This window comes from Phalacrocorax aristotelis, chromosome 2 (assembly GCF_949628215.1).
Source record: "Phalacrocorax aristotelis chromosome 2, bGulAri2.1, whole genome shotgun sequence".
Taxonomy (NCBI): Eukaryota; Metazoa; Chordata; class Aves; order Suliformes; family Phalacrocoracidae; genus Phalacrocorax; species Phalacrocorax aristotelis.
In genome coordinates this window covers 80,587,856-80,732,034 of record NC_134277.1, presented here as the reverse complement: position 1 = coordinate 80,732,034, position 144,179 = coordinate 80,587,856, and the positions used below count along the sequence as shown (strand labels likewise).

The 144,179-nt window shown below is 36.0% G+C and overlaps 1 protein-coding gene across 1 annotated transcript; it reads right to left on the bottom strand.

Moving 5' to 3' along the window:
- Window positions 1–27,577: 27,577 nt before the first annotated feature.
- CDH9 (cadherin 9) lies at window positions 27,578–126,969 on the bottom strand. Its single transcript, XM_075084225.1, has 13 exons — window positions 126,707–126,969; window positions 126,077–126,146; window positions 97,142–97,457; window positions 72,782–73,076; window positions 51,930–52,049; window positions 49,512–49,679; window positions 45,419–45,606; window positions 43,855–44,108; window positions 42,422–42,558; window positions 40,868–40,989; window positions 31,919–32,036; window positions 31,575–31,826; window positions 27,578–28,949 (listed from the first exon to the last, which is right to left on the bottom strand). The coding sequence occupies exons 3-13, from the start codon at window positions 97,370–97,372 to the stop codon at window positions 28,462–28,464; spliced, it is 2,373 nt and encodes a 790-aa protein (XP_074940326.1). The 5' UTR covers window positions 97,373–97,457; window positions 126,077–126,146; window positions 126,707–126,969; the 3' UTR covers window positions 27,578–28,461.
- Between the last annotated feature and the right edge of the window lie 17,210 nt (window positions 126,970–144,179).

The following is a 144,179-nucleotide window of genomic DNA, read 5'->3' as shown; positions in this document are numbered from 1 at the left end:
AAATTTGCTACTTCAGAATGGAGGAGTTTCTCAAACAAATGAGGAATATGGGGATAGTAGTAGAAAGTGAATAAGTATCATAGGAGTTGCTGGATTGAGGCAAAGTGGTGATTTGCTTGGTCCGTTACACATTATATCAACATGGGCAGTGTACTAATAACAGCATTGACAAAGTTGGGCAGCAGGACAAAGCAAAGATGTCTCCCCTGGTTGCTGACTATCAGGACTGTAATCCTGCAGCACTGTATTTGCATGCAGCCTCTCAAAGTTGCTGGAAAGATAAGAGTAGGAAGAAGCTGCTGGTAAAGGGCCAGTTGGTACCCTCTGCTGAATATGGAGAGAAGATGGAGTAAAGTCATAAGCAGTCTCAGAGCAGATGATTAGAAGGAAAAGGGGACACCCCTGACTTTGATAGCAAATGTGATGAGAGTTTACAAAATTAATACTAGCACAGTCTTGCAAATCACTTACGGTTTTTATTTGGGGTGGGGTTATTTATTCTTTTTAATAAGTAAAGTAGGCTGTTGTGTAGATCTAGTGTCAAATGTTGTACAATGGAATAAAAGGAATCTTGGCCATTAGTCAATCTGGTGTTATTCTTAACATATAATGGGATACTATTGAACCTAATAATCCTGTAGATGGCCTAAAGTGCAGTTTGGAGGAAGAAGCATTCTCTGATATTGGTGGCTTCAAACGATGGAGTGCTATCTCACCCCTGGTCACTCCTCTACCAGTTGTTCATGTTCACCCTTGAAAGCTTGTGTTCCATTTACACCTAGAACAGAATATCCAACCACTTTGTCCTGTGATGCTTTTGAATATTAAATTACATTTCTATCAGCAGGGTTTTTAAAAATTTCTTTAAAATGCATTATTTTCTGCCTGAGTTTAAGTGCCTTTACTTCAGTTTATGCCTTGAAGAGATGCTGTTCAGGAAGAAGTTTCCTCCATGTTGAGTCTTTGTATACTTTTTATGTGCTTCTACTAAATAGCTAAATGACACTAACAGGATATCCTTAAGAGAAATAGGAAATCAATCTGCCATACTGCTATAATAGCTTTTAATTTCTTCATTACATAGTGGTTTTTTTCTAGCTGTTAAATTAGTTTTCTGTTAAGTATTATAGTAAAATCTCCTTACTGAACAATGAAATATGAAAACAAAGCCATGATTCAGTAAAGCCTCCATTGGTTCAGTCCTATGCAACTATACAAGTCCAGTGAATTACATTCCATTGCATCCATGTGGCTACTTATATCTAAATCAATTTACTGGAAGGATGTTGCAGAAGACAACATTGCTGGGGAAAAAAAAATCACCTCTATTGTGATCATTGCAACTTTCATTTGTATCTGTCACCTTAGCCACGAAGCAGAGGAGTAACATCACTGTGCTCTTGTGTGGGTTGTGAATGTCAGGCTGCAAACAATTGTTCTAATTAGATGCATGTCTGACGTATTTTTAAGTACTATGTCAAGTTTTTAGTTGGTGAATCTGCATTAATTCTGAAATACGTATAATTTCAATTCACTAGTTCACTAACTCCAGTTCCTCTGCCTTGCATATTACATCAAAAAGCCACCACAGATATTTTTTTACATTTTAAGATTGTCATTTTTAGTGGGACGTTTGTTGGACTCAATGATCTTAAAGGTCTTTTCCAACCTAAATGATTTCATGATTTTATGAATCTCTGTGAATATATTGTTTTCTGTAACTAAAAGCACTTAAATATATAACTCAAACTCAAATGGATATCTAAACTAAGAGCAGGAGTAGCACAATTATTCTTTGTAATGCTTTATCTAAGCTTTTAGTACTTCCAGGAATTTTCTCAATTCCAGCTACTTATTAACACCTTCATAAAAGTGATACTTTTTATTTTTTTTAAGAAAAGGGAAAAAAATGTTCTTGTAAAAGCCATGTAATTGCTATCATAGAAATAGAAACACCACACCCATTTCTTGATTCTTCCTAAAATCAGAATGATGATCCATTACAGAGGCATAGTTCCTAGCAGAAAATATTCAAGGTGTTGCTTACTAACTAAATTTGTATGACTGTTCATTCAGGGAGCCATGAAGTTCCAGGAAGGTAACACAAAGAACAAGGGCACTCAGCATGGTTTTCACAGCATTCTTGAAGATAGACGTGAGAGGCTGGGCCTTGTGAATATTAAATTTTAAAAGCCTCTTATACTTCAGGAAGCTTTTAAAACTATAAAAAATTTAAAAGGATTTATAAAAAGTACATCCACACAGTCTTCAAAAGAGCTTGAAATATGTTTGGAAAGATCAAAGAGGAATATCTTACATTATCATACGATGGGGGAAAGAGAAGGGAGGGAGGAGAGAGAACAAGTGTCTGGAGTTTGGTGTTGCAGGTGAAGAACAGAACTGAGAATAAAGGTCTGCTTTTCACAGTCTTATCTGGCACACTCTGTTTGCCATCTTCACTTTTTATATCTATCTCAGTGCTACTTAGAAAATTGTAGAAGGAGGTGGGGTGTGAAATGTCTGAATAACCCATGATATTCTGTGGAAAAGAAATGTGCCAGGTTTAGTGCTTGAATGGCTGTAATTATCATACTGTGGGCGAGAGTGCTGAAAGCTTAACATTTCGGTGAAATATGGTGGGATTATACAATGCAAGATGTTGATATGTACCTATAACTTGCACATGATATAGTGTGACATTAAAAGCAACAACAGAATAACCGTTGCCTTTAGGTTAAAACCATATGTGAAATTCAGGTCTTTTCTAAAGGGCCCTTTATAAATGTTGCATACACTGTGTTGGAAGAGGCTTACATAGTGGCACTTGACAGTTCAAAGAGTTCCTTTGGTTTCACTACAGTAAGTGTACTTCCAAACTTGAGATTCCAGTACCCTCCCTCCTTTCTGGATATTCAAGGCGCATTCATTAAGCTTACATCTATCTCTCTTTTCCTCTCTTCTTTTTTCCCCACCCACCCTCCCTCCCCCCTCCAAGAGGTGTTGTCAGGTTAAATTTAGCTCAAGTTTTAAGTTTGTGAAGCTTTTCTTAAAAAAACAAACAAACAAAGAGAAAAAAACCCACAACAAACCAAAACAAAACAAACAAAACAAACAAAAAAAACCACAAAAAACACCAACCAATCAAAAAACCCCACCAAACAAACAAACAAAAAAAAAACCACCAAAACCACCACCACCACCACAACCCCACCACCCCCCCGGACCCCCATTAATGTGAAACAGAACAACAACTTTACAGTTATAGTTGAAGTTCTTGTGTGTTTGCAACTGAAATATTACACCGTTAGTTTAGTGTTGGAAAGAAATTAAAATAGACAACAGTTAAAAAAGAAATAAATAATCCACATTCATTGTCCAAGTAGATGGATATAACTAACCTGCCCCCAAAATCACAGCTGATATCTCACTGCAGATCACTTAGAATCATAGAATGGTTTAGGCTGGAAGGGACCTTTAGGGGTCATCTAGACCAACCCCCCTACAGTGAGCAGGGACAGCATCAACTAGATCAGGTTGCTCAAAGCCCCATCCAGCCTGAGCTTGAATGTTTCTAAGGATGGGGCATCTACCACCTCTCTGGGCAACCCATTCCAGTGCTTTACCACCCTCATTGTAAAAACTTTTTTTCTTTATATCCAGCCTAAATCTACTCTCCTTTAGTTTAAAACCATTGCCCCATGTCCTGTCACAACAGGCCTTGCTAAAGAGATTGCCCCCACCCTTCCTATAGTCCCTCTTCAAGTACTAAAAGGCCACAATAAGTTCTCCCCACAGCCTTCTCTTCTCCAGGCTGATCAACCCCAGCTCTCTCAGCCTGTCTTCATAGGAGAAATGCTCCAGTCCTTGGATCATTTTTGTGGCCCTCCTCTGGACCCACTCCAACAGGTCCATGTCCTTCTTGTGCTGAGGGCCCCAGACATGGACGCAGTACTCCAGGAGTGGTCTCACCAGAGCAGAGATGCAGAATCACCTCCCTCGACCTGCCGGGAACACTTCTGTGTACTCTTTCACTTTTGTTTCTTTTCATGGATTGTTCCATAACCACTGGTAGTTTCTGCTCAGATAGGTTGCAATTATTTTCTCTGCAGATTATCTTCTCCAGAGATAATGAATTTTGTTGTTTCAGAATTGAATTTATCTCAAACACTCACAATCAGTGTCAATTACTGCTACTCTGTTCTGCTAAAATAATTGTCACCTTGCAAATTATTACAATTCCTGTTTCTTAGTGTTGCCACTCTAAACTCTTCTGTACCTGCTTACTGGTTTTTGTCTCGTCAGTTTTCCTGCAAAACATAAAGGGGCCATCAGTGGGGTGCCTCTTCTCCCATGGTCTTCTGCACCTGAAGTCACATAATAGCGGTTGCCACATATTGCATTATGAGGATGACAGATCTAATTTGGGTGTGGTAGCTGCTTTTGAGTCAGGCTCCTCTGGTGGCCTGAAATGAGGAACCAGGAACATCTCAAAAAGCTTTTGAGCTTTTTTTAGACACAATAACTGTGTGAGCTAAAGGGCTGCTTGACTAATTTTCTTTATTTGTATGAAAATGTGAGCAAACACATAAGGAACAGAATGCAGTTGCTTCCACTGTCTGTTTGAAACTCCTATATATCAAAATTAATTTACCTTTAAGAGCCATATTTTGAGATTTTAACATTATCAGAGCATGGAAATGAGTAACTATGCTTCCTAAATGTGTTTAGGTGACTTATATACTTAAGACGTCCATAAGGCCTTCCATGACCTACTGAATTTTTTCCAAGAGGCATGCATTGCCTTATGATGATAAACCATTTATTTTGTCTCGCTTTTTTATTTCTACTCTCTTTGTGTTTAATGTTATCTTACATAAAACTACAGTATTTTCTTTCAGAATGATCCCAATATATTTTACAAAGTGAATACTTCCAATTTATTTGAACTCAGTATAATCTTATTAAGTAGCCTCTGAAAATAGGTATGTGCATGTAGAGTTCTATATTTCTGTCTGCCCTGTGAAGCACAGAGAAGAGCTGCACATCATATTTATAAGTTCTATCTTGAATTCCTTCTGCAACTAAGACTCCCACTGAAGCCATCAAGCAAGTTACTTTTACAAGAAATGCAGACTCCTACTCAAAGTGAATATTTCTTGTTATAGACCAAGCCAGGGGATGCTGAGGGAATACTTAGTGCTGCCTTTAAAAGTTACAGTAAAGTTTTGAGTCTCTGAGCAATAGTGTTGCAGGAAAAGAGTAAGGGTGTGCAATGACCAAGAAAGTAGTGTTTCTCTGCATAAGCCAATTCACTTCTCATAAAATTCCTCAAAAACAGAATACAAGATGATGTTTTCTGTCACAAAAAGGAAGTGATTTTTGTAAAGAAATAAGCAGAACAAAGGAAGAAAAAAAGCATACCCCCTGTATCAAGGTGTGGCTTCAGCTCCTTAGTTTGACCACTCTTATGAAGCTGACACACTAGATGTGCTACCTTGTGTAGGCAAATGCTTTTCCTTGCTGAATGTCCTAATTACCAACAAAGACTCCTCTCAGAGTGTCTCAAGATCTTTCAGTCCTAAGTTACCATTTGTCTGTTTCCTGTGTCCATATAGGGTTCTGGCCTAAATATTCATTCATTTTGAAACTTATGAATTCAAAAGCCATTGCTGAAATAAGAACTATTGAAATATTTTGAAATTTGAAAGCAGTTTTGGCTTCACCAGATCAGAATGGTTAGTTGCCATAGTAAAAACACCATGCAAGGGGGAATTAAACATCATTACAATAATTCGTAACTATTGAAGAGCTGCTCAAAGCTTTTCCTCTTGGCATACGGCAAGTCAAAATATTCATAACTTTGCTGTAGCAAGAAGACAACCCAAACCTTTTTTTCTTTATTCCCTCCCAGCTCACTCTGAGGGACAGCAGATTAGCAGTCTTCCCACCAGTAACAGCCAGATTAACGAACTATAGTTCAGTGAAAGGTAGTCTAGTGGTTAGGAAAGGTAAGGGGACCTCGGCTTTTGCTCATGAAACACTTATCAAGCCAAAATCCTGAAGTAATATCCTTTAACTGCATATGGACAGTGAAAAATAATGCAGAATGTCTCAACTCTATTAGCACAATAAATTGCATGACATTTTGCAGAGTTATATAACATTAGATAGTGTTAATGTGACAGCAATAGATGCTAATCAGTTTAACACCCCACCCCCCTACCCCCCAAGGGAGAAAAAGCAAACAGAACACATTAATCTCAGAAAATTTATGAAGGAATGTTTTACCATCACGTAGCCTTCTCTTTGTTTTTAGAGGTAACAAAAGCCTAATTATTTACTGTGTTAAATGTATTGAATAATGTTGACAAAACTCATCACTGAAATATTGTGGAGGATGTAGCTTGGCAATCTTACTAAATGAGGAAATAAGACAAATCCAACACTTCTATAAGATTTTCTGTTGTGTTCTAAACTTTTCCTGTCCAGCAAGCATGCTAAGAAAAGTTCAATACTTCTTTAGATGTAGTGTCATCCCATAAAAATGCAAGAAAACCATCGTAGTTTTACAGACAGAATCCTGTGTTGCTTATTTCAATCATTCCAAATGAAAATTCTGTTTTAATTATGCAATTTGGCTCTTAGTCTCCATTTGTGTTTACACATTTTACACTCTTGGCCTTCTGACTTTATATCCACTGACCAGAGTGAAAGAAGACCAAGTGATTGGTCTTAGCTGTTTGTTTTTGTTTTACTGAACAATTAATTTCTTGCATTATCTGAAACTGTCATCTAACCTTGGATTCTCTTCCCCTCCTGCCTCCTGACCCCACCATAGCTAAGGAAAAGAATCAACCATGACAAGTGCTACATTGGTATGTCCGCATGGGAAAAACTGAAAAGCAACATTGTGTGTTTTGAATAATGATAATCTCTACTTAATAGCCTTTGCAAAGAGTAAAGAACTTTTTAATAGCTGGGACTATTGTCCTGCGTCTCCGGTGTTTGAAACCTTTGTATTAGAATTTAATGGTAAGTACTCTTGCACTGTATCTGGCAAAGGACTTGGACACCTTTTGGTTAAAGGTTGTAACTTTTAGGGGTCTGACATTCATATTATTATCCTAGACCTCAACAGAGACATTGTCACCTTCTTTATTTTGCTTTGGGCACACCCCATTTTCTGTTCAGAACTTTTTTCTAGAGGAAGAGGGGAGAAGAAAAATTAGTTATTATTGCTAAATAGATATTGCATTCTAGCAGCCATGTTCAGCATCCTGATAACTGTGAAGCCCACATTGCTTATTATCTACATGCCTATGATCTGCACAGGCACAGAGAATTTGACAGTTAAATATGTCAATCACAGCTAATATTCACAAGCCTCAGCTAATAATTGGTTAATTTCTTTCTTGCTTGGATGTAATAGTACAGCTCACTTTTAATTTACCACGCATGCTCATAGGTTAAGGGACTTAATAGAAGGGGGAATGTTTTCTGGCCTACAGGCCTGATTTTTAATATTATAACGAGGCTATTTCCCCTACTGGGCACTTTGTTTTAGTTCTTATCTACATCCCAATTAGTTGTTCTCCTTGACTATACACTTTATCACCCTGTTCTCAGCGGCTTCTGAGGTGGGATGTTTACTTTGATCAGTCTCTCAGTTCTCCTTAAGGACATAGTTGTAAAACAGGTGCTTCTTTATCTCCCAATTTCTGCCTCTGGCCCTCAACTTCTGTTTTGCCAGGTTTGCAATAGTTCATTGTTATGTCGTTAGCGGACAGTTCCAAAAATTCCATTTTCTTAGGGATATCAGAGATCCAAGTTCTCTCCTAGAATATAGCTAATAGTGCTTTTCATATGTGTGTGTATATATATATTTATATATATGTATATATTTTGATATAAATAAATAGAAGCTAATAGAGAATTTTCTAGGCTGCAATGTCAGGTCATATGTCCACTTTAGGGAATTGCCTGTAGTGAACCATATCCATATCTTTTACCTCCTCCTCTAACCAAAAAACTATTGCAAGGACTGGGAGGAGAGATGAAAGGAGTTGAAGACAGTAAGTTGAATGGGAACCCTTCATTCTTATCTTTGAAACTCTATCAGTACTGGTCAAATTAACCAAAACAAAAATAAGTTAACTGAGATGGAGAGAGCACTTTGAAGTGAGTATAGTTGAACAACGTAATTTTCTAGAGCACCTCTTTGAATAAAGGCAAGCTCAGATTCTTATCCCTGCTCTCAGAACAACTTCCGTATTTTCTTTCAGATAGTGTTTCATGTAATTCACAAAAAAATCATTGGATTAGGGAATGCACTTTATGTTCGTAGGTTTTCATACCTCTATAGTCAGGATGCCTCACAAATTAGGTGGCAATGCCTAACTTCTGCATAAGCTTCCCCCTCCACCATCTTTGCAAGGATCTTGATTTTTATACCCCTGAATGATTAGAAGAGACTATCTAGTAACTGCCTGCCACATTGCACCAATGCACAGCAGTGTCCTGCAGTAATGTGCCTCCTTTCCTGTATCATCCAGTGCTTATGCAAAGCTTCTTGCAAAGATCATTTCTACACCTGAGACAGACTGCAATTAGTGTGCTATAGATAGAGAACTGTGTAATATGCACAATATATTATTTGTCTACTGTAGCCTAAAGAATTGGTTTCTGCTCTGGGAGAATTATTGAATAAAGGTACCTGATGGCTGTGCCACATCTATTCATAGAGTGAATAGACCTATAGGGAGAAAATTGATAACTCCCTGTTCAGTGCTTTATCTGCAGTGTGTGCAGTAAATAATTTATGTGACAAATATTAAGTAATGACAGTATAGAAAAATGTGAAGTAACTCTTCCTTTATGAAGCCAGCTATGCTGTATATGAAATGGGAGCATTGAGAGGGTCCTCTGGGGGGAGACTATGTAAGTAGCAATTAAATATTGTATTGTAATGCATATACACTAGGGGATAAAATATAGGTTCTGCAGGCATACCTTGCAACATCTCCTAGCTCTCCATTAGGCTGTCTTTCTTCCAGATTAATTAACAATTTCTGTAATCTTCCTGTGTGACTTGTATTTCAGTTGCATATCATGGTTATAAAAAAGGGATCTTAGGAATATCTCTGTTAACATTACACTTATTATTTTTAAGCAAGAAAAATTAATACAAGGATGTGTGGGTTTGTGCATTCCATGATGCCATTGTAACCTGCTAACAAGAGCTAATATAATACTGTAAGCTGATATTCAGCTGAATTTTGAGTGGTTCCCAATTCAGATACGTTCATGAACCTTTCTCCCTGTTTTTACCTGCACAAGCAGATTTTTAGCTAAATCTTTTTCAGAATATCAATTTGATCACCTGTACTTCAATAGAAGTCTTATATAAATGCCTAAAACACCATTTGCTCTTGTGTGTTTATTATTTTTTTGTTTAAGAAATCTTAGTCAGTCAAAGAACAGGAACAGTACTAAATCATTCCATTTTGTTGTTGTTATTGCATGAATGTAATACTTTGACTGTGCCCTTGAGGTCTTGTCTCTTCCTACAACATATTGTAGTAGTGGTGATTAGTGTCCTGATTTAGATTTGTCACAAGGATCTGCAAATCAGCTTGCAAACCAAGGTGTGGGGTGGAATGTGGGGGAAATATTCTGTGGAATCTTTGAATCAGCTGTAAGTTGGTTGTGATTGCAGGTCGGACATAGTTAATGGTTCCCATGCTCTCTTCCAGTGAAAAGAGGGAAAATGAAATGTAAATTTGGAAACAAAAGACACAACTGATTAAAAACTGAAGCAAATGTATAAAGTTGACCTGCAGGCAGAAGGTGTTTATTTAAGGTGCTGGTTATGAGATCCACTAATGTTCAGAGTCTTTGTGCTGCAAAGTGATAAGTTTCATCCTTCCTGAATGCTTTCTAATGCTGTAAATATTTTTTAAAATTATGATTTGTTGAAGAGTTCTTAGTAGAGTAGGATATTGCAAAGCATTTGGTTAGCTATATGAATGTATAAGGATTGGTGAGCAGCTATTATAACTTTTAAAACTCACCTTTGAATTGAATAATTAATGGAAGTAGGACATCGAAATTTCCATATAACTAATACTCAGTCAAGCTTAAGAGAACTGAATACTGAAATTGTGCTAAAACTCGGGTTGGAAGAAAGTCCTCAACTACAGAATGTCAAATCTCTTCACAGTTACAACAAATTATAGGTACTCATTTTCTTTTTCCATTCCACAGTTCTCTGTCTGGGAAACAGAGGAAAGGTTTTTACTCCATACCTACACAGTCAGAGGCAACTTGAACCTGTTACGTGTTAAATATTAATGGAGGGTTGATTGACTTCAGTTTAATCCTAGTTGCTCATTGGTTTTTATGTGGTTTTGGCTGTTTCATGAAATAAAAGTTGCTTGAACTTGTCCTTCTTTTAGTGTACCTCTGTGACACTGGGATAGAATTAATTTTGTTTCTAGTAGCTGGTATAGTGGTGTGTTTTGGATTTAGTATGAGAATAATGTTGACAACACACTGATGTTTCGGTTGTTCCTAAGTAGTGCTTACACTAGTCAGGGACTTTTCCAGCCTCGTATGCTCTGCGAGGTGCACAAGAAGCTGAGAGGGGGCACAGCCGGGACAGCTGATCCAAACTGGCCAAAGGGATATTCCATACATGTGATGTCATGCTCAGTATATAAACTAGGGGGACCTGGCTGGGGAGGGGCAGCGACTGTGCCTCGGGGACTGGCAGGGTGTTTTTGGCAGGTGGTGAGTGGCTGAATCTCTTGTTTTTTCCCTGGGTTTTGCTTCTCTCTCTGTCTCTCTTGTTGTTTCTATTACATTATTATATTTTATTTTAATTATTAAACTGTTCTTATCTCAATCTATGAGTTTTCTTACTTTTGTGTTTCTAATTCTCTCCCCCATCCCACTGGGGTGGGGGAGTGAGCAAGCAGCTGTGTGGGCTGATTTCCTGGCGAGGGTTAAACCATGACACCCAGAAAATTAGATCCTGTTTTGCAGTGTAGATTTGTGTTAGTCTTTTTTAGTGTGCTGCTTAACAGAGGAAGGAACAACATAGTAAGTCTTTTATCCATGGTTTCAGAACTTGAGCAGGTTTTCTTTCATCTTTTTACTGTTTTTTTTTTTCTTCTGGCCAATAATAATATTAATCATAATGAAGCAAAACTTTGTATTGTGATTGATCTCAGTAAATACAGACTGTGCCCTTCAACCGTAAAAAGTAATTTAAGTTTTCACAATATCTGAGAATATTCCCATGGTGCTTTACCAATAAACCAGAATTTCCTATACGCTACTCCCTTGCTTAGTGCACAAAAGAACTTGCTTGAGCATGAAACCAAAGGCATTTTTTGACACATCAATTCTAAAATTTCCTGGGCTTTTAAAAAGCCAATATTAAACTATATGAAAAATTTCTTAGCTTCACTGTAATTAAGCAATCAGGTGGCAATTATTTTCCTTATGTTCTGTATCATGCTTCACAAATATGTAATAAACATTTAATATCTTTAATGTGTATGGCTTTTGTGGCCTTTAGTTTTTGATACTGTCATGAAATGACTGGCTTCGGAGAGTAATGTGAGGGTTTTTTTGTCAGAATCTCCCACAGGTAAATTCTGTGAACTACAAAATCTAATTTACAAGTCTTTGAAAATGACAAAGAAATTAAAATAGACTGTCTTCCTGTGACTGATTTCTTCCCCACCTTTTCTCCATAGCTACATCTTCCAGAAAGAGAGATACATCCTTTTACTACCCACCCCACTTCTCCTTCTTACCCCCTTTACTTTTTTTTTGTTTTTTAAATTTATTTTTTAGCTTAATATCTTGCATACACTCCTGATTCTGGACAAGACAAAAAAGGCCAAGAAGCAAATAGTGTGACATGGAAGTAAGCTCTCTGTTATCCTCTCTCACTCTGGCATCATAGTGCTCTGGGTGCTTTGTTTGTTATAGTACCATGAATCTCTCTAGTGTTGAAATCTTGATTTCTAATTTTTTTTTCAACGGGGTATGAAATCTAATGTTGCTTATCATATCCCTTAGAAGTGTTTTTCTACCATGAATCAATTTATTTGTCTGAATTCAGTAAACGTTCTACTGTAGCTTCCAGAGAAACCAGTCTCCCTGAAGTAGTGTCCTCTTATTCTCTGCTAATGAACTCCTCAACCTCTTCTCAGTACTTAATATTGTTGATAATCCCGTCTTCCTGAACTATCTCTATAGCAGTCCTAGTTATCCTACCAATCTAACCCATTTTTGTCTTTTGAAACTTGGCTATTTCTTTGTGTTGATAAACCTTCTGCTTACAGTAAGTTTAGTCTCATGATCTTCTGTTTTCTGTGATCAGCAGTACAGTATTCCTCTGTTTTCTTGTCTACATTTAGATTCCCAGTATAGTTTTACCATAATAAATTCCAGTTGTTACATGTTTTAAGGAGAGGAATACCAGGTTACAAATTTAATTGCTGGCATTAGAATTATTACTAAGACTTGATTTCACAAAAAACATTGACCTCTTTGTGAAAAAATATGCAGATAACTTAAAAAAGCTATATAAAAGGCAGTTACTTAATTTTTTAACAAATTGAAAATCAATGATTTTAGCATAGCTGTGTTTAAACAATGGTGGCAAACCAAGTTACTGCTTTCTATTTTTATCTAAGTGCATTGATTTGCTATGATAGGATATAATTATTGGTCTTACTGTTCTTCAGAATAAACTTTATGGCAGTAACATATATGATAGCATAGGGGTAGTAATTTTAGTGGTTGAATGAACATATCCTAGCAGTGGTACAAAATCACCAGGGAGGCTGGAGGAATTATCGCTGAACCATTAAGGACTAACGAAATTATTAGTGCATCCTTACATCTACAGTCTTTTTCTGGCATATAGGGAGAAGTTATAGTTTTCAGTTGAGAATAATGAAATTTAATTTTCTCTAATAGTAAAGTTAGTCTAAACCTTTATTGAATAAAGATTTGGGGGGGATTGTCCACATGATGTGTATACAGAAGGACATTGCTCTTTTCTAGAGATAACTGCAGAAAGATTTCTCATGAAAAAGAATCTAGTATCAGCCTTCACTTAAGGGCTTCATACCTTTTCTTATTTCAGAAGAGTCAACAAGTTATGTAGCACAATTGATTATGGCTGAATTTTAACAAAATCTTAACTATGGTTTAAGTAAAGATTCAGAACACACCTACATTTGACATGTGTAATTGCATCTCAATATCCTTTGACATTGTTTCTAAATTATTAGATATTCTGCAAGCATAACTGATTAATTAAATGGAATTCTAATGACAAGACTAAGCATATTGTAATACAGAGATATGAAATAGAAGGTTTGATTAACAACAAAATTTGCAAAGTATCATCTTTCATTGGAAACATGGACACAGTTGATCTTTGAAATGAGGGAAAAGACACTCATCTCAGATTGCCCGTGCTGACGTGAACAAAACATGTTTTCTGACATATTGCTACTGGCTTGGGGAGAAAAAAAACCCACCCAAGGAAAGATGCTAAAACCTATAACTCAGATGAATGCAGAATAAACTGCCATTTATTTTTAAACACATTTGCTGCAAAATAATTTACCATACATAGTGTATTGTGAAGAGTTCAGTTCTCTGCATCTAAGTAATTCATGGAAGTTTAGTTGTGATAACCATTTCATGTTTTGTAGTCAAATTAAACTCTGTCCTGCCTTTATACTGGAAAATTCTGGTGTATTGTAGATCTTGAGTACAAAGAGTTTGTATATCTCATTCATGCCAGGCTTCCTCTAGTTACTTAGCTTTAAAATCTTTTCTTGAACTGACCTGAGGACCCCTGAGATAGGGAACAGGATTGAATTAGCACTCTGAAAGGAATTCTATGCTCATTTCCAGTGGTAAAATGGCATTGGCTCCGTAGCATTTTCACTAGGATAATTCATAACCTGTCAATCATATGTAAGGGCAAATCGACAATGGAGACTTCAGACAGTTTGCCACTTCGAGATGTAGTTTGATTCAATGCTTGTTTGTAAACATTTTTTTAAAGGCACCTGCAAAAATACGTTGCATTAGCACAGTGAGAAGGTTCATTATATTTAGTTAATACAGTTCTCCCAATGTCAGGTTCCCCCTCTACCAGTCTGAGGCTTCAGTATCTGTGCTGATCTCCTCAAGCTGTCTGTGGAAAAAAGAATTGGGATATAAAGCTTATATGGTAAATACAAAACAATATAATTTTTCTAGGAAAAGAGATATGTCTAGGAAAGACTTAAAGACTACTGAAGGACTGTTTGTGTTTTGAGAGCTGTAACTACTGACCATGATTGTAACCAAACTGTAAGTTGGCCATGTATATTCTGTTTGTCTAAGTTGCATGGTGTTACCTAGCAGTCTCTTCGGTTTGTATCCTCATTTTCTCACAAGCTGCTCCAAGTGAGCAGAACAGCCTTACCAAGCACAACTGCATCTTTCTCCACCCGAGCAGGGGAGCTGGCAGAGTGAAAAGTCATATCCTGCCAAATGCCTCTGACGAGCACAGCAGGTACAGTGGGTTCTGCACTGTATTTCTGAGGTAGCCTACTTATTTAAATATTCATTCAACTGGAAAGCTGTATTGGGATACAGTATCACAGATTACAGTATGGATTCTGGTAAGAAGTGTGTGTTGAAAATAATTACGGAAATAATACAGGAGAGTAGGGAAGGTAACAGTCTGGACTTGAGATTAGGTTGGAACACAGCAACTTATTGAAATAACCTAAATGCATTCAATATAGCTCACTGCTGGTGTTTGAGGCCTTGTTTGTGTTTTTCTACATGACAGTTTCATTGATGCATTTGACAATGGCAAGTTTTGAAGAATGCAGTGCACGGTTCAAGGCTTGTTTTCTTTAAACATAAGTGTCTGTAGAAAGCATACTGTTGTTCGGTGTTGTTCTATGGCAGATCCTCATGACCATTTAACTATTATTAAAAATCCTACATTGGTAAGGCTTAAGTTTAGAAATATGTATTGCTGTTAAACTAATTACGTTGCTTGCCTGAACAGCTTTCTGCAGGGTAACATTAACAAAAGCATAGTATTAAGGAAACCTTATTCTCTTCATTATACTTTAAAAATTATTTAAAAATAAGTAGGAGCTGACAATAAAAACCTAAAAATATTCATCTATAGAGATATTTTTTCTGCTCTTTAGTAAAAGAAACTTTTGAAGAAATGTATTTTAATAGTTTTTTAATCTTTTCTATAGAATAGGTTTCCATCTTGTTGTACAAACATGGCATAGTCATCAAACTGTATGTTTATGTTCCAGAATAAGTTCTGATATTCCTTTAGGTAAGAAAATAATAATAAAAAGTATATTTGAAAATTTCATAAGAAAAAAATTTGGTAATAATTAAAAACATATATGTAATAGGTAAAATTCATTTTAGCAATTTGGCTTATTTTTATGTTTGGCATGTTGGTTTCATTGAACCTTTTTCTAGGTAGAATAAAATTTAATGAAAACTAATGTGTTCTATGTGCTCAAATTTTAAATTTCTTATTTGAAGCTAGAAAGTATTAAAATACCTTTATGAAATAGGCTTCAAAGTCAAGAATTTGGTCTCAGATATCTGGGTGTCAATATAAGACAATGTTGTGAATGAGATCCACTTCACAGACTTTTTGTGGCTATGTACTAAGATCATGACCTGCACATCTTTCCCCCCAGCTTTCAATGTAGGGAAGCTCCACAGTGAAGAACTTAGGTTCTGCTTTATTTTTGCTCTCCTCCCCAGTGGCAGTTTGTGACTCAGGGCACCTAGAGGGCCCTGGCTCTCTTTCTCTGCATGCAGAAGCTCATACTTTCTTGCTGTGAGTGTTGGCAGTTTTGCCTGTGGGTGGTATTTTTGGTCACCATCTGGGTGGCAGAGGAAGTGGGATAGAAACAGCAGAAGCCAGTCAGAGGACCCTTCACCTGCTAACATTTTCCTACAGAAAACAATGAAGTACTCTCTTTTTTTGTTTTGTGTGTTTTTTTTTTTTTTTACATTATGTATATGTCCCAGTATGATAATGGCAGTACATCAAATATGGTTCAGTGCTGTATTATACAAAAAATTGTAAATAATAGAGAAAAGATCCACATGGGAATGATAATATTTATATATGAATCTAGCGTACAAAATGTTTATATGCTACTGAGATTTAAATTTCCATATCTGACATATTGGTGGCCTGTTTTCCTTTGATTACATCCTGAGAAGTGGCATGAGAATTGTATGCTGTTAACAGCTGATACATTGAATGTCATGTTTAATAATTTTCAAATATAATCTAATTATTTAGTATTTTCTTGTGGTTTCTTCTGCATAATGCTGAAATTAAGGCCAATGAAACACCATATTTTTATTATATGCCTTAGGAATGCAAGAGAACATATAAATCGCACATACTGGGCTGATTCAAGCATTTTGCTGTATTAGCATAAACATTTCTTTTTGAAAACACATGCATAAAGAGCACAGCAGGATTGTAAATTTGGCATTACCATGCCCCACAGGGCTTATGCTTATGTAGCAGTACTAGGAAATGAGACCCTTCTTCCAAAAAATAGAATTTTGCTCTGTAAAGACAATTTGATAGGGGTATTTTGTAGGTATACAGAGGTTTGCCAGTGGAGAAGCTCTGCAGGACCAAGTTCTGCATCTCAATACTAAGTAATGAAAAAGGATCTATGTATAATTATTTAATATTGCAGATGCTATTGCTGTAAAAGAGTAATATTGTCTTAGTAACTACCCCTTAATTCTGTTTCCATCCCTTATGCCTTAGCAGAATGGTTCTCTACTATATTATTGTTTGTCCTTCTCTTGGTTAGTTTAAATCGTAAGAAGTAAATGAGCTTCTACGTTTTAACTGGGGAGATAATTCTCCAGTTTAACAAATATTAGTGATTGGATATAGAATTTCCTCATAGTCACTCTACATCCCTATTCCTAATTTTAAATGGAATACCCTATGTTTTTGAAGAGTAAATACCTGCTATGTAGACTTTTTTCCATTGGTCTTCTCAAATTCAAATGGTGCATTTCTACTGTGGAAAGCTGCTCGGTTTTAAAGGATGCTTCTTGGTTTTGTTTATTTTATTTTACTTTTAAACATTCTGTAGTTCACAAACAGGCCATTAGCTGGGTTATTTTTTAATCTATGTGATATCAGAAGAAGCTTTACCTTTTGACTTTTTTTTAATACCACAAAATCTCCTTCCTTCTGTTTCCCTTTTCACTCCATAAGTTCTAATTGCAGAACTGTGGGTGATGCATGAGCAGAAAAGGGACACAGCTTGACTTCCTGCTTTCATGCTGTGTTTGAGGCACAACTAAGAATGAAAACAATATTGCTACTGGGAGACTGAGTAAATATGATCTTGAAGTCACTGGCAGTTAATTTGGAATCCCCATTTTTGCTGAGCTATTTGCTAGTCTAGGACTGTATTGTCTGTTAGCAATCACAATAAATATGTAAGTTCACAACTTAGAAGAAGAAGTTGTACTTCAAATTGTTTTGAAGATACCACACAAGTTCTTAAAATAAGAACAAGCTAGTTTAAGAAAATAAAAGTCAGGTTTGGGAATTACTCATCTTTTGAGTAAAAATAATAAAATATTTGTAGAATTTGTAGCTGAAAAATGTTTAAAAATGGTCACTGTCAATCCAGTGATCAACAAAACCAGTTTACAGATTTAACATTTTCTAGTTTTGTGATTCTCCCCACTACTAAAAACAATAGCATAATGTAGACACATAACTAGACTTCTGGTTAGCCAGTTCTGTTCATGGTCACTGGCCACATCTCTGACAGTCTGCTGTCTGTCCCTTGATCAGTTTGGCTACATTCTGTTACCCTTGTCTTCTTTAAAACTTGATCAGAATGTTATATTTCAATTTTTACACCGAAATTTCCGTTGTCTTTTATCCTCCACACATCTATCCTTTCTCATGTTATCATTCTGATATCTGTGTATCTTTCTTTATGATGTATGCTGATGTCTCCCAAACTGTAATGAGATCTATGATCCACAGTGAAGAACTTGTGTACAAATATTCTTCTTTTGTCCTGCTCTTTCTCCAAACATCCATTTATTGTATGGAAGTTAGAAGAAAAAAAAAACCAACCCTATTTGCTATTAATTTTTTATTCTTAAGCAATTAGTTGCCACAAGGATGCTTTATAGCATCTAATGAGCATACTCAGTTTTTCAGGAAGCTGAAACAACATTACGTTAATCATCTGTGAGTGAAACGATATCCTTCTAACTTCAATAAGTTGCCAATGCCATTTAACCTCTGGGTGTTTTTTTTTTTTCCTTCCAAATTCAAAACCTGTTTACATATGAAAATATAGTAAGATAATTTAAAAATATTTAAAATTACTTTAAAAAATGAATTTAAAAAACTGTAAAAATTGATCTCAGTTTTTTGAGAAGCTCAGGTAGCAGGCTTAAAGCAAGTGCAAGTTCAGATCATAATTAAATAGAAGCTATTCAAAACATAAATTGAATCAAAAGAGATTTTTTACAAGCTTCATGGAAGATACATCTATTGGTGGCTATTAAAATGGTGGTCCAAAACAGGGCAGGATGAGTATTGAACCAAACTCTCCTCTTTCATTTATAGAGGCTATTTGTTAGAGCTTACTGGTAGTACTGTTATATGGAGGAAAGAACCCATCTCCTTTACTTAAGGTCTTTTACATTCCTGAAATGAGAATGAATTAATAATTCATAAATGAATGAAGAGAAATGGAAACATTTAAGATAATCCAATTATTGTCCTACAATGCATCTCTTAGGAAAAATAATAGTGCCCCAATATCTAAACCAACCTGAAAGAGATGAACTGCTGGAGGAATCTCTTTGTGTGTTAGGAGGAAGAGGGAAAGAACATTAGTTTTCTCAGCCTGTTCTATTTGCCGTCTGTATGTTTGGCTGCTTGTGTGAACAAAAGATTAGTAGCAAGTCATCATCAGCAATGATATGCTGGAGAACAGAACCACATCCACAGTTGCTTTTTCAGTTTTACTCAATGAGAAAATTAATAGAAGGCAGCAGTACACTGATGTCTGTGGATGCACAAGATATTATATAACAGTGAATAATTTCCTATATACTCAGAGACTGCAGGTGAAAGTCCTGGGGTTAATTGCAAAAGATGGGGAGAGGACAATGGAAAAAAAGAAGCACGGGGAAAAATGAATTTGTTCTTGAACCTGGTGGAACATGACAGTGTTGTTCAGACCTGCTGATAGAGACTATATTGGCCCAATGATTAATATATTATGTAGATTTATGCTGCCTAGATTTATATTTTTAAACAGTGTATGCTCTCTAATAAGGGAACTTTGTACAAGTTCATGATGACATCATTCATTTACATCACACTCCATCAGGAAAGGATATGATGCTATGGGACAGATGGCTAAATACTCCATCCAAATCCAATTAATTTGCTTTGGAGGGAACAGAAGATTAAATCTGAAGCTACTAAATATAATGCAATAATCACTTTACCATGTTCTTTTCAAAGCTGGAAACCACTGAAGGTCTATCAGTGAACTTTTATTGTCATAGATATATTCACCCATGTCTGCAGTGTTCTGGTTCACCAGGATATTTAGAACAATACCATCACTAAATGGAGCTGCAGGAATCCACAAAATCATTCAGGCCTCATTCCATGATGATATTGCAATTTGAGAGAGTTGCCTGTAACAGAACTCCACATTTAAGCATTGATGGGAAGCAACTCTGATTTAGATGAGACCTTTATTGAATCAAACATGTAACTGACTTTTGAACAGTCATGGTTCAGAGTCAAACGTTATTGTCTTGCTCTTGATTTTTGCCATCCAGGGCTTTGACCTGACAGTTCAGGGTTCCTTTCTTTGGCAGGATAACCATGACAAGGCAGGAATTTTCTTATAAACCAACATCTGGCTGCTGTGACCCATTGACTTCACAGAAGTTGTGTGCAATACTTTAAAGAACTGCATATATTACAGGAGACATGGGAAAATTGTTATTTAATTACATAGTAAATTTTATTTAGAATATGTATGTATTATGCATATGAATTTTGTACTACTATGTTACAAACAGATTTATCTAAAAATTTTGAACTAGATCCTTTGAAATTCTGCTCTTCTGCCTCTCCGGGTATGCTGACAGTCCTATGCTACAAAATCCAGACAGTGTGTTTGCCCTACTGGCTGAAAAGTGAGATTAGAATGTTTTCTCATAAATTGATTTGCAACATTTATGCGCGTACAACAAAAGTGAAATGAAAAAAGTGTTAATGTCCCTAAAGGTAGCTATAGGGAACATCAGCACATCTACCTTGTAAATGTTGCCATACCAAAATACTGAAAATTTTCAATTTATAAATTATAACTTATGTTAAGTAACAATTTTTAAATTATTTTGATGTTCGGACTTAAGAAGCTTATGTTGCAGAGTGGCATTGGAGATTTTTCTAGTCTTTCTTAGTCCTGATGAAAAGGAAATCATAAGCCTAAGAACTTGTCTGGTTTTATTAAAGCATCTAATACAGTTGGATAACAGTTACTACCTCTTTCCTCAGATGTTCCTTCTATTACAAGTGTATAAGTTTTTTATAGGAAAGTCCCTATTAGCTAGATACAAATGCATCACCTTTCTTTTTTTTTCTCTACTTTATATAAGACAGTATAGATTAATAGCTTTTGTAAGATTATTTAAAAATCTGTACAAAGACTCTTTCTCCAAATTATATATAAATTATACAATACTATCTAACCCTTTAAAATTTATTTAAACCTGCTTTATAGGATTGTTAGGATCAAGATTTTAGTTTACGTGCAACTATGGTATACAGCATTGAAAGATATTTCCTTTATATCGCTCAGATACACATGTAAATTACGTCAGATTACATCACTTGTACAGAGAGGCATGTGTTTGTAGCAATGATGTAATGAAAACTAATTTGAAATTAATTTTTAAAGGCTTTTCATAAAATCAGGAGAAAGGCCATTAACATGAGTGTGTTGTTTCCTCTAAAAAATCATAGTGTGTGATTTCTCATAGTACTTTGCAATGAGTTTGGTGTTGTGAAGTCCAGCAGCATGTCACTGATTTTGGAAGAAAAATGCAGTGGGTGAAATCTGGCCTTTTCTGGTATTGCTGTGCAAAAGCTGGCTGTAAAACAGTGCAGGGTTGGCCGAACATTAGAGACAACAAATATTCTGGCACTATTGCACAGGATGGCTGAAGGCACTCAGCCATGGCACAGACGAAAGCACGCTGCCATTGCGTTGGAAAAGATCAAACTTTCCCCTTGGTCAGTAAGTTGCAGATGGCAGCATATGTGTTAGCAGGTGGGGAAGCTGTTTACTCCCTCTGGCTCTCACTCTGGATCCTGTTGGATGGTGCCGTGATGTCTGGTGTCCATTCTGTATCCTAATTTGAGCATTAGTTGAAACAAAGCCCTTCACTTACCCAGGGGATGGGGTTGAAGAGCCTCTTTGTGTCTTGTTTTCTCTCTACATCTCTGCTGAGTGCTGGTCAGGCTTGTTCCTAAAGATTTGTCATTAAATTACCAATTTGGAACTGCTAGGGAAAAGCCAATTTATTTCAGCAATCAAAAGATAATGTCTCATCGAGAAATTAAATGGAAAGGCATGGAAGGAGTCCTTAGAAATAAAAAATAATTAATTCTGAAGGAGTGGAGGCCAGCTGGTGTTGGGTACTACAACCTGATATTCTTCCACTGTCCACCCCTTCTGTCCCACTGTCATCTGTTTTAAAAGAAAGATTACCTTCTAGGCTAAAGATACTTCTTCCTCAAATCTGGGCATATTCCTGCAGTTTTTAGGGCTTACTCCACATTTCTTTTGTCTCTCCTTTTCACTTTGTACCTAGAATTAAAAACCTCTTTCATTCTCTTTCCTCCTGGAAGCAAGCTCAGGAAACCACCTCAGGCTCTCCTCTTGGAAATACCTTGGACCTGTCTCAGAAATACGTACTTGTCCAAAGCACAACCTTTATTTGGACAGGATCTTTGACTCATGGTGTTCCATGGAAGGGTATCTTCCTTTAAGATGTCTGAAATTTGTGTGGCAGTAAAGGCTAATTAAAAGCAAATTTTCTGGTCAGTTTAAGCAGTAAAGGTACATAAATTAATGCCCTGTAAATGGTTAGCTGTCCTCAAGGCAGTGTGGCCTGTGAAGAGAAGACCAGGCTTCTGCTCCTGTCTGTACTACTATCCTGCTGGGTGTCCTTGGGGAAACAGGTGCACAAATAAGTGCTTTTCTTACCTGTAAAATGGTGATAATGATACTGACCTTCTTTGTAAAAAGCTTTAAAAACTAGGGATGAAAAGCATTATATAAGAAGTAAGTATTATTATCGTTGCTCCTAGCAACTAGCAGCCTGCTTCCTGACAGCTGCAAGAGCAATTCTCAAGTAACAAAAATCCCAGCCCTAATTTCCTTCTCACCATTTTCACTTGTGAAACTCTAGCTTTTACCTCTTCTTCCAGTAGTAAGTGCCAGATATGTACTTATGTGGTCCAGCGTCTGGGAGGGTCATTCTGCCTCCTCCTGCTGGAGGGAAAGGAAGACTGTAAGGATCCTGGACTGTATTTTAAAAGTATGTTTTTGGTTCCTGTGCTGCTCCAAAGATATTCTTGCACTACCCTAACAGATCATAAACTGTTTCTAATGTGGTCTAAATGTCTACCAGTAACTCAAAAGGTAAATTGAAGGACAGAACTATAAGCAGTGAATCATGTTATTATCATTTTACTCATACCCAAAATCAAAATCTGTGTCTGTGCAGGCTTACTTTGTACAGCCTGTCATTCCCCTGTGAGAAGTGATGGGAGAAATGCTTGGCACACTGACTCTAAAAGCAAATGCTTTTTAAAATTATGGAGTTCATTCCAAGCTTGATGAAGGTATATTAATATGTGTTATGACAGAAGCTGTGTCAAATTCCATGGTAAAATGAGCAAAATCAGGAATATGCTCATATTTTAAGTTACAGAACTGCTATGAAAATGTATTTCCTGCTAAAATAGTACACACCAGCAAGAAAAAAAAAGACATTGAAGCTGTGACAAGATACTGTCACTTCTTCGGCTTTAATGGGTGATCTAAAATTTGCTCAAAATTATTCTAATGAATTTTGCTGCAGTGGGTGAAGAGTGTTGCAGAGTGCTTTGCTTTGAATGGGGATGGTGGGGGGCAGGGAGCAAAAGGGAAGAAGTAAACATTTCTGGATTTCCTCTGTTGTGCGGTGCCCTGTGACAACCAGTGGGCTGATTCCACACAGAGGCACTCACTTCCCTTGCAGAAATAACATCCACATGATTTCTTTGGAACGCAGGAACAGTGATATTCACAGCCCCCTTTTTTGCATTTCCCTTTCTGTGAGATTTTAACAAAGATGCAAAAACCGAAATTTGGAGGTGATTTTTTTTAGGTACAGATCAGGTCAGATCCCTCCTAGTTTGAATTATGATTCATGAACTGAAACTGAACTGAAGTATAAAATCTACCCTGTAACAACAGGATGCTAGAACAACATAAAACAGTCTGTAAAATCAGATTGGTTTATGTCCTTTGGTTTGCACATAGTTGAATGTGTCTTGTACTCTGCAATGCTTTTTTTCCCTTTAAGTGGGCACCTCTGTTTGAGCAGAAGTGGTACCTAAGGGTTTCTGTTGGTTAACCTTGTGGGTAACAAAGTGGGTTTTTTTTAGATATATGCATATATATACACTCACCCATACATACAGAGAGATAATTATGCTCATACAAAGAAATATCCACATTATGTTCTTGAAAAATACGTCTAGAATTCTTCTCTCCCCCATTCATTTTCCCATAGCAGAGACAAAAATGTTTGAATTCCCCATTCTGTTTTTTTTTTCTTTTTTTTTTTTTGGGGTGATTTTAAAATACAACTTTCAGTATAAATTAAGCCATTAGCAGTTGAAATGCCTTTGGTAGAGCAGAAGGTTTTAATGCGTATTGTCATCAATGTGTAAGAAAATTACTAAGGGAAAGTTTTAAATATGGGTTTTTTTGTGTGTGTGTGTGACTATTCTATTCTGAGAACAGCCATTTCGTGATATGGCTAAATTTTATGAAGCGACTAAAAATTTTTAGCAATGTTCATGTACGGTGGTGGTTGTAGTTAGGTTGCTCTACCTGGCATAATGAGGAGTCTGTTTTGGCATTTCCCTGAAAGATGTAACCTTCTTCGGGAAATTGTCTTCAGCATTATTTTTTACTCATAAGGCTGTTCATCAGGATAAACTTGTAAATCTATGAGGATATTACAAAATTCAGCTAAAGTAAAAAGAAATCTAAAATATCTAAAGATTACAAAACAAGACCTTCATCATATGTTCCTTTTTTTTTTTTCTGCTGTCAAGATGGAATGGATTTACTTTTTTTTTTCTTGGAACATTTACTTAGAAGTTTTTCATGTTCATTTTTACTCCTTTTTCTCAGCTTTTTCTTTCTTTTGTAACCCAACAAGGTAAATTTCTGTATCTGCCAAGGCTATGCAAGTTCCTGTTGGTTCCTATATCTGGCCCTCTGCCTGTTCAGAGGCACAGAAAACCTGAGATATAATTAGCCGCAGTACCCACTAGGGCATCCAGAGCAGCTGGCCACCCAGCAGCCTCAGTAAGTCACAGGCCAGAACCTGCCCCTGTTCATCTCACAACATCCTCAGCACTGGAAGGTGATACAGCATGGGTTTTGCAGGCATAATCCTCTAGCATTTCAGGTGGTCAAACTCACAGGCAGTGCAACTGCTCTGCTGAATACCCATTGCAGCAAAGGTTCATGCTTCTGTCATAGACAAAGGTGTCATTGGTAACCTTGAGGGACATGGCTAATGCTGTGCAAAGGGACTCCTCCATGGGAAATACTCTGGGAATCAGTCTGGCTTATGACACCAAAATCAGCAGCTCATTCTATCACATATGGTTGTCACTCATTGGTTCTATGGTATAAAATGTAATCAAAAAGGCCCCCCCCAAAATCTCAATGGATGTAAACAGATAAAAATGCTACAAAAGTAAAATGGACATATCACAGTATTTTCCACTGTGAACACAGATTCCTCATCTGTAATGTGCTAATTACTGTGTTGTTTCGGATGTAAAAGGAAAAGAAGATCCATTTTATAAAAAACAATTGTAATAGGAAAAAATAGTTTCTGCAGCCCATTTAAATGAACAAGCCCACATAACTACCAATTAGGCATGCCAGGTGACAAACTTGCCAGCTAGATTTAATCATTTTAAGAATGCTTGAAAGTTTTAGCAATTCTGAGAAATCACTTGTTTTGCTGTATCAACTATGTGAATTTCTGAGCTGTAAATCCATGTAGGTCATCTTTTAAACGTATATTGCTTTAAGTGGTACAGTATTCTTGAGCTGACTACTGAAATAATGGGAAAGCATGGGAAAGTCTCATTCTTTTGCTGAAAAAAAAGGCTAAAACTCCCTCTCTTTACTTCAGGGGCACAGACTCATGAGATGAGGAAGCCTAGTCTAAGACAAGGCGGATGCCATTTTTGATGATCTTCTGGAGTTTCTGCTTTTCCCAAAGTACCACAGTGGTACCATGATATAATGATACTGAGGACATGTCTCTACCAGAACGGTCTGTGAAGTGAATTCTAGAATACTTCTTTTTCCTTCCTGTCACTTCTTTCTGAGGAAAAAATAAAAAAAGGTAAATAGCAGTACACAAATAAGATTATTTCTATGTGGAAAATGGAATTTCTAAATTAAATTTATATGTCTTCAAGGAAGAATTCCTCACGCCCTGTTTCCTTCATCCTCCTTTCACCAGTAGCCTCTCTGAAATCAAACTGGCACCCTTTTATGTGTCCTGCACCAACCCTTAACAACTTAAAAACTTACTCAACTGCACTGACATATACCTTGTCTGTATCTGTCCTTGCTTGGGGACAGATATATTTTCATTTTCCTCTCTCCTGCCATTCCACATCACTGTGTGATATTCAGATTTCTGATGACAACTCACAAGATGGCTAAAATCTCTCCTCTTAGTCCAATCGACAGTGTTTGTCACTGAAGATGAAGTTTGGGTGTACAATTTCTACAAGTCAAGGCAGTTTTTCCTATATTCTTGTTCTGTTTTCCTTTTTTCCTTTTATTTTTCCCTCCAATATTTTCTCTTCAGGGATATAGTTGTTTTTTTTTTTTTCCTCCTATCCCACCTTAAGGCAGTGTCTTAAAGTTATGAAAATTTCATTGAAAGACTAATGCATTCCTGCGTACTTTCACTTTGCCAGCAACACTGTTGAGAACATACATTCCACGTCTTTTGCCTTCACCTCCAAAAGACACAAAAAAGAAATATGCATTCTTATGCCATCAAACCATACACAGAAATCAGGTTACTACATTGCGTCCACGTACACCTCTGCCACATGGATGCAGGTTATTTTGACATTTTTTGTGTCACTAAAGTTTTTTGCTTGCAACATAGTGTTGCAGACCTGGCATGCAACTCACAGTGAGCCGTTCAGGTATTTGTTTGGACCCCCCAGCCCACTGACAAGGCCCTCCCCCCAAAAAAAAACCCCCAAAACAGTTGTTCAGTGTCAGAAATCTTGAGATGCATCCTCTCAACTGGCAGAAGAATATGGTAGAGGGACAAAATAAATAATAATAAACAGATATTTTTAAGAAATAATCTGAAAGTCAACATAGTAGAGAGAAAAATATTAGGCAGGAGTGTGTTCGTATGTCTGGGTGAAGAGACCTTGTCTGTTGCCTCTGTTACCTTTCTGGTAGGAGATTAGTGCCTCAGTAGTCCACATTATATTGTCAATGTGTATCTTAAGTTTCTTTCTGAAAAGATCAAAAATATAACTAAGTAATCTAGAGAAAACTTAAACACATGATTGTTTTGGACGTCTATAGGCACTTGGTTTTCCCTAAAGTCGATATTAAAAATGGAAATGCTATGGATAGTGTACACCCTCCATTGCTGACATCTTTGATTCTTTTTCACATATTTGAGATTATTTATTTTTCTTTTTTTAAACACGTGGATAAACCTAGCAACCCTCAGTTAGATTGTGCATGATCCACATAAATTCCTTCTATCCTGTGTTGTGAAAAAAAAAAAAGTGCATTGCATAAAAGTTGATCCAGCAAATAGATTTTAAACACAAATATTTAGTTGAAGATTGTCATTAACACTTTAGAAAATATGCAAATGTATGTACTTTGAAGGAAGATAAAAGTAACATCTTTAATAAAATATTAGTTGGCCTTTTTTATAATGGTTGGCTCACTTCAATTTTAAAAGAAGCTATTAGTAACACGCCTGATTTGCGTTATTGTCTCAAAACCCCAAAATAAGATTAGAATATGAATGCCTTCCTTCCATCTGCTTAATTATTCCAATTTTTTAAAAGGCATATTATAAAATTGTTTTCATGTCTCCCAGAAAAATCCTTCATGGTTCCTTAAATCCCCAGGCACATATCTGTTAAATCTTCTCACTGGTCACCTGTTCAGATAAGAAGGTATGTGGGGGCGAGTTTCACAATCAAACTATATTATTATGCCATATAGTAATACACATTGCAAGTCAGACTGTATTTATTCATAATAACTTTTTCAAAATATTTTTTCTTTTTTCTACACTGCATTCCCATTACAGAGCACTCTCTCCATATTGTTCTTGCACAGTACATTTCAACTACTAATCCAATATAAGAAGATGCATTCAAAAATTAAGTATTGCACAATACGCAGTTTCCTTTGTTCAGAAAGATTGGACAGTTTCTTATGCTTAACAAAGTACGTGATTAAGTAGTGTTTTTATAAATACTAATTTATTTAATAAAAATACAAAAATATAAATATACATTTATAAAAATATCATGATGAATCAACACACAGACATTCTTTAACTCAATAAATATGGCAGTAATATTAATCTTCTTTAAAGTATATTTTTGAGAGTATGTTACAATGCAGGTGCACACTGTCCCAGCTAGTAGGAAAGGTAATGCAAAGCAATTAAAAAAATTGTTTCCATCTCATTATTAAAGGCACAAAAAGCCTTTTATTGTCTTTTCATTGTCAATGAAAACCTTTCATCAGAGGTTTCTAGGCAGAGAGGGTGAATTATAGATTTTTTAAAATCTTAATCGCTCATATTCATTCACGTTGACTTATTGATTAAGCAAACCCTTACTAAGACAACACCTATTTTTTGTAAATTTTTTATTCCCAAGTAAGAGAGAGTAGGCCACTTTATCTAGTAACATAGACATGAATTCCACTAACACTGACCAGGTCACAGACTACTTTCTCAGTCTCGATCACTGTCCTCTCCACCATACATATCTGCTAGTTTTTTAAACCGAGGTCCCCAGTCACTGAGGTAATCATAGTCTTGGTTGCCTTCCGTGGTAAGCGATTCCAGGGAGCTGAGGGAATTTGCTATGGAATCATTTCCTTCGTAGGCATATGTTGCTAGTGAATCATAAGGAGGGGCAGCTGGGTCTAAATCATTTTCCTTTAACCTTCTATGAATGAAATCTTGAACATCAATGTTTTCCCAAAGAGGTGCAGTCCGTCTTATCTGAAATATAGTTTCTGGGATAACATCTCTTCTCATCTTACTTTCCTCCCTCGCTTCCGGATTTCTCAGTGTGCCAATGTCAAAAGCCTGTGTGTCTTCTTCCCCACCTCCTTCATCATTGTAGGTCACAATATTGTCCCGAACGTCATCCTTTGAGATTATCAAGGGCTCTTTCTTCCTCTGTCTCTTGAGAGCCGTAAACAAGACAACTAATACTGAAAGGAAACAAAAGGTGAATAAAGAAATGGGCAGTTAGCAATTAAATAAATGAGCAAATAATTTGCATTTTCTGTTGAACTGGAAAAGTTTAAAGGCTGGGATGGGATTTTAAGAACCTGAAGACCTACAACTATCAATATTATTGACAAAACTATTTTTGGCTTCAATGACTGCAAGAATTGAAATCTAATCTTTGCTACTAAATGTCTTTTTAAAAAAAGTGATACCCCTAGTTTAAGAAATGTTAGTTGAATAACTTTTCCTTTTGGAGAGATAAGGATTGACACAAAAATGAACCTCTACAGAGGGAGATGAAAAACTGAAGTTAAGATTTGTAAATACATTCTGGTGGCTAAATGGTCTTGATTTCAGTAGGAATTCAATTCTTAAATGCATGTAAAAATCCAGCTCTAGCGCCAGTACCTGGAGTAAATAGGAGAGGACAGCAAGATCATCTGTCAATGAGGCATAACAGTGGTTGCCGAACCACCAATTACATCAGTGCTGAGCACTTCTGTTGAGTCTTAGGAGCAAAGTTTTATTCTGAATGACTTGAGTACTGGTGAATAAAAGGGAAGGATGGACATGCTTCAGGTAGGGAGAGGGGAACCGATATCATCCACATGCCATGGTACAATGTTATGAATGTCAAGGCTGTTCTGTTCTGTTTTGTTTGTGGGTTTGTGTCTGTACAGCAGCAATTCTTTTCAAGTTTTCAGAATGCTAGTCAAGTAATAGCCCACTTGAGTAAGTTTAAGAACTTAACATACAAGAGTAGGGCAGATCGCTAAAAGGTTATTATGAAGAGGTGTCTCTTACACCTGGGTACTTACTATGTCTCTCCTATTTTGGGCATGATGACACTGGTCTACTATCCTAACACACTACCTCTTGTTGAACAATTAAATAAGGCGCTGAGAACAACACCAGCTGTAGACTAACAATTCTGTTTACGTGCTCTTCAGCCTTATGCTACTCTGGCCTCAGCTATGTCTGTAGTGCTAAGTAGAGCAGGTTCTCTGACCCTGCCGCCAAGAGGCACTAAGTGGTCACACTTATTTTGCACTGCGCTGGTCCCTGAGATTGTTCTGATCTCATGTGCTATTACTATGGTCCTAAGGCACACTTTGATTTTTGTTTTTAGTTCAGTGTTTCTGTACTAAAAGCACTGCAGCTGATCAAAGTGATGTTTTCATAGTGAGTGAGTAAGAGTATGTGTTTCATGGTACACATTTCATGATCTGTGTTAGGGCATGAAGGGTGGCTTTGAAGATGCAGAGCCTGTTGTCATGGTGAATTATGCAAGGTGGAGAGCCAGATCTGGGAGAGTTTGAACGATAATTGTCTGCTGGAAGTGGTGCCCTGCAAGTTCTGTTGTTCAAACTATGGCTGAGCAATGTCCTGAGCTAATGCTGAAACCAGGCCAGTGGTGATGTTTGAACCTAAGCAGTATGGACAATCAGATTGTCAGAGCTCAAGTACCCTCCCTTCCCTATGCCAAACAGTACAGATATAGTTCCTACATATTGCCCCTCTCATAACAACCTCTGTGGTCTTCTGAGTGTTTACTGAAGGTAGCTTGAATCTGGTTTAAAAACTGAAAAAAAAAGCGATCTCCTTAGAATTATATAAACTGACACCTGTAAGCTTGTCACTGCCTCCTTGGCAAGCTGTGTTTGCTAGGACAGGTGGAAAGGCAAAGAGGTTTTCCTCAGAGTTTGACTGGAACATAGAGATTATGGCACTTTTAAGGAGGCACTTCTCTGGTAAGCAAAACAGGCAAGTTGCAGTTTTTATATTCTAAACACCAGGTTATGAGCTAGCATTTATTCTAGTTTCTTCATGTATCACCTCATCTTCCTAACGCTTCTGCTCTCCAACCACCCATCTAACTTCTGTGCTCACACTTTATTTAATAATCAGCTGCTCTCTGTACCACTTGCAAGCAATTGAACGTTTCTCCTCTGTGCTTTTTAGCTAAATATTTCCCGAGAAAAAAAAAAATCTAGTATAATTGGTAATATTTTAATCAGTAAGAAACTTATCACTCAGCTTCAGGAGAATGATTTTAAAGTCCTGGATCTAAATGAAGATCTGTTTATAACATAAAACATTAGTCAAATGAGCACAGTATCTAAAACTGACCCTAGATTTAAAAATTTATTTCATCTAAATAGCATTGATAGTCTCATTCTTTTCACACATTCTTCTGAATAGTAATGATGACACACAGCCCATAGTAGCTCCCTCTCCCACTCTTGCAGCTCCTTTTCCATCTTAGAAAACAGTTGGTAAAAAAAAAAAAAAAAAAAAGACCACATCAGATATGAAGTACTGTTTTGCAGAGTCATGTGAATAAGGGGTTGAAGAATTTTTGGAACAGGCTGCCCAGAGAGGTGGTGGAGTCACTGTCCCTGGAGGTATTCAAAAAACGTGTAGATGTGGCACTTCAGGGCATGGTTTAGGAAGCATAGTAGTGTTGGGTTGATGGTGGGACTTGATGATCCTAGAGGCCTTTTCCAACCTTAATAATTCTGTGATTCTATGATTCTATAATATCAGGGTCTAGAAGCAACCAGACCTTTGCCTAGTCAATTGAACATCTCATTACAGGTACTTGCCTAGCAGGATAATGATGCAGAGGAGAATGGCAACCAGTGCCCCTGTGCTGAGGCCAGCAGGGAGGAGCAAGGCCTCAGCATTGCAGGACTGCATGTTCCCCCAGCTGTCGCAGGCACACACTCGAATGGTCAGCGTGCCAGTGCTGCTCTGGATCGGGTAGTCATTGTCAAATATTATGATTGGCAGGAGATAGGTACTCATCTTACTACGGCTGTATCCATTTCTTCTAGTCATAATTCCTGCTGTGTTATCTAGAATGGAAAAGCAGAATAAGTAAATGTTGCTGGATGATGTTTTATGTGGTATGGGGGTGGGGTGGGGGTTGGTACTTGTCAGCAGTTACCTTTGTTGTCTATAATGGAGAAGTTTGGATGAACAGCAAATTCTGGCACCAACTCAAAGAAAAATTTGTGTCCTTGAGGAGGCTCATCTTTGTCAACTGCACTCACAGTCTGTATCAGCTATAAAGAAAACAGTATTTCATGCTATTTTAGAAATCTTCTGTTTGAAATATGGTCTCTGCTTTCAGGACTGGTAAAAATCCAATGAATCTCTATCTGAAGACAAAAACTGATGTCGAAGCCAAATGTTCCACTCATAAACACAGGAGAGGTTACAGTAAGCAAATTTTTGTTTTATTGTTTAAACACATAACAGAGGATGAAAAAGGGGCCAGTCCTCACTGCAAGACAGCTGTGTGCTTTGGTTTGTACTCAGTATCTTGCAGTGATTCAGAAACAATTCCCCTTCTGAATAAGCCATAAACCTCCTATGGCATCATGTAGCAATGACACAGAGTAGTGTGTAAACCAGTTGTTAAGTGGGTCTAATTCCCAGTCCACCTCATCTGCTCCTGGCGATAAATTGGAGTACTGCACTGGCAGGATGCTCGGTTCTCCTGAGGTAATAAAAAAGAGATGCTTTACTCCCTCCTAAATTGAAACCTCTGGCCGTGGAGCTTTATAGCTGCCCTAACAAGGCCACTCAAGCCCAGCTGGGAAAGAGTGATAATAGTGCCAGCGCAGGGTCAGAGTAGAGTGGACTAAAAAAGGAGAGGCTTCAGCAGTACCTCTGGATTGCACAGGCTTTCCTGTTGCATCAAACATTTGTAAATATATGTTCTCATGTACATACAGACACACGTACATGTTAGCAATTTCACTTTTTTTTTTCTATCTGCTGCTAGACTGACAGAGACTAAGGAAAACAGCTGCAGAACTGAAGAAGGAAAAGCCTCCAGGGAATAGCTGTGGTTTGTGAAATGACTTGCAATAGTTAACACCATGCTGGGTTGCATGAGTTGTAGTAACTCTAGTGAGCTGTGTGAATGACTGCTATGTCTTTGCACTCTCTAGTGGTTATCACACTGGAGAGTGACCCAGGCTCCACCTTGGCTTGCAGGGGCGTGTTTGAGCTCAATCGCAAGGTGACAAAGCTTGGCGGCATGAGAATGGGAGTAATCTTCAACTGAGGATGCTGCAACTCAGTACATGTGAGTTCCTATGGCACTTAAACTTAAAGGCAGAAAGAGCTCAGCAGTCAGACTTGTTTCTTTCAAAGCCATGAGGGAGCCAATGCCTGTCGAGGTTTTCAAGTGTTTCCAGTGCGTAGGGTGTCCTGAAATCCCACAGACATCAAAGCCACTTGTTATCAAAGACTTACTTCACAGCTTGTTTTCTTGATATTTCCCGGGAAAGTACAGCATAACTTCTTCAAGAAATACAGTAATTGACAAGTAACACTGATACGATTTTTTAAGCTTTGCAGCAATCAAGTAAGGAATGTGCTTTTCTTGTGTACTTTGAACATCAGCTTGAGTGAGACTTGACGATATGTATACATTTTAGAGGGTATGTAGCATCTCTCAGGATGGAACACTGTATTAGACAAACATATTTATAGGGCTACCAAAAATACTAAAGTGTTTCTCTTGCTGTATCATTCAGAAACCTGCTGCTGTTAGTGCTGTGGTGCACAATGAGTATTTGGCCCATTATTTCTAATTAATTCTGAGATACTTTTCTTGCAGCTAATAATATTAAGTTGTTATAAAAATAAAATTAGAGAAAGTCTGAGTTTGGCTCATTCACTTCCTAGAAGTTCCTTCTAAAACAACACAAGATTTTTTTTTTTTATTTTCTTTTTTTTTTTTTTTTTGAGGCATATTGAGGAACTTGAAAGGTAACTTGTGGACATCAGCCTTGTACAAGAGGACATGACTATGTTGAAGGTAGGATTATGCAGTTTTTCTAAGTGTGATTAGAATAGTAACGTCATATTAAGGTGTCTTCACTTTTAAAGCATTTGATGATCACTGCTCTTTAGATTTATTTTAAAGTTTTATCACTTTTCCAAAGATTAGTCAAATCCCTGTTTATGGTAAAGTAGCCTATTCAGTATGTTGCTGAGTCTCTGACTATGCCAACATTTTTCCAATGTACCATTGCTTTTTTTTTTGCCATAATCTGCCTCTGTGACTGGCAATACTGAGAGCAAGACCAGGATGGTGTTTTATTTTAGTTTTGCATTGTTTAATGCAAAAATATAATATTGCTACAAAAAAAAAACCCCAACCTTCTGATACGAATAAAATGCCAAATTGATCTGAGAAAATTATCCTCTCACATTCTTAGAAGCTTGAAAAGACAGAAAATTTTTAAAACTACCAGAGAGAAGAGGGAGAATTAGTGTAAGTGACAATATTTGCACAATTACTTGCTGAAAAACTCAAGGAGAAAATATCTTGATATAATAGCTACCAGAAATTGCAGTTCAGTATCTTTGGGCTTTTGAGATGTAATCAGTGGGATGTTTGTAGGATCTGGATTTGGTTCCCTTCATATGCAAATCACATGGAGGAGGACAGTTGTGCCAGGCATACAGGAACATAATTACACTGAAAAGTTGTTGAGGGTAAGGCTGAAGAAGGAAAAAAAAACCTCAACAAACATTACCTGCTCTAACTATTGGCTGGTAAATTGAGAAACAGCTGTTTTTCCACCAGGAAAGATGGGAGAATAAAAGAATAATGAGAAAGGATGACTGAAGATGGTTTTTTCCAAATGGTGAATAGGTGAAAGGAAATTAGAAAGATTGCCTAATTACGGTGGGTTTTTTTTCAGTTATACAACTGTAAATAAAGGAGAATGGTGTTCATGATAATCACTGCAGAAATGAAAGATGTGGCTATTTTTAAGTATCACAGTTATATGAAAAAATCTAGTACTGTTTTATGTGCATTTTGTAATTTTATGTTGGAAATGTATTCTTCTGTTTTGAAGCAGTTACGGACATTGAGTTATGATCACTCTGCATCAGGAGTTCAGAGAAAGATCTCTGACACTGTAAGATTTATGAGGGAAAAGTTATTTCAAGAAAATGACTTTTACTCAAATATGTTTCAAGCGTACCAGCATTAGATAAGACAAAAAAGCATTTCCATATTTTTTCTCTCTTCCATAATTTCCCATGAGAATGAGCACAATTTGGAAAATACAGTATTTTTATCATTATTGTGAGGGTTGCATGTGCATGTGCACATTTGTGTGCTTAAAGAAACAGTCTCGTACTGTTATGTGGATCTTGTTGGGTAAATTCAAGTTTTTAGGGGTCACTTGTCTTTGAGGGTACTGAAAATTTAAACTTGGGCATTGGCATAGAGTTTTCTCTTTTACATTCAGGACAAAGTGGTTATAACAGCTTGAAAATGTAAGATGAGTTGTGAATGAGAATATGAAGAGCGAATGTGAATGAGAATGTGAATTCCCACTGAAAAAAATTGCTGAAGATTTTCCTTCATGATGAAGCCAGAGATTCTGTTAAAGGGTTTGGACCTATTTCCCACTGGCATCATTTTTTCAAATGTGGAAATGGTTTGATTTTAATACTGTTTTGTGTTTTTTTTTGTTCTCTGGGATACTGTGTTTTTAAGGCCATGACTTACACCACAGTCAATACTGTGATTGTAGTTGATGTTCAAGTTATTTTATAGCTATTCATACTCATCTCTGAAAAGTGATTGGGTATAAATAGACTGCCTAGTAACAGATTCCTTACATATATCTGGTTCATCCCTAGACATAGCCTGCTTTCCAGTTTTCTTCAAGCTGTTTTAAAGGAAGAAAGTGATTAAAAGCTAGGTGGGGGCATTCTGTAATAGCAAGGATCCCTGTGCACTTCAGAGCATGCCCTTACTTTTCCTGAGGCTTCATTTTTGGGCGAGGAGAGCTGCACAAGTAGGAGGTTTGGGTCTTGGACTCAGCCTTGGGACTGCCTCTAAAAGGAATATAGGAACCATTAGCACAAATATTAAGCTAGTAGTGCATCTTTAACAGCATAGAGGTCAGCACCATCTAGCCTCTTTTTAACTGGGCTTTTCAGCCTGTGCTGTCTTCGCACGTCATGTGAATAAACCACAGTTGCACACTGGCTCCAGGGTATACCCTTTAAAAGTGCAGGAACATGCTTCCCGACAGATTCTTGAAAGGTTCATTGAAGAAATCTGAACAAGATGAGTTCTATGGGTGTACAGATACAATACATTTTCAGGTTAAAAATTTCTACTAATAAAACAAAATCTGAGACAAATAGAATGTCCACTTCCTTTCAAAACAACAGCATGTTGGTGGTTGCTATTGTATTTTTAAACCTTTTTTTAAAAACTCCTTCTTTTAAAATTCGCTATAAATAAGAAGGTAAAAAATAATGTCACTTTCCCAGAAATTTGAAGATGATCTGCTGTTGTATACAGTGCCTTTCTGAAGTTTTAAAACAATTAAATTGTCATATAGCATGAAAATTTTACGTCCAGTCTCAGTTGAAGAAAGACTACTGGAGACAAACAGTGTTAAGCTAGAGATACTGTGACAGCTGCTGAATTTTGTTGTTTCTTATATGGGATTATAGGTATGCAGACGAGTAGGCCTTCAATCCACTTGAATCATTTGGGCTTTCATTCTTGTTATATTTTGCTCTTAGTTAAACCTAGATATTGTACAACAGAGAAATTTCTCAAATGTCATTTATCTACTTTCAGCTGCTTCTGAGGTAAGACTTAAAAAATACCGCTAGGCACTTGAGAAAGGAATGTTTGGGACATTTTGCTGGTTTTTTTTGTCTCACACATTTTTCAGAAGTGGTATATGAGAGAACAGAACAAATCCTGGATCTTGGAGTACTGTCTGTGTCATTCTTGAAATTTATTAAACTTGTTTTGTGCTGCAAATATTTCTGAAGGAATCTGGAAAGATTTCACCACTTCGTCTGCAATAAGCTACGAAAAAGCACATTGTGAGAGAGGTTGCACTTTTTATTTTTGTCGGAATGTAGTAGTGTGCAGATGCTATGAGGGAATGACAGAAGATCAACTTTGTCTTTCTCCCATACTGTCTTTCTCTTGCCCCTTTTCCTGCCTGTATGATCTGGTAGGGCCAATCACTAATCTTGAATGTATTAATAACACAGCACAGTATAAGTGTGTGGGATGAATATTTTGTAGAAGATTTCAAAGTGGCTACATTTCTCTAGGAGTGAAATAATAATATAGTTCAAGTGTCCCAACATAGAAGTGTTTCAAAATCCATCCAGCTGTCAGTGGATGCCCATCTTGTCATTTTGTGGCTTGAGTGATCACACATGTTCAGGCCCAGTTCTAGCCTATACACCTGTATGGTGCTAGTTGCAGAAAGTAGCCTCCATCACATGTGTGTAAACTTGAACAGACCTTTGTTCTTGATGCTTTATGTCTTGAGACATAATCTAAAATGCCTGCCACATGAACAAAGCTTCACGTTTGGTAATGTAAAATAGTTTGGTTTTCAAGTCTTGGCTCTATTCTACAAATGTGTTGGCAGTTTTAAAACAGGACTGAACGCTTATTAGAAGTTGGAATATTCTCCCTTGAACTCTGATTCTTACTTCAAAAGAGAGACAGACTGTTAGCATGGGCCTCTCACTAAAACAAGCCAATAGGTGTCTACCTAAAGAAGGCAGCTACAATGTATAAACAACTCATGCCTGATAATTAGCAGTGGCCACATGGAAAATGTGATCTCTGTCTGCTCCATCTGAAAAAGGAAGAGGGAGTATGGAGACTAATGAAAAGAAAAATCTGCCAGCTTTCTGAAAGAGGAAACAAACTCTTTCTCTGTTCTTATGTCTGAGAGCCACTGAATGGCAAGAAAGAATATAGCATTAGTGCAAAAAAAGCAACCCAGGTTATTTTCTTAAATATTATTATTGATGGGTGTTGAAATTAGCTAAATTGTTACTAGCAAATTGTTCAGTTAAATCACTTTCCTTTTCAAGTAAATCTTCCTGGTTTCCATGGAGAAGATTCATCCTCTAATCCAGCTAAAAAGACCCAATTAATTCCCATGACAAGGGCATGAGAGATCTTGTACCAGAGCCTTCTCCACAACAGTCCCTGGGGCTCTAGCATGCCATCAAAGGATTAGGGGTTTCTAAATTGTGTGAGAGGAAGACTGGGTCATGCTTTTCTTTAGCCTGTGCATTAGCCAGTGGAACGGGGGTCGCATCGTGACAAATCTTTTCCAGCCTAATGAACGTAGTTGTTTATGCACCTCTAGTGATAATGGTTCTCCCTAGTCATACCATTGTTGTGTGGAGACAAAAGAGTGGCAGGGAAGGAGGAGAGACTGCGGGATTTTCTTTCATCTGACTCTCCTAAAGCTATCTGGAAAACACAATGTATGCAGCCTCTAATGTCTGCTGATGTTGGGAATGAGTAATGTCACTTGGCAGCAGAGAGCAATATTTGATCATTCTCACTGCTTCCTGATGCAACTGAGATTTGGAGAGCAATGTGACTAACAACTAGGCCCGATTAAAAAAAAATAAATTAAAAATTAACTAAATATATTTATCTTCTCAGACTGGCTCTCCTGCTATGGGCACCCGATGTAGAAGCACTGCTGTGATGTGTCAAGAAGCAATAATGGTTCTAATAAGACAGCTGCTTTAGGATCTGTAAAATAAGGTGGAATAGTACTAAATGAACACAATGATTCTATATCTTTATTGTATTATAGGGGGACTGCTAAACATAAGCAATACAGGCTATCTGGAATTTGGCATCCTTGGCCAAAATATTCAAGTGTCTATTTCTATATTCATTGCTATTTTTAGGCACAAAAATAAAAGTAGTCTCATGTACTGAAGGTAATTTATTTTTTGAAATACTAGGTCAACTATATGTAAATATTCAGCTATGAACTCAGATGCCTGTCTTGAGGAACCCAGTTGTTAACAAAGAGAAGAACAGTCTGATCTCTCATTCTTCTGCAGCTACACTTGATGCACAGTGTCTTTCTAGTATTTTTGTGGATTTTTCCAATTAGGAAAAATCATTCCTGGAATTACATTGGTACACTAGTTGGAAGGGAGGTCTGAATAACAGTATGCTTATCTAATGGGCCTCTGCCATCTCTGTTGTTAGAAAAACACAGAATTTACCAGAAAGGTAAATGAAATTTTATACATTAATGCATATTTCATCAAGTATGCTAGACTAGATGGAAACTGGGTTAAGGAAACTGACAAGCAGTATGCCTGGACTGAACCTGGTTCAAATATATGACAAAAGCTGTGTTTGCTCGTTGATAAAATTGCCCATGATTAAGGCCAATGAAATCTTCATTTATAAGCTTTGGAACCTTTCTTTGTGTTAGCAATTAAAGTGCCTGACTCACTCTGCTACCAGTCATTATACTGAGATTTTAAGACTTATTTGTCTCAATTTCATCTTGTGCAAAGAGATTTTGTTGCACAGACAAAATTTAGGTCATATGCTAGCTGTTTGAAATTAATGGCTAGAATTATCTGAGTGTATTTCACCTGGAAAAACAGCTTATAAATCATAAAAAAAAACTATGAGGGTAAAATAACCAGAAGTTTAGGGAATTTTTATTCATCCTATAAGGCTTGAACTGTATTCTTATGTGACAATTTATGTCACTGGTTAAGACACAATGTTCTGATCATAAACCTCAGTTGTTTTGAAAGGTGCTTCGTGTTCATTTTTTGATATTATAATTCCTTCCACTGTTTTAATTTAATTCATCACTGCTATATTAAATACAACACTGGGCAGTGACCAAGGTAAAACATGAGCATCCTTCCTTATGTGTATCCATATCGCGCGGGCCTGTAAAGCCTTTGAGTGTTGTATGGTCACTGTGCTCTAAGGACAAACAGAATATCCTACATTCTGATCTTTTGCACATACTTTCTGTGAAGTCAGCCAGCTTTGGTTGGATGATGGCCACATAAAACTAGTGAGACACAGGGACAGATCTAAGCTGAGTTTAGGGCTCCATCCTGGTCTCTCTCCACTAGAGCAGGAACCCACTTAGGTTTGTGCTAGCAAAAATAATGATCTCAAGCTTTTTCTTCCACTCAGAAATGCATCAGCCTAGAGGCTCACGCATTGACTTTAGGCCCATGCTTGAAAGACAGTGTCGAGGTACCCAATCTTATACTAAATCCACTTCTTTGGTAAATACTTTCAGAATTAGAAATCAGCAAACCATTTGTCTTTCTTCACATGATTTAAAACTGAAAGGCTAACTGGCATTAGTATAAATAGCTGTTGGCTGTAGTGGCAGTAATATTAAAAGATTTCTGTAACATCTGGCTCTGAGTTTTGTTGGTCTGCCTCCTTTCTCAGTTCCCAGTTATCACTTTATTTTCTCTCCAAATCTTATTATTGCCTTTTTAGATTATTATAGAACTGTTGAGATACTTTAGAAAGGGATATACATGAGTTTTGACCAAATTCAACTCAATCCCAAATTGAAGTTTAACTTACAATGTAACAGTTGCATTATCTTTTAGTTTTGTAAAAGTTTATTTTTCATGTCTCCTTTACTGAAGCATAATAAAAGATTTTCTTGCTTTTTGTACCTGAAGGTGTGGCTACATTAACTAAGGCTTTGAAAAAAAGTCCAGAAAGCAATGGGATTATCAGACAGTATAAAGAGTTTTGTAGTATTATGCATAACTAGACATAAAAAATATTTTCTGATATTAGGAATGAAAAAACACCTTAAAGTACGATTTTGTATTGATGCTATGTCATTATACTAGCATAAAATCCTACATCTTTCAGTTCCTCAAACCTTTTTTGAATCAACTGGTAGTTTCTGTAGAAGGTAGGGAATAAAGAGGTTGGATGTGTTTGCAGTTGTTCAAATTAAGATATGCTGAGGTTTTCATGATGGTATTCCAGGATAGTCTCATTGTAAGTTTTTCAGTAACGTAAGTATTTGTTTACCTGTCCTGCTTTTGCGTTTTCACAAACAAATGTTTCATAGTATTTGGCAAATTCTGGTGCATGATCGTTTATGTCTAAAATCCGGATGAAGACAGATATCTGGCTACTTTGTTTCGGATTATCTGGAACAAGAAAATTATTTATTATTTGTATTACAGTGCAAAGTCTATGAAAAAACTGAAATGATCTAATATATTTTTTTCCAATACATGTTGGAAATGTTCATTTTTCTTGATTACATTAAAATAATCATATTTCATTTTCTGCTGACATATGTTCCGTACACATAAAAGTCCTATTTACATTTAAAACATGTCCTATTAATGGTATATGTATTTTGAAATAATACAAAGTATACTTAAATTGATTTGCATTAAAACAGACCACTGAGTTATTACTGACTTGTATTCCATACATCAGTGCAGTAAACGATTCATTGCAAAAGCTGCACTTGAGGTCGAGCTGTCAAGAACATTTACTTGTTCAAAGCAGTAAAGTAGTAAAACACTGTCAGTCAACAACAACAAAAAAAACCAACTCAAAGTTGCCCTTTCTCCCAAAAATGTAAAAACCAAAACAAAAAAAGGATATATGTAGACATTATTATGAACTGGTCTTCACAAACTTGACCTCCAAGGTCAAGCTATTGCTGGAGATGAATCTCACAGTACAAATTTTGAGAATGGAGACGATATTTGACCAAACAATGAAAAAGTGTTTTTAAGGAGAAGGTATCGGTCTTTCTGAAAATGGGGGTATAATTGATCTCTCCATATTACCCGATTCTCAGACGGTTAAGCACATAAACTCCTGGGGAATCTATCAGAAGAATTAAGGAATGCAAAAAAGTTGTTCCCTAAAATCAGTGCTCCTTTCCCCTCTGATGACTGTTATCAGTCAGCTGGAGGTTCATCTATGTCTTCCACAGAAATTTTGACCGAAGCTGTGTCTTTGAATGGCCCCAGCTGAATTAAAACCAGGGAAGAGACATCCAGGTCTAAAAGGGTCCAACAGGATAGTAAAGAAACCAGATGAAAGACTTATGGCCAGGGTTTGCTTCAGACATGGAGGGGGAAGAATTTCCTCTAGTTTTGGCTTCAAATGAAGCCATTTCCTGAGATAAGTTAAAAGCAGTTGAGGTAAGGCATAATTTCTTCCCCTGTGTACAGTGGTCATTCTGATAATGTGCTGTTCATCCATCATGGACATCTTTCTTTTCCAAGGATTTTCCCAAAGACTTAGCTTAGGATAAAGCCAGTGCATCACACCTGCACCAAATTATTTGCTGGGAATTCTCAGGGAACCAGTTAACTTGTCTAATATATACTCTACATGGTTTTGTTGAGCCTGAGAATTCCAAATTATCATTTCACAAATGGGCAAAGATAATCCTAAAGTAGTAAAATGATCTTTGATGTGCATGTAAAGATACTGTCTATTGATAATACCTGAATAGGGCCAAAACTAATGAAACAAGATAAATCATAGATACTGTAGAATTTCAGTCTTTTCTCAGTTCTAATCTTCTTTCAAGATAAATGATGTCCAACTTACTGATTTCAGTTGCTATGACAGTGATGTTGTGCCAGGGAGTTTCTTCCCGGTCAAGTGACTTTGAGATGAATAAGGATCCATTTCCTGAATAGATGTTGAATATTCTGTCAAGGTCAGTATGTCGATCCACAGAATATCTGTCAAGATACAGTACAACTGAGCATCACTATCTCCGGTCATAGTCTCTAGCTCACAGCCACCTCTAAAAGTTTTCTAGTTTTAACTGTGGTTAATCAATAATGTTTTCTTTAAAATTAACCTAAGCTTCCTTGTAGCTTCCTGAGGAGTGCAGCAGGTTACAAACACTGAGAAACCATTTTTTAAGAGGAGTGAGTGGGATGAAGAGCAAACTATTTATGTGGGCTGTTTGTTAGATTGATATTTGAAATGACATTTTAGCGTATATAGGGAATACTGGCATAACAACTAAAAGTGAACATTTTTAGATAATATTTTTGCAAATTAGTTGTATCTTGGAGAACTCAATCATCAAAAGACACACATTGCAGATATAATTAAATATCAGTTTATAACAAGATATAAGAGATGTCACAAAGACCATAAAAATCAGCAGAAATATCTTTGGATTAGTTGTTGTTTAAGGTGAAAGTTCTTAAAATCTTATTTTATGACACTTGCTTTGCTTTGTTCTTTCCCAGCAAGGAATAACTGATTTTACAGGTACTTTTTAAATTAATCTAGATACCAGTCTCTATCAGGTTATACTGAGATTTTGTACATAGATAACTTAAAAATATTTTATTTTCTTGCTCCTCTCACACTTCCTACCCCAAACCGTATTGCTACAGAACATAACAGGCTTGATCAGAAATGAAGAAATCAGGTTTCCCAGTCAGTTGCATGGTAAATACACAAATTGCAATGCTGTGTTTGTCACTGCAGATAATAACAGATGGCTAACAATTACAGCAATTTCACAGCACTGAACTCTTTCCTCTAATTGTTATGACTTTCTCGCAATCATTTCTTATTTAATATAGAGTGATTGTTAAATAGTTAAGCTATAGAACATGGTAGACAGTGTTATGTCTTGGGGATTATAAAGGTACAGAAGGCTCAATACCATCAATCAGCAGGGAACACAAAAATACACTGTTTTGAGTATTTTACAAAAGTTTGCCATTGGAAATATGGTATAAAAACATAATCTTATGAACAGTTTGGTGAAAGTACTAGAACATGACGCCAGTTAAATGGTGACCTCTCCTTTCTTTTTACCTGGTGCCTATAGGCTGTCCTTCAGAAGCATATCATACACTATTAACTGTGTTTGCCTTCACAAGCTCTTACAGAGATTTCTCTGCTTGACACTTTTCAGTAACCCCTATGGGCTTTATTATCCTGGTGGCCCCTATTGCATTGCACTTTCATCACACTTTCTGCGTGAGACTTGACCCACATCTAAAGCTTACTTTATTGTGTTCTTTGTTATATCTGGATCTTGGGCTATAACCTGCCCAATAATGCTTCCTTCCTTGGCATCTTCATCTACCTCTATTAAATACCAGGGTCTGCTGAACACTGGAGGTTCATCTGTGTCTTCCACAGAAATTTTGACCAAAGCTGTGTCTTTGAATGGCCCCAGCTGAAGAAAACGAGGATCAGGATGAGCGTTGGTTGCTTCCACTCTTAAGGTGTATAACATCTTGTTTTCAAAATCCAGATGCTGGGGAGCAAATAATAATAAAGAAAATTGTGTCACTTTAGAAGAAATGTGAGTCAGTTTTATAATACTGGATTAGAAGTGGAGGCATTTTTAGGATCAAAAGCTCTAAGATTTAACGCATCTTGGAGAAGATGGAGTACATTAGGGCTTGTTCTAGGTATAAGAAAAATAAGGAGTGTTATAGAGCAGCAAGGCTATTATGATCCCTCTGCCTACTACTTGTTCAGGTTCCTGGAAAACCATGAGGTGTCAATCTATAGAAAAATCAAAAAAAGACAAAGAAATGGGGAAGTTGGACTCAATCCTCAGGTAGGAATTGCTAAAGGTCTTATTTGTCTCAACTCATTTCTAGGAACAATAATAATTATCCCAGCTCTTAAATACTCCATCCTACTTCCTTTCTCCTTACACCCTCCCTCCCCCCATTACCATCTACCCTTCCCTATTTTGCATCAGGAGCAACCCAGACCTGTCTTGGCTTCCATATTCCAGAGTGAAAAGAAAAGCTATTAAATCTGATTTCCAATCTATGTGGCATTTATATTATGCATATCCATATATGCATGTATACATTCATAAGTGCACACAATCACACACATGCACATAAGTATGTTTCCAAATATATGTCTATAGATCTGTATTTTATATATGTATATATCAATTAATTATTACTGATATGTTCAGTAAGAATAGAACAAAAATAGTGTTCAGAGTTTAACAGTCTGAACACTAAAAAGCAACCAATAAATCTGTCAGAGATGGTATTTTGAATAAAATTTCTGCCCATGTCTTTGCTCTTTGGACTTCCATTGACATAATGTGTAGCAACTTAAGTTTCACTAAGGCTGGACTTAAACCAAGACAGATTTTAGACACTGGAGATACCTCGACTGTTGGACAGATTAAAGAGGGACAGTTTAGCATCAGAGTGGTAAATTCATCAAACTTCAGGTGAGCCTCCAACCCTTGTGAGCCTTACTGCAGCATTCAGATGACAAACCCTACTGTGAACTGAACCCCTCCAGGTTTTCACAGCCCTAATTCAAAAGTACTGTGTGTGAGAGTATATATATTGAACAGACAGCAGCCACTGAAATATTGCTTTATGTGAAGTGACATGCCAGTAAATTTCCCTCGAGACTTGAAAATAACAGATATCTACTGAAGAAAGAGAAGAACAAAACTAATACAGCAACTCCCTGGCAGCCTGACCCCTTGTGAGATCTACCCTCCCTTCCCCTGGAAAAAGGAAAATAACCATAACACCTGGACAGCTAAGTACATATAAAAAAGAGGGAGAAAAAATAAACCTTTTTGACAGTTATAATCCCTTCCTGTGTGTCCTTGTCAGTGATGATATCAAACATGTCTGATCCATCCCCATTGGAAATGCTATACTCAATCTCTGCATTTTCACCCACATCAGGGTCATTGGCTTTAATTCTGCCAAGAGGAGTCCCAGGTGGTGCAGACTCAGGAGAGCTAAACTGGTAGGTGCCTGGAAGAGAAATATCAAGCATTTGTTATTCTGAGAAGCTTTGTTCTTCTGAATAATAAACATTTTCAATATCACCTGGACTTTTAAGTAACTTGAAGTTTGGAACACTTTAAGAAAAATGCTGTTAGTCATCATACTAAACTTTAAAACAGGGTTTGGAGTTGATTGACAAACTGTCACAAAAATTTCAAGTGATTCTTCCAAGCCATTTAGTACTGTGCTTTTAATGCTTTTTGCTTTTTTATTTTTCTTTCTTTTTTCTTTTTTTTTTTTTTTTGTTCTTCAGCTGTAAGGAACAGAGAAGCTCAACAATAAGACACCAATACTAACCTTGATAATTTAACAATATCTATATATTTTTTTTGCTTAGTTTTCTAGAAATGTTCCCAGATATATTTAAAAGTAGTAGGGGATTTTGTTTTGTTTTCTCCAGGCGCAAGAAGTGTAGAAATCAGCATGGATTTTGGAAAGAGACTAAAATAGAATAGGCTTTATTTTTTATTCTTTTGAAAAATATATTCAAGATTTGTAAATGTTCTGTGTGAAAGTAATTCATTCATCCATTATTGGTAATACATACTAAAGAGTCATGGTAAAAAGCGTTTGGATACATGTTCATGTTAATTGCTATATTTAATTGAAATGCCGATACATTCAAATTTTTTTTAATTTACTCTGCATATACTTTTTGTGCTCTTTCAATGGTTGGTTTCATTTAATGTTTTTATAATCAGGGTTTCCTAGAAAGAATTATGATTACACAGACATTTTAATCTTGCCTACGTGTATGAAAAGTGAATTTATATGTATTTTCTGCCAATATTTGCAATAAAAATCTAATTATAAAGACATGCTCTTGCAGAAAAAGTATTAATCAGATGGTTTTCTTGACCAGTCAGAAGGAGACAATGGAGACCTTTCAGGACTAATACGACAGAAATGTTTTTAAATCAGTATTTTAAGTTATTTACTGCCAAAAAGATGTAAAAAGAAATCTGATATAGTCAGTGTTTTACATGTGACATTCCACAATCTGATGTTTCTTTTGATCTGTTTTCTTATGTAAATTAGTATCAATTTACTGAGTGAAGTAGTAGCATTGGAAAAATACCTTAAGAGTCTGGACCTGACAAAATTAGCACCTGATAAAATGCACAATCCTTATTTGAAGCATCCAGTAAGAACCTGTATAAATTGTATTGACTTGTAGTATAGTACAGTCAAGTGTCTCTCTTTCAACTACCCTATTTCCAATATTTACATTCCCTTTGCTTTCTTTTAAGACACTTAAAGGGTCCTGAAGGTTCTTTTTAAGTAGAAGGACTAAACAAAACATCTTGAGTGCTGAATGGGTTTCTATCCCCAAACGTACAGTCTAAGTACCAAAGACTGTCACTGCAAATACCTTATATTTATATAGATGTGTAACAAAATGGAATCTAATGCTTGATGCTAAATTTTATTTGCTGTTACGAATTCAAGGTTGTAAGTGAAAGCTCAGCAGTAGGCTGTTTGGCTGTAATCCTTACAGAGTGAAATGCATGTTATTCCCTTAAACCAGGCTGAAAATGGGATGAAAGTTAGGATTCCTGGCAGCTAACCATAAGTTTGAAGGCTTGCTCAAATTCAAGGGTTTGGCAGGAGAGCCAGAAATACAGTAAGAACAGATTTAATCATGCTACTTATGACTTCTTCCAGAATAAATAACTCCTTTGAATGCTTTTGCATCTGAAAGCATTCCTTATTTTGTGGTGCTGTGGCATTTTCAGCATTCAGGATGGCTAATATGGTTTAGGGTACAACCGAATTCAAAATGTGTAAGATTTTCATTATAGTGCCATTGAAATTAATCTCTTTTATCTGTCCAGGATTCCTTTCAGGAAACAAAACAAAACAGAAAATCTGTTCCTTCTTAATGCAGTCTGAACAACCAGTACTTCACAGTGCACTCTGTCATTTTCCTTTATTCTGTCACTCTAAGAAATCAATCTTTAGCTCTTCAATACCTTAACATTAACTCCTGTTGCTTCCGTTTGCAATTCACCCTCAGCTTTGGGCCATATTTTCACTTATTTTTGCCTCACATAAGAGAAAATAGAAGATAATTGTTTTTAGAAGGAGCAGACATCCAAAACTAGATGATTCTTTGAAGGTATGCCCCTCTTCATAACTATCTAAGAAGAAATCGAAACCTCCAGATGTTTCTCTATGTTTGATTTCCTAGGAAGTGTTGAAAACCACCCCGCTGAGGAGAAAGAAAATGAGAGGGATGGGTGATCAGCAAAATGAAAATTGCACCACTGAATAGATGCCACAGCAGGTCTCCTACAGCCCATCCCCTGTGTTTCAGTGATGTTCAAAGAGGAAAGCTACAGAGAATATTGTATGAGGCATCAAATTGTGTAAATTTCTCTATAATTAAGTACCAAACCCAAAGCTTATTGAAATAATCAGAACTTCCATAGACTTCAGGCGTCAGATAATCTTGAAAGAAGAGCATCATAAGGTACAAAGGCTAAGGAAACAGAAAACCCTAAGTTATTTTGCAGTTCTATACATTCTTCATTCTTTATTTTTTAAATTTAAATTAAATTAAATTAAATTAAATTAAATTAAATTAAATTCAGCAACAAAGCTTAAAATTCAATGTGCTACACTGCATTCTAATTTAGGTGCAAGAATTCCTATTTGCCAAAATATTATGGGCAATGTAATGCTGTACATATTTAAGCAGTATCCCCTCCTGAAGTCAAACAGGATGGTTGGTAAAAATTGCTGTTTGTGTTTGCCGTGTGAAGGTGATTCTTAGCAAGTAAACTCTGAGTGTGAATTCAAATTACATTTTCTTTATGAAGACCAAAGTACTTGTGTTCCTCTGTCTTTTTAAAAAGCAATGTTATCATGAATAGAGAAAAAAAGATATGCAGTTTCAAGAAGCCTTTCTCCCACACTGTCAGCGTTTCTAATTTTTTTTTTTTAAATCTGTTCTAGGTTGACCTGTTATACTATTCTGAGTGTACTTATTGCCATAGTACTGAAGTGCTTTTCTAGTTTCTTCAAGTCTGGGAGAATGTTTTCTAAATCAGCTCTGTTTGTTCAGTCCTTGGTGAATCTATAAAGAGAGCCAGTCAGGTCCCTAATCAGTGCCAACAAGCAATTCAAATATTATAATGTGGACATTTTTCCAGTAAGCACTGAACTGTGGCTGTAAATTTCTTCTGTCTGCAGCCTATCAAACAGCTATCAGACACTGATTATAACAACTTGGGATTGGATTTAAACCAGTGGCCTAGGATGAAAGGATCTGTAGTTTGCTGTGAAGCTTTCTTTGCTGTGAAGCTTTCTGTATTGTGCAGCTTTCTGTTGTTTTCCATTTTTAATTCTACAGAGATATTTTAAATATCAAAATCATTCAACATCAAGAGCTGAACACAGATTACAAGTACTTAAACCAAATGCTTAGACTTCTAGCAGAGCATACAACTTGACCAACTCTGCCTGTGCAAGGTGGTACATTAGAATATTTGCTGACCTGGTTGTTTGCCTAAACATGCGGAACTACAAATGTCTCCAAAAAGTGAACCCTAGGTTTTGTGATTAGATTCCTCTAAAGGCTTTCAAGTCACTGCAGTTAGCCTAGGTTATTGTTACAGCCCACATTTCTGTATGCAGAATAAGAATGGGAAGTAAGTTTATCATTCCGAGAAATATCTTGCTATAAAAAACATGAAGGCAGACATTTCCATTTGCCTTAATAATGCTGCAACATAAACAGACACAGCAGTAGGCTGGTATTTATACCGGGAAAAAAATAAAAAGGGAAAAAAAGAATATCCCAGATGGTGACAGTGAAACAGCTGATATTAGAGAGGTTCTTCAGAAATCAGCTATTATATGCTCCATACTCTGTGGGAAGCGAGGTGGATTGTCGTTGACATCAGTCAGGGTGATGTTCACGGTGGTGGTCCCTGACAGTCCTCCCATCTGACCTCCCATGTCTTTGGCCTGGATGACCACTTGATACAGTTCCCTGTTTTCTCTGCTCATGTCTGGTAAAGCAGTCTTGATTATGCCTTGGAGAAGGGAGAAAAAGGAGAGATATAGAGGTAAAGGAGAAGCACCACCCACTTTAATCTCAGAGTTTTTAAATGGATTAATGTAACATATACTGTGCAGATGCTAATCCATAGTAATCAAAACAAGGTATACTTCAACGAACCTTTCAATCTATGGCTGATTTAATGTGATTTTAAGAAAAAAGAGAAATAAATGTAACAGACTATTTCTTGTTATGTACTAAATAAATGTAATTCTTTCAATGACAAAAATATAAATATATTTGTAATGAAATACATTTGTAATGAAGTTTTTCAGCTAATTTTTAATGCATTATATGATCTCCAGCCCTGGTGAGATTTTGATATTATAGCACAAGGCTGAACTCTAATGTGCCCTGGATCACAGATTTTAATGTGCAGTGATGGCCACTGTAAGCCAGATAGGGGTATAGCTAATAAAATAATTGGAAAAAACTGTAAAATTAGTGTTGGAAAATCTTTTTTGAGTGTCCGATCTCAAGAGTTTTGTAAACGTAATTTAAATGTCTCAGACACTTGTAAAGCACACGAAATGAGTAGGCACCTCCGATAAGAAAACCAATGATCCCACAGCCTGAACGGAGAAGTGACCTCAATCCTCCTGGGATCCAGAGCCCAAAAGATCTTTTCATTAAAGTGGACACACATATGTTTTCTTTTAGGAAACCAAGCAGGGCCTGGGGTTTTTTTTTGTATTTAGAGGGGTGGTGGCTTTGCAAGGTTTAAGTGATGAGAGCTCTGTCTTGTGAACTGGGAGAATTTCAATACAGTGTGCTTTTTTGCTTGGGGGATTCACACCCCTGCCTTTCCTTTTTCTTTATTACAGGCTTGGCTTGATATGGAAGCTATTTTATCATGCAAAAAAAAAAGAAAAGCAACTCTGGAAACCTCTTACTGCTAGAAAGAATGTGAAACAAAGGAAAAAACCTCTGTAGTCTAGTGGTTATGGCATTTATGTCTGATCCAGAATTACCAGGTTCTGATTACCTTACCTAGGCTTGTTAATATATGTAACATTAAAAAGAAAATTGGATAAAAATGAAAGATAATCCCACAAAGACAAGAGCCCAAGTCTCCCCCAAACCATCTGCCTGTCTATCCACCGGCTGCCATCAGTTAATGACTGTGTCATACTGGTCCTGTTTCCCTGCTCATGCTTGGTAAAGATGTTTTAAGTAGGTGACTGGAGAAAAGAGAAAAAGGAGAGAGAGAGGAGAAGGTGGAAAAAAACCCAAACACTTTAATCTTAGGCAAAATCATCATGCTTCCTTTTAAAACTGTAGCAGCGTGACTCTTATTATCCTTTTGGTATTGTGCCTTTGCTGCATTTAAAAAAGAAAATGTTTCAAAAGGAAATTAACCATGATCTGATTATGCCCAATGGATTAGGAACTTCAGGGATTCTGGGCAAAAGTGTATTTAAATTCTGGATTCTCAAACCAGAAAAATTTTTATAATGTGCAGGAACAAGTTAATGAAATGCCTGATAAGTCTTCTGTGCATTAAGATTAGGTATCTGGATGTGGGGGGAGAATGTTTTTGTTTGCTTTTTTTTTTGAACCCCAGTTTTGGATTACAGATATCCAGAGTTCACACAAGTTTTTCTTCTTTGTGTCTGTCTCTTAGCTGATTTCCTACATAACAGTGAAATGGGTGCCCATTCATGTTTTACAAGTTAAAACATTAATGCTTTTTGCTTCAGTTCTAATAGATGATGGAATCAGAATACAGTTTCAAAAAGCATTTTGAGTTAAAAATTTTCAATGGTCAAGAATCTATCAAAAACCTTTAGAAATAATTATTTTATCTTTGGGGATTATTTTTTTTTTACCTTATAATCCAGCTCCTTTTTTCTTTTCTTAAAGGCAAGCAGGTGAAATTCCCAGAAACTGGTGTAAAATAAACTTTAATACTTTCAAGATGCTTTGGACCCTTTACATTATTCTAGACCCTTTCTGAAATGTTGACCTTTACAGTTAACAGTAGTCTTCTGGAAGTCTTACTCATACCAAGGAAAGCAGTTCTTCTGCAATAATATTATTTTAACAAAAGAAAGGCATACTCTAATCATGATTCCAGTTTCCATTTAGAAAAAGTGTATCAGCTTTGCATCAAGTCATATGATGCCATGTGTCTGTTCCAACATTTAAATGGAAGTGAGACATGCCTTGATCCCTGCATCCTGTCTCTGTCATTGCAAAAAGTAAGAGTGAATGAATTGCTAACCTGTTTCTGGGTCCACTGAGAAATATGGCTGTCCTTGGAGGATGCTGTACACCACTTTGGCACTGTTTCCATAGTTGGCGTCATCAGCATCTGTGGCTGTCACTTGAATAACAGATGTACCTAAATGGGTACCAAACAAGGAATCAGCAGATTTCAAGAAGGCACCTACTTCCTGTAAACCACACACAGTGATCTCAGTGTTGAATTCAGTAAAAAATTGAATGGCATCTGGTGGACAAATCCAGTGTTATCTTACCCAAGCAAATGGTAAAACAAAGTAAAATCGTCCTTGTGACTGAAACTAAAATCATTATTGCTCAAGTCTCACGCGTCAGTTAAATGTGAGTAGATACATAGGGATTGACGCATGTCTTTGAAACCCAAACCAACATCAGGGTTTTTTGGGTGATCAAACAGGTTTGAAGATTGTTCTCTGGTAATAACATGACGCCAGCTGAAATCGTTCACTTCAAAGGTAGCTGCTGTGTGAAAAGTACCATTACGATTCTTAAGTTTGGCTTAATCAGTAAATTAACCTAAAGCAAATTTCTCCATACTAATTTTCTGCTTAGATTACAACCTCCAAATATTTAAAGTCAGACTGAATAAAAATTTTTCTCTCATCCTAACTAATTTTTAAGATGCTTTTCAAAAATTAGCTTGGTTTTGCAATAAGAAATTCTGGGTTTTTTTTCCTCTCTTGACCAATATTATCCACCTATTTGGCAAATAATTGCCGTTTAACAATAACCACATTTTCTGAACATTCACTTATTTTACCTGAAAATGGCTTACCCATGTCCTGTGATCACAATGAGGAGAATAGAGGCTATATGGGATTAAAAGCACTGTGAGCCAATATGTTTGATGTAGTTTATGGATTAGAAGAAAATGAAAGCTCCTGTAAAGACTTTCTTATAAGATGTATAAAAAGACAAAACTGTTCTTCACAAACTTTTATTTCTAAGCAATTTTCAAGACATCGGGATACATTTTGCTAACACAATCTAGAGCTGACAAATGTCTGGATAAATGCAGGCAGTCCAATAGCTTGAAGTGTAAAGGTCCTTAACTTTTTGCCAAAGACAGAAGGTTGACTGATAAGCAGCTCTTTACCCTGTTTTTGGCTCGGTATTTTTTATGTAATAGTGAGCACTGTCCACTTAAGTGATATAATTTCCTATTCTTTTTTTTCCTTCACTCTCAGCATCTCTAGCTTGAAGTTCACCCAGATAACTTGCAGTCAAGTATCTGTCTTGACTATAAATTTAAAAGACGCTCTTTTACCTGTGACTAATGGAATTGAAGTGAATAATCTCTGCTGTTGCTCTTCAGTGTATACAAGATATTGGGGAACGTAGAAATCCAGAGTAATCAAAACAGATTTATGAGGGCACATGTTATTATTAGAACCTGTTAGATGCATCTGTTTTCTCATAGTATGTAATACTGCTTTACACATAATACCTACAAAATAGTAAAAATCACTATTTCAGGTTATCTGAACAGTATGATAAGAAGGGAAGAATACTTCTTTCTCTTCAACAAACCAGTAGAACAAAGTTGTAAAAATGCTTTGTCTTAGCTCATCAAACTCTGAAGAGGATCTTTGCCATCAGCAATCTAGATTATTTTTTGCCTGGTTAAACAGGCTAAACAGAATTAGAGGTGATATGTGGGCCAAGCTGAGCTGTAAAGATAATCCTGAAGAAGTGAATATTTAAGGACCCTATTATCACTAACAGTGTCCAACAGTGCTGCTTGTCTGGACAAAAACTGGAGACAGTTTTCTGAAGAATGTTTCTGAGGAATGAGGAATGAACATGTAAAGTTCTATGAGTCCTACCTGCTTTCAAATAAAGCAAATAAATTAAATCCCATGCCTCCTCAAGACTAACAGGAGAGTCAATATCACTTGTTAGCCTATAAAAAAATGTAAAAGTAATCAGCTTTTGCTGTATGCCACTGTAGCATCTATATGTTAAGAATCAGGGGAAGTGTATATGTCCATCCCACCCTCCCCCCAAAAACCCCAAAATATCTCCATCAGAAAAACTTATTGCTGTGGCCTCCTGATCTAGGCACTGTCTTGGGACCAACACAGAGGTTTGAGTATGGTCATAACTTAATGCACATTAACTTGCTTTACCTAGCATACTGGTTTGATGAAAAAAATTGTTGAAGCCTGTCTTGAGAATTTTTATTTTTTTTTAAGAAAGGCATTTCAGAGCTCAGGGAAGTCTTTGGGAAATGTCTGTCTTTGTCTCATTGGAATGTATGTCTTTGTTCCTGAGGCTCACGTCTCATATAATTATGATTACTGAGGAGAGTACAGAAGCTGTAACCCCACAGAAACTTTGGAGGTCACTACCAGATGGTTGAAGTGGATCTTAATACAGAATGAGATCTCATTATAGATTGAAAAATATTGATGTTTTCTTTTATTTGTTGAATTATTTAGAGTGGTGAAAAAAATAGTGTTATAACAGCTGCTGCTCCCTAGTAAACTAATAGCACAATTGTGACAAATGATTAACAAAAGTATATACTCAGAAAATTTATTGTCAGCACGTAGTTCACTCTCTTCTCTGCCAACAGTCTGCCGTGTCACAAAGGAGGATCCTCATGGATGTTAGGCAATGCTTGCGCAGCCTTTTTTCTTTGAGCAAAGAAACTTCTTCTAGCTTTTGGGCTCCAAAATCAAACCAGGAAAGGCAGTGCAATAAAGGAACTCAGCACTAATTACGAAGTAGTTGGTAATAACACCAGTTTGGATCTTTTTAATTAAAGACAGCTATGCCCTATCCTCAACCCCACCTGAATGGTACCCACAGAATGTGGATGTATTTATTCTTTTATTTATTTATAGTCCAGATTACCTCACAAGCAGCCTTTTGCCCATGTTTGTCAGCAGAAGTCAGCATTATTTAAAATACTAATCAGGCTGCTAGGTTAGAAATTAGAAGCTTTCTGAGATACTTCCACAGCTGCCAACATGAGCAGGAATGAAGGAGAGAAGTTGAGCCTAGGAAGAATTTGGGGTGTGGGGAAGGTGTTTTAGTTTTTGTCTTAGTTTCTCACTCTCCAACTCTATTTTTAATGGACAATAAATTAAATTAATTTTCCCAAATTGAGTCTGTTTTGCTCCTGGTGGAATTAGTAAGTGATATCTCTGTCTTTATTTCAACCCATGACTTCTTCCTTCATATTTTCTCCCCTTGTACTGCTGAGGAGGAGGAGTGAGAGAGCAGCTGGGTGGGCCTCTGACAGCCAGCCAAGATCAAACATACCACACAAGCAAACTGGTGTGAAAGATGACAGAGAAAATGTGTGAATTACTAGAATAGCAGTCTAAGTAATAATATCACTCTTCTGCAAAACAAACTTCAACCCAATCTTACCCAGCAAGCCTACCCCATCTGCAGATGGGAACTAAATCTGAGTTCTCAAGGGGTATGTCCTATTTTGCTTTCTTTTTCCTTTTTCCTTTCTCTTTTTTCTTATCTGTTTTGTTTTGGTTTGTTTTGATGAATTCTCAACAATTCTTTCACACTGCTTGCACATTGTTTTTTTGGCTTTGTCTCAAAGATTCTGTGTCTGCAATCAATGAGCAAGGAATAGCGGTTTGCTGAATTTGTTGAATTGACAAGCTTTGTGAGTGCTATAGCATCACCGTTAATTTCTTTTTCCCTTTCTTCTTTGCTTAGATGTACGTTTGAGTCTGGAAGCATAAGCAATTTGACAACACATCTGTGATGCTTGGGGTTCTAATGTAAGAAAAATGCAGAAGGATAATTGTGAAGATAACCTGAGAGAAGACAAATCTAGACTGAATCTGTTTAAGTAGTGTTTCTGTGTGTATGTTTTGTGTCTGTACGTATGCATGTATGCCTATGTAAGAAAGTAGAGTCCAAAAAGGAAAACTGAATTAGAGAGGGCATCACTTGATATATAGGACCGTATAACTCATTGTCAGAACTGAGTCCCACTGACACAGATTTCCAGAACTCATGAAGAGTGAGACATAAATTTGAAAGAGCATTTGAAATGAGAATGCTTTTCTGAATTATGTTTAAAATGCCTTCTATTTTTTGTGCTATTCAGTCTTTGAAAAAGTCCCTCTGGTATAATTAGGCCTCCTAGCACGATACCAGACTGCATTGCAAAGCTGAAGTAAATAGCCTGCAGAGGATTGCTGTAGTGCAAAGGAGGTCTTCCACTAGATCAGATAGGCATATATTTTGCTACCTTTTCACGTAAAGTCATAGTCTTCAGCATGCAGCTCTTGTACCTACTTCGCTTCTCTAGTTGACATGAATTAATACAGCTTCTGCCAGTCAGAATAATATATCTGCGTCTATTTGAAAATGCTATTTTTGTTTCTAACTTTTTTCTCTAACCTTAATTTTGAACAGTAATCTCCAGCTTGGGTGAAGAAAATAAGCAAATTATGTTGTTAGCATACTATGTTTCAAGATTCCGCCATGAACGCTGGATCCAAAAATGACAGATAGTGATTCAATTATCATTCGGAACCATGACATGTCTTTTCCAAAGGGAATTCTGTAACTTGAAAATATATTTTGAGTTTGATTCTGACATTTTTTATAAAAGTAGGAGTTTAGGTCAATTCAAACTTTACATTTTAAGAAAAAATAAGATGTTTGGTTTAGACTTTGGCTTTCTAATATAAAGTTTTCAAAAAGTAGTTTGGAAATAAAAAAAATCTGAAAATGATGAACCAGGATGTTTCTTACATTAACAGACAGCTTCCTTTCAATTTTTTCTCAATTCAACTTCGGTCAAAATTGGCAATTATTGAGAAGTTCTGATTTTTACAGAGAACTTGTGTGTGTGTGTGTGTATCTAGCTCTGTTTAAGAGAGAGCTCCACTCAAAGCAGAAGGGCTGTTTCATTTGCAGAAATAGAAGACCAGCTGGGTAAGTGGAGAGGCAGGAAGGACTTTGTCTCCCTAAAGGAGAAGCTTTTGTGCTTGTTTCCTGTTTTCAAGCACAATGACAATCTGCTGTTCATCAAGTTTATTCATGGAGGGAAGATTTTAGAAGTGGATTACTGTTACAAGCTGAAAAGATTTGGGAGAGCTCTGGAAAGCCTTTGGAGACAAAATTAGGAATTTTGTTTGGCTAAAAGCCCAAAGAAGGTAAGTGTACAGATAGTTTTCTCAGACAGCATGGCTCCAAGCATTGTTTTCATGTGGTCGTACTATGGAGATGCCCCTGCTGAAGACATGAGTGAAATTTTGAGTGAGCTACAGAAATACTGACAGGGATTCAACCATTTTTGTTTTTGAGAGCAGGTTGTTCTCTCTGGATAGGACTCTGTGCTTAGTCAATGAACTGGAGAAATTATGAACTAGGAGCAGTCATATGGCACTACCCAAACCTAACAATTTTAAGATCACAAAGAATTCACCACCAAGGATCTCATTACCTCATCAGTTGGATTACATCATTTCAGAGTGCTTTCTATACAAAGGGCAGGGCCAAATAAGGTTGAGATACAGCTCTTTATGTTTTGACTGGAAGACAACTCTACTTAGAAAGCTGAAGGAATACGCAACTGCAAAGTCAACTTTGCTCTTTTGTACATGACCACAATTTAGCAGAGATTTCACTAGACTGCATTTTCTTTGATGCAGAAAAGGCCAAAAGTTTGGCAGCGTGAAAGATTCCTAAGAGCAAAGGAAAAGGAAGAGTAAAAGCAGAAAAGGAGCAAGTGTCAACAGGTAAATAGATGAATCATCCAAGCTAGAAGAGGAATAAATGGGCATGACTGAGAAAACCCAATAAATCCAACTTAAATAAGGAACCTGACAAACCAGACTAAAAGGAGCAATAATACGACATTGGAAAATTAAGAAGGAACTTAAAATGTAGTTCAGCTATATATAGAGAGCAGAAATGTATAAAAAAGAAAAAAGGGAGGAGGCAAAAAAGTAGCATAAAACAGCAGATGCAATATTTCATAAATTATGCTTACCAAGTTGATGATTTCTAATAATCTGCCATATGGGTATGAGGTGAAACTTAATTTCACTTAAAAACATGCTATCTCTTATTTTTGTGTATGTATTCTCACATAACAGCTGATCAAGAGTCAGTTGTTTTGCTAGCTCCTGTAGATGTGTACTGTACCTTTGTTTTGGTTGCCCACTGATCTCCCATACAGTAATCACAAACTGCACCACTGCGGTATTCATAAACAGTCACTATCATCCCTGCAAATGTGACTAAAATTGATTTATGAGACATGCAAGAAAACCAAGCTATTCTGCATGGTATAGCCTTACTTCTTCCCTCAGAACTACTTTTTCCTCTCCATTTCACTCCATACTAGTAAAAACAGACGGACCTTACCACCCATTCTGGAAATATGAGATGCTATTTTTATGCAGCTTTACTCTGGAAACAGTCCTTTGTATTTTATAAAAACAGTGGGGAAATAATTCTCGTAATTTCTTGTGTGTGTTTTGTTTTGAATTTTTGGGGTTTTGTCCAATGTTTCCTTTCCTATGACAAAACGAAGTCACATTTTAGCTTGTGTTATCAGAACTTGCATCAAAGAAGTAAGTATGTGCTAATGACTGTCTCACCACATAGAAAGATGCAATGTGACTAAGCTACTCTGTCTTTAATCTGCCTGAAATGTTGTGTGGGGTAAAGGCTTTTGCCAGTGAATGGAATACATACACCATTGTAACATAATGTCTGAAATTGAACAGAAAAAGAATGGCCAAATCTGAACAAAGCCTCTAGGCCTTGCCCTCCCACTGTTCAATACCTTGATACAGTAACTTTAGTTTTCCTTTGGTGGTAATTGTAACTGTGAAGTGCATCAGATGCCCTGCATGAGAATTTGAAAAGCATTTTGGATGCAATAACAAGTGGGAAACAGTAAAAAGAATGAGAAGTAGTTTGAGGTATTGGTGGGTGAACAACTCTGTGTATGTTTATTTTTCTGGGAAGCTTCTTTTTCCCCTTCTCACCATAAAGAAAGTAACTTCTGAAACAGCAGTACTGGTGCCATCAAATGGCAGTGATAAGATAGAGAAAAGAGTAGTCAGACTCTTTCAAGTGTTAATGTTGACTAGTTTTTACATTGCATTTCTTAGTGACTAAAGAGGTACAGTATAAAGTGATCTGCCATCCATAATAAATGAACTGCAGCTTAGAAATATTTTTCATTTTGTTTAACATGCTGTACATACTTACAATTAGAAAACACTTCTTTTAGGCGGAGCAAGTATTTGCAGTCTATGTTCATAAAGAAATTAATACCAAAAATGAAAAGAATGAATCACAAAATTATCCTCAAAATTTATGTTCAAAATAATGATGAAACCAGTATGTTTCTGGGCCTGGAGCTGCTATGCATATGTAAGATTGTTCCAATTAGAATTAGTTGCTAATGAAACCAATATGTTGAACGAGCAACAAGTAATGCCATAATATGATAGTTAATTACCTTGGTTACTCTTTTTTCTGACCACAATGCTTTTATGGAGTATGTGGAAATAGGCCAGCTTCATGGACTGACAGCTGCCATCCGCGGCAGGTCAGTCATAGGAATCCTTGAAGGCTTATTTCTTTTTTAAAGACGAGAGCTGGCAATCTTGGCCCTTTGCCCCATCTTAATTTCTGGAATACTCCAAAAGAGAGAAACAGATTTCAACTGTTCTTGTGATACACTTAGGAAGAGCTTGTTCCCATTGATCCTACTAGGAGAAGTAGTAGTTTGTAAGGGCTGCAACGCAGTTACCTATTGATTAAATAAACCAATTCTTAGCCAACAGTTTCAACCAAGTTTTTAGTTCTATTTATAATTTCAAATTTATAAAATAGTGCAGTAATCATAGGGATGTTACTTTTTCACTAGTCTCAGGGACCTTTGTTCATGTAGCACACCTTTAAGAAGCTTTCTGCTTTGCATTTTTCTTTTCTTGAAAGAAGTTACCTGGGGTCCCCCATACAATCTCTAAAGGTTTCACTTAAGAGCAAAAAAGTAAGCTTAAAAGAATTAGTTTTTAATAATTACCACTTTTTAGGACTAAACTTTGAGTTTCTGGTGCACTTGCCTGTGCAGTTCTGTATTTTACAATGCAACACAGATTTATGATTTTTTTGGGAAGAAACAAGTTAGCATTCTGTATCTATTTTTAATTAGCTTTCTTTTTCTGAGCTTGGCTTTTGTATCTCTTTATTAGATTTTGGAGATACTCTTTACTATGGATTTCTATATACGACTGGCAATTAGAACATCTCATTTGCATCTTCAAAATTCTTCTGTAATTCAAGTAAATAGAAAACTTTACAGAGTTTCTACCTTTTGCCAGCTCTACAAACAGCTGCAATTTGAAACCATAAATGAATCTTTATTATGACCAAAAGAATGTAGTACATTATTGTTTAGACAACAGGCTGGCCTCATATACATTTTATTTGGGGCATTTTCATCATCCGTGGGAACTCCTGTTTGGGTGATGATAAAGTCTGTCTCTTTAAACATTAATACAGCTGTGGAAAACAGTAATTTTCTATGAAAATGCAGTAAATTAAGATATTATTGATAAACTCAAATTTACATTAGTTTATAATACGTGATTCATGAAAGCTTCTTGCTTCTATTGTGTTTAGATACTTTGGATGTTGTCTGTGGAAATGACAATAAAGATGTGTAATTTGGAAGAGAAAGAGAGTCTAAAGCAGAGAAAATGAAACAAATTCCAGGGTTATCTTAGTCATGGGCTTTTTAAAAATTATATTAGTTAGAGTACTATTTTTAGACCAAAACAAAATACTTCTAGAACTTGCAAGGATATGTATACATAAATATAGATCTAAGTATGTACGTGTGTGCGTATGTACACGTGGACAAACCCCCTGGAATATTAAGTAGGGTCACTCTAAGGACTTCTCTGTTATTATTGCTAGACATTTCATTTATCTTCAGAAGTGTTAAAATGTCTTGAGTATAACCTGTCAAATGATTCACATGCAGAAATGTTATGCTAAACACCTGAGTTTTCACTGTTTGTAAATCAAACACAAGTGAATTGGCTATTGATGCAAGATTACAGTCAGAGTAAATGATGCACATCATGAGGACGATCCCATTTGGACAAACCTCATAGATTTGAAGACTTCTCGTTGAAAAAGATTAAAGGGATTAGTTCCAAATTGCTTGTTTGAGAAATACTCTTAGAAATGCCTGAGCTAATTTCCAAAGGTTTAGACACTAGGGTGTCTAGGTCTCAGTGAAAATTAGTTGGACATATGCTCTTAAATAGTTTGTTTATCTTCTGCAGGTAGACACATGTTGCTGATTGCCACAGTAGCTTTTAAAATCTTATTCATTAAGTCAACAGTAGTCTTCTGGATGATGAAATATAAGACTTTTTTTTTTCCTGTCCTCCCTCTTAACCACCTCAGAGCACTAAAGAAGTGGTTATTATTTAGGTGTTTTTTTCACACCTGTCACATATTTTGACTTTATGAGGAAATAAACCTTTCGATTTTTTGTTTACATCTCCAATATACTGTGTACATAGCCTTATTTATCACAAGTTATTTATCATTTGCCTTGGAGCAGACTGAAGTAACTGTTATTACGTTGGCTTTCTGACAGGAAGCTTTGATGAGAATTTGTGGTTTATTGGCAGTAATTCTGTTAAATGCAGGGTATTCACACAAGGACAGCAAAAAATGTTTTGTTTCTTTAAATTACCAATTAGGTATGAGCAATATGTGTTTTAAATATGAAGATATGAACAACTTTCATGAGAAATAAAATTGATACTTGCACAGATCTTAATCATGCTTGATCTTAATTTCAGTCACATATCTAACGAGGTTGTAAGAAAAGGTTATTCTGGAAAGCCTTTTGAGGTACCTGGTTAGATAGCAGATAATAAAGTAAATGTGAGCATCAGGATTGCTGTCATTGTGAAAATTTGCAGATGTGCATTTTGCTAGATATTAAGAAAAATACAGTGATTGCCATGAGAAATGCTGTAAGCTATCTTGTTCCATGTACTTAGTAAAAGAGGAGTATCAGGGGGAATAATGTAGAGTAGTTTTCAAATAAGCAGGAATTAGACAATATAGTCCTGGATAAGCCTTTTCTTACCTTCATTTTCCTGACTCTGTGAAGGCTATGTATGACATAGAAAATTTCCAAAATGACTATATGATCGGGAAGAAGGAGAAATGGTGACATATAATGGAATTCAAACTGAATTATTAATTGAACAAAGGAAAACACACACAGTAACTGCCGTTTCTATAATTCTTCTATGTTGATAGAAACTTACTAACAATTCTCATACCTATTTTCATTATTTAATTGAAAGAAATGTCATATTTTATTTCTGTAATATATATAACCATACATATCTATTATATATACATATATATACAAATGTATGGGCACATTTTAAGTGAGAAACTTACTTATTTACAACACTGTATGCGTTATGGTCAGATATTCATAGTCCTTCCATCTAAGTAGAGAGCCATTTGATGGTCTCTTTGAGGGAGAAGAGTGGACTTGTTTTGGGGGAGCAATGTTCCTTTCCTGAGTTTGTTACACTTAGGCTGGTGGTATGCTGAAGCTAAATAATTTGTAATAGAAGTAGTCCTAATAATTCAGATTCACATGAGATAAAGCTTTCATTTCTCAGTAGCTCTATTAAAACTGAGGGATAGGGGCAGAAGGGGATAGCTCATGAGATGAGGTACACAGGACAAATAAAGATGTAGGAGTCTGGACCTTTGTTTTGTGACAGACTGATGTTTGATGAGGCTGTTACCTCTTTGGAAGACTGAAAATAATGTCAAAGCATATTTATGTATATTCTACTGTGTGTGACAATTACTTTATATTAGGGAAAAAAGTTGTGCTTTATCTTGCACCCAGATATGATCTATTGTATATTATTTACACATTTTGGAAATACTTAGAAGATATAGAGAATCTGGTGAACACCCCCACCCCCCATAAGCTACCTCTGCCTTTGTGTTTTACTTTCAAAATAGATGCATGTATGTGTTAGCATGATTTTAAAAAAATACACTTGATATTTTACACTCAGCTGCATAACGTTAGCAACGAAAATGTATATTCAGGCATTCAGAAAGCTGTCTTTGCTTTTATGAACAACTGAAAAGCTTCTGTGTTGCATATAACCAATTCTAAAGCAGATTTAACTTAAATCTAGTTAATTACAATTCCTGACTTAGATTTGTGTGTCCAGTCTTCCCAGCCTACCACAGATCCAATATTTGAGAAATTCCATTCTCAAAAATCATTTAAATGAAGATAAAATTTTTTTTAAGACACCTAAAACTACACAAGTAACTTAACTACATGGTGTCAGGAAAGAACTCTGTGCATTAGCATGATATTAATAGAGACATTAAAATTAGCACTTTAAGAGCAAGATCTACCTTTAGAAAACCGATTATGTCCTCCTCACTATTAGCTTGCTTACTTTGTCTGACATGCTGTAGTTTTAATAAAGGATATAACACATGTATGCATCTATTGGCCATGTTCATTCTGATAAAGACGCAGATGTTCCTAATATTAGTAATGTTAATTAGTCCCAGCTATTCCACTCCTTAGTACCAGCAGTTCAATTGCCGCAAGCTCCCCTGAGAAGGGGCTCACTGCACCTGTTATACTGTAGCCTGTATTAAAAGAAGCAAAATTATTTGGTGGCTGGTAGCTGCAAGAGCTCATAAGGGAATAAATTAGGTGCCTCTAAACTGGTATCATTTATAGGAACTCGGTATTTACTGTGGCTTGAAAACAGGTTGCACATGGCTGTGAACTGTAACACACATTTATATCAAAGGATGCATAAAGGGGGTATGCCTATATCAAGAGGTATATATACTGGCTGAAGCAACATGGCTGTTCTTTAATATTTTCAGAATGTCAATGAGACTTTTACTTTTTAGATGTGAAGCCATGAAAGACGAAAGGACCTTTGTTTAATATCCTATCTGAAGGACAACATCTCTAACAATGCAGAATGTATCCCATTGTACTGCACTGCAGTGTGAACAAAAGTGCTGATGTAAAGAATTCAGGCCCATTATGCTTTTGTTCAGAGATTAGAGTGTTATAGCTGAAAATCTACTGAAATAAATGGAAGGAAAATGGATACATCAAACAATTTTTAATGTAAGTATGATACAGGCACTTTTAATGATAATTTCAAGCTCTAATCTAGAGATGTCCAGAACTCTGGGGTTTTTTGTTTTGGTTTGGGTTTTTTTCAATATACACAGATAATGGAAAATAATAAATTTGTTGCAATAAAGGAGCCAGGCAAACAGTATTGCACTGAATCCTTTCAGAGACATGTAAAGTGGAGCCACATTTGACATAGCCCAGGCCTGAAAATTCCACTTGGCAAGAAGACTATCACTCCAAGGGTGCTGTGATGTCCATTGCTGCAGTAGCTGAACACATTTTGACAGATCTATGGAGTAGAGCTGTTCAAGACTTTCACTAATTGATGGGAAATTGAGACATGCAGATCTTAAATGAGTATGTGGTCACCTTAAACTGCATCTCCAAAGTTTAGGCCAACATAAAACCCCATATAATACCCCATATAATGCTTTGAAAGTCATCCATTGTGCTTACTAATTGCTGCATTAGAACTGCTGTCATCTTATTTCTTCCTATGGGAAATAGTTTAGACCAGCATGTCATGAAGAGTCAGCAGGAGGAGGTTTATGGGAGCTCAGAAGAATTGACCAACTTCTAACAATGAGTTGACAGCTGCTCTGTTCCCACAGGACAGCAATCTGGAAATTATTTATACCTTTATACCTTCCTGTGCTAACCACCTTTACTTGCTGACAGCAATTCTACAAAACTCTGATTTCTTCGAGCACCAAGAGTGAGCGGTTACTCACAGGGAGCTAATAGATGGTTCTGGTTTTCCCATTGTGCTGCTTCAGACTTGTGGTGTGTTAATAGGGAACCAAATTCCAACCCCACCCCCCCACCCCCCCCCAAAAAAAAAAAAAAAAAAAAAAAAGACAAGAAAGGAAGTGAGGAGTCCTGTTTAGAAGATATGAGGATTTTGCAGCTGAAGAAAAATGAATATGTCAAGTGATTTTTTTAGCTGAGGTTAGCGAGTGCTGGGTGAAACAGTCTCTTCTGCTTTTACCTGCTATACTTTGCATGCTCCTGTCACCTCCCTAGCACCAGCTCCAGCATCTAACCTCATGTGATCTGACCCAGGGGACTATAGTAGCAGGAAAAGAATATTGACCTTGAACAATCAACATAGGACAGCACAACTAGGAGCAGAGAGACCAAAAGAAGAAAAAGAAAGCCACTCCTTTTAGCTGTGGCTTGAGTTCTACTTATTTGTAATGTTAAAGTGCTCTGTAAATCTTAAATTTGTGAATGATTTTAATTCTTCAGAAGCACCGGTTTGAATCTTGCTAAGGCTGATTTTTGTCCCTCATTTTTCTGAAGGTCCAGTGTCTCTCAATTCTTTCAAGCATGACATCAATACATTCTGCATAAACTTTAAAGGAACAATGGCATTTCTGATGACTTATGAGGAATTTCCCAAATTTTATAAACTTGATTTAAGTTTCCTCTTTACCTTCATATATATAATATATACTTTTTTTTTTATGTGATTGCTTACATTATTTTTTTAAGTGTTTATCTTTTCTTCAGTCAGCAGCTAAGAATAGTGCAGTATCTCTAATGAATAAAATGATTTATGTAAAGATAAAATTAGCAAAGCTCTGAAAGAGAAAAAGTAATATATAAATTAAATGTTTACTTTCAATTTCATATGTTATGTTTGGATGATGAACAGAGCTGTACAACAATAATAATTCCAAAATGTTCTTGTTAAAAATTAGTCATATCATTTGTTTGGATCCTAAAAAGAAACTATTGCTTTTCTTTTGGATCAGAGTATATGTTTGTTTGTTTCTTGAGATCACATAATTATTTGGGAATGTTGTAAACTCAGATTTTCCTCTGAGTATGATTTAATTCTGTTTCTTGAAGAGCCAAAATATCTACATTATATATGATTTTGTTTATCTAACTGAACATAGGAGAAACCTCAGGAAAAAATAGTATTTGTACGGGGACATTTAAATTTTACAGAAATTGTATACATTAATTTTGAAATAAAGTACATGCAGGGAGATCCTAACACCTACGTAACATCCAGCTTGAAGTCAACGGATCTGTACAAATCCAAAATAATCTGTTTATAGTACCAGAGCTCTAGCAATTTCTTTGCAGAGTAGACCTCCTTTTGGCTAGGAAAATGTTATCCATACTATATACATAACTACAAATGATAGAACAGTTTCAGGGGAAAAAAATATCTAAATAAGATTCATTCGGCGTTCCATTGGTTTCCTTCTAACTGGAAATACAAAGTCTTAAAGTACCATCTCATGCTCTTCTGAAAAAGGTCTGCATCATGACAAATACAAAATATTTTTTAAGGATTCTATATACTTTCCTAGCAAAACTGTAGTGCAAGCCTATTGTAAATAAAAATGGTATGCATGTATCTATCAGAATGCATGCCCAAAATTGACAAAACCTCCAAATACCCAAAGTTTCTTGTAAAACTAAATTTATATTTTTAACTGTAACAAAAAGCATTTTTTTGTCTTTTTCACCTTGATGGTTTGTTTTAAGAAAGTATTATGAGGCATTAAACTCTTATATTTTCTTTTTTGTTGTTGTTGATAGGGATTTTTTTTCATTATTAAGACTTGTATAAAAATCATAGAGAAGAAAAATTAAAAAAGGAGAAAAATACTGCATTTAAAAAAAAGAACCTTATGAAGATTCTGATAGCTACAGAGGTTTTGAAATTATTTAGTTACAGAGTAAATGCAGACAGAAATACAGGAAGTATTATAGCTACAGGATTTCTGCCATCATGCTTATTTTGACTAAAAGGAATTCTAATGCTATATTTTAACCACAAAATGTAAAATATAAGCTAATGGATAAAATATTTATTTGAAATATATCTTTCATTTAAAGCTAACTTAATCATTCATTTAAAAATAGAACGTATGTTAACAATAAGCATTCTGAAATTTTACAATTTAGCAAAATAGTTTTCATAAGCTTGTAGCAAAGTCAAGACAGTCAATCATAGCTTTTTTTATAAGCATCTGAAACCCGGGAAAATATGCAGAGGAGAAAATATAATTATTTCCTGGTGAAATATGAAAGATGAAAGCTGACTCCATTTAGTCGTTTACACACATCTGTAGATTAATGCTTACTGACATAAGCAAACTCAAAAATAGAAAATGTGATGGTTACTATATTTGGTTCAGGGTTTTTTTGTCTTGATTTTTTTTAAGAAAACCATAAGTCCTACTTTTTCTGTAAGAGCTTCCTATGCAAAATAATAAACTCTCCTTGAGAAATAAGTGTTTATGATTACGTGATGCTGAAAACCTGATGTCACTAAAACTAAATATCAGAATGTAGTAGTAGTTGTGCTGCTTATAGATTCCCAAGAGATACTATAGAAATAATGAACAACAATAATGGAACTTCTAACAAAATCATTGTGTAATTGATTTTGTAGTATATACTACTGCACTCAGAGAAAATAGCATGATAATAAAAATGGTAGTGTTAATGCATATTACCTGGTATGTTTTACTGCAATTTCATCTCTCTTTTTCTCTCTTTCTCTTTGTGTGGTATGTATCTTATATATATTTTAAATTTAAAGTAGCTGTTAAATACAAGGCATGTTTATGCTTGCTGTAATTCTGTATGCCTGAGTTGAAAATGGCCATATCTATATTTCCTATATAATATCTATCAATCTTCACTGTTCAGCTAAGGAAGAGCTCTTTTATTCTGACTGTAATTGCAATAAAAGTAATTTAATGGAAAAAATATAAATTTTAAATTTAGCCATTTAAAATATGGCCCTCTGTACTTATACATTATCCAGATCTTATCATGTAGACATTCTGAACCAGGAGGTGCCTTTGGTTTGATCCATAAAATCTAGAAAGCAGCAAAGTATGAAGAAATGAGTGCTAAATTTAATTAGGCATTATCCCTTGTCTTAATAGGATCAATTCAAAGATTAAAAACGCATTGTGAAATACTCATCAGCTGCATGCTAAAGATGTTTAATGAGAAAAAATGGTAAGCCTTACTCATTAAAATTAGCAAGGCAGGTACAGGAGGATATAATAATATCGACCCAGGAGTCAAAAGGGATTGAACTCCACAGGACATCTCATTGTTAACTTCATTTTTAAAAATTTTCTTAATAACTGTATTTATATCCTAAGAAAAGTGGTTTTCACAATGAGGTGTAGGATTAGTTTTGATTTAATTTTATTTTGGTTTTTTAGCAATCATCTTTCACTTGGAAGAATACTTGGATCATAGCTTCTACTTATGTAAGGCCTCACGATGAAATGAGTATGATCAGGGCTGTACTTTTCCTTCTACATGAAGAGGAAATGAAAAGATTATTCTCAAGATCCATAATATGTATTTAGCTTCTCTGGAGTTTCCTCTTACAGTATTTCTTAAATATAGCCAAATCAGAATAGGTCACGTTTCAAATCCACCTGCTCTTCATTGTGGCCAAGATTTTATCTTACAGCTTTGGCATTCCATCAGTTTAAAATGTTGAATGACTTTTGTTCCTTTACTTTCTATATTATGTTTTGATTAACCTTTTTGGGTCTGTCTAGCACCTTTTTCTCATTTTTTGGAACTATTTTTTATTGAATCAATTTACCTAATCTGACATAAATCTCAGGATTCTTCCAGTCAACTCTAGCACTCTTAAAAATATAGCTACAACAGTTATTATCCTCCAGTTCTTCAGTATAGGAGTTGCTTTTAATGAGAAATTCCATGTTATTGAGTTTTAGGATCTCTTAAACTAACTTTCTCATTTAATTTTTAAGTTAATATCACTGTGAGCATTTAGTGTGATCATTTCCATAAAAGCTATCTGAAATGACACTGCAGTCAGCTCACTTCAGTGGTTTTGATTGCTTCCAGTACTAACGTTGCTACACAGCATTTTAGGTATACCCATAATGCTGTTGGAGATATGACTGGATCCCATTTAGTCATAGCAGGGCTAATTTATGTCTAGCTTAATGGCTGCAGTGTAGATATTACAACATGGTATTAGCACAAACTAGTTCACAAATAACAATTCATATTTCCCCCTGGTCTTGGACAGGTTGTGCTGAAAATCCATGTTATGCTTTCACTGTTATAGTATCAAACTTGTTAAACATGAGTGAGGTTTGCCTATTGGTACTGAAAATCGCACATTCTGTCAGAGGTGTTGACTTATCATTTTCCCTTGTGTGCTCTAGATCTAGTTTTTCCAAGAAACAGCCTAACACAGTGAGAAATATGTAGTATGATATGTCATTTGAATATCAGATACACATGCAGCTGGAAACTTTGCTAGTAATGATTCACCTTTGATTTCAAAATCTCAGTGACTCTCCTGAGCTGTCATAAATATCTGCTGTCATATTTGTTGAACTTGTCAAACATAATATAGTAATTAAGAAAAAAATCATATTTTAAGACAGAAAATTGAGAGGAAGTGAAGAATGGGAAGAAAGCATGATTTTCCCACAAATATTTAATCTCCTCATCACAAGTGTATCTACTTCTTAATAGGTATATAGTATAATTTTATAGTTCTTTCCAGTTAGAAAAGTTATTTGATGAGGTATTCAAGAATTTCTGTATATATAGTAATAATGAATAACCTTCATCATCTTAAGTATTTATGCAGGTAGTGCAGGACTACACTGATTTTTTCATTTGATGTAGTCTTAGTAAAGATGATCACCCTATTCCAGGGATTCTTGCTTTCTTTAAATTTTTATTTTCTTCCGTTTGTTACAGAGGAACATACAGAATTAAGGGGCATTTCATTTTTTATTCTGAAGTCTACAGGTTTTCTGGAATTCACTTTTGTGATCGCAGTCTTTTTTCTTTCTTTCTTTTAATTTTCAGTATATTTCCTGTCCTTTTCTATCAGATGCACTTACTTTCACAGCAGCAATAACTCTAATATGCGTTGCTCGCTCAATAATTCTTCAGTTTATTCTTCCTTCATGGCTTATTTTACATGATCCTCCAACCTCAAAATTAATTCTAAATTATACAGTCCAGAACCACTAAAAGGTTTGGCCCTACTTCCTTACCAAATTTGGCTTTTGGACTTCTATTTGACACCTATCTAATCTGCAAACAGCAATATATACCATAACCACCGAAGCAATTAAGTGTTGAGATGTAATGAACCTACTTGCATAATTGACAATCGTGTAAATTTGTGATGTCTGCAATAAACACTATATTCAGGAAAAAATAATTTGGACTGCATATCGAGAGAAAAGAAAAGCTAGTGATTGTTCATTAAATCTTACATATTGAATGAAGAATAATTACAACTGTTTAAATGCCATTTTCATAATGCACTGGAGATTTGTAATGGATATCCTCACCACTGTGGAAAGTATGAACCAGCAGCTACTTACACAGCCCATTGCCACACTGTATCATATTTGAGTTTAATTTCTGTTACATTCGTTTTTCTTCTTTTCCCTGCATTTTGTTGTGTGTGCTGCCTAACGCAGATTTGCTGGCTTATATTCATATAGCTTTCTTTTGTCTAGATATTCAAGAACTACATTATCTTAATTCTGTATTTTATGTGTACTATTGTGTGTTTTATGGGAAGGTTTACGAGAGTACCTCTTGCTCAACTGTAAGTTGTATTCAGCTTACAGCAAAGATCTCACATTTTCACTCCCAAGTCATTTTCTCCAGTTGTAGCATCTGTTTCCTTATCTGGAAGAGGACAAAGGGACTCCAAGAAGGAATATATTTGTGTGTTCCTTATTTACCTCTACATAAATCCAAACCGATGAATTAGCATTTTTCTTATGACTGACTTGAGAAATACAGAATTTCTGCTTCTTTAATGGACCGATCTGGATTAGGGTTCTTATTCCCTGCTACTTTAAGAAATTACAAAACTACTTTTACTCATTCAAATGCTAAAAATTGCCATTCCAGTATAGTTTTTATACCCCCAAATGCAAATGTCAAGTAAACAGAGCAAAAAGTAACCTGGTTCCCTTTTTTGAATTCCTATTGGAAGCTAAGGGGCTTTTTTATTTTTTACTGTTTAAATCCTTTTCCTCTAATTCTTCACAGTAAAACTCAACTTTACTTGGGTCTTTTATGGACACTTTCTCAGCTTAAAGTACGCAATAATACTTATACTATCATCATCCTCACCAAATATAGACATTTCATAGACTTAAAATTTCACAGGCAGTGCCAAAACACTGGATCTGTTTTGGTTCTCATTTATTCATGCTTCTCCATTGACTCTAATGAAGTTGGACTAAGTGATAAGGTTAGACATGGACATCATGTTTTTTTATCCTTTCTATTCCTATAGAGTTCCTTCCTTACAAGTATATCTCAAATTAAATATGACAGATGCAGTGCCAACTTTTTTCCTTCACAGGATTATGAGCAAAGTAGATTCTGAATAGAAAGAATTTATCTTTTCCATGTAACTTTAGAAGAACCATTCTTGGACTCTGTGCATTATATATAGTAGTGTAGTTATTCCCTTCTCATGATTATAAAAGGGAGTTATAGAATAGAGTCCCGTTCTATTAATTTCTGCTCTCAGAAATAATTGTTAGTTTTGAAATTATTTTGCAAAGATATATATTAGTCACAAATGTTGATTGGCATTTTATTGTCTTTCTTAGCAATGCCATCATCCAGGGCTGATTTTGCAAACCATTACAATAATTCATGATCAGTAAATAACTCTTGAGAATTTATCCGTCAGTGGTTTCCCATAGCCTATATATTTTATGCTTACTCATCAGAGAGACTGTCTCTACTGTAAAAGATTGGGCACTTAGGTAATCATGATAACTTCTGATGAATGTATGCTGGTGAATATTATCTATCACTTTATATTATTTGAATAAAACTGAGAGAATTGTTTTCCTGTGATGCTATATTTCTCTCCCATCTTCTATTGTCACTCCACATTTTTACTTTTCAGTGCAACAGTTGTGAATAGCTTAAGTTTTTTATCCATGGAGAAAAATATTTTTAAACAAAAAGAGTTTTTCTTTAGGGTAGGTGTTCATATGTTCAGTATCTTAAAAAAACCCAAACAAGTTCATATTAAAAAAACAACAACAACAACTACTAATATTGATACCAAAGAAAAAAAAAAATTACACCCCCCCCCCAAAAAAAAGAAAAACAAACCCTCAGCAAAACAAAGTTTTAGGTATTTGTGGGAATGTATTTGGCATATTTTTGATACATTAATTGGTTTACATACTTACGTGCTTAAAGCTGTTTGTGTCTAAAGGTACATAAAGTTTTGGTAAATTAGACTTTACAAATACGAAGAGGATACAATTTATGCAAGTCATATTCTCAACTGTGTCAAAACTGTGTAGTAACTGATAAGCCAACCATAAATGCTACATTCCTTAATGGTTCCAGTGGGCTTAAAAGAGTAGAGTATCTTATAGTCTGCAAAAAGAATTAAAAAGCGGATGAAAAGGAAACCAATAAATAAAAGCAGGAACCAATCACTTATGATATGTTACTGGCCACAATAATTATTCCATGGATATTTGCAGATGCTAGTGTTAAGTGCCTCAAATAATAAATTACTTAAAATTTCGAAATCAACCAAAACATATTTGTATTTTACATAAGGATAAGTTTTTACCTACCAACTCCAGACATCTCCGGAATACTGGCGGTGTATATGTCCTTGGTGAATTTTGGTTCATTGTCATTGATATCGTGGATTTTAATGATAAATTCAGACTCTGGCTCCACTTGTCTTCCAGTTTTTCTGTCTATAGCCTTGGCACGTAGCACATACAGGGACTTCTCTTCTCTGTCCAATTTCTTTGCAGCATGAATATCTCCTGTATTTTCATCTATAATGAACAGACTGCCAGCCCCATCTCCTGTTAATATGTATTTTAAATTTCCATCTCCTTTATCTTGGTCAGTGTGTAGCTTCAGGGAGGTAGAAAAGAAGAATTCTATAAATATATGTATTGTTATTACAGACCAAAGCATTCAGCATATATGAATAAGTCTGTACAATCTTGACTGTAATTGGGGTCAGCAGTGGTTATCTTCTGTTTCACTGTTGGAAAAATTGCAAATTTGAGACTTGGTCATACACACAAAATAGCTCTAGACAAACTCGTAAGGACACGGGGATGTAAAATATATTGTACAAGTATTTGAAGTTACAAACTTAAAACAAAGAATGATATTTCTTTGAATAGTCTGTCCAGAAATCAGCAGAAGTCTACTTTTTGAAGATGATGGGATGTATTTGTCTTCCCATTTATTGATCACTGATAAGACAACCAGTTACCTTGTAACAACATAGAAGTGGGCTTTAAGGATTACAGCATCTGAACTTGAACTTCCCAAAATCAGCTATAAATGTTCTGATTTAAGCAACTTGTGTTTCTACTTGTGCTTCTACTTTTTTTTTTTCTTTAGGAACACTTTATCTCAGTTAATCACTTCCTTCCTTCTAGTCCTCTCCACACAGGAGAAATAATTTTCAGGAACACTAGGAGGTAAATTTTCAAAGCATCGAGTAGGGTTTAACAATCCTTTTCCTACCACACTTTTTTCTAAGAGTTCAAAACTATCCCTGTGAACTTATAGGCACTGATAAGTTTGCCATATAGCACCATTATGAAAAAGTGCCTAAAACGAAAGCCAAAGCAAACCATTGAAGCTGACTCAGGCACTAGAAGTTTTCACATAATACTCTTTTTCAGAAGTCTGTTCCTCTAATTTCATTTACAGGGATTCACAGTTTGTTTTTATGAACATCTGCAGTATATTTTCCTCGGGTATATGCTTACAGTCACATTTGGCCACAGATTGGTGACCTGAGCGTCTTTCAAATGTGGACTCTTATCCCAGAATTTTTTTTATTTCTCTGTGTAGAAAAATGTAGTATATCATCCACCTGAGAAAATATTGCTCAGCAGCAGTCAAGATATCACTCTAGATAGTCACTACAGCCTACAGGTGATAAAGAGAAGATATATATTGTATGGGCATCTTGACACAGAATGTGGAGTACTATGTAATCAATATACAAAGTTAATTAAAAATATCTGATTTTTATCTTCACATTTGATTTTATTTTCCTATTTTATTCTTATTTTCAGGGAAAAAGAGTAGACTTATTTCTATGTCCAGTACAAAATATAGCATATTTCTTTCAATTAGATGATTTTGTCTTCAGCCACACAGGACAATTTCCTGTCCCTAAGAAACTGCACATTCATTCTTGCTGAGATATTCCCCACCTTGTGGCATAAATACAACTTTTTTCTTTTTTCTTGAGGTAGAAGCTTTTTTAAAAATATGCCAAATGAGAATCAGATCTTAGGGCTGATGACTAGCACCCAAACCTTGTTTTCTCATGAAGACAGGTCAGCTTCTTTTTGAGTCTTTAAAACATCCAAGTGCCTGTTACAATGCCCTGTGTTGCTACATGCCTCCTTAACATCCTCAGCCAGCCAGCGGGGTGAGCAGCCAGAGCAAGAGTGGTGCCTGGGAGCTTGGTGAGGGATCAGTCCCATGGGTCAGGCAAAGGGAAATCACTTAACATGAGGCATTAGGGAGGCTGGAGCTTGCATAAAGCTAACATCCTTTCTCAACTCTGATTATAAGAAAGTTCTTCTTGATTCCCACAAAATAAGTCATCAGTGACTAATCAGTAATTTTTAAAACTGTTTATAGTACTAACATTAGTCATGTAAGTGTTTACACTAGGTCTTGTAAGTTCTCAGAAGTCGAGTAGCTGCACACTCTGCCCTGTATTATTTTTTACATAATTTCTGTCAGGCTCCCTGGGGCTTTTGTTTTTTTTCCTGCACGTCTATATATTCCAACAGGCATTGTTATTGATAGGAATTTATTAAATTTGCATATTGTTATATGAATTAAACTGGACTCTGGCCCACAGGTAGTATCTCCATAGCAGCCTGCCTGGCAGACTGCAAATAAAGTGACCTGCTTAACTTTTAGGAGCCCTGGTCTTTAACTGTCAGGACTGCTACGCACAGGAAGAGTGGAATATATCCAGAGAAACTAGACATTTCCTACTTTAAAAACAAGCAGCCATTACTGAAACAAAATCTCACACAGTTCTGAACTGGAATATAAAAGGAAGAAGGGGTTAGAATGAGATTTTTATATTGTTTGTTTTTATTTAGAACATAAAACAAAATTCTTAGTTTGAATAGGGATATATTGTATACATGGAATTTTATCAGAAAAAGTACATTATATACATTGTATTGGTAGTTATATCTGGAAAGTTATTTTAATATCATTTTATCTCAAACTGTGGTTACAATGTAGTTCATATTTGAAAACCTGCTAAATGTTTTTCCCAGGTAGTTCTGTTACATAAAGAATCTGTCAGAGACTACAAACTGACTTAAAGTTAGCACTTTACTTACTAAGACTGAAAATTTTGCTTTTCGAAATTTTGTATTCATACAAACTCTTTCTAGACTTGGAGAGCTGATCATCTGTGAAAAGAGGTCCTACATACTAAAGAAGACAGATACAGATGAATAGCAGAGATCCAGGCTGTGAATGTAAATAGTGTTAACTTGCCAACCTCATTTTGATTGCTTATATGAGCAACTCTGCTGGTAATCCAGGGTCAATAACCTCTTGAAACCAAGTGATGATGAGCAAGTAGAGGGAGCAGTGATCTTTTCTGCACTAACAAGTGGCTCTGGAAAAAAATCACATCTGCCCATTGCCATTCCGTTACCCTGCTCCTCAGCTGTACATAGATCCTCAGAGAATAGGTTAATTTATTTTATCTGTCTGTTCAGACTATCTACAAAGATCTCAGGTAGCTCAAACTGATGGGTATTTTAAGCTTCCCACTTATCTCATGTTTCTACTGAATGATAAACAGAATTTTCAAGCATGATAAGTTTGGGAATAGAATGTGATTTCCTAACAATGAAGAGTTCCACCCCCTATTGCCAATTTTATATTAGCAAGATCACTTGAAGTACAGTGGCAAACTACCACTTATTCTACATGTAAAAATTTCTAATTCCTATATGTGTTTTGTATTGCATTTTGCATTTGAGGAATATTCATTAATCCGTGAAGTAATTTTGCAGCATCATAGATTGTGGGGGAAAAAAAAGACCATTTTCATAGTTAAGAATAAATTAAAAAAAAACCCATTATCCAGCATCTTATAGAAATAAAATACAAATAAAATAAAATTCTCTCACTCTGTTAGAGTTACATAATTCCAAAACATGAGACAGAGTAACTCCACATAAGATTGTAGAATTTTATGCAAAATAAGTATAGGTATGTAAACATTTATAAAAAAGATACTGCAGTTTAATTTTGACAAATCTATATTGTGTTTCTTTATGACTGGTAATCTTCTATGAACTACTTAAATATTTTGAATATATAATATAAAATATTATTTCAGCTTTTCAAATTTTAACTTTTCTGCAGGGACCCTACAGAAAATCACATGCAAAAATGTGGTGTGTTATAGTATGTTTACAAAATATCATGTCCTTTATTCACTAAAACCAAGGAACAAGAGCAGACAAATTTCTAAATCCTATTTCCAGTTATCATAAAATGTTTTACATTAAAAAATAGTTTGTAGTTTTTTTTTTTAACTAGTAAACTGTTTATGTGTGTGAATGAGACTCAGATGTTCAAACCAGAAAAATAGTATTCGTACATTTCATCCGAAGTAATCTTTGACTGCAGTTGTTTCCCTCTACATTTTACAGACCCAGCAGGTCTGAAGAGGTCCACCATTTACAATCAGCAGAAAGTAATTTCTGTTGAAATATTTTAGTTTGTTTTACTATACTTTTTCTCTATTTGGGGTGGGATAGAACAGCAAGCAAATACTCTATATGAGTGGAAGACCAACTTGCCAAATGTGTCCTTTCTCATATAATAAATTGCACATTCTGACATTTCTTTGAAGAGCTGGCAGGACAGAGGAGAACCACAAAATACTTTGGTAAAGGAAAGCAAACAAATAAGGAAACAAAACCCAAACCAGATAATATATTAGATTACTCAGTATATAGTGACCACATTGATAACAAATGCCATCCCTATTCCATTCAATATCCAGCATCAAGTCATCTGAAACCCATTGGAATGAAGGCATAACCTAGATGATGCACTGCTGAGTATCTTGATTTCTTAATATTCTTTTGTACAAGTTTCTTTTTCTATAGACTTTTGTGTGCCTGGCTAAATATATTCTCAACACAATTTTTCCTGAGGACCATCAGAAACTAAGACATTGTAATGGTTATGGGAGTGACAATTAGCTATTTCTGTAATAATGTATGACCTCTATATATGGGCATATTTAAAAATGCTCTCTCAATCTTTTTTCTTTATTTACATAGGAAAAGCGTGCAGCTCAAATTACCTTGTCTATTTAGGTCTGTGAAACTGATTTTTTATGTGATGTGATAATTGAGATCTTGATGTTCTCAGAAAAAATCTTGACATAAATTTACATGGGTCCCTGTTACTGTAATTTCCAATTAGTAAATGAGTAGGCAAACAACAGATTATCTTAAAGTTCTGTAGCATAATTCTATTTCCCCTTAATTAAGTACCTTGCTCCTTTGGCTTACACTTCACCCTCACGCAGCACTCAATATTTATCAGCAAATGGTGGTTATAACACATAACTGCCTGGTTCCAGGAAATATTTTATCTGACTATGTATTCTTAGTATGTCCCACCCTAATCCATAATTTCTCTCAAAACTGCTATTATTATACACAGTAGATAAGAAACAAGCATTCTTTGGAGGGAAAAGATATAAATTATCAAATTCAGGAACCGGTATGGAATGGCAAAAGAAAACAGAGAGGGAAAAGAAAAAATATTGCCTTACAGAAGAGTTCCTTAAAGGCCCATACTTAGAAGTGTTTGACTGTTTCTTATTAATTCAATTTTAATTTAGTAAATTTCCTGTAAACTGTGCAGCTGATCTGGTTTTCAGTTCTTTGTAATAGAAAGTAAATCCTTTCAAATTATGCAGGCATATAATCAACGGAAGAGGGGAGAATCAATGGACGCAGTTAAATTACATAGTGAAATGAATGAATTTTCCTCATTTAGAAGCAATAAATTGCCAGACTTCATTTAAATTTCATTTTATTTGCAATTTATTTCTGTACAACTATTGTTGCAGGTGAAATGGGGAAAAAAAGAGCAAGATGAGCTACTTATGACTAGAGAGATTGTTATGAATAAATACAATGAAAACATTTATGTGGTTGCCTAAATTGAGAAAAAAGGTATGATGTCTCTTGTGGAGAGGGATGAGGGGAAAGAAAGGATGAAGACACATCAAGGAGAGGGTAGATCCATGGTCACATGTGATAGGTACTGTACTAATGCTTACAACTTAGATGGTTTAAGGTGTGCCTCTATACCATGGTATAGAAAAAGGGCTCTTACTAGAGGTTTCTTACCTCCACTGCCTCCACCCACACAGTGGTTTTCAGCAGAGGAGTCCTGATATCCCATGGTGTTCTGTCTCAGACCCTATTTGTCTATAAATGCCTTCTAGAAATTGTGAACAATGTTCTTTCCTTACTTTTTAAGTGAAGGTATGCTGGGGGATTATTGTGATCAAATTAAATCTTTCTAATGTCACTAAATTGGTACATCTGCATATTTTAGAGAGAGATGAAAACCACACTGATTTCCACATTGTTGTGGTGAAAATACTACCAGAACACAAGCAAACCTCTTCAAGGGTATGTCGATGATACAGGCTTGCATGGAGCTGCAAACCCATCTAGAATGCAGGTGCACATGGGAGGAGCAAAGGGCACAAATAAAGAGCTTTGAAGTAAGAAATCTTTTTTTTTTTTTTTTCAGATATGTCATAAACTTACCAGATAGGCAGGTGGTTGATATCTGACCTGGAGGGCAAGTTAATTCACAGGCATGTCCAGTCCCAGGCCCAAACACCTGAAACTCTAAACTCTCCAAACTCTCTAACATCCTGGTCACATATTAGAGAGAGATGAGGCTCCTATACGTGTCTGTTATTTTTATTTTCTCTCCTCAAACCAGGACAGTGAAGAATGGGAGTAAGATGCAAAACTGAGTCTTTTCTTGGCATGCGGAAGTAGTTTGGGTCCCACAGATTAGATATAGCTATGGTGTGTTACCTTTCTTCCTGCGTTCACTATCGAGAATGTTGCCTTGTATATTGTGCAATACTGCACTTGGGTGCTCATCACCTGCTCCTTACTGTTGTGTACAAATACAAGGAAAAAGTTCTTTGAGCAAAAGTCCTACAGATTAAATCAGAAAACTTTAATGTCCTCCAGTATTTTTTAAATTAATCCTGTAGAACTGTGAAGGTATTTTCATAATTTCTGCATATTTGTTATGATAATCTAAAGGGCTAATTCCTCTTTCACATTATAGTTGTGAAAAGCAGTTTCTAAGGAGTCTACTCTACTGCAGTCTTCTCTGATATTTCTTTCCACCTTCACCAGTAAAGTTAGATTGTATTTATATTTACACAAAACACTGAAAATGCTAATGGTAAGTTTGTGTATGCCTATATATGCATTTTAGATGTTGGGAGCAGTACTCTATTTCATGCTCTTTGCTAATTTTGGCTGGAATAAGGTTTTGTTTCAATGTGTGTAATTCAAAGGTCTTTCTTAAAGGAGGACATGAGGGTTTTCTTGCTAGGTTTGGGGCTTTTTTTCTTCCAGTTGCTGGAGGCATAACAATGAGAAAAAAAGTAAATTGTAAATGGTGCTAGTTATTTTGATTTGAGGCTATCACAAGTCAACAGAGGAAACTTGGAAGCTACAAAGACAAAGATTCCCCTCCCTTCCCCACCCCCCAACCCCTTGGAATCAAAGCTGAACCAAGAGTTACATTGATATTGTCTTTTTATACCAAATGTATTTCTATTTAAGGTTTTCCTAAACCATAACGTATCTGTCACATCTCTGTTCTTTTTATATTTCATCATGTGCAATTTACACTTCAGATGGAAAACATTCCCCTCCCCACAAAACACTGTATATTCAGCCTCTTAGTTCCTGGTGCAGTTAAGGTGCTTTCCACATGCCAGTCACAACTTTGCCTTTACTAAAAAGTCTTCTCCATGAGTTTACCTTTCATAACATATTGCTTTCATTATGCCTTAAGGCTGAAGGCTCAGGCCATCTATAACTTCAGATTGAAAAGCTTTTTCATAAAATTAACATAATGAAGCACTCTAGATGTCCCTGCTCAAGCAGGGGGGTTGGACAAGATGATCTCCAGAGGTCCCTTCCAACCCCTACCGTTCTGGGATTTTGTGATTATATTAAGAGTTTGACAGCTAGAAAATGTGGAGTTTTGGCTGTAATATATCCAGACCTACTGACCCTGGAAAATGTATAGAGAAACTATAATAGACTGTACATAAATGATCAGCTTGGTAAGGTGTCGTTAACTGTCAGATTTAGTACAATTCTTTCAAATATGCTTATGTCCTCTTAAACGTGAAAGCAATAAGCATGAACGGGAATGGGAAGGAACAGGGAAGCATAAGCTATTCAGGTGTGTCCAAAGTGACACTTTCAGAAATGAGAGGAGAAAAGGAAAGTTACTGTACTTTTAGGATTCCTCAAATATCTTTTAATCACAGTTTCTAGCTAATGCTCATGGGCTGAGGGAAGAAACATACAAAATACAGTAAAAGACAAGCTCATGTGTATATTACTTTTACAAAGCCATATGCCTATTTATATCAAATTTCTATTCATATATGGTGATTGTACTATGCTATTTATTCTGAAGCTGTGGCACCGAAAAAGATTGTGTTTTCCAAGTCTACCCACTATGTATTAAAACACAAATTGATTTGACCCCAGGAAACTTGACTGTAGTTATCACTCTAAGCTTACTCCAAGTTAAGAAGGTTATGCATACAGAGGTGGGAAAGAAGACAGTATTTGTGAAGGGGATGGATGAGTATTTCCTAAAACAAAATAAACTAATTCATACCAAAAATGCAAGAAGCACACTTAAAATAAGAGCTTGTAGCATCCCAGCCAGCCCTAAAACTTCGCAGAAAATGCGTTGAGTGTTAGTGACAGGTAGGATATTAAAAGATGCCCCACTGTATGATTTCATACCTTTGTGAGATTTACAGCAGCTAAGATACAGCACCAACAGCAGCTCTGACAATATTTTCCTTCATTAGCATTTTAACTAATTAAAAAATCTAAAGATATCTTAATAACTGCAGCAGTTCTTCAATGTGGACTGCAGTAGCAGTATCTGCATTGCTTTAATTTCCTATTTATATGTGTTTAATCAAAAGTTTTATGTGTGTGCTAAATGGCAATGTATTTACCTGACTTGAATTTGTGACATCAGCATAAACTTCTTAATTAAACAACCAAACTCTGTGTGTGATGGTAACCTAAGTGGCTGTATATTAAACAAGGCAAATGACATTTACTTTTCTTATCTTCCATTTTCCAGCATCTGGTTCTTGTGTTCAGCTGTCTATTGTTACAAATTCTCTAGAGAATGATATTGTGAAAAACACTGCTGATATCAGCTGCAGGTGTTGATTTTGACTTAGTAGGTAAGAGTAAATCTGGTTTTCATTCAGGAAGGGTTCAACAGAATTCTTAGTATTCTTTTGGTTCTGCTGATACAAACACAATATGGACAGATTCATTCCCTCCATGTACATCTCCCCCTACCTGAAGGGGGTGTACTGGAAACCACACCTGTTTCCTCAAGTGCCTCCTTCCCTTGCATACCTTCTACAGCTCCTGAGCCTTATATGCTTAGTTGTAATAAAATCTGGAAAAGTGGTTGCATTCTTACTTTTGCGCAAAGAATTGGGTTTCCAAGCACATAAAATTGCTTTATTTGTTCTCCTCTCTCTATTCTCCAACTCAACAGCTGGATTGCAGGTTTTCAGACTGGTGAAAAGAGCCAAACTATTTTTTTATGGTTTGCCATATCCTGTCATTTGGCTGTTCCATGACATGAGATACAGGTTTACAGGAAGTGACTGTAGTCCTCAGTTATGTCCACAGATCAGAAATTATCACATCACAACATCAAGCATTATCACTTCAATCAGTCCTTGGAACAGGTGGTAAATCCATCCTTATTTTAAAGGCTTCACAATAAGAAAGGATATTTTTATCATAGATTTTTCTCTCACCAGAAACTTCTGAGTGAAATCTGGCTCAATGTGTGATATCTCTTGCTGTTTCAGAGGCACTCAAAGTGCACTGCAGTTCCAAAAGATGTGCAGAGACATAGGCAGGAATAAAAGCTCTGGCCCTGGAAGCAACATGAGTTTGTCATATGGAACCCTTACCCTCCACAGAACTAATTGATCTGGGCTCAGCTCTGCACTAATAAGCATATAAGAAATACTCTAGTAGAAGAGACCAATGGTTTGTCTAGCCAAGTATTTATCTCAGTAGCAATAGGAAAGAGCTGGTTAGAGAGACCATGCAAGTCTGGCAACAGTAGGCTTTTTTATTTTACACTTCCCCCCACCTTCCAGCCCCAGCATCTACAACTGTCAGATTAAAACAGGGATGTTAGAGGTACCTGTAGGGAGGTCTTTTTATTTTGTTCTGTTTTGTGACTGATGTCCTTGAACTTGTCTAGTTACCCATTGCCCTAACCTTGGAAGAGTACTGCATTGACTGAAGTTATACTGAACTGACTGATGTTATACTGTTTCCAGTTATGGATCATCCACAATGATCTGAAGAATACATCAAAAGCAGGAGTATTTTACTACTTTTAATAACAATTTTATGTGTATATATACATATATGTATGTATACTTGTAGACAGATGTCTACAGAACAAGACTGAATGTTTTTCAAAAAGTCATACAGCACAATGCAAGGGTAATAGACGAAGATGTCAAAATATGAGGCAATATGATCAAAGAGTCTTTTTTTGGCCTAAAATATGTAAACAGGCTTCCAGGTTTGCAGCACCAAACAAACAAAACCAGACTGTAGGCCTGTTGACTCAAAGGAAGCAGATCCTAAAATGTGCATTTTTCCTAAGCTGTTCAACTGTATTTTGTTTCCAGAAATATTCAAAATATTTTAAGTTGTTTACTATCTTTAAAACATATTTACTGTTACATAAATGCATTTCAAACCTAAAAATTTATGATTTTGAGTTCTGGGCATATTGATTCACAATTATCTCTACCACAAAGCTTCGAATCACAATTTAAAAAGATGTATTTTTCCTAAGATCCTACTTTGAAAACTGATAAGCTAAATATTTTGTGGACACTGTATACACTTCACAAGAAGAAATCGGTTCATTCCTCAATACTAATTTTGGAATGTCATTGTTAAATGGTGACTCTCTAAATACCTTAAACATTTATCTAAAACTAAACTTTCAAACAAACACTAATGGAAGTTAGGCAAGACTGCTTGAATTAAAGCACCACTAAGGCCCTTTGCTACTGCTTATTTTTTGACAAAGTTAACCAAACGAAAAAGTAAAACACAGGCTGAAATTTATTTAAAGTATTATGGATATGGTTATCAGTTATTTTAAAGTATTGTGGCTATCGATGACTACAGGCTGTTCAGAAGGGACAGGTGAGGAAGAGGGGCAGAGGCGTTGCCCTCTACATCAAGATATTGATACACTGTGAAGAGCTGTCCCTGAAGAATAACCATGAGCAGCTCAAAAGCTTATGGGTTAGAATCAGAGACAGAGGCAACAAAGGGAACCATGTGGTTGGTGTCTACTACAGGCCACCTGATCAAAGAGAGCCTACTGATGAAGCCTTCTTCCTCCAGCTCCAGGAGGCTTTACGCTTGCAGCCTCTTGTCCTGCTGGGTAACTTCAACTACGCGACATCAGGAAAAGAAGCATGGTGAGCTGTAGGCGATCCAGGAGATTCCTAGAATTCATTGACGATAACTTCTTGAGCCAGGTAATAGACAGCCCTGCCCGAGGGAATGCAATACTAGACCTGATGGTCACCAGTGCAAGTGAGTTCATCGGTGACGTCAAGACTGGAGGCAGCCTGGGCTGCAGTGATCACGCACTGGTGGAGTTCACACTCCTGAGGGATACGGAAAAAGTGAGGAGTATAGTCAGGACCCTAAATTTTAGGAAAGCAAAATTCCAGCTCTTCAAGGAGTCAGTCAGCAGGACCCCCTGGGAAACGGTCCTCAGGGACAAGGAAACAGAAGAGAGCTGGCAGATATTTAAGGACACTTTCCATAGAGTGCAAGAGCTCTCAGTCCCCAGGTGTAAGAAATCAGGCAAGGAAGGGAAGAGACCAGCATGGCTGAGTCAAGACATACCGGTCAAACTAAAGAGTAAGAGGGGCCTGCAAAGGCATTGGAAGCAGAGACAGGTATCCTGGGAAGAGTATAGGGATGCTGCCCTATTGCGTAGGGATGGGGTCAGCCAAGGTGCAGCTGGATGTGAATTGGCAAGGAATGCAAACAATAATAAGAAGGGCTTCTACAGCTGCATCAACCAGAAAAGGAAAGTCAAAGGAAATGTTCCCCCACGATGAACAAGAATTGTGGCCTAGTCATAACAGATGAGGAGAAGGCTGAGGTAACCTCTCTTCCCTCACCCCTCCCAAGCCAATGGACCGCAGGATGGAAGCCAGGGGGATAAAGCCCCTCCCACTGTAAAGGAAGATCAGGTTCATGACTGCCTGAGGAACCTGGATATACACAAGTCCAGAAGGATGGGATCTCATCCAAAGAGACTTAGACAAGCTGTGGAGGTGGGCCCCGGTAAGAACTTCATGAGGTTCAACAAGGCCAACTGCAAGGTCGGGCACCTGGATCAGGGCAACCCCTGGTATCAATATGGGCAGGGGGATGAAGAGATTGAGACCAGCAAGCTGAGAAGGACTTGGGGGTACTGGTGGACAAAAAGCTGGACACGAGCCAACAACGTGTGCTTGCAGCTCAGAAGGCCAACCATATCCTGGGCTGCATCAAAACAAGCATGGCCAGCAGGCCAAGGAAGGTGACTCTGCCCCTCTGCTCTGCTCTGGTGAGAACCCACCTGGAGTGCTGCATCCAGCTCTGGAGCCCTCAGCACAAGAAGGACATGGACCTGTTGGCGTGGGTCCAGTGGAAGGCCACAAAAATGATCCGAGGGCTGGAGCACCTCTCCTGTGAGGACAGGCTGAGAGAGTTGGGGTTGTTCAGTTTGGAGAAGAGAAGGCAGCGGGGAGACCTCATTTTGGTACTTAAAGGGGGACTATAGGAAGGATGGGGACAATCTCTTTAGCAAGGCCTGCTGTGACAGGACAAGCGGTAATGGTTTTAAACTAAAGGAGGGTAGATTTAGACTGGATACAAGGAAAAAATTTTTTACAATGAGGGTGGTGAAACACTGGAACAGGTTGCCCAGAGGGGTGGTAGATGCCCCGTCCCTAGAAACATTCAAGGTCAGGTTGGACGGGACTCTGAGCAACCTGATCTGGTTGAAGCTGTCCCTGCTTACTGTGGGGGGTTGGACTAGGTGACCTCTACAGGTCCCTTCCAAGCTAAACCATTGTATGATTCTATGATTCTATGATTATACTTTCTCTATTGTGCAGACTGTATTGGAAATGTAAACCGTCATACCAACTGAAGGTTACTCATTCGAAGTATACTGTAGAGTTATCTACCTCATGCCTTCCTCAGTCCAAGTACAACTTCTCTGCTCTTGTTTGCTCCAAGACAAAAAGGTGCATGCCCAAGTCTTGGTAAAATCTGAGAAGCAGATTCTCAAAGGCAGGTTTATCAAAGCATAAGGTTTGAAATCATCAGGATGGAGCATAATAATCACCAAGCCTTGAATCTGTGTTGTGATAACGTATTTCTCTAAGTGAAGCTATTGTTTCAAGAAAAGTATGCTGAAAATCAGTAGTCAGGTAAGAAATACTTAGGGTTATTATTTTTTTGCTTTTTCTTATTTGACACTGATTTTATATTTGTTGAAATTTGCATTACCTACTTGTATGGTTCTTTTAAATCTTGTTTCAAAATACCATCTTTGGAAAGTTATTACTGTAAAGACGGCAAAGGCAAGGTGATGGCTGGAATAGTTATCAAAACAACTTAATTATTTTCCTGGCACAACAGAACCTGATAAGTGTAATGCCATCTGCAGGGAGCCCGAGATGGGCTTCAGGTTCTGCATAAACCACAGGGTGATTGTACTTGTCTGATAAATCATGAAGGCTATGGCTTAAAGGAGAGCCAGGATAAGGCTGCCTGAGGCTTCAGATGAAAACTTCATGAAAGTGAAATAAAGCCTAGAGAAGCCAAAGCATAAGGTCCAAACTAAGCATAAAGCCCTGCAAAATAACAGTGTTGCTTCATTGAGGGTATGTTTAATTTAATAGCTGAATCTGGAAGCTGATCAGATTAAGTGAGATTAATATGGAGACATTAGACAATGCAGGAGTTATTTAAGAGAGATATTTTTTTTTAGGTTCTCAGAGCAACTATTAATAAAAAAGAAGCCCAGCAGGAGGTGTGTAAAGGATGAGTTAAACTAGTGTTAGTTTAGCAGCATGGCTAGTCAAAGCTTTGGCATCTGGTTAAAGCTGCTAAAAGTCTGAATGTATCAATGCTAATTTTGTAATAACTTTATGAAAAAATAAGATTTTTTAGGGGGAACTGGAGTCATCAGCGCTGACTGCAACCTTTGATGAAATCCATTTTTGTCTAGTTACTCTACTTTGGAGAAGCATGCAGCACACAAAGTGAAATTGATTGTTTTGCTAATTATCCTATGACTTCATCTGGAGTAAAATATTGGCTGTGCTCTTTTTGACCATTTGGAGATAGGTTTTAAGACTGAACTTGAGATTTTGCTAATATTCAAAATGAGGGATCAAGAGAGCTTGTTTTTAAAATGGTTTTCACTCTTGATATGTGTTGTCCTTTCTGCTTTAATTTCTCTTCTAATAGATAAGCCTTGCCATTATGATGAATTTGTCCCTGTGCAGTGGCTATTCAGTTCTGCATCTGTTGTCATTGACGTACTCTGTGGCTCTGTGACTTCAAATCACTGTTTCAGCAATTCTGCTGCAGTTCTATCCTCAGAAGAACAGATATTATGTCATTGCCTGTCTCACCATAGGTACTGTCCATTTAATATAAAACACTTTCATATATTTAATTGAATAGTACCAACAGAAGTGAAAATTATTATTAATAAACATAGCATCAACATTATAAGGACTATTTATCCTTTTCATCATCCTCATCAAAGAGAATAAATCTTTTCTTTATCCTGAAAAGAAAAAATATATGTTATATATATGTATATGTGTGTGTATACACACACGCACAAATATATGTATAGTCTTACAGGTTTTTAAATGCATAAAATGATTTTAAACTGTGGATTTTTTTGTTGTTTCTTTTTCTTTTACACACTTTGAAGTTAGGCCAGATTTAGTCCCCTGAAGTACAAAGACAATTCATTGCAGTACCTCTAATAGAATGAATACAGAATGGGTCACTCCTGTTTCCCTCCGTTAACAGTATTTTTGAAGGACTAAAGAATTTATTGTGGGATAGATTCATATTTTGCCCTTCACTTCATGCCTTTCTGCATATGGTGCTAAATCTTTCATACAGAATGGGTGGGAATCAGACTGTGACCTCTTCCACTTCACAATTACTAGCCTGTACAAAGATTAATGTATTTTCATGTTCTGTGAAACTTAGAGAGACAGTTAAAAAAAACTTTAATGATTTATTTTGCTTTCTTGCAACAACCCCCCTTCCATTTACTTCAGCAACAATATATACAGAAATACTTTCTTGCATGCCAAATTCCTCTTTAAATTCATTTTATTGTCCACAAAGTTTTTTTTATATGTAATTATTATAGGTTTAAAATTAAAGATAAATATGCATGGATTTTTCTTTTAGTCACTTGTGTTACACAGAACACAAAGTAACTTTTTCCATTTTTTTTTTAATTATTGAGTTAAAGGATCTTTAATGTCAACTTTATAAATGCAAATGCTGCAGTGTTAGAGAGAGAAGGTAAGCAAATACTTTCTGTATTTTGTTCTTCATTTGTTAATTCAGTCCTATCAGTCAGCTACCTGACCCAGTTATATTTGAGCATTTAATGCTTTGTTACCTCCTGGTATTTGACAGTGTTTATTCATCACAAATGCTTATTAAAAAGAAAAATATGCTTATTTCCACAATCCCTGTAAAACTGAACTATCAGAAAAGCATCATTTTTAAAGCTTGCTTCAGTAGTTGCATCATTTTTAAGTGTGATACAGTAGTGTTAATTCCACTTAAGGTGCATAGAAGTTGTAAACCAGAACTTTTTTATGAGAACCAAATTTGTTCTCAATATTTAGAAACTAAAACTATTTCAGTTTTTAATCACAAATATGTAGCAACAGCTAAAAGTTCAAGGGGCAAAAATTGCTACAGGTGGTGACAACAATCACAAATTTTAAGTTAGGGAAATGCATTTTATGGACACTTGAGTAGAAGTATAATAGTATCCCACTTAATACTTCCATGTTTGTCATTTTTATACATTAGGAAAAGTTAAAGCAATCATTTACATCACACACTCAAACATTCCAGCACTGTTCACCAGGTAAGTAGCTACTAAATATTTAGTTTTGTTTTTTCCTCCTTCTCATAGTGTGCCCTAATATCTTATTCAGCCCAATATTTCTGAGCCCTGCTCTCAAGCAAATGGCTGATTCATGGCTGTTTTCACAATATTGCAGAATATTTTTGGTAATATTGTGTGGGAATACCTCGTACAAAGACATGGTCTGCAGAAAAGCTTCATTAGGTTAAGTGTTGACAATTACATTTTAAAGATGTAAAAAATAAAGCAAAATGTATGTAAAACAAACATTCAATAAAATTTTATTAATAATTATTTCCAACATCACCAATTATTTTTGTAGCAGGGCTTGGGCTAAAACTTTATTCTTGTAGCTGAATCAACTATTTCAAAGACCTCTTTGAGATTTTGTTAAGAGTTCTACAACTTAAAGAGAGGGGAATTTATGTCATTTATTTAGGTTCCCTCTATGGAAACGGAGAATACATAAAAACAATTCCTCCTCAGTTAAGACAAAACTCATTTAAGATCATTAGCTTGATTGTCATTTCTTCACAATTCCAAGTTTACAAAAATGGGATGATGGCTTCCATCTGAAATGGGCATGCTTGTCCCTGAAATGTTAAGCAAGACATGGAGGAATTTATAGCTTCTGAAATGTTCATGGAGGCCAGAATGCTTTCTCACTCTTTTTATTACACTCTACTGTGTAAAAAAAGGACAAGTGACATTATAGCAGAGTTTATTGACTGTGGATTGGTATAAGAGACAGCAGAAGTTAGCTCAGCGTGTTTGGGTTGCTACGGCAGTACATACAACAAGGATTTGACTGTAGTTATGTATTTCTATAACTGATAAGATATCACAGGTTCCTCATTTGATTGATACCCAGCAAGTGTTAAACTGACTGATTACATTAGCTAGACTAACATATTTTTCAGTTTCTAGAAGGATGAAATGTGTGATGATTCCTGCAATGGACAGGACTGGATGTATCAGACACATACAGGAAGAAAAGACTTGCTGTTCTTGAGAGTTGCTTGTTGACAGCTCCTCTGTTTGTCTTCAAGATGACTATTCATAAATCTTTCTCCAACATACAAGATGTTGCACAATACCACCCTCTTATGCAGTCAAATTGCCCTTTCTAAGTAGTCACATACTGATTTGCTCTGATGGGTTTTGCACTCTTTTATCACCAGGCTGGCAGGTAGCAGTAAACCACAATACAGTCAAAACACTTCCCCTTTCAGGATCGCTCCCGTAATGTAATCAACGTAATAAAAATACAACATCATTAAAAGTGTCTTCTGAAATACATTTTCCTCACCTTTTCATGCACAATAAATGATTGCTTGATACAGATAATTATAGACCTGCAGATTGCCACTAGTCTAATCTTCTCTTCCCACAGGCTTAAAGCTGCAGGGCTGAGAAATACCAGCCTATGAAGTTGTAATAGGAATCTAGGGGTATTGTACAAATAGCAATTACCTGCTGTGGCAAGTTCCTGAGCCAGCCAAATCTTTGAGGCAGACCTGCTTAGGCCTTTTAGCATAGGAGCTTGCCAAGACCAAAAGGCTTTTAATCTCAGAAAAGCCATTTTTAATTAAAATGAGAATGGTATTTTAAATGGCAACTGCAAGATACCAATGGAGACAGAAGAGAACTCCAATATGCATGCCCACTTTGTCTTTGAATAAGGGTTTTTTTATGTCGAGCCTTGGTTTTCATTAGCTTGTCAACACCCTCTACCCCAGCAAAGTCCATAGTGGGGACCTCTACTGGGCAGGCCCCAGACCCCCATTACTGCTGTACTGGCCCATGCCATGGTTGCTCTGTGCACGCTCAGGAGATCCCTGGGGAAGGGGAGCTATGACTAAGCAAAGATGAAGCATTGTAGTGAACAGTAAACTAGACTCCACATAGTAGCCTTTGCTGTTATGTTGGGTACTGGGTGAGTGTAATTTTTCTACATCTGAGAGGAGGAGCATGGAAGGAGAGAGGGAAAAGGGAAATTAGTTGGGGAATTATTATTGTTTTGCCTTTATTGAATTGTCTTGCATTGGCTTTGGCTTTAAAAGTAGCTGGCTAGTTTTTCAGATGCCTGTATTTATGCTACGGATGAAGTTGTCACTTAGTCTTGCTAAATTGACAAAAACTATCTTGCAAATTCTCCTTTTTCCCACTAAGCACAAAGACCCTATAAAGGCACATAGTTGGCAGCTTTCTGCTTTTTGTTTTAGCTTGAAAGTCATTGCATACTGGATGTTCTGTCTCTGGAGAGGAGAGGGGAGGTCTGAGGAGGGGAGGGGAGGAAGGGGGGAGGGGATGGAAGGGGAGGGGGATGGGAGGGGAAGGGAAAAGGGAAAGGAAAGGGAAAAGGAAGTGTTTGAAGCAGTTTGAGGATTTCCTCATTTCTTATGTCTTTAGGTTTTTTTCTTGGTTTAGTTTTTTTTTTTTTTCACAAGCAGTTTAACTGATTTAGCATTTGAACTTGAAAAACACACACAGAATCCCTGAAAACAGAACAGAAAGGGACCTAAGGATATAATTTGTGCCATCCTCCTGCCTCCAGGTAGGACCAGTGTAGACTTTTTGGCACGTGCTTTTTTAGTTTGTCATGAAAACCTCCAGTATCAAGATAAACCTGTCTCTCTGATCTTTACCTAGTACTTCACTGTATTGACTGTAAACAACATCAAAAACCTTTTCCTGATGTTGAATGTAAATCAACCATATGACAATATGAACCCAACTTCTTGCCCTGAACATGACAAGAACTTGAGATTATTTTTTTAGCAGTCTTTTATGTAGTTGAAAAAACAAGAGCTGTCAGGTGTCATGGCAGCTGCTCTATCTGTACCAAACAATGCCAACTCTTATTCATGTGTTTGAAGTCTCTGATCATTGCAGTTGTTTTCAGAAATTATTCTTTATTTTGTGAAATATGATGTCCAAATCTGATTGCAAAATTCTAACTCAGGCCTATCAGTGCGATGTAACTTTCAAGGTATTTCATATTTAAACTGTTTATACTTGGGTTATGCACAATGTGATTAGACGTCTTCCCTATTTTTGAAAATTCAGTTAAAAATGTATTTAGGTTCTCAGAAATTAGCAGCTGTCCTTTCTCCAAAAGAAAACAGTCCTATCGGTTTTGGAAGATGTAGCGTTTGTCTTTCACCATTATTTTTACCTGGCCCTCAAGCCTTCCTTTTAGAAGTAACAGTCAAATTTTATTGAAAACTTTGTTTTTTACTATTTTTTGGCAAAAATAAATTTTACGTCCAGCACTTTTTCAATAAAATTTATGTTGAAAGCCTTCAGAAAATAAATTATTTTTAAACAAGTAAAGCTATGGCTTTTCATTGGTTTCTGTAGTTAAGTTATGCATGTATCTGGAGATAGGGACTTGTGGTGTTTTTTTTTAATCTTTTTTTCTTGGTTTGCCTGTTTCAATTTCAGTTTTATTTTGGGGATTCATCTACCTACAGATGTGGGTGCTTGAAACTAGGTCAAATATTTGTTGAAAATATGTGCTAACCAAAGAATACAATATAAGTGGGGATAGTTTATTAATTTATAATTTTGGAATCAAAGAGGTTTTCAATTTCTTATTTTTTAAAATACTGGTCAGTCTCTTTCTTATTTCTTTGATCTTTTCTGTCCATAAGACTTTTTATCCTTTCTGGTTTTATATGTCATTATTTCTGCAGTATTCGTTCAAAGATAAGGAAAACTTAGGGTCTGAGAGAGGAAAGGCAAAAGGAGGAGACCCAGGAGACCCCACTAGTTTTTCTTCTTTTATTTAATCTTAAAATACTGATTTTACTTTAAAAGCAGGGATTCTAATGAAAATACATTATTAAATCTTCTTCAGAAGCTGTGTTTTAAAAGATGGCTTTGGGTTACAGTGCATGCTAGATGGAATGTTTAAGAATGTGATGAAATCCTCCCGCACTTGAATTACACTTCTAAATGATTGTATCTCATCAACATATGATTTTTCATGATTTTATTGTTTTTTTGAAACTTATCATACTGCTAAGTCAAAATATGGGAAGGAAATGCACTGGTTTTAATAGCGTATTTTATGTGCCGTACTGAATGCAGCAGTTCTTCAAATGAGACATATAGGATGCATCTATAACAAAGTGGAGGGCACACTTGAAGGACTGAAAGGATAGTGCACCTGTATATTCTCTTATCATACGAATAGGTGGTACTTAAACTGACTCTGTGGAGTGAACATAACAAATGCTGTAAAGAAATACTTATGGATTACTTGCATAAATCATTTAAAGGCACCAGTGAAAAAGTAAGTTGTTTCACATATTCTCAAGGCAAGATTAAGATAAAATTCAATACATAAAGAAAACAATATTAGGTAATTAATAAAAAAATAGTTTTACAGTGGATGACAATATTATGCTTCAGGTTGGAGAAACTGAAGTTACTGCAGAGTTTGGCACTGCAGTGTTGTCAAGGGCCAGCTCAGTGGTTCACCCATTTGGACCATAAGCTTCTTTCTCCCAAACTGCTCAGAGCAGAGGCTGAGAATGGCCAAGGCCTCAGCAACGTGGCTGAGAGGACATGGGTGAACTGGGATAAGACCAATGGAGTAAGGGCTTCACTGATCCCAGTTTCTGACTTCTTTGCTGTTTCGTATATTAAGAGGGAGACTACTCTGCACTTTTGTGGTGTACCGAAGGCAGTCAGCAAAGGAATGTGAAATAATATTTCCAGGCATTAATAAATCTTTGGTCTGCGTTTACAAGGAAATACTATACAATTCCAGTAAATAAGAAAAAGAAAAACAAACCATACAGCATAATGGGGCAATAGACTGAAGTTTTGTATTAAATAACAGCAAGTCAGGTGAGGTTGATAATTCAGTGAGACTTCTTGAATTGTTACATGAAGTTCTTTTGGCCTTGTCTCTCTCTTTTCTTATAAGGCAGACTGCTATATTAGGCAACCCTACTTGTAGATGTCTGAATATTTGTAAGTGCAGACTACAAGAAATAAATGGTTGCATTTGAATATATGTTGTTACCTGCACCCCCAAAAAAATCCAAACCAAACCAAAACATCCTCCCCACAAAAAAAAAACACAACCCACCCTCTGAATATTTTTCTTTTCACTTTATACTTTATAATAAGACACACAGGCAAATGTCATGAATCAAACTCACTGGTTAACTGGAGGCAGAACAGATATTTTTCTTCAGTTTGCATCTGATTTAAATGATGCTTTTGACATGCAAAGCCTAGTTCATTTATTTTTATAGAAGTTATTAAACAGGAGGTTATTCATGGAGTGGTTAATTTTGAGCAGTGTCCATTCCTTTTTATTTGTTTTTGTATTTCCCCTCTTAATATTAAGAGGAAAGGTTGCAGGTGGTGTACGAAAATATTTTTGTCAGTGTTGTTCATTGATTGTTTTTATATTCTGGGATATGGCAGGTGTTTGATTGTACTGTTTATGATTGGTCTACCATACATTGCATGGAACTTCAAAGGTTATCTGCCCGTCAAGATTAGCAGCCTTTGACTAGCAAAGTGCCTGTTCAATATAAGGTAGTGACTAGCTTTCATGTAAAAATGAAATTAAGCGACTTAAAAAGAGGGAAAATATCTTGTCTCTTGAAATCACTATGTCCTCTGAAAATTCCTCACACTGATGACCTCTTGGTCAGTCCAGACTTGGGCAGTCCAGAGGTCAAAGCAAGTGTCCAGTTCCTCTGGGTCCCTGGTCTAAACTCGGTTGGGAGGCTGAGCTGTGGGAGTGAGAGGTGTGTGGAAGTCACAGAATAGCCCTCCATCCCATGTACCCTTCCTTCTTACTAAAAAATTTTTTCCCTTCATGTCATACTGAGCGATCCTACCCCACTGCCAATAATGGAATGCAATCATAATAAAATAAATCATGAAAAAAGTAGCATCACTAACAAATCACAAACAACGCTGTAACAGATTAAAATTGTTTTAAAATTGAACTAGGGAAGGAAAACTAATTTTTTGGTATTATGGCTATGATCCCATAGAAGTTTATTTCCTGATAAAGTTTCTTAATTCGATTTATTTAATTTTTAGTACAACATTTGTTATTCTACCCCAGTAATCCATCCGCCTCTGCACATACATATTAAAGAGGGACTGGATAAGAATACTTGCTGTGAACTAGTCCCCATGGGTTGGAATGAAAGGATCTCTCTTCACACATACCAGTTTGCTAATTACCATCCCTTTGAGCAGAAGAATACTAAACCTGAGATTTAAGCCTTTCTCAGAATATTGTTCAAAAAAGGTATTTCTTTTTTTTTTAAAAAGAAGAAATTCCTTAGTTGGCTTCTTGTTGTAGCAGCTCCCTCTTCGTGCTGTATGTCACATGTACCTAGGATAATTTGAACTAACTCAAATGGATTTACTGTGGTTTTATCCCACAGAGGACAGAACTATCATCATTTTGTCATGTCATAAAATGTCCTAAAATTAATGCAACCATATGGAGTTTATCACTTCAATCCAACTCCATCTTTTTGGAACATGGGGTAATATCCGGGGTGATTTCCATCTGTTTAGAGAATTGGTAATGCTAACCCCTCCCTCGGGGCCTCTGTACAATATTTTGCAGTGAAATGTGTAAAATCTCAACGTGTTAACTGAGTTCTAAGACATGAATCATATCAGATCCAACTGCTGTACAGCCATTTGTTTTCCTTCCTGGACTTAGCTCTATGGTGATAAGGTTCAATGGCTTTTAGTTAGTCTGGAGTAAGTGCAGAATAAGTTTCCACCTGTTGCAATATGCCATGTAGGCATTCCTTGTGTGAAAATGAGATAGTGATGACAGTCTTGATGTAAGCTTACTTTATTTGAGGTTTAGAATGGCATAGATGGTTTGGAGTACATTAATCTACAGCAGTGGAACTGAAACTAGAATCAGCTCCTAGGTTTGATACTTACTTATCATCTATGACAGCTTTCTCTTTTTACAAAAAAATATTTCTGTGAGTTTAGGTAGAACTTACGGCTATGGAGAGCTATTTTATTATGTACCTTATCGAAAGTTTTCTTTGCAAGTTTACTCAACTCTAAAAGATACTTCTAACCAAATTTTGTTCAGAAATATAGCTATGCAGTTAGGTCACTCTTTATTGAAGATCCCTTTGCCTACGAAAAGCCTCCCTATTTTATACACTGATAAACAGATTGAGCAATAGGATTATTAGCTCTCCTCTTATTTCCGCTACTGCAAGTCAGAATTAATTTAACTGAAAATAGAATTGTATGGGTGTAGTGTTGGTATAAACAAGGTCAGAATCAAGTTCATAGTTATCATGGTTGACTTCTTTACATTTCTTTCTTAATAAAGAGAAATGATTTCCATATTTCCCAGATGATCATGCCTCCCATGACCAGAGATAAGGCAAATGTTCAAAACCATTTTTTGGTCTTTTAATTAAAAATATCTCAATTAGTTTGGTAGTTAGGCACAGGAAAGCAAGAGATACCTGTCAATGCAAGTTAGTGACAGCATTGTGGATGAATGATCTGATGACGACAGAAACTGGAATGGACATTTGTTAACTTAATATCTTAAAATAAACTTTTACTTCATTTGTAAGTCATTCTGGGTGGTTTCTGCATGCATTCTAGGTCTCTACCAAGATTCTTTAGTCATACCAGGCCATAAGGCAGATCTGTGGATGGTGAGACACCACAAAGGGCTAAAAATCTGGAAATCTTTGAGTTGTGTGTTATCAGAAAAGGTAGGACTACAGACAGCTGGAATTCAGAGGTGCTGTTGTCATCAATAGCTGATTTAGATATGTCTCAAAGAATGGAAAGTCTCTCAAGACATTAAGTAAAAATCTCAGTTTATTGCAGAAATGATGAAAACCAGATCTTTTTCTTATCAAATACTTTATCCATACTTAGAATCATGCACAGACAGCCATTTTATTATTAATAACTAGAATTCTATATTTCACTTGAGGAAATACACATCCTAGTATACTGGCAAATGCCACAAGGTAGATGAATGAAGGCTAACTTCTCTATTTCATTATGTAATATTTATGTTTAACAGTTGAAAGCTGGAAAGAATTCAGTGATAAAACTTGCATGGGCATATGTAATAAAACATTTCAGTCTGAATAATTTCTTTTTTTTTTCACTAAATGACAACTTTGAACAATCATGGAAGCCTCAGGTGGTCCATGACATGCTTTGTTTGACTTAAATGAGAAATTGGGTCCATTGTTATATGAAATGCAAAACAACTGTGGAGAAAGAGGGAAAATATGAGGGATGTCAGATGCATCATCTCCAAAGAAACCTTTAAACACAAGGCTTACCTTGCCCACGTATTGAGTGTCTGGACCTGTGTACTCCTCCAGCAAGAAAAATTGATTCCACATCCAACCACGCTTGGTGCGGTGTAGTGTTTTTCCACCATTCTCTGACAATCCTGTTATCCTTTCACTGTGTGAGTGCTTGTTAGTCCTTTTTTGGAATGGCATCATATCAATCGCATGAAACATACAGCTCCAAAGCAAAACTGTTAAGAAGGAATAAGTCCTCATCATTTACAGTGATGCTGTTAGCCTCCACTCCTCTAATAATTCACCAGAACAAATTTTTCAAATGTTATATTCCTCTTGTAAGTAGGACCTAGAGGATGGAGAAAAGTATTTGAGTAAGTTACAACAATTCTGTGTCCCTAAGGTCATGGCCTTAGGGAAACAGGAATACCAATAGCCTAGTGATCACAACAATAACGCATTGGAAATTACATATAACAGTAAAAATAAGGACTGGTTGCATGTTGGAACATTTTCTTGAGACAACTACACACAACAATTACTCAGAGAGTTTTAAGTCAAGTTCCTTAATGTCTCCTTCATCTTCTATATCACTCTTTCACACTATATATAGACACTAATTTAAAATACAATTTGAGTAAAATACCACTTAATCTGAAAACTTCAGCTATGAGCAGCGTCCTGACACAACAAAACAGCCCAGATAGTAAGAAACCTCCACCCTAATGTTTCCCAGCTCAAACTGATGGTATCCTCTCTTACTATCTGTTCAGAATTATCTGCAAATCTGAATTTTCTGTTGCTTCATGACTAACACAACCCCTTCTTCCCCTTTGCTAGCCCCCAATTGTCCAGAGGATCTGCTTCTGTTTCTGCATAAAGGAACTCATAATATAAGATAAGAAGTACTATTGATGCCTTCAACAGATTCCTTAAGAAAGCAAAAGTACTTTTTAGATAACTTTAGGTTCATAGCAATCCTGGTGGGGTTAAAAAATTTCTGCATTTGGGAGAGAATTCTGCATTTAGAATGTATTATTTTTTTCTCTTAATGAATGGGAATTTCATGATATAGAAACTTGTTATTATTTTTCTGAAACTGATGGTACTGATGTTTTGGGTGAAAGTTTGTAAACAATATTTAATCAAAACCAAAGATTATTTTTTTAAACCAATGTTCTCTATTTGGCAATAGAGCTGAGGTGCCCGTTATCCCCATCTCTTCCATAACCTGGGTTTCCTGTCAAGCCTGCTTTTGCTTTAGGATATCGTTAGCTAAGCTGTCCTTGTATACTACAGAAAGCATAAGAAAACAATTCAGCAGCAAAAGTATCATTTGCTTTGGGAATCCTAGTCCATGAACAGTAATAGTAACATGAAGCTACAACACCCAGAAATTATAGAGTACTGAAATTTTGATCTTTCAAAAAAACATTTGAATACCTATTCAAAACTACCTATCCTCCCTTCTCCCACAACCCATCATTACCAGCAGCTATTTTCACTTTGGGTTTTTTTTTAGGGGAGAGGAATGACGTCTTTTTCTGTATAAAAAGATTGAAATTTTTGGAAATAAGATGCTTTTTGTGAAAAATTATTGGTCAGTTGAGAACCAAAATTTTTTAATGGAAAACAATTCAGTGAATTATACTATAAAGGCCTTAATGATTAAATTGATAGAATTGTGCCCTTGTGTGAAGTTTTCCTTAAAATGATGGTATTCTATATGGTCTCAGGATCCTAACCAGCAATCCTCAAGGAGGATCAAAGTCTTAGCGTTTTAGTAACTTCAAACAGAGTTTTAGCTGAGCAAGAGGAGAAGGCTTGGAATATTTATAACTTTCTAACATCATGTTCAAAAACAAAAAGAAAACAATTTAATAGGTGTCAAATTTATGCAGAAAATCACAGATATAATGCAGGAAAAATCTTATTTTCTTTTATGTCTTTATTTTAAATGAATAATCAAAACACAAAGTAAATTATCTCTAATTTGCATAAAATCATGGGTTTAGAAAGATTTTGGCATACATTAGTAGATGTATTTTCTTTGAATCCTGTAGGTATACTCAAAATCTTGTTTTCTCCCTTGTAATGTACTGTATGTTCCTGTAGCATGCAGAGGGGCAAAGGGAAACTTCCCTGTCACTAATTTAACACAGTAAATTTTGGCAGTAGCTGGAAAATATGTTGTGTACATGATAATCTTGCCTTATGATTGAAACTTACTGAATAAGATCAAAAGAAAAAAAAAAACACAAACTCAGCCAATCTTTTATCCATATCTAAATTTGATTATTCTAATTCCCTGTATAATATAGACTGAAGTAGTTTTTATCACTGAATAAAATTATTTATCAATGTAGAGCATAAGACATGATCATCCCTATACTCAAATCCAATCCACTGTACTATCTAAGGTAGATTGGAGGGTCTCTTCAAACTTTGTAATCCTGATTAAGGTATTGTAAAATGAAAGGAAACAACAACAGGTACTACTTTTGAAAATACTGTACTCAAAAGGCAGACCATCAAGTTTGTCCAATGGCTCTGAAGTCTCTTATTTCTTCTTGAGATATGCTTGCTTGATATGTCCTCAAATAATGGTCTTCCACAGCTGCATTACAGCACTTTTTGTTGGAGTACAGTTCAAGAATTAATCTTAACGTACATTCTGAATGATAATATGTTCAAATATTCATATTGATCAAATTTTGGATTTGATTGATTTTGCTTTGTATATAAGTGATGTGTTGCTATTTATTCTGATAGGTTTTATGTTTTTATAAATTTAAGGTCATGACTGATTCATTTCTCTAAGTTATTGGAACACACCACCTCTTCTGCATTAAATGAAAACAAACCACAAAACAAATAAAAAGCCCTGAAAACTACACATGTGTTTGGCAAAATTTTAATACATATAGAATCTATGAAACTACTAAAAATCCTAAAATATATTTTACAAAACTTCTAAACCTTGGAAGTCCGCTGCCAAAAGTAAGTTATGCAAAAATGTCGAACAGTTTAAATTTTCTCTTCAAAATGTCATTATTTCAAAACTTAGACAAATAAAATATTCAGATTATTTAGTCTGGTTTATTTTTACTCTTTTTTGAAATGGGGGAAGGATAGGTGACATCAGTATATTTTCATTTGGCCATTTGGCACATGTGATTCTATGTTCAGTTTTATGACAATTTCAAATGCAAGTGAATTTTCAAATTTTGTATGCTTCACTTTTGTTTTTTCAAAATTACTCATTTTTAATTTCCTGAAATTACCCTTATTCCTTCCTGTCTAAACACTATTTGCCATATTCATTCAAATGTATAAGATGTTTATACTATTCTTGTCTTTGTACTCAAAGAAATACTTCAAGGTGGTCATTGATGTATGCATCTTGTCTCACTGCCAGCTGTTCAAGTGGATCAGGAGTTGCTTTTGGTAGACTCAGGTGGTGTATTTTAATGCTGAATGAAAGGATTCTGTGTAGTTTGGAAAAGTAAGAGTAGCTATTGAAGGGACCACAATGCACTGTGCCCAGATGCTCCAAACCTGCTATAAGAAATTATTTCTGTGCAAACACAGAGTTTTTTTCTTGGAGGAATCTAGGTTACCATATTTTACCCCAGCCAGTGCAGAAGTTAATGAGAGTCTTTAAAATGTGCGGTTTTCTGTGTAGTGCTGCCCTCTACTGATTTGCTTGCTAATTAACAGAAGGACTTTACTACTGAGAGGAAAGTCAATATACTTAATGTCAAGAAGGGTAAGACTCAGTTTTTGGAATTTAAAAAAGAAGGAAAAAAAATATTTCCTACTTTTAATTTCTACAGTAGTTGGATGTATTAGGTGTAAAGAGAGAGTTACCAGTCTCGGTCAGTCTGGATCTACTGAACATTATGGTAAACATCTAATCTGATTTCTTCTAAAAGGAGCAAAAATCTTTAGTCTGAAACCAGAGAGAAGAATTTTAATGGGTTTTATTCTAAGTAACCGATCAAAATTATATGCACAGCCTCTCTTGCTTCACTTCTGCTTCCACTGTTTACTCACTACATGAATCAACTTATTGTTCTTGTCAAAATGGTTTTCTTCCTAGTTGCATGGAAACTTCTTTAAAGATAAGGTATTAATGTATTAAACATTTTAATACTCCAAATTGTGGAGAACCTTGATTCTTTCCCCACTTTTCAAATCAGATGATCTGACTGGAGGCAATAAATGTTTTTTATTTTTACAGTTTGAGAGATCTATTGTGGTAGCCTACAACTATTATAGTCTCTCCTTGCAGTAAGGACTCTGATATCAGAATCCCACAACCGTTCCAGGTAAATGAATTATCTCTGTATGAATGACATTATTCTCCTGAGCACATTAGCAACTGGAAAAATGTATTTTTCAAAGCCCATTTGAATGTAAAATATTCTATTTAGATTCTTCAGGTGTAGTGTGAAATAAGCCCTGCTGGGATCAATAGCAGGGATTTGTTAGCAATGATGCCAATTTAAATGTTTCTATAGCAATTGCCATGGCAATGTTTTTAATTAGTGCAGCACAGTCACTCACAAGCATAACATGAAGAAAGGCTAACCTTTGGCAACTTGATAATGTACCCCACATTAGTTTGTTTCATGTGTTAATAGTGAAGTAAAACTCTGTTCTAAAAGAAAAAGGCTGTAATGCTTGTGTATAGCTAAAAATAGCAGCGTTAACTGCAGCAGCAGTGCTTCATATTGCGCTCACTAATCTTTAAATAGAAAGGATGCAACTGATGTTCATGATGATCCAAACAATCTGTAAAACTAAAATATGTATTTTAACAGGATATAGCAAGTATAAATCTTGTGTAGCCTGCATGCATGGAAGGAGTCTCATTGATTTTGGCTGTGTTTCTTTTCAAAACAAAATAGCTGAATGTAGCTTTAATCTATGTAGCTTAAATACTAAGAACAGTGAAGCTGTAACAGCAAAAGGCTGTGCTATAAACTGCACACTGCCACTGATAATACCAAGACTTAGCTAGAGGCTAGGTCTGTGCCACTGTGGGTTCATTTTTATTACTCCCCTAACTAATTAAAGATAGCCCAAGTATGCATACACATGCTTCTCTCTGATTGCAGCACTCAAATATTCTCTGAGTGCAGTCATCCTACAAACATGAATATAGACTGTGGATGTATTATTGATGGCTGACTTTCAAAAACCAAGCTCCTTTTGTTTTCGTCTTCCTAATTTTTTCCTTCCCTCTCCCCTCTTCATAGGTAAAGATGGGGTTGGGGGTAACATTGAAAGGGTGAAAAGAAAACAGCCAATGTGCTGAACCTGGGAGATTCAAGAAAGATATTTTCATTTACTTCTATGAGAGCTGAAGTAGCTTTTGAGGGATCCCCAAAACTTAAGGAACAGATTTTTGACTTACGAACAGCCGTTTGTTGAGTAAAGTACTCATATCCTATTCAGGCACAAAAACATGGGCCACATTAAAAAAAAAGAAATACTTCCCCACTCAGCAGTTCCCATTGCAAACCTTTTGGAACAGATTTTCAGAGCTGCTTTTTGCCCATTGGGTTGCTGATCAGCATTATACACATTGGAGATAGGTTTAGATGAAAAGTTTGCCAGGAAATAGCTGAGGGCAGTTCTTTATGTCCGGGACACCACTGCAGGTTCCCTTAGCTACAAGAGTCAAGAAGTCATATGAATATAAATATAGTTTTAGGGATTGTAAACTATACCAATTTGTACTGGAATGTCTGTTGAATTAATGTCTTTAGGCAAATGAATCTATGGTTTGCAGGTGCACTATAAGAAACATTTATCTTGCTGTGATGAGAGAGTAGCATTTATTTTAGAGCTTTGCCAGCCTCTTGGGCACATACATTGGAGACACTAGTCCAACTCAACATGGCTTGAGTCACCATCTCTATAGCACTCGCAGTGAGTTAATGCCAGTCCCCCAGGTGGGTAGATCTGGCAAGAGAATGTGTTGATTTGTGTTTGGACAATCCCCACTGGCAAAGACTTGTGCAGAGACACAGCTGTGATTTAAAGCAACTGTTCCTGGGTGGTGAAAATACCATCTGCCCTTCTCTGGAGCAAATCTCTTCTGAGGTGCAGATGAAACGGTTTCTAGACTCTTTTGCCCCCAACCATCCTTCCATCAGTTAGTGAATGAAGCCTGCAGCACTTCCAACCCATCCTGTATAAGGATCTCTCACTTGTTAGCAATGATATTCAATGAAGCTCAAAAGAGACTTTTAAAACATCTGCTCCTAAGACAGCAGCTCACTGTATTAAAAAAGAAAAATGGATATTTTCACATAAAAAAAGAATAGAAGACCCTTTTTCTCCAATAATGAACCTTTTTACAGGATCTGCTTTTCATCAACATGAGGGGAACTAGGAAATACAGCTCTTGTAAACCCTTAATGCAAGGCCTTTTGAAGATATTCCTTTGATCTTTAGTATCGATTTTTCTCCACAGGGAACACATTTCACTCTTATCATATAATGAAGCTGCATTAGGTGTTTTTATACCACACCTTATTTACAAACGCAACACATTCATCACATTCATGGTTTTTAAAGAATAGCCTTCAGAGACAAGAGGAAAAATAAATGCTGTCATCAAAGCAAATGTCTTCTTTTTGCTTCCCCTTTAAGATTGTCTCAAATTCTGTCACTCGTATATTGGTTTGCTGGACTTTGATATTGGTACCCTGCAATATTTAAGGCATTTTTTGTTGGCTTGGTTTTATTTGTTTGTTTGTTGTTTGCTTGTTTGTTTTTCTGTAAACAGCATATCCCTCTGTCTGCCTGATCCAAAACAAAACAGTATCTGGAGGAGTAGGCCCCTATTTTCTAGACAAATCAATTCTCATCAGGCTCTCTGCATGAAGCAGATGAGATTCACCTATGGCACCTATGGCAGCACTGGTAATGACAGGACGTACTTACCAGTTCTCCTGATAACTGGGGTTACATGCTTTCACCAAATGGCTCTTTCTTGCTGCTTTATTATGCAGCTGTCCACTCTGGTCACACAGCTAGGTCCTAACGAAGCAGTCTGAGATTCCATGTCAGATGACTCCTACCTCTGCATATCTCCTGAGCACAACATGTACCAGGATGAGAGTTTGTTAAACGTTCTGCATCTTCAGCTTGTACAATGGCCCAAGAGGCTGTTACAAGTCAGAATTTCTCAGAATAAAGACATCTTCAAGCTAGTATTTCCCAGATTTTTAAAAACCATTAATCTCTTCCATCCTGCTGGTTTTTTTTGCTCATGTATGTTTGAGTTGTTAGAAATCTTGTTCCTATAGAGAAGGATCATGAAAATCAGACTTAATTACTGCCTGAAAGGGGATATACATTCACTTCTCTGGACTGGAAAAACTCAGTTGCTGACCAATTAAAGGTAGTTAGCAGATTTGGACTTGTAATTGCAGCCTGTTGTTGCTGCTTCCTTCCTTAAGGAACTGAGCCGCTGCTGAATGCTGTCATTTATCAGAGCTCAACCCCTTTATGCCCTTCTGCTGTCTCCAGGGGGATCACAAAACCAAGAAAAGTCTCATCCTCAGAGCTGAGCAGACCCCTTGCAAGCACAGGAATTTGTGCACAGAAATAGTGCATAGGTTTAACATTTCTTGCTATTTGTTATCTCAGTTAATCTGAAAGGAGTCTGATGCAGCTGAGGCTTCAGCCTTTATTTCCATAATAAACACCCTAAAATACCTACAAGTGGCAATTCTACCACTTACAGGAGTAATACAGATTTCAGAAATATAAAGTACAATTTTCTTATGTCTAGGTCTGAATCTCTTCCTTAAAAACACCCTTCAAACAACCAAAAAAGTCCTTGACTTGCATCTCATCTGACTTCATCAATGAAAGGCAAATACAAAACATGAACAAATTCTAAATAAGTGTAATAAAGTATTGCTTATTCTGTTAGTATCCAGATAGTCCAAGATGAGGATGTCTTCAACAATCAGACATCCATGATAGTGTATAAACATGGAGAAGCATATAATGATTTTTCTTAGTCTCCAAATATTAGGTATTTAGTAATCCCCAATAGTTTCTTTGCTTTGAAACCACGTAAGCTTTTAGGAGCCACAACATTCTGCAAGGAGACTCACAGTTTAACAATCTTGTGGAAAGAACTCTTTTTGTTTGTTTTTGAACTTTGCAACTGACAGCTTCATTAGACAGCTAGTACTGTCATTGCACAGTACAGTAAATAGTCATTCCCTCTTCGCTCTCTTTGCCACCAATGAATGTACAGACTTAAATCCACTTCTCCTTCCGTTGTCTCTTTTCAAAGATGAAAAGTTCTGGGACTCCCTGCTTAATCATTCTTTCTCTGGAAGCTGTGCCATACTTTTCATTGCACCTGTAGCCCTCCTCTGAACCCCTTCCATTTTTTTGGTGTATCTTTTGATATTTGAGATCATAATTTGTTGCAGTATTCAAGCTGCAGGAGCTTCATGCATATATAGATAGCAGCTTAATCACACTGTCTACTTAATTTCATTATGATACATGGCATTGTTTGCTTTTTTTGACTGCTGCTGAGCTCTGGGCTAATGCTTTCCTGTTATTATCTATCATCACATTATGGTGTTATTCCCCAATGGCAATAGTCAGACTTTATTATTTTAAATGTAAAATCTGTGGTTTACCATGTGTGGGGCTTTACATAATTTTGTAACAATTTCACCATCCACCATTTTGGTGTCCATTCACTGTATCACATGGACTACAAAAGTATATATAGCAAACTACTATAGTTATTAAACCATTGTAAGGTAGAGACTGGTTGTCATGGGGAGACTCAAATCCATATGGTTAAACTCTCCTCTTCCCTGTCTACCTCCAAAACACGGTTACCATGTCCATATCATCTATGAGAAATCACCCTGGGCTTGGCCCTCAAACACCATCAGGAATTTTCTGGGAGAGTGCCAGTCAGTACAGGCTAAACTGATGTTAGGGACTGTAATAACAGTGGAAAGGTATGGACAATTACATTGCAAAAGCCAGTTTACTTGCCAGGTGAAGTATATTAGTATAATCATAGATTACTATGATTATAATAAGCTTGCAAGATCCTTTTGCAAGCTTTTGCAAAGGCCTCTTTGCTCTATTATGCTGAATGTCATGCAGTTTTTCACCTTGCTATTCAAATGTGTTTTCAGTTTATTTATGAATATGTTGAAAAGTGCTGGCCCCAGTACAGATCCCGTGGAACAGACCTTATTTCAATGTGAAAACTTTTTATTTATTTCTTCCTGCTGGTTCCTGTAACTAATTACAGGTGTATGCAGGGACCTTCACTTCTACCTCATGGATGCTTAAGAGCCTTTGGTTAGTGGCCCTGTCAAAAGCCTTCTAGAAGTACAACTAGATCATATCAGAGGTCAAGGCTATCCATATACTTGATAACTCTTTCAGAGGACTCAAACAGGTCTGTGAGGCAGGACTTCCTTTTCGGAAAACTTTACCGACTTTTCTCCAGTATGTCATGTGTCCAACAATGTATTCTTTGTAAGAGTTGCTAGCAATTTCACTGGTTTGGGCCTCAGAGTTTGTCCCTGTGACTTGTCCCTGATAGAACTGAATATTTTTTAAAAGTCGGTGTCGCATTTGATACCTTGAAACCCTCATGTATCAAGAAAGTTGAAGTGAAAAGTTAAAGAAAATGATGAATATTTCAGCAGTTTCGTCACTGAGATTCCTGATAGTATGCGTGAAGTTGCTGACATTTACTCTGACTTGAAATCCCACTGTACTGCAATTAGATCTGATGAATCCCTGGTTAAATAAATAAATAAATAAATAAATAAATAAATAAATAAATAATCTGGCATTTAATCCTTAAGGGTTTATAACCATTTCTGTTTTCCCATGAAAACTGTGACAAATGAATCACAGAGCAGTGGGTAGCCACAAGCATAATACTGATGGTAAAGTTTTGCATGGAACTTCACAAACAAGTTTTTAGTTTTTAATCATAGGAGTTTGTTAAAATCAAAATGTTTCCCCAGCCTCTGATGAAATGACAGAAAGGGTATCACAGAAATACATGGCATTGGATGTTGGGTGTATATTCTGTTCTAATGGACCCTTTTTCTGCTATTTGTTTCCTAAGGGTTTATGCTCTCTCCCAAGAACTAGTAGCCTAGATGTGGGCAGTCAAACTCCTTTTGGTGCTTGACAGTCCTGCAGAGAAGCCCACCAAGAATTCTGATCAGTAGCTCAGAGTTTGGTTTCTATGTTCAATTGCATACTGAAATTTTGATTACTTAAAGATTTAAAGCCCTCTGGGGAAAGAAATCCTCTAAATTTTTTTTCTCTTTGAGGTTTCAAGATTTCCTATAGCTTTTCGTGAATTTGCCTTCCTCAAATTTCTGTCCTTAGTGTAGACTTTATATGTGGTTTAGTGTTACTACCATGACAGGCAATCTCAGAAGACTTCAGACCTATCTGGAACTGAGATAGGGAAATAGGTCATTTGCATATGCATTTAATCATTTAATCACGTCCTTATGAGACTGCAGTTGCTATTGCTGATACCAACCGTTTTACTATTTGGTTTCTTTGTTTGTAGCAACCAGAGACAAAAATAACTAGTTTGTTTCTCTTTAAGATAGCAGTTAGCTTTCAAATGACATGTGATATGTTTCCTTTAGTAGAAACTGAACCAAACTTGAGAGTTTAATAGTCTATATCTCAGTATGAATTCCCAGAGCATGCAGATTTTCATATGGTTTATTTGGTTTAATTCAAAACATACATAGTACCTTTCAGATAACATTCCAGAATTACCCCCTATATTTTCCTGCCCTTTTCATTAAAACTCAGTAAGAAGCAAAAGATGTAACTGCATGATACTATGTATATGGTTCCAGTTTCAGAGAGAAAAAGTAGGCATATGCCTGAAAAGAAGTGGATGTAACAAAGCATTTGCTTTATGTTGTCTGCTCTAGTTTTTTTTGTCTAGCTTTGACTGAAATGGCAGGGCATAGTCAAGCTTTAAAACTGTCTCACATAAACTCAAATGCCCATGACTATCTCTCTTCCTTCTCACATTCCTAAAAGATGAGGGAAAAGGGTATATGAGGGACCATAACTATGTTTGGGCTTCATACTGCTAAGACAACTCATAAAATATCTGGCTTCAGAGAAAACAAATTAACAGAATCACATAACAGGAAAAAAAGAGAGTGTATGGTTAATCTGTACATAGGGATGCGTATGTCAGTAAATTTTTTTTTTTAATCTTTATGTAGGAATAGATATTTTGCATGAAACAAAGTTTTACTTTTTACAAGTGAATTTCCTCCCTTCTTTTTATCTTTGTGATTCTTCAATCATTATTACAGCCAGATTTTGATGTCACTTTTTAATAGTACGTCTGGGTGTAGACAGTATCTGTAACTGAAACAGTTTCATTACTACAGTAAATAAAGCTTGCTAAATTGCACAGTTTTTTCCTAACTCTGAAGAACTGTCATTATATTAACTGTCCACAGGCAGTTTTTCATGAAAAAGAATGTACCTTCATCTAAATGTCATTACTATAGTGCCGATTTTAAAATAAACATTTTTTAGTTACTAATAAATAGAGTGAATATTAATGATCCAGCATAGTCAAACGCAATTGTCCTATTGCAGTTCTGGATGCTTTGAAGGGAAAACATGCTGCAATGGTATAATTAAGATGGGTGTCATGGTATAAAAATTTTAAGTTAATTGATACAAATCCAACTGATTTTTTAATTGTATAGCACAACAACTTAATGAATGTTGAAGAATTACTCTTTCTAGTACTAGAAAATGCTAAACAATTCCAGTAGAACAATTCATTTGTACATATCTTCTTAAAATCCGTATTTTATATAAAGGTAATAAGAAAGCAATAGGAAGGATTTTTGAGTGAAATGAAGCCTGTATTCTGGATGACACAGTTGAAGTCAGTGAATAGTGCTACTGAAATTTTCATGACATTTTTTGCCAAAAATTTTATTTCTAGTTGTCTCACAACAGCATACATGGAGACATGGAGTAAATTGAACCTGTTGTGTAATGTGGAATTATGCCTAGATATTAGTGTAGAAGAATGGTGGTATGCCTCCAATACTTGGAAAAGCAAAACTTAAATTCAGAATTAAATATAGTTGTATCTATAAAACCAACATTGTTTGGTTACTAGTATTACATGAAGAAAAAAATCTTAAACCGTAGGACTTCAGGTTCTGTCAGGATTCACTATTTTGTGTTAATCGATACCTTGTAAGAGTTTTACTCTTTCCTCACCTTTCCCATCTAATAAAATACCTTTTATTTTACAGGAATGATTTTTCCTGTTCTAAAAATGGTATATGTGTTTTACTTCTTCAAGGGTATGTTCAAAATTTTCCTGAAACCAATGCATATCAGTCTGTGGACTTTCGGCTATGTCACAGCTATGCTGAATATTTCAAAAAAGGCAACGCAAATGACCGTTTATTTTATTTTTCACTCACAGTTCCTAATGAAGTAATAATAGTGTAGGAACAAAATTTGCTCCTTTCTGGTCACTTGTCCAAAGACTAAGTTAGCTTAAGTGCTTTTCATCAATCTTCTGTTTATTCTTCTCCTTCATTTTGTATTATCAGCACTGCTAAAATAAGGAGCTGTCCATGAGAGAATTTTATATTCCAGTTTTTATAGGTACTTGATAGACTAATATTTAATGTATTTCAAAAATATTCTAGCTACAGCCCTAGCTAGGAAATGCATGTTTATTTTTATAGAATGTAGAAATCTGCAATATAATTGCATTTTGCAAGAGACTTATAAAAAGCTTGGTTTTATTGGCTGAATTTGTCACTGTTAAGCAGGATCTGGGAGAAAAACAGAGAGGCTTGTGTTATGTTTCTGTTGTTAAAGACATAATGAGTTTTCTTATTATTGCATACTAGATATGTGCTATCCAAAAGAGGGAGCCATAACATTATACTATAGCTTTTCCCTTTATGAGACAGTGAAACTGCATACAATGTTTTATTCCTTTTTTCTTAATTGTGCTTAGGGATGATTTTTGCTCTGAGTTTTTGTTTGTTTGTTTGTTTTATACGAATAAGCAATATAGTTCAGAACTAGATAATACACGCTAATAATCTTATGGGAGCTGAGTGAAATGGTTGTACTAAACGGAAATACCCTTAAACGAGAAAAAATTCTGTCATAAAAAAATAAAAATTTGCAGTAATTTCTCTTGCTTTTGATTCCACCACAGGCCTTTTTACTAATTTTGAGTGAAGAGTTTAATCTCTCTGTACTCATTTCCCACCTTATGAAATGGAAAATATATATATATCTATCAAAGAAGAGTTCTTGAGGTATTTGCTAAATATAATTTGATTGTCTCTGTAAAAAGTGCCATCAATGTAAAATATTGCTCTTAATAACTGATGAGGCATCCAGTTCTATGAAACTTTTGCTTGGAGGAACACAGTACTCATAAAGGCATTACCCATATTTTGGAAAGCATGGACTGCATTGCGTTCATACCTGAAAGGCCAGTGGACTAGGATGTATTTGAAGGAGTAGAACAGAAAAGCGCAGAATAATCAATAACACTTGCTTTACTTTTGTAATTTATTTAGGGCATTCTCTTTGTCTTTCCCTGATAGTTCTGTGTACCATATGGGGAGTCCGGCACACCCTAGTAAACCAATGTGAGGAGGAACTTCTGGTATTTTTGGCATCAGAGGAGCACTGATAGTTGTTTAATCCTTTTCTAATATTTTTGAACAAAGTATAGGTTTGATTGGACTGTTGCTTTACAGAAAATTTCCCTTGCTGCTTTGGTTAAGAACATATTATTTAGTAGTGATGCAGTTGGCACAAGGTAATGTAAATGTTGGTAATATAGACCTATTTGGTAAACAAGAAAAGAAAGGTCAAGTTAAAACTCTGGAGATGCAAGTCCACATACAAGTTCTGTGGTTGAAAGCACCTATGCTCAAATAAATATTAAAATTATATATGACATATATGTGAAAATATGTTACACTTTGTATGGAACGTGATGGGAATGTGATTTTTTTCCATTTGTTTCTGGTATTTTTCTTTCTTATTCCTAATTAAAATTAAACATCATAGCCTATATATGCTATGTAATCTTAACCATTATATATATATTTTTTTTTTTTTGGTGAAAGGAAAGCTGAGTAAATAAGAAAAGAGGAAGACAAGTGGAGGGAAGGGAAAGAGCAAGTGTACTGAGCAGGAAAGAGGAGGAGAGAGAGGAAACAAACACTTGAGAACAAAAAAAACTGCAGGAAAGGAGGGTAAGTGTTCTTCCGAGAAGTGTATAAAGTTAAATGTGAACACTCCATTCATAGCATATATTTGTTAGATGAAGTTTGGTTGTCCATTAGAATCACTGTTTTCAGTTAATCAGTTCAAGAAACATGGATCTGACTTTTTCAGAGCTGCTGAGTATCAACATGTCCAGGAATTAAACCAGTTTTATAAATGCTCAGCAACTCTGAAAACAGTCTGTTACCCTGGGTCGTTTCATTTATTTTGAGATCCACTAAACTTTTCTGTCCCTAGATTTCTCCTCACTGGAGATGTATATAACAGTAGTAATTTCTCCATGTGTTTTAAGAGCCTCTGTTAATTTTGTGGAACTTCAAAGATAAAACATGTCTGGGAATAAGCATTGTTCACAGAAATCAGTATTTACCACAGTGGTATCTGAAGTCACCTAACAGTTTCTATTGTAATATAATATAGAGATAAGTTTTAGGAAAAGTTCTATGTTATTGGGTTATGATAAATTTTAAGAGTGACTCCAGTGCAAAGTAGACAAGTAGGACTGCAGATTTTTTGAGAAAAGCAATCAGCTGAATAAAGCATAACAGAATAAACATTCCACCTTGAAATAGTTTAGCTGAACAAAGCATCTAGGCAGCTTCTTCTTCACTCTGAAATTCTTTAGGTAGTTTTTGCTTGTCACATACCTCTTTATCACATAAGGTCAACCCAGCCTATGATGCACCTTGTTGAAACAGCTTGTGACTTGCCCTCCCAATATTTTTCTCCTACACTACGTTTGAAGTTAAAACTTGAAAAAAAAAGAGAGCATTTACAGCTATTTAAGTTCAAGTTACTATTATTTAAAAGTTCTTTCATAAACTTTCATAATTTACTCTCATTACCAGTATTTTTTCAGATTTCCTGTAAAAGAGAATGTCTTTAGTTGGTATTTTTTAAAAGTTATGCTTTTGCTCTTCAATATCAATATTTTGTGAGTTTTTATTATATTGCCTCACAATATGTAAACAGTTTTCCACTTCACCACTTCTTTTGTGATGAGGCATGCTTTAGAGTTATTATGGAATAATGAAACCACTTTAATTATTGAAGGCCTTGTTACCTAATGCAAAATTGAATACTTTATCTTAAATTCCAGACTGAACCCCCCTTCCACTTGTGTTATAATTAAAGTGAGTAACTTTGTACAGAAGTTAATTCCATAAAATAAATAAATATATGTTATCAGCTGCGATTAAGTCATCATAAAAGAAATTATGAGCTTGAGGTTAAACCTATTTCTTGATCTTTAGCTTTCCCTTTCGGTCTTGATGAATAAATAAGAAAATACATTTGTTAACACCAGCTTGTGAGTGTTAAAATTATAACAGACAATGAATTGAAAAATATACTACTTGTGAAACTTTCCTCATTTGGATGTCAGCCTTGTGAATGTAATTAAAAATAAAAGTGCTTACTCCAGCTCTATTTTCACCTGTTGGTATTTGAAAATGTGTTCATGTTTTCTCCAATTACATTCACTGAAGTCCTTTTATGTGCCATTAGGTTTACTTTGAATACTCCATTACCAAGTCAAAAACATTCATACTTTCAAGTTATTGTTTTGTTTTAATTATGTATGTCCTCTGTCATACGGTGAGTTATGATTAGTACTTAATTACTGTTTGTTTTTAATGCAGGTTGCATCTGCACCAGTAAAAAAGGTGGTCTTAATAAGAATTTAGGTATTTACTTCATAGATGAAATTCCCAATTTCTGGTGATTTCTTTATGACACATACGATTATAATTTTGCTTTTTCTTTCTGAAAGCCAATGTGTTCTGGATTTTTCTGATGTGTTTATTTCAGTATCAACTTTATTTTGGCATACATTCAAAGCTTAAGTGTGTTAAGGCACTCTTTATTTCCATTATTCTTTCCTCCATCACTTACATAGGATATAATTTCAATAAGCAATTAATCTTTGTACGGGTAGTGTGTTTTTTCTCTTTCCTACATGCACTGTTTTTTTGCTGTGGTCAGGTGTGCATCTTATTGTTCATATTTTTTGCCATTGTAGTATTTGGAGGAAATGTTAGAGCTTTCTTCCAAGTCACATGAGTAAAAAGATTCTGCTAACTTCAGTGGCTTATGTTTTTGTGGTTTTTGTTGCATTTCTGTAGTTTTTCTGCATTTTGTCTGGCATTACTCACTTAGTGTCTCCGTCTTTTAATTAAATTCTCCTTAGTGACATATACATTTTAATGCCTTCTAAACCAATGGCTTATTCAACACTTGTTACTAATGTGTACTTTTGATTCTGATTTTTAAACCAAAGCTTTCTTATCCCTGTACTATGTGTTTATCTATTGTTCTAATTATGCAGTACTCAAGTATGACTGTTTATTTTATCTAATAAAATAATTTATTAGTTTTATGAGCAATATGTTCACAGTATTCTATTTATCCCATTTTAAGCTATACTGAAATCATATTTCAATATCATTTTGGTAGCTGAACAAGCTATAATTTCCCTCCCATTTCTCTCCCAGCCTGTGCAGAAAGAAGCCTCTTTACACTATCTGGATTTTCCTCTAACTTTATCCTCTGATGTATCAGAAATTAGTATTTGTTGGCATTTTGCGATACTGTTTTCTCTGAGGTTTACCTTGCAAGGAACATGAAGCTATTCCACTTATTCGTTTCAATACTGATGACTTATTTGCAGAAGGTAATACATTTTAAAAAATAATTATCCAAATAATTTTTCTCCACATTTTTTATTTTAATAGGATTAGGCGTGTGATATTATCTATCTGCTCACATTATATTCACATGCACATTATACAAATTAAAGTGGAATCTGCACACATGCCAACTCCTGTGCAGGAGGAAGGGCATGAAGAGGCTGGAAAGAAAAAATTCTTATCCTTTAACATTAGTCCTGATTACATAATAGTTGACCATTTCCCCCCTGTTTCAGTTGCTACTGCCCGTCCTGTGGGCTCTGGTGTCGGTCAGGCACTTCAGATGTTCCTGAACAAGCGGGTGCTCAGCTGCATAGCAAATTCTGCCCTTTCTGTTCCTTTGCAGCTCTCAGGTCCTCTGCTCTGCTTATTAATGACCACGACAGTATTTCCTCCCTTTGTAAAGACTGAATCTAAATGTTACCGATGTCCATGGGAATGTCCAGCTAGACAATGTTGAGTTTCCATCAGGACTATGTGCACTTCTGTTGTTTACCTGGAGCTTATACTTAACTGCTTTCATAGAACACCTTGAAATACTTTGTTGTAATTACTGACTGGTAATTGGTAATTTCTGAGGGGCACCACATGAATATCTATTTACTTGGTCTCTAATACAACACTGATCTTCCTTCAGCTTAGTCATAGTGAGACAGAACCATATCATTACAAAGACATTACATATGATGCACTGATATTATTTGCATAATTTTCTCAGGTTCTAGTATTTCTTCTTCAAGATTTAATTTCAGTATTTTATTCTGTAATCAGTGAGAAAACCTGTTGTTCAAGTTACTGTATTTTTTAATGAACCGTAAGCTAAGACTCTGTTTATACTCTCATGTTGTACCAATAATTTAAAAGGACTTCAAATTCAGTGGTAAAACTATTTGTTTATTCTTATCTCAACTGAAGTCAAAGACAAAACTTGAACTGAAGCTATGCAGACTTATATCCATGAAAGTTTCTGAACTTGTTAATAGCATATTAAAACTAGAATGGTTAAAACTTCTAATTTTGAAAAGTGCACCGTCTGTAGCTTCCTGTTTATTCTCCTGTCCTTCAGATTTATTAGTGATATCAAAATCACAACAAGTATGAATAAAAAGTTCTCCACTCTCAAGTCTTTTCACAACCTCTCCCTTTGTGTGCCTCCTGTATTTGCAGTATATGAACACAAGGTTACTTTGGGCACATATCTTTTTTTATAAACCTTAAATCTGTGAAAATGCAGCAGACAAATATTGTTCTAAGTTGCTTCCTTTTTGATTACTATGGTTTACAGACACTATAAATATTTTCCATCAGAAAAATTAAATTCTGTATGACAAATTTAAACCTGCTTGTAATTGGCATACATATTTTTGTATGGATCCTTAGAAACAGGCTCCTTAAAAATCTGCAGACTCTCAGGGTAAGAAACACTCACTTTAAAAAGTGTATCGCTAGAGAGCTAGGTCGTGTTGTGTTGTTCTGTGAAAATGGGATTGAGTGTCTTTAATTTACAAATGATAAATTGTTTTTCACTTAAGTAATAGGCAATATTTTCTATGTTGGGAGCATATAGAAATATTATTAATATTTCTATAAGTTAATTATTAGCTAATTATTTTGCCAGGCATTCACTATAAGTGGGCATCAATATTATTAAAGAACATATAACACACAGGTGACCTGATCAATGACTGCCCTAATGGGATGACAAACTATGGATGTCCAGTGACGTGGGTTCATGTATTTAAGCCAGGTTGGATCCTACACTTTATCCCAGTCCCCAGCCTTTCCTGGAGGTCTCTTAATGATGAAGTACAGATATTAGTGATTGATAAGATCTCCTGAATCTTTCATTGTTTGAATACCAATAAAATGTTAAGACAAACATGATGGTGACATTTATTCTTTTGGACAAAATGTCAGTGAAACTTGGAGTGAGGGGAAGGATCTTTTCCTCCATTTGCTAAGCCAGTTTGGTCTCCAGAGCAAAGGGAAAGAACTTTTTCCACTGACACCTCACCCCATGGTGATGGCAAGGCCAGTTGCTCCAGAAGGCAGTGAAGCCAGGCCCTGGGTTGGGGAATGGAGTATGAGAAGACATAAATGTTGGAAATGTTATTATACTGCTGTCATTCTGGCAGATAATAGTTTTGGTAATTGACATCATGTAAATTAAGATTCTACTGGGATCTTGAGGTATTTCTGCTCACTAGCAGATGCACTCTATGAAATTATAATGCATCTGACTCTCACTAGTAAGTCAACTCCAACTTTTTAATTACATTTATTTATGCTCATAAATACATATATACACATAAGTAAAGCATATGTATGTTCTTGCATTTAAATACTAAGGGTTTTTTCACTGATTATGTTTAAATTTCTTTCACGTGTAATTTCACAGAACTGTGGACAGTAAACTAAATGAATCCTGACAAATACTTGTTATTAAACTCTCAGTGAGATAAACTGCAAGTTTTAACTTCTATACCTAGCATTAATGAATATGGCTGGCAAAGTATTAAGGTATATCAATTTTCAGACACAATAGTTTAACATACCATATGGTAACATTCTATTTCTTGAGAAAAAAAAATTGCAATACATGCTATCTCCAAAGATGAACACCATTGTATTTTGGGGCAAATAACAGTTCTTCATCTTTTGAATGAGGTAAGTGCTGTTTGTCACTTGCACCTGAGGAAATTGCTTGTAAATGGAGGTGCTAGTTTTGTCCTATGGGTACCTTTTTATTTAAATCTTAACATCTAAAGTTCTCTTTTTTATAAATAGGATAAGAAATTTTGGATACTCTGTGGCAATCCTGAAAACATTGGACTTCCCTCAGTTGTGCCTTAGAATCAGCAACTACAGACTACCTGCAGAGGAGACAGAACATATCTATATCTCCTTTGTCCTTCCTGTGCTTCAGACACTTGATAGCAGCAACTGGGATGGAAATTTCTGTTTAAAAGGAGCTTGCTCACATTACTTCACCTGTCAATTATCAGGATAAAGCTAAACCTCGAGAGCAATTAAGTAAAGTAGGACTAAGAAGTCAGCTTCGTATTTGCATTGTAAAGGGACATTTAAGTGAAAGTTGTCAGAGGCATTACTTTGTCTACCTGGGGGCTGATTGTTTAGATGACCATATAGTAGGGGTGAAGATATTCTGAAAACTGCATTGTGGCAACAAGATTCCATGTTTCCTGAATCTTCACCCTTGAGGTGAGAAACAGTGAGACAAGCTGAAATTCCCGTTTTGAAATAGCTGCTGAAATTTTCTGAAGGTAGGAATTTTGCCAATATGTGTAATCAGGTAGAAATTGAATGGGCGTTAGAGTAAATAGACATTCTTCGCTGAAAGTGATCAGTAATGCCATATAATTATATTAATGTAGTTTAGTCATCAGTTCCTCTTCCAGGGAATTCTTCCCTCAGTACAAAGTTATCGAATGAAGCGGAAACTGTTTCCTGAAAATCTTGAAAGAATAAACTGAGGCTGACTAGTCAGTGGACCCTGGGAACTACCAGCCAGCTTCACCTCTGTGCCTGGTATGATAATGGAACAGATCCTCCTGGAAGACACATCAAAATATGTGGAAGGCAGGAAGATGGTTGGAGACAGCCAACATAGCTTCACCAAGAGCAAATCCTGCCTGACAAGTGTAGTGGCCTTCTATGATGGACTGACTGCATCCATGGACAAAGATCTACAGTTATCTACCTGGACTTCTATAAGGATTTTGATATAATACCCCCCCAACATTCTTGCTACTAAATTGGAGACATACAGGTTTGATGGTTGGACTTTTAGAGGAATAAGGGATTGGCTGGATGACTGTGTCCAAAGAGTTACAGTCAATGGCTCAATGTCGAAGTGGAAACCACTAACGAGTAGTGTTCCTCAAAGGTCCATACTGAAACCAGTGCAATATAATGTCTTCATCAATGGCATAGACAGTGGGACTGAGTGCACCTTTGGCAAGTTTGCAGATGACACCAAACTGAGCAGTGCAGTGATACACTTGAGGGAAGGGATGCCATCCAGAGGGACAGGCTTTAGGAATTGACCTGTGTGAATCTCATGAAGTTCAACAAGACCACGTGCAGGGTCTTGACAAGAAAAAGACCAAAGCAATCCCCAGTATCAATACATACTGGGGTATGAAGCAACTGAGAGCAGCCCTGCTGAGAAGGACTTGGGGATACTGGTGGATGAAAAACTGAACACTAGCCAATGACTTTAAACTGAAAGAGGGCAAGTTTAGACTGGACATAAGGAAGATTTCTTTATCTTTATCACCCCTGTCTATAAAATTGTATCAATATCTCTACAGATACAGATATAGATATAGATACATTATGCACACATACATGTGTGGGTGTTTTCACCATGAGCAATGAAATTTCAGGATTTTTTTCATTGCCTACTAAACTCACAGGCTGACTAGCATACAATTTAATTAGTGCTAATCAACTTGAGGTGAAGGAAGCAGAAAATTAATGTGACTCATTTATTTCCCTTTCTGCAGCGATGTCCCCCTATTTATGTTCCTTAAAAACACGTTTCTTCAGATTTCAGCTTTCAGTCTGTACAAATTAATGATTCTGATGTCATTTGCACAGAAAGGGTATAGGCAAACTACAGCATTCATTTTGATCCCATTTGTATTGTAGCTGCTCACAGTACTGCCTTTAAAAAAGCTCAAATGAAGTAATCCAGAATCTTATGCTGGTTTACACAAATCTTTATGCTGCTTCAGCTTCGTGAATCCACTTTTGAACCTTCCTTCCTTCCTTCCTTCCTTCCTTCCTTCCTTCCTTCCTTCCTTCCTTCCTTCCTTCCTTCCTTCCTTCCTTCCTTCCTTCCTTCCTTCCTTCCTTCCTTCCTCCCTCCCTTCCTCCCTTCCTCCCTCCCTTCCTTCCTTCCTTCCTTCCTTCCTCCCTCCCTTCCTCCCTTCCTCCCTCCCTCCCTTCCTTCCTTCCTTCCTTCCTTCCTTCCTTCCTTCCTTCCTTCCTTCCTTCCTTCCTTCCTTCCTTCCTTCCTTCCTTCCTTCCTTCCTTCCTTCCTTCCTTCCTTCCTTCCTCGCTTCCTTCCTCAGAGAACTAGTGATTCTTCTAGTGGCTCTAGGCATGTCCTTTAATAATCACATCAGGTTACTCAACATGTGCTTCTGCCCTGGCTTTGTATTGTATGAGATCCCCATGTGTAGGTCTTAGGAAAGTTCCCAGGGATATGCATGGGACATAGCTGCTGTTTCAAACTACCTGCTCTTTCAGAAAAATATAATTTAAATAGTTATTCTGAGTTAATACAATTTTATGACAGTTAAAAAGCAGTGAAATTCTTCTTGACTCGAAGTTGAGATCCTCTTTATATCATGAGACAAGGAACTTTAATCCTGTGCTGGTTAATCCTTAAGACACATTTTAGTTCTGTTCAACATTCACACTGTGAAGATATGCTACTCCTAGCGTGTTACACACACAGGGGTGTACACAAACTACACAAGAACTATCTGGTCTCATCCAGAATTGTTAGGAAACCTTCAGATGTATGTTTTCTTTGAAATCATAATTTATATATTACTTGCTATTACTGAGTATATCTCAAGTAATCAAAGGTAACTATGGTCCTGTGTCTGTGTATCGCAGTGCGGTTCACTATTTAATCAAACAAATGCTTAGTAAATTTAATCCTTAAATTAGTTTAAAATATATATATATATTCTACCTACAGGCTTTTAGTTTTGGGAAAATTATGAACTAGGATTGGAATGTCCTGGGGACAGAAAAATATATAGAGGATTTTTCTATATTTAAGAAGTTTATTTGTGGATCTATATTGTAGGGGGCTATAAGACAAATTCGCTTTAAAGTGTGAAAGTATAAAGTCAAATGGCAAATAAATAATTAGAATGAGTACTAATGGCAGGAGTGCTAAATCTTTCCTCCTAGCAGTGCTAACAGTTGTGTTTCTGAACATGCAACACTAGGTACATGCTTAAACTAAACTTAACTAAATTTATTAGATTCAACCGTTACAGGTCTATGTCTGGTGGTATGAATGAGCGTCTTGTATTTTAACTTTTTTCTTTTTTTTTTTTTTTCCTAAAAACATCAATCTATGGTGCAGTCTAATTGCTTCCTAATTTAATCCCCGTTTTGACTTCCCTAGTGCTATTTTCTCTTTTCATGAACGAAATCTTCAGGGAAAGGTAATCAAACAGTAGGTTCTTCGGCCACTTGTAGCAGACAGCAGCTGTACCAACTTTTTGGAGAGCTTCTTTCCCTTTATTTGCCTTAAAACATAGTTAGAAGTACATTAAATACATGACATACTCTTCTGTTTTGAAAGTCCTGCTCCTTGCTGCAGGCATGGTTTGCCATCATGAACAGTGAGGATTTTTCAGTAGGACTATGACTGGAAGAGCAGACAGCACCAGAAGCTTGGATTCTATCAAAATATGACAAATGCTATTAAAACATTACAAAACTCTTACTTGAAATGATATGTGAGTTCTCAGTCTTGATACTACTAGTAGTAGTACTACTACTAAGCAAAGAACAATATCTTCAGTGTCATGGATAAAGTTCTACCTCCATGATGGAAAATGGAGAGACTGATTAATTTTCTTTAGAACACAGAGTGTTTTACTTAGTATCTTTACCTTAGAAAAGATATAAATGCAATCCAAAAATGTGTCTTGATTAGGAAAGAAGGCATGTATCACATACATTTAAAATCATTAGGAAAAAGATCTGGCTCAACTGCTGGTAATCCATGCGATGCGGGTAACACCAAGGAATGAAGAGTCTACATTAATTTTTAAATAAATATCCATTTTTCAACAAGTCTTAATTCTCATTAGAGGTGAAATTTCTTTTTACATTTGGGAAGTAAATGTAAAGATTATTGCAAATCTTCCAGGAAATGAGAAAATATTCTCTGTAACATAATATTTTTATTCTTACTCTGAGGAAAATATATCTCTTTATCAGATAGAATCATTATAAAAACACAGATTCAGCACTCATTTTTACTCTGTGTAAGGGAAATGCACAAAAGCAATTTCACTGGCTTCAGGGGGACTAGTCTTATTGCAAAATGTTAGTCGTTCTGAATAGGGGTTCCAGAATATGGCACCAGCACAAACAGCTCTCCTGATAAATCATTTCAACAACTGCAATAATTTCCTTTTGAAATAACTATGTTTTCCTCACTTTTTTTCTGTTACTACACAGGCAGAATAATTTCCATGAGATTTCCCACAACGAGCATCTATACCTTAAAAATCAGAAGAAAGAACTTGTTTACAATAGTTTCCCACTACAAAACTTGATATTTGAATCCATTATTGTGAACTATTATAATAAAGAATAATGCAAATCACGTGAAAGTATTATGATAAACAACAAAGCAAGCAGGCAGGCAAATTCAGCCAGAAAGTAGCACTGCAAACTTTAACAAACCCATTTTAACCTACTCCTTTTTAAAATATTTTATCATTCTTCTTACAATTTGCCTGAATTATGCTTGGGGTTATGTCTGTATACATATATATATATATATATGTACGAATGTACGTGGATGTATATATATGAAGAATTCTATTAATGAACTGGGGCTATTTTGATTTGTTAAATTCAGGTATGAGTAGTTTACTGTTACCTTCTAATCGTATTTAACCTATAACTGCTGGATTTGAAAATGTTAATTTTAATTTGTACTATGCCTACTTCTTCTTTCAAAGCAGAATTAATGGGATTAACTTCACCCTTATCTCCAGCTCACACCTTTTTCACTTTACCTCTTCATCATCTCCTCAAGAGCAAATATTGAATGATGGAATACAGAGGAAATAAAGAACAATTATTTTGGTAAGATCTTCAACTGCGGATGTTAGATCATTATACTTTTTAAAATTTCCTTTATTGAACACTCTTATTCAACCTGGTGTTTTATTGAATTCTTTTTTAAGAGGTGCCAAAATATAAATGTCAAATTCTGCACCACTGATTATCAATTTAATTGATCATAATGTTCTGGAAGTAATAGCTAAATCTAATAATTCCTGTATGTATTTCTAGATAGGCTCATACACTATTAATTGTCTTCAACTGAACTATTAAAAATATGCAAATTGATATAATCTCCATATGAAAGTTGTATAGTTTGTCTAAAATGATGAAAAGGTCTGCTGTTTCCATCCCCAAGCATAAAAGCATTATCTACAATTTTCTCTATTTCACAGAATCTTTTCTTGGGTATCATTTATAAAGAGCATGTTTTGAATTTGGACAAGTAATTTAGGAGCTCTTTCTCAACATACTTATACAGAATGGGAAAATGCTTTCAGTATATTTTGGAAAATTGGAGCCTCTAAACAATGACATGCATGACCCAACACTGTAATATTTTTCCAGGTAGAATTTCCATGAAACTGGTGGTTATTTACCTTGTCTAGGGTTTGTGATGATGAAGCAACCTGAACACCATTTAGTGCCTAGAATATTTGTATTTACGTAAACCTCTCTGACATTTACATTTTCATAACAGGAAATTCTAATACGAAGGTTACGTTTGTATGAGTCAGGGAAAATTGAATCTAATGTGAAGTTCTCTTGATGTTGTTATTACTCTTACTACTAAAAGGTGTGAAGTTTAAATATAGAAATTTGCATTTAACTGGCAAAGAAATACACTGGCCATCACTTGAGGCATTCAATTTTGCATTTATAGAAATATATTTCCAGAGAAACATTAACGGATGTTTATGGTGTTATTTAAGTATTCAAGGCACATTTATTTTTATGAACATTGTTGTATTCATATGAAGAAATTGAAGGACTGGGAAAGCAGAGGCCCTGTTCTACGCCTGGCTGTGACGTTAAGGTAATCTGTAACTGACACCAAGTCAATTCAACTCTCTGTGCAATAATCTCTGTGTATGGGATGAAGAAAATGCCACCCATCTCCCTTTGTAATCTTTCCGAGATTGCAGAATGCAATAAATAACATACTTCCCTTCCTATCTTCTCTGTAATTAATTACATGCTATGCATTAAAAATAATTTATTTCTAAAACATAATAATTTTCAAGCTTTCTTGTAAGCTGCAATATATATCCAGTATTTTTCCTTTTTCCCTGAAGTTAGTAACATCATTTTCCTTGAAGTAACCAAGGGCCAGTTTTGCTAGGTTTTGCACTGCAAACACAGGGTATGATCTGATCGAGATATGTCTCTCCTGTTCAGTCAATGCTTGGCAAGTGGGCCGCAATGCTACTGGGGTGTTTTTATAATGATCAGTCACTGAAAGTCAGGATGGTAACTTGCCTTTTGCCATTCAGCAATTTCCTATTTGTTTAAAAGGCAAAAGGAGAAAGTTATTAAAATGACGCTTGGCTGCCTTTACAAAGATTCTTCATGTTCATAGCTGAGAATCATTTCCCTTTGATTTATTTTCCTTCTCCTCCCACCACATTTCAGCAAAATTTTGGATTTATTCCTACAAATGACTTTTCATAAACTCTGTCACTCACATGCAGAATGCAGTTAGCTTTCACTCAGACATCCCTATTCATGTTCAAATATTTGTGCTTCTGCAGATAGCATTTGCATGTAACACCTGCTGCAAGCCTTAGAAATTCAGAAGGCATTCTGATATGAGTGGGAGAGGCATTTTTGTCTAGGCTTTTGCTCCAGTTGCCTTCTGCAGTTAAATAGCACTGACTACATGAAAGAAACATACAAAATTATATATCCGTATTGTCCCTTATCCAGGTCTATATAGCTCAGTCTTCGTATAAGCACAAGATTTGCATAGGAACTGGGAGAATTTTTAAACAGTGGTCATTATGGAGTTTTGATTTTCCATAAGGTCTTGCTGTGTCTCTAGAACAGTTTGCAAAACTGGGAAAGAAGGGGGAGAAGGAAGAGAAGGAGAACAATTCTGTGTTTCTGTTTATCTCTGAAAAGAGGTGCAAGATTGTGTATGTGTGTGTTACCCTGTAACAAATGAAAATTTTGAAGTAATAAGTGTTCCTTCATGTGTCCTGTTATCATCAGGCTTTGGACAGCCAACAGGTGATATCAGTCTACCTTGTTTTAACTCCTGAGCAAACTTGTCCTAAAAGGAAATTGTCAGTCCTGTTACTTTTTAGCTCTACTGCTCCACGCTTCTGCCAGAAGATTCCCTGCAGCCCATGCAGTGCAACTTCAGAAACCGTGTCCTGATGCCAGGGCATAAGTGAATGCCAGAATTAAGTTGTACAGTTCTTTCTGCAGCATTGTGATAACATTTAAACTAGTGGACTCAGTTTATTACATTTTGTTTGGCAGATAAGTCAGGGAATGAAATCATCCTCATTGGCTGATCGAATGATGCAATGGTGTCCCTGCCAGTGCCGTGGAACTGCTGCTGAGATCAGCGTGCTTGTGAAGCAGCAGTCAGGTGAGGGGAGAGCACAGATCCCTGCAAATGAGGTGCTGTCCAGAGGGGACAACAGCCTTTTGAATGGTCACTTCTGCAGACAAGTGTGAAAATGCTCAAAGCCTGAAGCGCTTTTACCATGCAGCTGTACAAAGAACATGGCAGGGCTGTTTCCCTCCACATTTTCTCTCCAAACTGCATCTCTAAACTGTTTTTTGTGTTTAGGTGAGATGTACTGGTTATTTATACAACATAATTTTTCACAATAATGGCTGCAAGACAGCCTCTGAAATGCTCTACTTTGTTCACACAAATAAAGATACAAAACATTTTAATTCTTGAAACCACTCCATCAAGTTTAAAAAGACTTGACAACAATTTTAGGTACAAGTTTAGTATGTAGTACTAATACAGTTACTTTTCCTCATTAAAAATTAATCTTATCTAACTAAAAAAAAAAAGCAAAACAAAAATTATGTCTTTCATAGGCTTTTGATTGTATAATGTGACCTTGTAAAAGTTTTATACTTTTGTTAATAATCACATTACCTGTAAACCTATTTAATTCTATCTTAAATTTATATTATTATATAGTGAAGGACAAATGACAGGACAGTGTATTTTACCTGTCAAACTGACATATAGATAACAGTACACCTTTTTTAAAACTAACATAGTTCTTCTATAGAGTTCTTAATACTCACAGAAAAAATATAACACAAGACTTCTAAATATTTATTTAGTCCATTCTCCCTTTTTGGAGTAGAAATTAACATTTTAAATGTGGAAGATGACAAGGTAACAATGATTTTTAAAGATCCGTCATTAAAAATTCCTATCATTACCATCAATATTATTTATTAAACAAAGCTTTTGATCCATTAATGAAACTATTGCAAGTATTACACCTGCCTTTTTAACCATATTTGTCCTTACTGACAACTAGTAATGATGGAGGAGGAACTAGTGTAGCACTGATCAATGAAGCATAAACCTGTTGTGATTTAAGTAAAATATGAGTTTTGTCACTGAAATTAATCAGAGTAAGACTGATATGTTAGTTGTAAATTTGTTTATGGAAAATAGAAATTATTCTAAGAAAATACCATTCCATTTTCTGACCTACTACTTAAATCTGTGAGAAGGCAAGTAGCTACTGTATGCACATTGCCATACAACTGCAAGGGATCGATTTCTTTATAGTTCATATACATCATTCTTTGTCTGAAGCTAATACAGTGAAATTGAATGGATGTGACTGCATGTTTCTTGCATGTGAAAAGAAAAAGCAAACTGTCATTCATTTGGGCAATTTGTTTCTGCTGGTTACTTCAAAATCAAGTGGTCAGTTCAACCTTTTGTGCTTTCTGCCTTGCTTTCTGTGCTAGTCTCTGATTATACAGGCTGATAAGGTGGTTTGGTAGCAGTTCTGGAAAACAGCCTTACACTTTAAGCTTGTTGACTTTGACTTACTGTTATGAATATCCAAAGGGACATCTCCCTCAGCTCCCAATCTTTCTGAACCCTGAACTGCTACTTCCTCCTGTAACACATATAAAGAAAAAAATACACTAATTTTGCTACTCCCACTACAGAAAAACAAACCAAAGCATCAGTACTTAATTCTCATTAGTAGTAAAAGACCTCCTCCTTTTTCATCCTTCTTAACTGGGTTTGTTTTGATTAGATGTTTTCAGTAAAATCAAATGTGGAAGAAAGAAAAGGAAGATAGCTTCTATCTGGACATGTGAAAAAGCATCCTGCACAAAAGTTAGGCTATATTGTAACTGCTATATTGCAGTAAAAACTGAATAATGTCTGATAGTATTGCCAAATAGCATACACATTGCCAGCTTTTGAATATGCACAAGCAGTTGTCGTATATATAGCAACAGAAGTTTACATTTCAACAATTTAGTACAATTATTTTCTTTCTGAATTGTATAAAAGAAATCACCCTAAAGTGCTCTGCTGACCCTTACCCCCACCCCCACTCCCTAAAAAGTACCTGTATGCATCTTTAACACTTTAGACCCTTCTTAAGAAAACATCTGCTCTTTTGCTGTCAGCAATTTCAATGCTAAAGAAAGTTAATGTACTCACCGTGTCTGCCAATGTGAGCCTAGCTCTGTCTGTCCAGTGCTGTTTCTCTATCTGCTTCCTCCCTTCTGCCTGTTACTGTATCTCCAGCGCTGTGTGTACTTGCGTCCAACTAGGGCTCCCTCTCTACCAGCATCACTTTTAAGTCAGGCAGGCAGGGAGCTGAAGCCAAAGGGACTCTCTATCTGATTGGTTTCCATTCAGTGCCCCTGATTAATAAGAAACGTCCCTCACTGAGAGAGATGTTGCTGCTGATAGAGCCGCAGTGCTCAACATGAGAAGGTTTGGGGCTGGGGGGGCGGACAGGACGCCGGCTTTGCCAGCCATACAGTGATTTGCAAGTGAATGCAGTGGGAGGGTTCAGAGAGGAAGGCTTTGTTAAGGACCCTCTTATTAACTGAGGCTTAAATACAGACACTCATGCTACCAGCTCAGTTTGATCTGTTTTAGGTTTTAATAAAAAGGGTAAAGGCATGACCATAACCTGTGAATTATGTGGAGAAAAAATTTACTCTAATTATCTACACTAGCAATACAGTGCTATTTGCGTGCACGTACTCATTGAAGAATGCAGAATTATCCTGTAATACTACAGTGACAAATTATTTTAAGTTGAAAGCAAGCAAGGTGTGGGAGATTTCCCCCTGTACTCCATACGTTTACAGCACTAGTGCCACTTAAAGCTACTGATAATGATGGGCTTGTCGTGGTACCTGAAAGTGGGCATAATACAAAGTTGCAAATGATGTTTCGGCATTGTGGCTAATAATGTTCAGGTCATTCACAGAAATATATGGTTTTACCAGCAACAGTAGTGAATTTCCCATTTCCTGCTGCAGCCTGTGTGGGTACAAGTAATCACTGGTCCCTACTGTGTCAATATTACAGAATATTGTGGTTTGCCTGAACTAGCATCTTCAACTGAAGCATACAATGTTGCCTGTTAAAATGGGAGCACTGGAGTACCATAAGTTCTGGGTTTGGATCTGCTATTTTTGCAGTTTTGTGGGTTTCTGGGTACTAATGACTATTTCAGTCACGGACATAAGATAAACATTTGCAATGGGATTTCTAGGAACTGGTACTTTGCAATCATTTTCTGTACCAACAAACCCTGAAGATAGCTTTCATCAGATGTCTGTTGTGGGCACCAATAGAAATGCCATTTCTAATATAATATATATTATTTTATAATATAACACAATGAAATGCTGCTAAGTGTAGTTCTCTGGGCTTGTAGAATAATTAATTTAGCACCAACATTTCCTCTTAGAAAGATGGATCATGAGGCTAGTTTTTAATTATGAAGTATCATTAGGGCTATGGGTTCAGTAAGGAGGAATCTGTTTATTCTGGCAGAGAAACTTTAACAAAAAAAATGTTTACATTAAATAGCTAATTAAGAAACCTAAGTAAATAATTCCTTTTCCTTTTTGCTCTTATTATTGCTTTAATACTGCCATTGATGAGCTCAGCAGCCTCATATTCACAGTACACTGTTTTTAATAAGAACCATTTCACCATTAGATCCCATTTGAAATGATTCAGGGATTGATAAAATTTGTATAGACATCAGTCAGAGCCTTTCCATTGATTTCAGTGCAAGTTAAATTGGTCCCTGAATGAACTAAGTCTTCTCTGAGAATGCTACACATCCATTAAAACAATATTTGCACATGTGTAACAGAGTGCAGAATTTGGTCTAATATTTTGAAAATCAAAAAACAAAATCCAGACCCAGAACAAAATCAATTACAGTAGCTCAGCTAAACTGTGCAAAGTTTTAATCGGTGTCTTCATCCCACAGTTGGTCCACTTTAGCAGTAGAACTACTGGAAAAAAAATATTTAGTATAATTTTTGTCTCAGTAATTACATGGGAGAGGAAACAAAAAAGCTACAGACAAGTATATATCCCTGGTGCCATATGGTCTCAGTGCAGCCTTAAATCTTGGGGATCCTAAAAGATATTTTCTTAATAGGATGGTGTCTGGATGATAGAAAGACCTGAGTAATAGTTCTACATTTTTCACTGTATTAGCTTTTCTCCACTCTTTTGGCTGCTCTGTGGGAACATTGTGGCTACTCTAATCAATATTAAGAGACTATCCAGCTACAGAGGAATCCCTGAAACTGGAGAGATGTACAAAGCATCTTAGCACAATATTTTCTTGAGCTTTAGAAAGCATTATTCAGTGGCAGCTGGCAGACTGGATTCTGCTTTAAGGCAGGCATAGATCTGTTCAATACCAGGCAGAGGACACTCAGATAAATGGGAATGGCTCAATTTCTGTTGATGTCATCCACAAGTTTGTACTAAAACAAGCAACATTATTTATATTAGACAGCACAATACCTGCTTTCTCACATATATTTTTTATGGTGGTGTAAATACAGCACAGTAACTACTACAAGGGAAAAAGGATTGAAATTACATGCTATACATTCACAAAAACCAGGAGCTTCTAATGCAAACTCTGTTACATGATGGGGATAAAAAGTTTTGCAATATACACTGTAAATGGAATATACATCAAAAGTAGGCCAAAAAGGAAAAAGTGTAGGTGTGACAGCAAATAGGGAGAGATGGGTGGAAATCTGAAGCTGTGCTCTAACACACAGAAGGCTACTCCATATAGGGGAGAAATACAAAATGCTCCTTCTGAAAAAGAGTGGGCAGTGGAAAGAGATATGGAAAAGCAGACAGTGCACCAAAAGAGTAAGGCAGGATTGTTTTTATTGCAAGACAGGCTGTATTTCAGTTTAATACTTCATGAAGTCTTTTTTGGAATCAGTTCTATTTTGACTCCTGTTCATCTTCTTTTCTTTACCTTCCTAAAGATTTATCTGCTAGCATTCATGGGAAGTGGTGATTACATACCCAATCTTTGTTGAAATTCTGAGCATTTCCTTATTTCACTGAGGCTAAGATCACTCAGCAGTGCACGGAGTTGGGCTGGTTGCCATGTTCCCATCATTTTTTCTTTTCTTGACATGTTTACACTTAACTTGTTCAGTCAAAACTAAATGCAAATAAAACTTTAGAAGAGAGGAGAAATAATCTATTTTTATCCCTAGGTTCTTCCACCTAAACCAGTCAGCAGATGATTTCTAGAAGTCTGAAATCTGCCAGTGGGACTTTGATATCCCATGCAATCTCTTCCCATGTTTCTGATAAGCCAAGACAGGCCTGAATTCTCACAAATCTCTATTTTCATGGATGTCTTAGGATCTGTAAGGAAAAAAATGGTCTGGGGTTTGGTAGTAACAACTTCCCTTCAATATGCCACTTACATGAGTTTTTTTCTATTGTCAGAAATGGTAAATATGTACTTAATCTTTTTCAAATATGTGATGCCAAAAAAGAACAGAGCTGAACAGAATGTAACAATCAAGAAGCGCATAAATAAGAAAAGCTCCCCAAGATTCACAAGAACAAAGCTAACAGTTGTGCAACCTGAGCTCTGTTCATTTTCACCAGAGCCTTTAAGATTCTGAACCACAAAGAACCTGGATCAAATAATTACCAGTAGTTGAAAAACTGATTCTAAACACATTTGTATTTTCACTTAGTCAATCATTTCAAAAGAATGCTATTGGCTTCTTTTCCAGCTTTTCTTCAAACTTTCTTCTTTCTTTCTGTGAAAGATTTTAAATTATTCATTTGTTAAAGAATATGATGAAGTGTATGACTTTGAAAGATTGTCAGAACATTACTAAATCAGACCTGACAAGCACTAGATTTTGACTGCCCCCCTTTGATATGCATAGGATAGAGCGTAAGAGAGAGAATAAGAAATCTTCTGCTCCATTCCCAGTTTTGAACTTCTTCCTTTGGTACAATTGTGCAAGGAACAGCCACTCTGTCTTGTCTGAAGGAGAATTACATTTCTGTATGTGGCTCCAAGTTCCCAAAAAAGGCATGAGAGGAGGGAAGATCTGTGCATGGGAGGGGGGAAGAACATGTAACAAGACCAAAACATGGTAAGAACAATTAGACATCGCTAAACTGAGTTGTTTAAAACAAAGCAAAGTTAAAACACATATATAAGGCAACCCTGTGCCACACAGACCATTGGATTAGGCTAAAATGTCTCCAGATTTATTTGTATTTTTCTTTTGAGAAATACAGTAGTAAAACCTTTAGTTAAGAATATATGCAACAGTCAGTTTCAGAGCTTAATCTGTATACTCTGTTTACATCATTTTTAAGTAAATTAAAACCCTGATTTTGAATTTTTCCCAGCTTGGTAAAAACCCAGTGATTTTTTTATATAGTTGGCACAAAATTATTGGAGTTATTTGCATACACACACACACACACATACACATATGCATATCTACATACAGGCGTAACTTCTCCACTTATTTCTATGAGAAAGTTTGTTTATCGCAATAAGTCAAGATTCAAAAGTAATATCAAATTAACTTGATTTCATGAATTAAATAGGTGGAAAAACAGTTTTAGAAATCCCTAGCAGCTTCAAATTTATTAATGTTTTGAATAAATTTTTTTTGTCATCCATAAATCAGTGGTGTTAATCACTTCTATTTTGCTTTCTTTCCTTCATCTGTAGATACACTCTTTCAAAATATTAAAATAAGATAAATCTGGATTAGGTTTTGCTGAACTGAAGTTTTAAAACATCAGGCCAGATTTCACAGCAGCAAGGCTTTAATGTATTCTTAGCTTTTAATCAGTTCAAAGTTGGTGAAGATTTTGAAAGTACAGAGTAACCAATTTATAAAAATTATAATGTTCTGATTTTCAATTTATGAAAATGATCATAGAAGCATGATTTATTGCAGAAACAGAAAAATAAAGTGCAGTATACTTAAGTAGGAACAACAAATATTGGATGGAAGATACTAATACATGAAGAGAAAGCAAAGATAAAGTCATGTACATGAAAGAGTGAGTGCCAGGCTGAGTTTCAAGTCACAAGTCTTTTATAAACTGATTTATTTAGCACTTTATTTTCCAGTCTTTCATAAACAATTTTTATATGGATAATTAGACCTGGTCACAATCTTTAACACAGATTTTTTTTTGAAATTTTGGTTTACTGAAACTAGTGACAGATATAAGGTGCTTCTTGTTTATTTCCTTTATCAATTCCTTGGGGAAAAAATCGTGATCATTTGATTCCTGTATGAAATGAAGCTGTTCAAAATTATTTAAATGCATTGTTTTGATTGACCTAATCAAAACAGATTTTTAGAGGTTTGTTTTTGCATCTCAATCTGCAAATTATGTTGAAACTATTTTACTTGGGATTACGTCTTCTTATTTCTCAGGAATTTGAAAAATCACATTGAATGAAAAATTTCTTGACCTCCCTACAGTAATTTTCCAATCAATCACAGTAGCAATACACTTTTATAAGATGTATTTGCGAAAAAATTATCTTCAGCTGCAGAGGTGAAATAATCAAGTTAAATATTCTTTTGCTACAGGAAATAAAGTTAAGGCAATATTTGATTTGGGTATCTTGAATCCACTTTCTACTCAAAACAGCATCACCATTGTCACCAAACATTAAGAAAATAGGGCTTCTTAAATATTAATAAAAACATGCAAGACTCCTGACCAGACCAACAGACCATATGTTCCAGCACAGGGTGGACCTTCACCTACACTGCTTACAGAACAGAAGACCAGATATACTATGGTATTTAAGTACCTTCTAGAGAAAATAAGTACATAAACAAAGCATGTAATTCATTTTAGAAAATGTGCCACTACCATGGGCAGATGTAACACACCCTCACTTTCATATTATAGAAACATCACTCTGATGGGCAAGTGTGAAGCCTTCACCTTAGATCAGACAGATTGAACTGAAACCACTCCCACCCTCACTCATGTGTACATACACACACACATACAGACTAACTAATTAACTACCTACCTAACTGTTTCAGGGCAACAATGGCAGTCCTTGTGGTTCAGAAGAGACACAAGCAAAGTGCTCTGCGGTTTGAATGTTGCTTGCTACAGCAACAATGAACCCTAGGCGGTGCAGGTGGTATTTTGACTCAGTACTTATTTGTAGAGCTATATCTTAAACTATTAACCTTAATTTGCAAATATGATTAATAAAAAAATGTAATATTGGAAAAAAATAATTTGAGTGGAGTTTTAGAATATCAATAAAATGAAAAATTTTTTAAAGCCACTTTATTTTCTGAAAATACAAATAAATAGTGATATTTCTGACTTGCTAAGGAACAGCTAGAAAGTACTTTAGCTTCACATGAAATTTCCATTCTTAATTCCTTAGTTAGAGTCCATATCAGCTTTCCATGTTTGTTCAAAAATTTATTAAGATGAACTGCTAACCCTTCAGCTGCCTTTCCTTCAATAGCTTGATCCCTAAATTCTTAGCTTACAGTGTTTGACATATGACAGTTGTGAAGAGTTACTGAAAAAAAATCATGGGAGGAGAGTTGTTTTCCTCTAACATTGAAGAAGCAGCTGATTTAGAATAAAGAAAATTGCAGAAGCAGCAGCTTTTTTTAAAAAAAAAAGAAACAAAGCTCTGTCTGATGATGTTTTGCCTCTTGATATGACAAAGGTAAAGAATGATCCCAAAACTGAATAAATTAGCTTTCATTCTTTCTATATTGGGATAAATATACATGCATAAATAAGTCTATTAAGAAGGATCTTTGTCTGTCTGTGTAGAATATTCCCAGACCTCTCCCATGTTGCTCTCTGCTTATGGATGTAAGACAATGCATAAATGCATAATCTTCACAGCCCATGCCACTACAGTCCTCCATCAGTTTGGTAAATCTCTATTCTTTTTATATCAAGTTATTTAGACAAACTTCTTTACCTCCTGTATGGTAATACTCAAGTTCCCTTCCACTACAGTCCTTGGAGCACAACCAAAACCTGTAATTGTGCTGTAATTGGATCTTGAGATGGAATTAATTTCACCTATTTTACTGGACCAGAAGTTAGGCAGCCACTTTAAACTATTTCATCTTTAATCATTGGAAGGAGAAAAAGGTCTCCAGAGGAAGATCCATCCCATTTTAAGATAGCTGTCTGAGATATTTGAAGAAAATTGGAGTTGCTAAGCAACCTCATCTGGATTTTTTTTCTTTCTCTCAGCTTACTATGGAGGGAACCTACTGAAAATCTCAACTCTTTGCCTAACTTTCAACTGTGGATGATAGGTGAGATGAATCCTGTCGTCAAGTTCCAGCTCCTGGAGTTCTGAAATGTTTATGATTCATGATGCCAATTCATAAAGATACATCTTTTCCCCTAACTTGTTGTTAAAGTATGTTTCTAGTCATCATGATTGAGAGGAAAGAATTAAAGTGCAACCGAAAAAGAGGGCAAGAAAGAAGATTTTAGCATGTTATTATTTGTTCAAAAATATGATGGCCTCTCATCGTTTTCTCAGCTTGGTTTTTCCATGCTGCTCAATTACAAAAAGGTATCTATATAGATCATACAAATGTAACAATGCTGAGAGAATAAGCAGTGTTGTTGACCAGTTTGACTGGGTCAAACCAATTACATTTAATGGATCCATAGATAGATTCTACTACTCATATGTGCATAGGAAGTACACAGATAATTAAGATTTTTCTGATTAAAAATATTTTAGAGTAGAAAAACAAGCAAACAACAACACAACCAATTTGGCAATACCAGCAGATTTCAAGCAAGCATTTTGAATTGTTCAAGATTTCACCAAAACGTAATCAGGAAGTTCATGAAACCTTATTTGTCCTTTGGGTAGTTCTTAGGGCAATCAGAGAGTTCCTGGGCTTTGGTAGTTGATTCAGATTTGAGGACTCAGCAATAATCTTGGACACAGCAAGGCCTAAGAGCCCCAGACTGTAGCTGTGGTGCTGCGGGAAGACAGTGTCCATGCCTTGAGCTGGGCTATGTGGCTTAAGTGGCAGGCAGTATTCTCTGCAGGTGACTTCCTGGTGCCTTGTGTAGGTTCCTCCAGTGGGAAGAAGATGAAGCTGGTGAAGGGTCTGAAGAACATGTTTTATGAAGAGCAGCTGAGAGAACTGGGGTTGTTTAGCCTGGAGAAGAGGAGGCTGAAAGGAGCCCTTATTGCTCTCTACAACTACCTGAAAGGAGGTTGTAGTGAGGTGGGTGTTGGTCTCTTCTGCCAAGTTACTTGTGATAGGAAGAGGGGAAATGGTCTCAAGTTGGCCAGGGTAGGTTTAGATTGGATATTAGGAAAAATTTCTTAACTGAAAGAGTGGTCAGGCATTAGAACAGGCTGTCCAGAGAGGTGGTGGACTCACCATTGCTGGCTGTGTTAAAAAAATGTGTAGATGTGGCACTTCGGGACATGGTTTAGGTGGCATGGTGGTGTTGGGTTGACAGTTGGACTTGAAGATCCTAGAGGTCTTTTCCAACATTAATGATTCTATGGTTCCATGATAGTTTAAAGTACATGGGGAAACCACTTGGCTCATGTCTTTAAAAAAAATCAAACCATACTCTGAGGAGTCTGGGTTGGTTTTTTTTCAGAATATGTCATCCTCTTGATCTTTTAAAAATTATTAACATTTCTTTCTTTAATTTTGATTAAAAAAAAACCAACCCACCCTTAGCTACTTAGAAAATTCTGTTTCAGTCAACCCTAATAGCATTGTTATCTCTAGTAGGAGAAGAGGAAGAGAGAGAACTAATATTGTGCCTTCGTGTTTATCTTCCTCTTCTTTTTTTATGCAAAACCTTATGCCCTGTTTTATGGGTCTATGAGCTACACAATGCTTAGTTTCCTGGCTCTTATTTTCATGAAAATGTGATTAATTTAATGTGAATTTATCTTAACTAGAAAAGTTATGTGGCTTCAAGTCCCACGTAATCAGTTTTCTCTAAACAACATGCATTTTTGGTAAATGTTATGCTAACCACAGCAGGATAATTTAAAAGGAGAGCCCCTTACAGGGTGCTCTCTGTAGGATCAACCATTCTTTATATATACCAGAGGAAATACTATCTAGATTATATTGAATTCCTGGATATTGCCAGGAGGTTAATGGAAACCCATAACCTTATTTTGTAAGTGTGCACACAGTGACACTTGAACTTATAAAAGTTAGCATAAAAATGCTATACTTTTTTTTTACTTATTGTTTTTACAGGACCTGAAATCAATGACTGTTTTCTGCTGTTTTCTAAGCACCTTAAGTTAGGTTTGCAGATGGGAAAAAAATAGCAGGAGGGAGCATAGATCACTATAAGGATAAAAAGAAAAGAGACAGATGAGAAGGAAATATATAAAGGCATCCAAAAGTGAGGCCCAATCACCTGGTTATTTTGCTGTCTAACATAGCATCCAAAATTTATTCAGAATCAGAATTTATTCAAAATCCAAAAGATATTTACATGTTAGTGAAAAACAATATACCACATTCCAAAAATGCATTACCCTAAAAGGTACAAAAGAGCTCAAGCTTCAAAATATTTTCCTGGAGTGAATAGGTGTCCTCTTAGGATGAAGGCCAGATGGAGGAGTGGAGTACTCTGTTACTGAGTCCCCCACAAACAGCAAAATAGTCAGGTTATTTCACCAGACAGACAACACAGTGGTTTAGATGTAGCCAGCTGTGTACACTTGTGTTTGAATGAGTGTCCAATACTATGTTGTGACAGTCTTTATTATTATGATTTATTTTTATTTTTGTGGTGAAAAGATGGCTTTTGTAGAACTTGGGAACATAATACGCTAGATGCTTCAAAAGCGTGCTGTAAGACAGTGCTTTTACATTATTGAATGTACAGTTTAAATAACCAAAGACCTCTTAACGTGAGTGGAAGGGATGCAAAGGAACAGCACACGCAAAATTACACTGAAATTAATCCTGTCAGTCATAGAGCAGCTTAGGGAAGGGATGGGAAGACTTCACTCTCCACATTGCCCCTTGAGTGCTGTGTCTCCCCTAGACCACAATGCTCATTTCAGACCACTTTACAGGAACTTGTTCAAAGCTTAACTGTGCCCACATAGCCCTGGTTAGTTGGAATGGAATATGCACCTTCTGCTCTCTGATGCATCAGTCAGCACTTCAACAGTGCACTGCCTGCCAGTTGAACAGCAGCAGTTTTTGCCATGGATAGATTTTGGATTTTTCTGTTTTACTTTTTTTGTTTTCTTGTTGTTATTGTTTGTGGGTTTTTTATTTTAGTGTGTGGTCTTTTTGCAGTACAATCCAAAGGACCACCTGCACCTAGACGCAGGGGGTTTTCCTCAAATGGTCATAGATCTTCAGACCACCATCTGTGAAAATGTAACACCTTTGACAATGTTGAGCTATTTTTCGTCTTGTCAGGAATCATTCAGTATTTCTCAGCTCTAACCGTTGCATTCAGTGGCCAAATGACTATGACACACGTTTTTCAGGAAGCTAAAGTAGTGAAAACACAGCTCCATCTGCTTGCACATTTTGGTCAGTTGCAAATCACAGCGCCCACATGAATATATTCAAATCATACCAGCTTCCCATTTCTTTCCCTTTGGAGGCCTTCTCTTAGAGATAATTATTTGTTATTGAATTAAAAGAGTGCTCAGAAGCACTCCCACCCTTCCAAGATCAAAATTCATGAACCCACATACTGGAATTTAAACAAAACACATCCCAAGAAATCACTCTGAAAAGATGGGCCAAACAAACTACATGGTAGTATTTCTGAGCCTAGCTGTTATTCACATCACTTTTAAAAATTTGCTTTGGAACAAATAAATAAGAAAACTTATCATTATAGCTACATCAGCTGTAGGAGTAGGGAAAATTTTTAAAAAAAACAAACCCAAAACAAATTAAACGACCTTTCTTAAAAACCTGGGGTAAAGTATGGGAATAAGCAACACAAACCCAAAATGTTATGTTGCAATAATTAAGCTGCCAGCACATTTTTTCCTCAGTTTTTCCACATTTTGTTAGCAAATATTTTATATATGCTATAAGTAAGAGGACATAACTTTCCAAGAACTTTAGTTATTCCTGAGCACTGAGTCTGTGATTTTGATTGTAGAAATATATTGTGATCAATTAAAATATTGAAAATAAAATATTAAGGCTTTTGAGTAAGAATTATTATTGCTCAAATTTCAATAATGATTTTTGTAATAAAGCTTCAATGAGAATGTTGTCCAGCTTCTACCAAGAAACCATTTTCGTTGTATGCATAGAAATTATTGTATTGCCTTGAGCACAAGCTTAGCTAGTCAGTGTATGTGTTGTTAATAACAGTAAATTATCTTCTATTCTCTCAAGCCAAATCAAGCAGAGAGCTGAGGCCACTGTAGTAAGGAAGTCTGCAGATTAGATACCCTCATCGTTGATCAAATAGGTAGCAAAGAATAAGTACCTTTACTACAGTGAAGTAATTTTACTGTTTTAACACAGGGTTTGATGACTTGTCTATTGCAAAAGTAATTTTGCAAGTTATCCAGTTGTCTAGAAATATTACTCTGAGAAATACTTCATTTGAGTGTAAGAACTCGGCAGAATAAAAGAAATGCCTATGCTTCAATCTCAGTGCATTCAGCTTCAGCCACAGTGCACCATTAACAATTTTCTGGGTGTAAAATATGCATATTCAGTCACTGACCTGATCTTACTATATTGCAAATCACAGTTGTTCTCTTCAGGGACAGATATGGGCCCTGCTGGGAAGACTGAAAAGGAGCAGCCACCCTTTTGTCGGCCCCTTCAAACCAGAGCCCTGGTGCCATCCTACCTCAACACTTGCTTTCCTGTTATTGCTCTGCTCTTTTCCTCCTTCATCTGATGATTAATAAGAGGACTTTCATGCTCCTCCCCAATGTCTGAGCTCTAAGTGCCACTTTGCTGCCCTTTAGCTTTAAACTGGATGTTTTAGAGCACACAAAACCAAATAGTTGGAGGGCTGTTAAAAAGGGGCTCTGAATTAAAAGCATTTTCTCTGCAGTATGACACTGAAGAGTTTATTAATTATCTACTGCTAAGCTACAAAACTAGTGCAGCTGAAGGGTCCTTCACGTCAGAGAAGATGCGATGGTCTTTTATCCCTCAGACCTGTGGTCAGATTTGATACAGGGACTAGCTTAACAATGGCTGCTGAATTTTCTTGAGTATAAGTTGCATTCTTTTAAAACTACCCTCTGGGATTTTTTTCAAGAGTTCCTTCTCTTTCATAAGTTCTAAATTATTTGTCTTGTTGTCTTTCAGTTTATATAACTTCCTCCAAGCTTCTTAGAAGATTAAACTGAATTTGCTCCCCTTTCAAGTTAGGGATGTAGTGAGAGTGAGAAAAGAATTTGATTATATTCTACATGTCACCGATTAGGTTTAAACTATGTATTATCACTGTTCTTAACCACAGTGCCATTCATAATCCTAATGAAATAAAAGGAGAAAAAAAAAATCCGTCTGTGTGCAACTTTCCCTAAGGACAAATGCTGTTGTTTGCATTAAGGGGAATGTAAATCCTAGAGAAAGTAGACCACTGCTGAAACTCAGTCTGTGTCAAGCTGCCTAAAACTGTGGTACTGTAAAGCAAAGCGAGATCTCATGGGAAATTGCTCGATGTGTCAGAAGAAGCATGCGGTCTGTTTGCACTACTGTTGTGGAGACATTAAAGACCTCTGTGATAGATTAATTCAGCCCAGACGCTATGCCAGCCTCACTGTGATGATTCTGACACATTTCCCTTTACCCCAAAGGAGAGCCACACTCATTTACTCAAATGTAATTTCTCCTCTGACTGATGGTTGTTGCATTTAGAGCTTAAAAATATCCCAAACCTACAACACTTCAGTTGTTGAAATCTTAGCACAAACAGCAGGCAATCATAAAGTCTCAGATTAATAGGGCTTCTGGGCAAATTTGCTTTGACCTGACAGTTTCTGTTTCATTCTGCTGTGTTCCTCTGTTGCCATAAGGTTTGCTTTGATTAATTAATTTTTAATAAACAATTAGATTTTTAATGCACAAAATGTAAATAATAAACATGGGGTAAACATGCAAATAACTATCAACAGATAACCACATTTTAAAAAAATAACTTTTTTTTTTTTTTTGTAAAACACACTTAAAGAACTGTTTGTTTAGGTTTTATTATTACCGTTAGTGTTTGCTAGTCATGTACTGAATATCTAGTACAACTTCTCCCATCTTTCTCATAATGAATGTGTTGTTTAGAATTACAAACCCTGGTATATAAATATGAATTGGGCTTCAAAAAAGTGTATAGACAAAGCAGATTTTTAATAATCAGACAAGAATTTACCAGTCTTCTCATTTTCTTTTTTTCTTGATTTTCTGGGGAAGCCTTGCATCTTTAGTTTGTGTGTGATGTTTCTTAAGTACAAAAATTGCCTCTAAGCACATCCACAGATGTATGCTTCTGAGGTTCTTACTGAGGAGAAATCAGTTTTTCATGGTTGTTCTCTGTGTAGATTTGGGGAACCTAGTAAATAGAGTGGACTCTAATATTTTTAGCTATATTTTTAGTATCAAAAATATCTTAATTAAAAGTCAATAAATAGTTTCAAAGACAATTGCCAAAATAAACCAATGTATTTTCAAGCAACCAGTGTTTTTTGCTGTTGTTCCCTATGCAAAACACTGAAACTAAACTGAGTATGGACTGAAGGATTAATCAGCTCTCACTACTTTATTTCGGGTATTTTGACATTTCTGGCCTCATTTTAGGTGGAAAAATTTTTGATACGTCAAAAATTCTCAAAGGACAGGAAAATTGTTTCCTGACAGCTGTACTGATCAAATGATCAAATTTGTATACCTTCAGGCTATAAATTAAGATATCCTTCCAACTCTTTGAAATTGATGTATAGCACAATATTATATATAATTTTTCCAAGTAGCATGGAAAAAGAGTAAGTATATTCATGCTAAATGTATATGATATTTTAAGTAAAGTATATGTTTAAAATTGAACATTAACTTCATGTTATGATAGTGTTGTTATTTAAGCCTACCGGATGAGGCAATTAAATAACGGGGTTTTTTTGTCACTGAAAGATTAGTTCATTCTCCTTTTTATATGCACTAGTGTTGCCAGTGTGTCATTACCATTGCTTTCCACTTAATTACTTGTTCAAGATCATAACAAAACTGTATTCTCACATACGAATGTATTATGAATTATTGCCTTTTTAAACATAAAGCAACCTGTTAACACACCACAAGCTTCAAAAAAGGAAATAGTGCATGCTAGTGAAGACTGAGCAGTGTTCTCTGTGGTGACCAAGCACATCACACTTTCAGGTCACTCAGTGAGAATATGCAGAGGTTTTGGAATGTATGTATAAGGGCGTTGCTTGTTTGTTTTTCTGTGTTTTTGCAGTCTTCTAGTACTTCAGAAAATCAGGTGGCATATTTCAAACAGCATCTGGGGAGGTGTCTGAAGATATCATGTTGTGATGTATACTACATGATTTGGCTTTCAGGATGCTCATGTTGAGAACACCCCTTAAGGATGGCAAACCTGTATAAAAAAAAAAAAAAAAAAAGAAGGAAACTAAATAACTCAGCAAGATCACACTGCAGATGCAGCAGACATAATAAGCAGAGAGGTGCCAGAAGAAGCCATCTTTCACATTGGGCAAAGAAAGCAGTCCGTGCACTTCAAGAATCATTAATTTATTTATGAATTAGTGATAACTTGATACTTACTAAACTTTAAAGTTGCAACTTGACACCCAATTTTTTCTTCAATAGTCGGTGGTTAAATTTTTATCACCTAAGCACATTAACACATTGTAGCATTGCTGTGGATTATAGGGTGATACACAAAGTGCATTCCCCAATAGAAAAGTCAAAACTTTGACATGTACTCTGTCTGCAAAGTGCAAAGTAGTTCCAGATTCCTTGAAATACCAGCGTTGCAGCCTTTCCGTCTGTAATCACGTTTCTGTACTGAATCTGTGTTGAAACTACTCCTTCTTTTTACCAAACGTTGGAGCAACTTATCTATAATATTCTTAATGCTAGAAATATACGCCTGATAAACCATAATGATAGCAGTTGAAATGTTAATGACTGGTCTAAAGTGCATGATATTTGTGATAATGGGAAATCTGGTGCCTCTTTTTTGCAAGAGCCAGATATCTATGTTTCTTTTATTTAACTTTGTTTCCTTGCTTTTTCTTTCTGAAATAAACTATGCATATAACAGCCTCAGTGGCTTCAGAACAAAATATATGCATACGTTTCCTTGTAAGTGACTGGATTTCACATCTTAAAATTTTTTATCTGAATAAAATGATGCATGTTTTCTCTTAGTTTATGGATACATTAGGAGAATTGCATACAAAACAATAGTGTATCAAGGTTTATCTCTGTTTTAGCCTATTAAAAAATATGAAAAAATTGAGAGGTTTAGTCACTTGTCCATGATTCCTTGACTGGATGCTTCAGTCTTATTCTTCACAAGTAAATCAACAGTACAGTATGCACAAACTGGTACCAAGGCTTTGCAGATGCATCCAAACTGCTGATATATGGTGAATTTCATGTCTGAATATGGACAGTATGTGTCATGTGCATCAGTTATTCTATGTGCACAAGAGCTGAGTGTACAGCACATGTGTTAGACAGCAAGGTTTCCTAATAGTGAACAAAAATATGGAAGTCTTATTCATTTAGGTACCGGAACTTACACTACTTTCTACAAAAGAAGGTACCTAAACAAGTCCTTTTTGAGTGGAAAATAGCACCATCAAAAAGTAGCCTGAAAATTACTTATGTTTTGATGGAAGATTTAAGTGACAAGCCAAACAAGAACTTTTTTCTTTAATTTAAAATCTGAAAGAAATTTAACCAAGCAATCCTGTTATTTTTCTGAAGTTCCTTTTTGTTTCCTAGGTTTTTAATTTCTTTAAATTAAAACTAAAATAAGAATGCAGAAGGCACAAACTCTCCATCAAAACCACTTCTGATTCAAAACAAATTTTGTATGTCAGGCAGAACTGATAGAAAAATTTCAATTGTCCCTAGCAAGAAGATATCCCAGAGTCTAAACTAACATAGAATATTTTCAGGACCCTGATTATATGAACCATTTACCTTCACAATGTTTGAAAGTTTTGGTTAGGTAAGCTAAACAATTCAATAGTTAACCTCTTCACAAATTTATGCTTCTCTTTTTTACAGAGATGTCAGATTCCCTAACACGCTATGAAATACCATGATGTCTTTGCACTGATGCTGCCCTTCCCTCTGGTGTGACATCCCCATGGGCCACTCTTTACCACTGCCTTTGACAGATAGATCAAGAAATAGGGATATAGGGCTCTGCTGGCAATAGAGCTGATTAGTCCAATTATCTGTGATACGAGAGGCATGTATATTCCCATCTCACTAGAAAACCATTTTTTTCTTCTGTTCCTCTCACAGCATCTGTGACACTGCCTTCAGCAACCATTTCATTAGCCCAGCTGTGCTATAATCAATCTGGAAATTAGCTAATGGTTTCTCCGTGGAAAACTCCATCTACTTCATGATGCAATTGCTCATAACTGGGATGGCATTGCTGAAGTCACAGAACAGCATGTCTCTGTAAAGGAGACTATCTCTTTGTCTAAATTGAGTGTAATATCCCAGGTTTTAGCTAAACAGGGGGAGGTTTCCCCTGCTACCTGTGGTTGCAATGCAAATCACATTATAAAAGTCCAATCTCCATTGTTTGAAGAAATGCATTTTTGTGAGTTTTTCTAGTGCAGTATATTACATTTTTTTCAGCCTTGAACTGACAGAAACGCTTGGAAATCTAAATCAGCTGTAAATGCATTTTAAATTGGTCAACATGCTTTCATTGTTTTCCATTATTCTGAGTTAAACAAAAGATCCAGGTAATACAGGTAAGCCAAAACCCAAAAGCAGCGAGGCCTTTTTTGATGTTCAGTTTAGCTTAAAGCTTTATAACACAAATCCTTAAATTGTCATAAACATTTTATAACATTTTCTTCCAGAATGTCTTTGATTTGTATTTGTCTATAATTAAGCTATTTTCATGGGACGTTCTCAAAGAAAAGTAGGAAAATCTAGAAGTACGTATTTATACTTCTGGAACAGAAAGGATTATAGTGATATAATTATCACAAAATCAAGCACTACACACTCAGAAAATGTAGTGCTAAGATTTACTTCAAAAAAGTCACAAACTGGCGTTAAAATATGCAAATTGAGACTTTAAGACTGTCAAAACTTTGTTTTGCAATGATGCTAGAGAGGAAAAATTGTAATTAATGTCTCATGAAAAGACCCCCCAGAAACTTATTCATTACTCCTAATTGTATTTCCTGTTGTATAATTTTTAGAAAGTTAATGTTGTTTAGTGGCCTTGATTATACATTTTTATGTAGTAATTGTTTCATTTTTTTAAGGTTCACATTTAATTATTAAAATCTTCTGAAGGAATTTCAAACTTCCTGACCAAAATCCTGCGTTCATTGGAGCTCATGGCAAATCATGTAATG

Excerpts from the sequence above, each read along its gene's own strand:
- CDH9 (XM_075084225.1), bottom strand. The coding sequence starts at position 97,372 with ATGATGAGGACTTATTCCTTCTTAACAGTTTTGCTTTGGAGCTGTATG. Across the intron at positions 45,607-49,511 it reads TCCACCTCGCTTCCCACAGA|GCACCTACCAGTTTAGCTCT; the intron begins GTATGGAGCATA and ends TTTCTCTTCCAG. Across the intron at positions 44,109-45,418 it reads GGATTATAACTGTCAAAAAG|CATCTGGATTTTGAAAACAA; the intron begins GTTTATTTTTTC and ends TTTGCTCCCCAG.